Source organism: Mirounga angustirostris, unplaced genomic scaffold, assembly GCF_029215605.1.
Source record: "Mirounga angustirostris isolate CCGP_5_RB_7025 unplaced genomic scaffold, mMirAng1.0.hap1 SCAF_16, whole genome shotgun sequence".
NCBI lineage: Eukaryota > Metazoa > Chordata > Mammalia > Carnivora > Phocidae > Mirounga > Mirounga angustirostris.
In genome coordinates this window covers 38,522,045-38,662,986 of record NW_026991724.1, presented here as the reverse complement: position 1 = coordinate 38,662,986, position 140,942 = coordinate 38,522,045, and the positions used below count along the sequence as shown (strand labels likewise).

Sequence of the window (140,942 nt, the reverse complement as noted above, 5' to 3'; positions counted from 1 at the left end):
CGTCGGGGCGGCGCGAGGCCGCGCTCAGGGACCCCAGCGCCTGGTCGCCTGGCCGCCGCCAGGTTCCAGCCGCGTTTCCGCGGCCGCGGCGGAGGGGGGCGGGGCCGGGGGCGGGGCCCATGGGCGGAGGGCGGGGCGGCGTCACGTGGGTAAACACGCTGCACGTGGAGCCGAGCCTGAGCGCGGTGGGCGGCGCAGGCTCGCGGCTGGCGGAGGGAGGCCGGCAGGCTACGGCGCGCGGCTGGTGCGGTTGCTGGAGGCGGCGGCCCGGGGGAGGGCCGCGCGCGCCAGGCTGAGGTTCGGGTGCCCCATTCTGCTGCTGGGAGACAGTGGCACTGAGGTCGGGCTTAGCCGTGCCAGGCCCTGCCCTAAGGGACGTAATAAACCTGCGATAGCCCGGTGCGGTGGGCACTGTCCCATCTCGCAGACGGGGAAAGCGGAACCGGAGCGCCTAAGAAACTTCTCCAAAGCCACGAGGCCTTAAAGTGGTGCATCCTAGGCCCGAACTCGGGCCTCCTGACTCCTTCGCGCGTGGGCCCGGGTCCTGTTCCTGACGTCCTGTTCCCACCCGTGGGTTTGGAGCTGACAGGGACACTCGGGGGAGGCCTAAGGTTCCCCGCTTGTGCGGCAGGGTGGCAGTGGGGCCCGCGTCCACCGGAGGCTCAGAAGCCGCGTTCGCCAAATGGTGGCGATAGCTTCCGCCCAAACGTGGCCGGCATAGACCTGAGGGGGGTTTCTGGCTCCGCGTCGCCGCTCATCGGACCACCTCTCTTTTGGGACCCACCTGTTTGTTCCCGGAGCTGGGGGTCGTCAGCGCCCCCTGCATCGGGCAGCGTCCAAGACACTCGTGGGCTCCTTCCCGGAGCCGCCTGCTACCCTGGCCGCCCTCTCTCGTCTCTCCTCCTCTTCCTCCTCCTGCCCTTCCTCCCCCTTCTTCCTTCTCGCGTCCGCCCCGCGCGACCCCGAGGCGGCCGCACCAGCACTGGGCCGCTGCATGGGGTCAGGACTGGCGGAGGCCTGGGAGGGGCGGACAGAGTGTTCAGGATTCATCGAAGAGTGCGTCCCAGCCCCAGAGCGGATCTACCTGGCTCCATGGGCGGTACTTGGCGCTCTGGAAAGAGCACGCGCGCCTCGGGCTCCTTAGGGCCCGCAGTCCCTGAGAGGATACTTGGGCCCGACCCTGGGTTGGCTTTTGGGATTCATATAAACTGGTTAATGGGATTAACCAATCCCAGGCTTCTTATGCAGTGTAGACACCCGAAACCACCCCCTACCCCCTTCCATTTGACCTTGGGCAAGAGGCTGAACCATCCTGCCTCAATTTCCTCTTCTCTAAAATGGGGTGGTGGGAGACTTAAGTGACTAAATAAAGCCTTGGTAACAGTGCTGTGCATGTTGGTGCACACCCACACTCCGGCTGGGAACTGGGTTTTCCTGCTGTCGGAATCCCAGCCCAACCCCGGACCCCAGTTCTTTCCTCAAGATCTGTTTTATGGTAGGCTCCTCATAGGCACCTTCCAACAGTGACTTGTCCTGATGCATTCACTGACAGGTCAAGACAGTGACACAGGCCTGTGGTGCTCCAGAAGCTGAACCCTCCTAGTTGGCTCCTTCCTGCTCACCTCCCTAGTGGCCAGCCTCAGCTTGTCTCCCTCTGATAATTCTGCTTCCTCTGCCCCACCCCCATGGGGAGACCAGCAGCCTAGCATGTTTGGCCACACCCGTTCTGAGCCTCCCTGAACTGCAGTGTGATGCTGGATGGGGCACCATTATTCTACTAAAGACGAAAGGCTAAACACAGTGGTTTTCTGGGTAGCAAACAGGCTTTGTGCAAGAAAGGCCCAGGCCTGGGGCTTTGGCTAGTGAGGACCCTCCTGATCTCTCTTTTTCCTCCTGGCCAGCCTGGGGGAATCACAGGTGCTGGTTTAAGGAAGAGGAAACCAAAACACAGGGAGACCTAGGAAAAGCCAGAAGGGAAAGTTGGGGGGTCAGGGGGGGGGCAGACCTCAATGGTGTGTGGCTGCCACCCCTGAGGCCAGGTGTTGGGGCAGGCTTCCTCACAGGGGTGTCCGGAACCTTCCCTGCATCCTGGGCCTGGCACAGGCAGTGGCCACACACCTACAGCAAGAAGGATCCTGTTGTTGGAAGTGGGATTTTTGCAGCAGCTTCAGATCTTTGCTGTCAACCATTGTTTCAGAGGGTTTCTGTTGTTTGTTTCTGTATTTGCTGCTTTCTCAGAACAGCATCCCTTTGCTTCCTTTACGGAGCCAGCTAGTTCAGATGGGGCTGACTCCAACCCTGCCCCAGGGCCTGGCCCTGCTTGGCCAGTCAGAGCCCTGCATCCCTCAGGCCGCAGTGATTAGAGAAGACATGGTCATGTGACCCATACTGGACCAATGAGTATCATCCTCAGCACTCTGGCTAGAGGTTCTGGGAAGGAGGTGCTTGCTGGTAGGAATATCAGCCTGGAGATACTGGCAGGTGCCACCTGGAGGAGGAGGTCAACAGAAAACAAAGCAGAGCTGAGCAAGGGAGAGAGAAAGATTCCTGGCGATAGCATACAAACACCCAGATCCAGCCATGCCTGAAGCTATGTGTGCCCCTGGGCTATCCAGACAAAAGTATCCATGAATTCCTTGTTTCTCCTGTTTGAATTGTGTTTCACTTGCAGCTAAACATCTTATGTCATCTGGCCATCTTATTTCTGGATGAGAAGGCTGAGACTTGGGGGCTCCAGGCCACATGGCTTATCAGAGGTGGATCTGAGCTACAGTAATCTGGAGAGTGTCTCTGGCAGGGGCTCCTGCCTCCTCTGGTCTCTCTCAGTCTCCTGTGCTGGACTTCCTGACCAATGAATCCATAGCCTCCGAGCCCACAGATGCCCTTGACTGAATATTCTCTGGGCCAGCGCTCCCTGGGTCTGTCTTGTCCCTAACTGTACCTCAGGGCCAGCCATAGAGGCTCTTGACAAACAATGGGGGAGAGAATTAATGAGTCATCAAAACCCCTGTGTCTAGTTGGGGTTATGGAGGGGTTCAGAAAATCAGGAACTCCCAGAGCTTCCTCTCTTCCACCCTGCCCCTGCCCTTGGCATGCACGACAGCCCCTTGTCCGCACTTTTACTGATGACTTTACCTGAGGCCTTGCTCCAACCCCTCAGTTCTTCCCTGGACCATCTCGTGGATGGCGGTATGGCCAGCCTTGGGCAGTGGAGTGAAGGATGGGCTTTCACCCTAACTCCCTTGCCCCGTACCCCTTTGTGCCACTCCAAAGGCTCAGGCACCCCAGAAATGCTTCCAGGAACACCCCCTGAGGGGCCATGGCTGCTCCCTGCCCCCAGCACACCAGAAGGGATGAGTGAGAATACACAGGATCCTGAAATGTGCGGCGCCACATCTGCCCAGAGAAAAAGGGAGGCCTGGAATCGCAAGCTTTGTTATTTTTACTTTTTGGTGTGAGGGGCCATCTGTGCAGGTTTGAGCTTGTCTGGAGGAACCCAGATTTGTAGATGAAATTCAAATGTAGGATTACTTTGCAGGCTGTCACGCTGAGACTTTCTCCCCGAGCTGGGGCGGCAGTGCTGAGACTCATAGCGACAGCGCGTGCCAGGGTCCAGCAGCTGTTCGGGGTGAGCGAGCATGTGGGGCCCTCCACCAGGGCATTGTCAACCCCCACAGCGACGGTCACTCTTCTCCGCACTGGTGCTACCAAGGCTGCCTGGGGGGGCCCGGAGCGCCAGCTGAGCACACGGGCTCCCACTGCCTGCCCGGAGGCCGTCCAGAGGGGAGGAAGCCAGGGGTAGAAGGACGCGGGCAATGCCAGCGGCGACCGGGAGGAGCTCTGACCCCCTCAGTTGTCGCCTGTTCCTCCCAAACGACCTCCATGAGCCTGCAGCGGCACACGCATCCTTGGATATGCCCACGGCCCCCATCGTCAGCCGCAGGACACCATGATCCCCGTGCATGGAAATTCCAGAACTTTCCTGTCCAAGCTGAAGCAGCAGGTGGAGCTGGCCACATGGGGCTCCCCTCTAGGACCTTCCCACAAACCAGGGCTATAGTGGGGAGGGGTGTCAATGTGAAAAGGGGGGCAGGAGGGTCATCCAAACCCCACTCTGGAAGCCTTTTCGGCTGAGAGTCCTAGCATGAGGCTCTCATTTTAGCTCCCGGCTGCTCACAGATTGTGCACCGCCCCGCACATCCTGTGTGAGTCGTTAGTCTCCAACAGCAGCCGAAACATCAGGTGGGCACATTTGTCTGGTGAATTTGTAATAGGAAACATTGTTTCTGGCCTGGATGCTTTCCTTGGGCCCGTCCTGGGCCAGATGTGCGGCAGCCCACGATGGGGTGGCCCCGGGGAGAAGGAGAGGACCCTGAGGTTCAGCACATCTCCGTTTGGAAACTTCGGTGCCATTCCTGACCTCTCCTCCCGGGCTCTGGCGGGAGGGTGATGATAGACCTGGGGGGGGGGGTGGCGGTGCGGGGAGGGGAATGCTCTGTGGCTCTTTTAGTCATCGCCGTGCTCCAACACACACTCCTTTCCCCAGCTTATGCCAAATCATGAAACCCAATACCAACAGACAGGGATTGTGGGAAGAAAGCAATGCATAAGCTGCATTTTTTCTTTCTTCAAAAAGAACCCTTGGGTGAGGAATGTGACTTCCAGTGCACCAAGAGGGGTCCTTGGCTCGGAACCACTGCTCCAAACGCACACTCCTCCACACGCTGCCCTGCCACCCACGTCAGAGAGAGTACCCGGGCGCCGGGTTATGGCAAAGCAGCAGGAGGGCCGCAGGGCCTGGGAACAGGGCAAACGGCCACTGCTGGTGCCCTTGGCATTGCCCGGGTACCGAAAGGACAGGGCAAGGGGCCCAGAGGAGGGCTCCCCAGGCCCTGCTGGGCTCCAGACTCACTCTGGGGCTGACTCGCTGGGGCAGACAGACCTTTTCTTTTTTTTTTTTAACACAGAAACAAAAGGATGAAATCATTAGCATCAATTGGGCACATTCAGTGTAGATTACTGACATGCCATTGTTACGAGGATAAAAGAAGTATAATTAATAAAACCCGCCCAGCCTGCCTTTTGTGCTCCCATGAATTCTTTATTGGCATCTGCATCTATCTTGTCCACAGACGAGCCCTCTCCTTCCACTGCCCTGGACGACGCTAAAATGAACGGTGCAGAAAATCACTCCCAGGATCTGGAAACTCATCTTCTTCTGCTGCAATTTGTCTTCTGATGCCTCCGTTCTCTCCCTCCCAGGGCAGAAGTAGAGCATTTTCTAGCAGTACATCACAGGTTCCATTCAAGGAAGAACAAAGCCGGGCCCGAGCTCCCTCCCACCGGGACCCTGTCGAGGGCCACCCTGCAGGGCCAGGTCCCTCGCCGTCGGGGGTGGGGGCATTTTCTGGAAGCAGCCCTGGAATCACACTTGCCCCACCTCTGGCCTTGACCTGCCCTAGATGGGCTGAGTGTCAAAGGTCACCCTGAGGGTCAGCAGGCCGCCTGGCGGACCCCGGGGGGAGGTGGGGCAGCCCTCAGCCCCTGGCCGGCCTCCAGCCCACCTGCTTGTGGGCCTGCCCTCTGCCCTGCGCACTGTCGCCCTGGCCCCCCGCCCACCCTTGATGTCGAGAGAAATGAAACCTCCTTTGCATGACAGGAAGCAGGGAAGTTCCCTGAAGTGTACTGCAAACCTAAAAACACCCCAACCCAGTCTTTCATCACCACCTGGAAGACCAGCGTTTGAAGAGAAACAGAAAGCCACTCTTAACCCCTGAGAGCCTGCGCTTACACTGAGAGAACACACTGTGGCCTCCTGCCCACTGAGCAGATGAGGAGTCTGAAGCCCCAAGTAGGTCAGTGATGAGCTGAAAGCCCCACAGCCCTCGGGGTGAGAGCCGAGACTCTCCCGAAAATCCAGGAATCTGAATCTCCATCGCCTGTGAGAGACCCACGGTAAAGAACATGTCTTTGGACACCAAGATGTTTGTCCTGGTCTTAAACATGCTCAAAGAGCCTGCTCTCTCTGCCACTCTCCTTGGACCTTTCTGCTTTCTTCATCTGTACTGTTTTCTTGCTTTTGATAGAGTTAGGGGCCCCAGCTATTTGTCTTCCCTGGGAGGTTGGCAGCGTGTAGGTGAGGATCAATGGCAGGGAGTCCCGGGCCAGGGGCAGGGGCGGTGGGGACTCTGGTGCTCTGTATGTTGTGGGCCCTGCCGGCCAGGCTGCCAGGGGCTGGGAGCCACAAGCCTATATGAGCTCTCCCAAGTTCTACATGTCGGCGCAAATGTTTCAAAACTTCTTTGCAGCCCAAACACACAGAACCCCGCACGGCAGCACCAGCCCCACAGCCCAGATGGGCAGCCTCTGTTTCTACCCCGAGAGCCACAGGGGCCCCGCTCAGAGTTGGGGAGGGATGGAGGACAGAGAAGTTCGGGGGGTGGGGAGGGGGCTTCAGACCAAGTCATCATCTCTCACGATGACGGATTGCTCGTTGCTTGTCTACAACAAGGTATAACTTGGGGAGGTGCTTAGCAAGAGGGGCGCAGAGAACTTTCTGGATGACTGGGGGAATGGATTTGTCTGTCTAGCTCTCTGTCTGATGATGCACTGGAGCTTTTGTATGTCATTCCACCCTTGTGACCCCTCCAGGAACTGGAATTCAATGGCGTGTGGCTCCTTTGCCCAGAAGAAACGCTAGAACAGCAGAAGTCTGATTCATTTCTGTTCAGGTCTTGCTTTTCAGTCGGAATGTGGTCTTTTGCAAGTGGAAGATAGCGTGTATTCTTCTGGGCATGGAAGAGTACGAAATTTAATGAAAGTGACTACACATGTAAGAATCAATCCATTTCCCTGTTCATTCAGGGAGTGAATATTTAATAAGTGCCTATCATGTGCCAGGCCCTGAAATGATGTGCTAAGCAACGAAATCAATTGGCAAGCAATCACTGAAAAAGGAAAACGAGAGGGGGTGAGTTTGCATGGGTATGTCCATTTTAAATGACCTAAGAGAGGTAATTGGATAAAATAGCCCTGTACAAAAACCAGCGAATGTTTTGTGTATTCGTATGTTCGTGTGTGCATAGAAAAGGTTCTGGAGCCACATACACTATTTTAACACCAAAACTGTTAAGGATGGCACCTCTGGGGGATTTTCACTTTCTCTGTTGTACATGTCCGTAGGAGTCTAATTTATCATATCACATATGTTCTGCTTCCATAATCAGAGAAAAACCAAGGAAGTTAAATAATAGCAATTTTCACGGGAAGAAAAGATGGCTGTAGCAAGTGCTGGAGCAGCCGTGGGAAGGCAGGCTCGCTCACACTCCCAGGCTGGGAGGATCGATGGGCATAATTCGGGGAATTAGCTGACCACATCTAGTAAAGTTGCAGGGGCACATGCCCTTTGACACGGCGGCTCCAGGTCTGGGAACGTGCCCCAGAGGAACCCCCACGCGTGGCACACGCGTGTGCAAGATGTTCATTGCAGCGTTGTCGGTGACGGTGAAGGCATTGCTGACCTACTCGTGGGCCAGCCTGGGAGGGACTGTATACATTGGGGATAGTCACACAAGAGAAAACTCTATCACAGTTAAAAATAAATAAATCCAACCCTCCATGCTTCCACGTGGGTAAATCTTGAAAATAAGGTTGAAAGAGAATAGGAAGTGGTACTATTATAGGTAAGGTTCGATGCCACTGGTGTGGATTTTTAAGACACCCAGAGTAGTGTTTCTGTAAGTCTATTGCTTATGGAGCCAAATGTAAATGATAAAAGTCTAAAAATATGTGTGGGAATCATCCACACTGACCTTGGGGTGATTGTTAACTCTGAGGAGGAAAGACGATAGGATGGGGGGAGGGAGACCAGGGGGCCCTTCAGTGACATCTTCAATGTTGTATTCCTTTAAAAAAATGTGAAACTGGGGATGGGTCTCCAGGTAAGTCATCGTATTGCTTTCTGCACTTGAACATGTTTGCCTGTCGGATGCGTGTGAACTGATCTCGCTGATGACTTGTGAATTGAGTGGCTTTCCTACGTGTATTGTGTATCACCAGTGACCATTTTTCCTAAGAGTATTAACAACGGGAAGTGAAGTAAGCAGTTTCTCTAGAAGATGGCAAAGTGCGTGCGTTGGGGTGAGGACGTGCGCCGGTGGAGGCTCCCTTCACACAGGAGGTACTGGGGACATGGGTGTGGGACAGACAGGGGTGCTCTCCTGCAGGAGGTGAGGGTCTAGCTGACTGTGGATGGGCTGACGGGCAGGGGTGCAGGCATAGAAGTTGCTGTGGCCTGAAAGGAAAGGGGGGCAGTCACTGAGGCAGGGCCATTTAGAAATCACTGATGCATAGAGAGCACAGTCCTTTTCCCGGGACCCTGAGAGGCAGAACTCAGGGCTTGTTTCTTCAACTTCTGCCTCCAGACGTAGCTCTGAGCCCATCATTGTCCCCTTCACAAACACCAGCTCCCTGCTGCCAGGGACATCGGGCCTGTGTCCAGCCTGATGCGTAAAAGCCCATTGTGACGTGGCCTCTGTCACCTCCGCTGCATCATCTCCTGCTTCCTCCGCTGACTCGTGACCGTGACCCCTCTTCATTGGCTGGGGGGGGCGGGCCCTCTCAAACAGGCATGGCAGCCCTGCTCCAGGCCCTTCCCAGGCCCCCATGCTCCCGGGGTTCCAGACCTGCTCACCTGAGCTCTAGGATCGCATCCCGCGTGCTTTGGTCTCGAGTCCTGGTGGTGCCCAGGGCACAGCAGGGCTCAGGGGCTCACGACAGAGGGCACCCCGCGCAACACACCGGGGAAGCCAGCATCAGACCAGAAATCACTGCAGTCGGCTGCTACACAATTTTTGGAATTGACATTGGTCGGGAAAAATGATTGAAAGGACAGGCGGGGGGTGAGGTGCAGAGGGAGTCCTTATTCCATGCAGGACAGCATTGCTCTCCCGTCTGAAGCTCCTGGGAAATAGTACCTGGTAAGTCTGTGAAACTGAGCACATTAGAGTCTTTGGGAACTAAATCTGGAATTGGGATGAGGTAGGAAAAAAATCTATGCTCATTGAATACAAAACGCAATTGTCTGTCAGTGCAGGAACTGAAGTATCTGCAGCAAATTATATTTAAGACTCTATTGTCGCAGGCAGATTAGCTAATGCTTGATTTTAAGTACAGGCTTCTAATGCTATTACTCCTGGTTAGCTCTGCCTGGCAGGTAACCTTGTGCAACAAATGGTGGCATTGCTTGAATAACATATTTGATCAAACAGGACAATTCTTTCAAAAATTGAGTTCTCTGTGGCAATTGAGACCTGTAATCAGCAAATTAGATGATTACAGCAGGGATAAAAATAGTCTTCTAACAATGTCCAAGGTATAAATGTGATTTGAATTTCAAAATGTTGAACATGCAGTAGGAAAATGCACGGTTGGGTAAATATGACTAGACATTATCAGATTTGATCTCTCTTGCCAACCCTGCTCTGAGCTAGAGCCTAATTTTGCTCGAATAGATTCCAGTCTTGTTTGTGCTCAGTCTATCTTGCACTGTCTATGCTCCAGATCTTCAAGGACTCAACGGCTTTACTTATCAGCCTTTAGGAACTTAAGAGTCCACGTGAACCTTAGCATCATTTATCCACTTGGTGTGAAATCCACGCAGCAATGAGCTGTCCGAGGTCCACACAGGGAAGATGGCGCTGGAAGGACTTCCACACCCACTACCTGAAGACCATTGTTTTCTTTCTTCGGCACAGGGGACAGGGACAACCAGAGCAACTCTGGGGAGGTCTGGTGACTGAACTGTGAGCTGGGGCGTGACATGAGGATGTGGTTTGCTCTACCACAATCCAATCAGCCCTCATGGTTGGTCAATAAGTTACTCTTAGTTTCTCCTCTAACACAAGGAAGTCAGACTAAGGGGCCACGTCACCTCCTTCTCTGTCTGGGTCCCCCTGCTCACCACCTCTGCCTCAGAGCGTTGGCTCATCCAGGTTGACCAGAGCTGCCATTTTCACGCCCATGTCTGTTTGGCATCCCCCGGCCTCAGCCGGTTTTAGCTGAATGGCAGAACAAAAATGATTTGGCAAATGGGTACGCAGAGCCAACTGCTGAGGGACCAAAGTCTGTGCTGACTACTAGCAAAGGGAGGAGCTCCTTTAAGCAGGGAAATGTGATGTTACTTACTAGTTGCTCTTAGGGTTTCTGGCAGAGCTACAGAAAATATCGACTCCTGTGGATTTCACTTACCCACCCAGGACGCACCCTTTGTTAGCACAGGTGATTCAGAGCTGCCCGTGGCAACGCTGTCATTTAATAAAAACAAAAGCAAAATCCTGATGTCCAGAAATGCAGCACTCTTGAATTTGCTTATAAGGCTTTCTCATTTCAGCGGCCCCAGTAACGCTCTGCGACAATGTGTGGGCCAGACGTCCATGAAGTAGTTAGTACCTGCCTCAACATGTGTTCAGACCAGTGTCAGCTCCCCTGTCAAACCCTAAAACTTATCCAAAGCTTTGAAAATAGCAATGTTTTCAGTGCCATGTTTTTGCATAGAAAATGCCAAATGTAAATTAACCACTTTTAGGATTTTTCCAACAAGCCACTTACGAATGGTCAACTTTAAAAATGCACTGCTTTTTAAGGTGGGAGCATCTCTGCCTGAGATGAGGAAATAATTAGCTCGGAGTACCATCTGACTAAATACCAGGACATGTAGATTTATAATGCATTTATTTGGAAACCATATTAAAACTTGCCAGAACTATCGCATCACAACGTGGAGAAGTAGGGTCTCTCTCCGACTTCATGTAAGTATGATACCGATTTTAAAATGGCTGTTTTTCTACTTCAGACAGGGTTTTGCAAAATGAGATAAAATACCAAGTTGAAAATAAGTGGGTTTGTTTGCTCATCACCCTCCCTTTTTCTGAACCCATAACATACACGGAAGCGGTGCAAGGAAGTGCAACACACAAGACCACCACGAAGAGAATGCTCAACGAAATGCATCGTGAACTATACACATTAGGCCTTAAAGTGGACAGGGACTTCCTCCATGAGCAAGGCACTTGGTGACTCCATCAGTGGTCAGGGAACAGACCGTGCACTGACATCTGGCCTTGAGCTACGTATTTTATTTTACATTTTCTTCTTCAAAGTATAGTTTTAGGCTACTACATTATGTTAACAAGTTCTCCCAGCAGAAGTTCTTTAGGTTAAGATTTGGGTAAGGACGAAAAGGGTGTTGAGTACCACTTATTACAGATGCTTTATGACCTCTGGCCTGTCGTGGGGCGGACATCATACCTAAGAATCCTCTTGGATGCAGACATGCGCTCCCCAGTACTGTCACCGCCAGCCGGGGAGCCCCATCTGAGCAGCCACTGTGCAGGCCTGCGAGAAAGGGGGAGAAATGCCAAATTGAAGCCTCATCCCCACCTCACGTGGCCCTTGGCAGGCATTCGTGGCTGTACCTAAAGCTCACTTCGAAAGTCTTCTTCTAAATATATTTGCCTGAAAAGTACGAAGCTAAAGAAAGAGAACTCGATGCAGCCACACTCAAAGATGACTTCTAACTTAAATGATCACACATAGCTCATAAAACGAGCTGTCTCAGACAGTGTTATCTTTATTAAAAAAACGGATAGACGTAGCAGCACTTACAAAATAACAAAATAACAGTTCATAAAAGGCATTGTACATTGTCAACTGATAGTGTGAAAAGGGCAGGCCCCCAGCACAGCTGGTTGTGGGCTCCACATCACAATGCTCACAACCACCTGTTCCCCTCAATACGACACAACCCAGCACACCCGAGGGGAGCCCACAGCAACGTGGCACTCCGCAACTTCAAGCCTTTGTTCCGTGTGTGAACAGTCAATCAAGTCAAGTATCACCCTCCTTAGCAGCATCTGGAGCACTCATTGGTGTTCTGGAGGTGGCTGGTGTACTCGACCCACTTATTTCAAAAAATCTAAGCATTCAATAAAAAACACTTGTCCCTGTCCAATGCCATCCACAGAAACACTTCGGTTGCAGAAGAGACATGCTCTTCCGCTGACATATCTGTAAAAGCTAACGCGCGCCTCCGCCCCAGTGTGCAGCAGGGAACTTGGAGCGGGCACTTCTGCACAGCTGTCTTTGGTGGAGGATGCTGGTGTGGTCACGCGGTCCCCTGCTCACTGCTCTGCTTCTTACTGCTCTGTGGGGGGGTGAGGACCCCGGTGGGGAGAGGAGAAATCCTATTTTGTTCAGACAATATGGCTTTCTTTGCTTGGGCTTTGTCCTGGTAAGAATAAAAGCGAGAAATGTTAAAATGGAAGAATGCATCCTTTGGGCTTCGCGGCCTGTGTGCTCCTTTCTGTGGAGGTGAGGGCAACGAAACAGCAAAGAACAATCTGAAGTCGCTGGTCTGTGTGCTATTTAGACATCGCATCTATTGAGCACAATTTTTCTTTTTCAAAGGAATTATAAGAATTGGAGTCTTTCTAGGATATGGGGAGCCTGCCTGAAGAGGAGTGAAGAGGCTACTCAGGCAGTTTTAGGAATTTATCTGAGAAACGAGGAACACGACTCACCAGCAAATCCAAGCTGTTTATGTGGGTCTGGATGTTGTGCGCATCTTCAGCAGGAACTCCCCTGAAGTGCTTAAGTTTTGAGCTCCCTGTCTCCCTTATAACCATGGCAAATGGAACCATCCACTTGACACACTTCTCTATATCACACCACTGATACCCTGCAATGAAAATAAATTTTAGGCTCCATCGGTTTGTAAGTTTAATACACCTTGTGAATGGACTGGAAAGCCAACGTACCTGAAACCTTTTGCATCAATTCAGATGAAGAGAAATGATACAAGGCAGAAGCAGCAAGTACACCATAGGGAAATTCTAAGCAGCCAACATCCAGGACACAAAGATCTAAAAGCTGTGGAGGAGAAAAGAACACTGAAGCAGGAGGCCAACGTCTATCCCTTCTAGAGTTCCTCGGTCTCCTGGTGGGATAGGTAGACCCCCCAGAGGTAAAGAGCCACTCACCTCTGCGATGTGTATGAAGATTTGCTGGGGATACTGTGGCAGGAGCACTTCATATAAGTCATTTAGATATGCCACCTGCATATATACATTCAGCCAGGACACAATGGTCAGGGGACTTAAGTGCCACTTAAGGGCCTAAGGGAAAACAGAGAGAAGGGTCAGACCAACGGCTGAGAAAAAAACAAAACCAAACAGACGCTTCTGCTCCCTTGGGGCCTCCAAAGGAGTTCAAAATGCAACCACGTTCCATGCCACAATGTGTCCAGCTGGGGAACACCTAGTCAGATGCACTCAAACTGAATGTGGAAAAGATATTATGTATGCATTTAAAAAAAAGGACTGAAAAATTAACTTGTAACCTACCTTCATAATGATTAATTCCATGCTAAGAATTTCCTCTCCTGAACAAGCCCCATCTGTAACATAAGCAAACTGGTGTAGCTTTGGAGGATAGATTTCCTAAAAGGAAATAAAAGGGAGAAATGACTACCAAATTTCTCTAACAGTTTTAACTTACAATGTACATCCAAAATTACTGTTTTTAGTATGCTAGCATGGAAAGAGAGGGAACATCATGGAATAAATACAGGCGCTACTCCACTGGTCAAAATGCATTCATTGTGAAAGAAACCAAACACCCATCGTTACCAATAAATAAAGACATAAATACAGCTTTTACTCAGTGGGGATATTTTTAAAATTTTCACCTTTTTAATACCTTTAGCAACATGTTTGAAAGTTGGTCCTATCCACCCTTCTCATCACACTAAAATTCGAATCCTCTTGGGTCAAAGTTCAATTTTTTGGCGTAAAGTAACTACATTAACCTAAGCATTTTATATACTCACTACTTCTCTCACTTCTTGGTTGATTTCTAGCCCTTTCTGCATGTATCTTTACTTTAGATGACCTCAAATTAGAAAAATGTAGACAAACAGTTGGCCTATTCCAGTAATCTCAGGGGATCTCAAGAAACAGCATGTGCTACATAAGAAATATTTTAAAATAATTTACCTCAAGTTTGGCAGCAATAAATAAAGATGAAATCCCAATAAGCTGTAAAAGTGTTTTAACAATATTTTGTTGTGTTGCCATATACCGATCAAAGAAATCCTGTGCCAAGTAAAATGTCTCTCTGTGAAGTTTATAGACTTCGCATACCTGAAAAAATATTTAGTAAGTTTTAGAACAGTTACTTGAGGAAAAAAGAAAGACAAAAAACAACTTGCCATGAGTTTTGGTGAAGGACAATATAACCAAATCAAGAGAGAGAACTTTGCTTTTCTGAAAGGATGGTTACCTGGCTTGTCCGTAAGCACAAACACAGCGCAAAGCTGGAACTCAGAAGGATTAAGTGTTCTGTGATCTATATAATAGTAAGGGCAAATGTGCATAGGCTGCTAAAGCAGCATTTTCATGGAAAAACTGTGAATAATAATCTCAAACTAAAATTAGGACCATGCCTGCCCTGCCCACCTCACAGGATTGCTGAGAGAGCGGGTAAAATGATGTGCATGAGGGAGCTGAAGAGGACCAAGGAAATAGTAGACTTCAACTCATCACCACCGTCTAATGTCTGATTATGCATATAAAACTGCCATTCCTACATAGGCCTTCCCTTGTGTGAGTGCAATTCATGGGGCTAAAAAGTAGAAAAGGCACGGAAGAAACAACAAACAGAACATTGAGAGAAAATTCCATCAATCACTAAAGAGTATTTCTAAAGTCCAAGTTGAGGTATATTTGAAGTCAGTTTTTATAAAGTAATACAATTATGATCTGATCAGAAGTGAAACTAGAGCTTCTGTCCCCTCAGGAACAAACTCTCAGACCTATGTCACCCAGCTCACAATTGGGCACACAGCCTGAGTACCACCTTTCCCACACGCACGCAGACTTCCTGGCTGGGCTCGGGGCTGAGAAACAGCATTGCTGCAGACAAGCCTGCAGTTTTGTTCCACTGAAGACAAAAAGGTTACCATTCTTTTCTATCCTTTTAATGGTATTACATGACCTTTTTGATTTACTTTCAGAGAGAAGCCTTCCTTAAAGTATATGGCATCACCTGCATTATGCAAAATAGAACTTCTCTGTCACATCTTATGAGTTGAAGACTGGGAGAGTAAAGTATACTACACATCTAATGTTTTGAGGAATTATAAAATGTCTCCAAGGGCCCAGAAGGGCTATGTGCTATAGTGGGCCTGCAGTGGGCAACTGCAAGGCCTGTAGTTTAAAGCAGGCAGGCCTGCCAAAGAACTCAGTATAGAAAATGTTAACGTTTTCAGAGACCAATAAAGAAAAAACAAATTAATAATGGTAAAAACAGCTATCTTTTCTTGCCTACTATTTCTAATCCATACCAACTCTGCAAGGAAAATACTGTTAGAAAATACTGCAGATGAGAAAACCAAGATTCTAAGTTCAATGACTTGCCTGACGAAGACACATACATGGTGAGGTAGCAGCAGGGGATCTGATTCTAGGATGGACATAACAGGGGGGCACATACCCCTGGAATATAGGCTTTCCAAAGAGTACACAGCAGAGTTTGTTTTTAGGGAATATTGAGACACTTGGCTTCCCCAAGTCCTTTTTTCATAAAATGGATCTACCTGAGATTCCTTTGACACCACAAAGAAAGCCTACTTCTCATCACCCAAGGCTTCCACGTGTCTAGGAAGGGCCCCTTCATCGAGGCACCACAGAGTCACCCACAATTCCTCTCAGAGGGAGATGCACTGCTCATACAATATCGCCTTTTATGTTTAACAATTACCCATCACCATTTGTAATACTCGTTCTTTTGATCAATTGTTGCAGAGAAGTCTGACGGTGTGACCAATAAAAGATTTGAACAATATATTTTGTTAGGACGATATTCTGTGGGGAAGGAGAAATGGCTTCCAAGGAGTTAAAAAGGAACAATGTAAGCTTTCTGACTGTTGAAGATAAGCCTGTTCATATATTTTGAAAACTTATGATAGTGGCTATCAAATAGCTGTTATCTGCATTCTACTGGATAGATTTAAAAGCAATTTAATTCACAAAGAACAAATATCAATATTTACAGTTATGTGGAAAATATGTAATTATCTGAACTTTGAAGAAAAAAATTAGAGGCCAACTTAAAAATGTCTAAGAGGTAAAGAGACTTCAGAAATTCTTCTAAGGAAGAATGCAAGCAAAACAGCAATATATACACCACAGCTTCAGAGACACAGAATGTGTCAATGGGATCAAACACAGGAGGAGATCATAAGAGCACAGATGATGCTAGAAGTGGTCAATGCTTCCAGTCAGCTGGAAGACTCAAGCTCACCTCCATTAACCAATCCAGAAGAATTGCTCGCATCTTAGGCTGCAGGAGAGGGTGCCGCTGCATAAAGTGCTTATCCCTTAAGTATGTCTTTTCCTTGTTTAGCATAATTTTCCAGACCTCGTCTCTATTTGCCCAGCTACAAAAAACAACGCCAAGTGAAAGACAAAAGGTAGGTGTCAGTATGAGTCCACACTAACTTGGTGAGATTGTGCACAAGGAGTAAAAGATCTGGAAGGCACATGGCAGGCAACTTACTTCAGTATAGGCAGTGGCGAGGCTCTGGAGGGCATGAAACTCTGCGGTCCACACGCGGAACTTGGGTATGCCGGCTCATCCTCTTCTTTGTCCGGTGTGGGAATCAAGGAGCAGGGGTTTTCACACACAGAATTACCGTCCCAAGGCTGTAAAAGAAAAAACACATTTTTAAATGTTTGATATGAACCAGCTATTTTTACATTCATTGATTTATAGAACAGCCAGTAAAATAGAAAAGGTCTTCACACTAGGCAGCAATCTCTAGGCCCAAATACATATTCTGGACTAAATTCAGATGAAGATGGAACGTGTAAGTAAAAGCCACAGTAATGACTCCAAGTTTTCATTTCACATGGTTTAGGAGCCTATGCAGTAAATATCTAAGACAACTACAGAGTCAGTAGCATTTTGTCCTCCACGTTGTCACCCTCAAACACGTACCTGAGCAGTAAGATGGACCCAGGAGGGGTTAAGACAAAAGGCAAACAGCTCTTATATTACAAAAAACGACAACAGCACCAACAATACAAATCCATTTGCAGCTCAGTAAGATACTGGGCATAACTTAGTCTAAGGTATGCTGTGGGATTACTTGGTCACAACTGAAAGATTTGTTTTTTTAACAAGTACAACTAATCTAAAATTTCTTAAAAGTGAAAGGATTTCCAATAAAAGTATTTACATGCTCACTCCACATTCACAAGTGTAAAAGATCAAAATGTAAATTGATTACCATCTATATTTAAAGTTTCCCCATCTTAAAACAAAAAACCATCAAATGTGACATCTTTTGGTTGCAAGACTAGCCTAATACATTACATAATTGGGACTTTTTGTTTTCCTTAACTCAAAACAAAACAAAAAGAATATCTGCCTAGTTAAAACCAAATCCAGGAATGGTCACAGGATATACTAAGAAGTCTGTGGAGATAGAAGCCAGATACCCCTGAAGACCTTTGAATCCTGTCCCCAAAGTCTTGCACAGAATGACTCAAATAACTGATAAGTGAATAAACCATCATTAAAAATCCAAACCCAAATATGCTTTTCTTTTAAAGATTCCAGATACTCAATTTTATTCAATTTTCAATATTTGGAAAATACTAAGGTCATTTTGCCATTTAGAAAATTTTCTTTTTCAAGCTGCTCTGTTCATCGTCCTACTCTGAAAAGAAGCCTATGATGGATTTTTTTGAATTATAAGAGTGATTTTGTTGACAATGTGGCAGGTAATAATCCCACCAGCATGGAAACCCTGTGAAGTCTGAGATTCTAGGCACTTTTTTTTAAGGCAGACAGCTCATTAAGGTTGACTAGAGAAGAAAAGGGACAAGGGGACAACTAGAAATGAGCGTGGGGACTTGGGCTCCAGGTGCTGCCTGGAGAATGGCTCTCAGGGCACACCGGCCACTTTCAGAGGCAGCCAGAGCACTTTCAGTGTGCCAAGAAGAGCAAAGCAGGATAAAGCTCTTCTCCACCCAGGGTGCGAAGAATTGGGCATGCAAACTAACCATGACAACTCCTGCCAACAGCTGTTCCAGAAGGGCAACCTCCCCTTCCAGCTCTAGTATCATGTGCTGGTAGCATTTCCTTGACGCAAAAAGGGTCACATAACTGCTTCAAGTAGTTTCTTCATTCAGGAATGAATTCTAGCTGTGAAGGCAGAAGCTGGGTGCCACCCTCTGCAGCCAGATGGCTGAAAGAGCTGAGAGCAGCCCTTGGGGAGAAAATGGCAGCAGTTTCCAACCCGCAGTTCACAGACAAACCGGACGACCCACAAACAGACATGTGGTTTGGAAAGTTTTAGGACCCAGTGGGTGAAGCACAATATGAAGTCTATGCCCCTTCTCTTAAGCAGATACTGGGTTTTAAAGGAAGCCAGATCCATCTGACTTTAGGAAGGAAAGGGATAAGAGCAAGAGACCAATTTTGACTATTTCTAACCACCCCTGCCTCCTTATGAATTAACAACAGAACTACCTATGCAAAATCAGGTGCTGAGAAGTAACTAATGAAAGCCCAGGATTCACTTCAATAAAAAAGGTGGGTCTCATGCAAAAAGTTAAACAACAAGGGGTGCCTGGGTGGCTCAGATGGTTAAGCATCTGCCTTCGGCTTAGGTCATGATCCCAGGGTCCTGGGATTGAGTCCCGCATCGGGCTCCCTGCTCAGCTGGGAGCCTGTTTCTCCCTCTCCTTCTCCTGCTGTCCCTGCTTGTGCTCTCTCACTCACTCTGTCAAATAAATAAATAAAATCTTAAAAAAAAAAAAAAGTTAAACAACAAAACAGATTATGTTGAATGGATTTTAGATAAAAGTGCAGTCTTCTTGTCCTTAAGAAAGGCCTAAGGTAAGAATCAAAGGTTCTCTGTGGTCCTGATGAAGCAGTTATAAGGAGTTAGGATAATGCCCACAAGTAGCTCAAGGCTATTGTACTGGGCTGAACTGTAACTCCTGAGAAAAATTCTGTGTAATTAATAGGCAAAAAGGTTGTGTTACCCCAAAATTCTAGCTTCAGGAATCTACACAGAGAAATAAGACAACGAATCCTCCATAAATAGATGGACAATTTTCAAGCTATCTGCTCTACAAAATGTGCAGAAACTTGTTGTCATTAATCTGTGAACCACTATGAAAATTCCTCCTAGTTGGAAATTATATGCTTATTCATATAGCATATAGTTGAGTGATCAACTGTCCACAGTTTAGGGATAGGACCACAGCCCCATTTTAGTCACCCTAGCTCCGCTCCAATCATCCTGGAGAACAGAAATTACTCTAAAACTCTAAGAAGTCAATATGGATGCCTTTCTTTCTCACTCGGAAATTTCAATTCAAAAACAGTTGGCAAAATAAACAATCTTGAGTTTCACAAAGTAGAGATCCATTTTATCATGCCCCACAAAAATCACCCTACTTAAAGTTCGTTTGTTTCTTATATTTTAAAGAGGAAAAGAAAAGAAAGAATTCTTATTTCCTTCCCTAAAATCTAACAAGAAGGAAATTATCAACCCTCTTGTTCAATATTCAATGGACCTCCCCAGAAATGCTAATTACTAGGGTCTTATGTACAGTGACAACTATTACTACAAACCTACTGCTTTAAAGCCCTTCACTCTTCCAGAACCAACTGCTATGGCTGTTGCTCACTGCCCAACAAAGTGATGTGCTGCCCATTGCTAACCTAGTTGGGACCACTGCCCTCAGCTCAAATACTATTCCCACTCAGCTTTTCTCTGTGATAGGGTCAGAAGGCCTGACACGCTAGTTTGGAGATCGGCTGCTTCCCCTACTGGAGCCATAACTACAGTCTCCAGTCATTTCTGGAGGTGGAGAGATAACACAAGCTTTTTCTGCTGGGAACTTCTGATGTTGTAATGATATCACGAGCATGCAGGAAATTTGGTGGTAACTCTATTCCAAAGAGACCAGAGAAATGGACTCGTCAATTTAAAAAAACTGTGCTGAGACACATATATCATCACACAGAATATTCCACAAATACTCTGGCTGAGGGCAGGTCAAGCCCCAGACAGCAGTAGTCACTGTAGGTAATTGCTGGATGGGCTGAGAACCCCCAGAGGGGGAAAAAGTTAGAAACCTGACCTAAAGGGGGTGGGAGGTCCTTAAGCACCATGACATGATGGAAAAATAGAAGTGTGGATGGGGAGAATTCATGGCTGCTTATGAACACACACAAACCCCCATCATCACAGCTACCCAGAGTGTCAGGAGCCCTCCCCCTGGTTCGCCAGCCTAGAGACAGGGCTCTAGGATGGACTCCACCCCTGGCTTGCACAGGACTCTGGGTTACTTTCTTCCTCTGAGTCTGGGTTTCCTCAAGGGCAAAAGGAGAGGACCGAGTTATTTGATGTCCATTCTGGTTCTTCCAGACATCAGCGCATATTTGTAATCTCAAAGGTGCTGGCGAGGAACCCAAGACCTTCCTGGAGTCCCAAGGCTGGCAGAGGTCAGTGCCACTGCTGGGCACAGAGCTCAGCCATATGTACTGTGGCCATAGGTAGAGAAAAAGCCTTCAGCAGGAGGCAAGGGGGATAGAGACTCAATCTAACCCACAAAGAGCAGGAGGCCCTCCACCTAGGCCCAATCAGCAAGTGTACCCACCTGACTGCTGCACTGGCTTCTCACAGTCCTGTCAAGTTTTGCAATTTCTTCATCTGGATCCTGCAAAAACTAATATAAAGCAGCCCCCACCCCCCAAGGAAACACACCAAAGAGTCCAAAGACAAAAACAGAGAGAGAGAAAGAAAAAGTTGGTTAGGTTGTGGGCACCATTTCTGCCAAATGCACTCCCATTAACCCCCTATCAATAAACATGTGGCAGAGCCCAGTCTGGTTCCCAGGTAAGATTTGGGGGGGTCTCCTCCCCCACCTGTCTCCTTTGTACTCACAACAGCCACATTTGCCTTCCTTTTCCTGGAGCGAACAGAGACATCTGTGCCACTTTCCTCCTTCATGGTGTCCCGTTCCTTTGCATCCCTGCAAAGCCAGGGTGGCACAGAGGTCAGGGTGAGTTCTCCCCAAATCTGGGTTCACCCCTCCCCCACCACTGAATACCCTTCCCGTCCCCACAGCGACAGGGCCACTCACCTCTCCCTCCTCTCCCTCGGCATGGCTTAGGGCGTGGGATCAAGTTTCAGGCCTTAGGGACACAAACCGGGCAGTGGGGTGAAGACGACCGGCGGCGGGGGGGGGTATGGGCGGCCAGCCTGCCCCGGACACCCCTCCCCCTCCCGCGCGGGCGGCGGCGGCGGCGGCGGGAGCCTCCCGGGCCGGTCAGGAAAATGGCCGATGGGCCCGGGTGGCCTGTCACCCGCGGCGCCGCCAACAGTCTGCGATGCCGGGTCCGAACCCGGGGTTGGGGGGGCCCGCACGGCCCCCGAAATCCCCGCCGGCCATCTCCTCCCTTGTGGCCCGGGCTGCCTCAGTCTCCCCCTCAACACTTCCCTCCCCCCACCCGGTCCGTCTCTGAGCCACCCTACCGGGGCACCCCGCGCTGACGCCTCAGGGACCCGGCGACCCGGCCTCGCCCCACCCCCACCCCGGCCCGGCCCGACCCGGGCGCTGTGGGAGTCCTCGCCGCCGCGCCGTCCCGCAGCTCGCGACAGGGCCCTTACCCGAAGCCGTCTCTCCGCGGCAGGCAGGCGGCACGAGCCGAGGCCGGGGGCAGGAGGCAGGAGGCAGGAGGCAGGAGGCAGGAGGCAGAGGCGAGCGGGAAGCCGGGAGGCGGGAGGCGGGAGGCAGCGGCGGGCCGAGCGCGCGGCGGTGGCGGGATCCGCGCCTGCCCCCTACACCGCGCTGGCGGCCGAGCCGGCTGCTCCTGCGCCCGGCTAAGAGCGGGACATTTAAAAATCCCTGCGCGCGGAACCGGCCCCCGGCCCGCCCTCGCACCCTCCCGCCACCCTCCGCTCCGCCCCGGCCGGCTCCGAACCCCTCAGCGGCCGCCCTTGGGCCCGGGCCCGCCCAGCCACAGGCTTCAGGACCGCCCCGCCGCCGCGCAGGCCAGCCGAGGCGCTCGAGACCGCCGGGGGCGGGGCCTGCGCGGGGCGGGGCCTGCGCGGGGCGGGGCTAAGTGACAGGGCCTGCGCGCTGGAGGGGCGGGGCCGGGGCCGTGGCGGGGCCTGCGCGGCGCGAGCTGCGGCGCCGCGCGGAGCGGGACGCGGGAGGCCGGCTGGCGCGCGCGGTGGAGGGCGGGGCCGCGCCGGGCGGGCAGCACGCGGGGGAGGTCTGGCGCGAGCGCAGCGGAGGGGCGGGCCGAGGGACTCTGTGGGCGGAGCCGAGCGGCGCTGGAGCGGCAAAAGGCCGCATGGCCCGCGCGGGTGGAATGTAAACACTGCAGGCGGCGCGGGTTCGGGCCGGGGCCGGGGCTGGGGTCTGGCAGGGGTCGCGCAGGAGCGAGCGGGAGGACCCGCCGTCCGTCGGTCTGCCGCGCGCGCGCTCTGTCCCTCCTTGCACGTCCTCCCCGCCCCTGAGACGCAGGGTTCCGGGCTGTGAGTCGGGGCGGGATGTGCCTAAGGTCACAGCGCCTAGTCGCTGGCCTACAACCAGTGCCACTGGCAGCCGCCTGGGTCTGGAGAGCCGGTGGAACGGTGGTTGTTTCTGGACGTGCGTCCGCCCATCCATCCAAGCATGCACTCATTCATTCAAGAACAGCCCACCCCCTTTCCTGTGTGCCCCTCCCCCACAAACTCTTCCGGGGCATCAGAAGACTGAGCCGGTTTGGACCTTGGGATTCCAGGCACCCCCCTCTAGCTGAAAGCCTTCAGAGTGACTCACGTCAGACTCAGGGTCAAATTCGCACTCCCTGTCCTGGCGTACAGGGCTCCACAGGAACTGGCCTTTATATCCTCTCAGACCTACCCTCCACCCCCTCCACTCTCAGCTCGTCACCACTGTCTGTCCTTTCTCACCTCAGGGCCTTGGACCTTGTGCCCTGCAAGGACCCCCTCGGGCTGCTCTTCCTTCCTTAGAACTTAAAGCTCTTCAGTGACCACTTAATCTGGAGCACCCTACTCCCCAGGACTTTGTCTCCACCTCATTGCCCTGCTGTGTTTCCTCCACAGAACTTGCCACAAGAAGACTCTTGCTCCTTCATTTCCTTGTTCGGTGTCCCTCTCCCTACCTTGTCTGTCTTGGTCACTGCTGTATCCCCCAGCTCTTGGCATAGTGCCTGGGGGAAGGGAGGCACTTGTTCATATTTGTGAGTGAATTCTTGAAAAACATACACCGACCAAGCCCTTGTGGACCTTACAGGCTAGTGAGACAGATATGGAACAAGTGTCACTTGGAAGTGCCTTTTCTACTAAACTTGCAGAAGAAGCATGTAGTAGAGGGCTCCCAAACACTCCCAAGACCTTCCGTGATGCACAGTCTCAGTTTTGTCCCCTGCCCACCAATATAACAGTCTTCCTGAAGTGAGAGCCTGGGACTTATTGAAGAGTATGCCTTGTGTCATCCCCAGAGGTCCCTGTTAGCAGATGTGACCTTCCAGGGGCTCTGAGGTCAAGGCTGCTGAGATGACTTGCTCAGGTTGTCTTAGGGAGGCGTGGAACCCAGGTTCCTGAACTCCCAGCCCTGTGGCCTTTAGTAATAACAATAAGAGGAACCATAAACAGTGTTTCCAAAATGGCAGCTTTGGGCTAAGTCCTTCAGAGTATTAGTCAGTTTAGCTTCACGATAATCCTATCATGTTGATACTACGATGGTCCTATTTCAAAGGTGGCAACTATCTACTTTTTAGGGTGATTGTGAGGATTAAGTGAGGTAATTTAGACTTAGTACAGTGCTTGGCACATGCTAAGCGCTCAATCAATGAGATATATATGACAATGATAGACAATATATATATCAATATACAGATATCAATTTATATCATTGTTATCAATGATAGACAAGACAGAGTTTTCCTTAGTGGTAATAGCAGCTTATACTCCAACCAACAAAGAATGAGAGTTCCAGATGTTCTGTATCCTAGCTGACACGTTCATCAACAGTACAGTGGATACAGAAATTTGGTACATTCATTCAATGGAATCCTGCACAATACAAAGGACAAACCATTGAAACATGCAGCAAAATGAATAAATTTCACAGACATACTGGGGAGCACAAGGAGCCAGACACAGAAAAGTGTTACTATGTCATTCCATTTATCTGAAGTTTCAGAAAAGGCAGAACTATAGTGACCGTGGTCAGAACAGCAATTACTTCTAGGGTGGGGTTAATAACTGGGAGGGGACCAAGGGAACTTCTGAGCACTACCTGTGTTTTATATCTTGATCTGAGTACATAGTTGTGTACATAAACATTCATTGAGCTCTACACTTATGATTTATGCACTCTACTGAGTATATGTTATATTTCAAAAAATATATAAGAATTGTTTTTCAAAAAAAACCATTTAAAACAAAGTAAGACTTTAGTAATCCCTGCCCACTTGGGAATTTCTAGTTTGGAAGGGAGGCAGCGAGGTAGATTGACAATTGTGGTACAGAGTGCTAAGGGCTGGGATGGGAAACCTCCGGGGGCTAGAACTTCACGTGGAGTGGTGGCAGGAGAGGGCATCCAAACGACTCTTGGATGTCAAGAAGGCTGCATGGTGGAAGCATCATCTAGGCCAGAAGGGTAAATGGGTTTGGCAGAGGCAACAGAAAAGATATGTCTGTGGAAACAGGCTGCAGCAAGGCTTGGAGTCTCTGGAAGTTACTGATCGCCACTTGTCTGGGGTAGCTCATCTTTGGCTGTTTGGTTTCATTTCATTATATGCCTGCCTGCATCAGGGTCAGAGTCCAAGCATTGGCTCAGCCTTGAGGAAGACTGTAGATTGAACTAGAAAACCAGCTGCTGGGTAGGGAGGGTATCACCTTCTCTCCACAATGAAACTTTGGGAAAGTTCCTTAACCTCTTTGTACCTCAATTTCCTCATCTGTAAAATGGGAGTGATTCTAATTATCCTAACCTCCAGGGTTGCTGTGAGGAGTAAATGTATTAATCCCCATAATGCATTTGCAACAGTATCTAGCACATAGTAAGTGTTCAACCTGTATTAACAGTCATTATTATTCATAAAGAAATTCGGGGGCATTTGTGTAGCTTCATACATGGTAAGAACAGCAGCCAGAATAGAAGGATCAAGAAGTAAGTCCTTCCGGGAAGTCCTTCCCAGATAAGGTTCCTTAACCTGAGGCCCCCTCATTTTACAGATGAGGAAACTGAGGTACAAAGAGGTCTTCAGTGGCCCAGGAAACTGCCTGCTGACAGTGTTGGCCCATTGTGTGCACTTGGGCCCCTGGTACAGAACGTTTAGCAATTCCTTCAAGGCACCTGTAGAAAGGTAAGGCGTGCTGGCGGATGTTGATCAGGGAAGGTGTGGGCTGTGACCGGAAGCCGAGCTGGCCCGGACCTTGCTATCAGGCAGAGCTGAGCACCTGTGGCTGCTTGGCTGAGCCAAAGGAGGTGGTGGAGGGGCATCTCGTGAGGCTACACACAGGAATCCCAGAAGAAGAAGGGCCAAACTGGCTGTACCAGTGTGAGCTGTGAGGTAGGGGCCAGGCAGGACCCAGTGCCAGGGAACCTGAGTGTGGGAAGGCCCCGGGGGCTTGGCTCCTGTCCTCTCTCAGCCGCGTAAATCTGTCTGCACAGGCTTGCCAGGTCAGCCCAAGTCCGGGGCCCCAGTGCATGCTCCCCAAATTGTGGTTCAGGACAAGCTCACACTGCTATGGACTCCAAGGCGGAGACTGGCAAACTAATGGGTGGTCCCATAACCCTCTCCTACTCTGGGTGGCAAGTGCAGTCATACTTCTTCAGACAGAAGGCTGTGATCAGTTTAGAAATCCCAATGAAAATTAGAATTGACCTTTAAACTTAATATACGATAGAACAATGGTGGCAGCTGACATTTATGGATTCTGTGCTAAGCTCAGGGATCCCAAGGACAGACACTCATTTGAAGACACTTCAGGGACCTGGAGTGTCTGATCAGGTTGGGGGTGCGGGGGTCGGTTATGCAGCAACAAGCCCTGTTCTCCTTCAGCATGAGCTAAGACACAAGTGTTCTTTGTTCTGTGTCTGACCACCGTACTCCCAGCTTTCACTTAAACCTGCCCATCTCGGCATCTCCCTTGCGGCATATTTTCCTCCAGGCACTATCCTCTGCACTTTGATGGGGAGGGAGGCTTGGCCAATCAGAGAACCACATTCCTGACCATGTGATTGGTTCAGGGGTGGGCACATGACCTAAGCTGGACCAATAAATGTCTCCTGGAGTTGCTAAGCTGACCCGAAACACTTCCGGTGGTCTGGAACCAGGAGGCCATCTTGCCACTCCGGGTGACCTTCCTTAGAGAGGGCGTCCTGGGAGTTGAGGGGAACAGCGCCAGAGGTAAGGGGAGGCAGTCTTCTGACTCATCGAGCTCCTGGGTCCAGTCCAGCCCAAGACCAGGCTACTAAGAACTTTCCAGATGCTGGAGCCAACTATTTTCATGTATTTAGCCTGTTGAGGTTGGGTCCCCTGTCATTGGCAACTAGGAGTCTTGTTGTCATGCGTGCATGGAAGGGTCATGGGCTGTCCCACTCCGTCCATTTGTGCCCACCAGAGAGCCTCCCAGTGCATGCTTAGACCCACCAGGCCTTCTCCGTAAGGTCGTAAATCCACACAGGCATGGCTGGCGGGCCCACGGCTCTCCGGGTGCCAGGCCTGGCTCTTTGTCTCAATTCCCCAGGAATCCTGACTTCCCTGGCAACATCCGTCAGTCACTTGCTTACATCAACCACATAAGAATCCACTTCTTAATCAGCTTGGCAGCCTCGGGGGCCCCTGGTGTCTGCCCCCCACCAAGCGCTGGTGGGCCTGGGGTACGCTGCCTTGACCCTGCCCTCCAGGAACTCCCAAGAACACCTCACACCCTCTGGGGGCAAGTAGACATTACCTGAGCAGGACTTACTCCAAACATGAGTGAATAGAGGTCACAAAGTGATGCGGTGGCCCATAGGATATTAGCAAAGAAATTGAATTCCTGTACACAGGAGGGTTCCCAACTCCCCCAGTAGGATGACTTGGCAAACTGGGCCTACATCCACTCAGGGCAATAGCAAGTGGCTGACCTTTGGGGGGTTGGGGGGGTGGGGGGTGGGGAGACAGCTTCGCCCTATGTCTACTCCTTTACTATCAACCTGGCCACTGTAGTTGTCTGACCTTGGGAGCCCCCCCCCAAGGAATTCAGAGCTGACTAGTGGGATCTTGGATGAGGGAGGGTCTTGGGTGAGGGAGGGTCAGCATGACATAAACAAGAGGGAAAGAAGAAGGCGCTAAGGAGGGGGTGGACTGGGACTAAGCCAGGCCTAGAGGCCTGAGCATTCCCCAGAGCCAGCGCAGAGTCTGGACGGCAAGCTTTGCTGAATAAATAAGTGGGTGAACGGATAGGGGCAAAGGTGAGAGGCACAGAAAGTGTTTCCCAGATGGTGACGGGAAGCTGAGGAGGCTGGGGACGCGGAGTGGGGCACATTCTTGTGCGGAGGCCCAGGTGTGGCTGGTAGGGAGGTCACAGAGGGCTCCACACAAGGAGCCTCAGGCTCAAGGCTGGGGCTGCTGCACCTCCCAGCCTCTCTTCTCCTCTGTGCATTGCCTCTCCACCTTCAACCTTTCACTACATGTTTTATTTCCTTAAATCTGTTTGTTTGAAAAGAAAACCAACTATCCCTACCCTAAGTGGAAAACCAACATCACCATCCCCAAAAGTGAAAGGAAGCAATAAAGTGTTTTATAACTACAGACAAGAGGCAGGCCATGGCCTCGAGGCCTGATCTCCTATTTAAAGCCAGAGATGACGGTGTGATTCCACTTCTATGAGGAACTAGGGCAGTCGGATTCATAGAGACAGAAAGTAGAAGGGTGGTTGCCAGAGTTGGGAGGGGGGAACGGGGAGTTTTTAGTGGGTACAGAGTTTCAGTTTTGCAAGATGAAAAAGTTCTGAGGATGGATAGTAGTAGAGGGTATACAACAGTGTGACTGTACATAATGCCACTGAATTGAACTCTTAAAAATAGTTAAGATGGTACATTTTATGTTGCATGTATTTTACCACAATGTTTAGGAAAGGAGATGAAAAAACAGTAGACAGAAGCTGAGTGTCAGCCCCTCAGCTTCAAAATGAGCCTTTCTCCTTGATTAAGCAGAACATGTGATAGAGAATTGAAAAAGGAATGACTCACTCACTGTATGATGTGGATGTGCTATTATTTAAAATTAATATGTCACACTGTGGTCAGAGTAAGGGGACAAATAAGGGGAGAGGTATAGGCAGGCTGGAGAAGGGACAGCCCCTCTGTCATGAGGGCCTGTGGCCCACGTCCTGCAGAAGGAGGCCTTGGAGCCCTGGGAGGCGTGGGGCTCAGCTGCTGGGTTCCAGCTTAGTGTGATCTTTGGGAAAGCACCTCACCTTGCCGTGCCTCAGCTTCTCCTCTGGCCCAGAGGGTGATAAAGAGGGTATGTGGTACACCTGGGTGGCTCAGTCAGTTAAGCATCTGCCTTGAGCTCAGATCATGTTCTTGGGGTCCTGGAATCGAGCCCCGCATTGGTCTCCTGTTTAGTGCAGAGCCTGCTTCTCCCTCTTCCTCTCCCTCTGCTCATGCTCTCTCTCAAATAAATAAATAAAATCTTAAAAAAAAAAAAAAGAGGGTGTGGGTGAGGCTGAACTGAGGTTTGCTGTGGCAGAGTACTTGGGTGGGCTCAGTGCACATGGACTAGTGGTCCTGGATGACTGTCGTTTCAGGGCCTGTTTCCTGGATCTCAGAAAGAGTCCCGCAGGTTGACTTGGATCAGTGGTGGGGGATCAGTGAACTCAGTGTCCAGTGGGACATTTGACCCAGTTCCCTGTTTTCACATCCTTCAAGATGTCAGATGAGAGGAATTGGTGATTGTGCCATTCTGCTGGGCCCACGAGGTGTGTGCATGCAGTTGGTGCTCATTAAGTGTCTGTTAAATGGTCACAGGGATGAATTCTCTTCTAGGGGTATGAAGATTGAACCAAGCATCTTGTCCCCAAGATGCTCAGATCCAGTGGAAGAGAAGAGAAGCCCGTCCTTCATCATCAAACATCGAGAGAAATGCAGGGGGAGGAAGCACCTGGCTGCAGGGGTCCTCATCCAGCTCAGGGAGAGGAGAGGGCCAGGAAGTGGAGAGTCACTGACACTGCCTTTGCCAAAGATACCGATGCCCCCCATCTCACCAACTCCCAAGGGCATTTTTCAGGGTTCACTTCCCGGCCTTGTCAGGAGTGTTGGGCAAGGTGGCCCACTTCCTATTCCTGAGGACACCACTATGCTCTCCTTGTTGCTCCCCCCTCCCCTCTATTTAAGCGAGGGAGTGATTTTTCCACATGCCCCCTCCCTTGAGTGGTCTTTTCTTTCTACTTTCTGACCACTTGATATCTCCACTTGCCCCGTCTCTCGGGCCTCTCGGCATAAGACGCCCAAGGGTGGACTCTGGGTTCCCCACCCTGTCCCACCGGCTTCTCCACCTGGGCCCCATTCACTCAGCTGGTCAGGGCACAAACCTGGTATTCATTGTTGTTTCCTCCCTCTCTCTCTCTCATCCTCTGCACTGTGTGCATCAGCAAGCCCCAGTGACTCTCTGCCCCCCAGATATTTCCCATCTGTCTCTTGTCCCTTCTCTGTCCCATCCTGGAGGGAGCCATGGTCTGCTGTCTGCACAGGTGTACCCCGTCCTGAACTGCTTTCCCACTGTCTCTGTCTCTTTCCCACCAGAATGCCTCTGTCACCAAACAGCCAGAATCCTCTCTTTTCCCTAAAAGACTTGCGTGAATCCAATCGAACTTGCCCCTTCTGGAAACCATTTGACAGCTTTGCGCTGATCGCAGATAGTCACGTGGCTCAAGTGCCAGGCCCTGCCCAGCTCAGCTTCTGCCGCAGCCGTCTGGGCCTGGGATCCTGGGCGCGTACCCCCCTCTCCCTGGGCTCTGGCCTTTCTCTGACACGCCGTGGGCTCGGCTTCTGTGGTATGTTTGTACCCGTTCGCCGGCTCCCTGCTCCCTCCCGCTTCTCAGGGGCCAACTCAGGCTTCATCAAGAGGAGGCCTTGCCAGCCACCTGCCTGCATCAGCTTCGCTCTCTCTCAGGGCTCGCTGCTTTCTCTCAGCATCCTGATTTGTTTTTGTTTTTTTAACTATAAACATGTCAAACATACAGTAGAGAAATGATGGTACACCTCATATACTTATCCTACAGATTTAATAATAAGGCTTTTGTCATATTTGCATTCATGGACCTTGTGGCTTTTTTTTTTTCTTTCTTTGCTAAAAGATTTTAAGGTGGATTCCAAACATTGTCATTTCACTTTTACATGCCTGAGTATGCATCTCTAAAAGTATGGCCATATTCTTCCATAACCACAATGCCAGTAAGACACCTCACAGACTGAACAATTCTTGGTAGCGTTTAATAATCTGCAATCACATTTTCCAGTTGTCTCTAAAGTGTCTTTTAACCATTAGCGTGAATGACAATCTAAAGAGGCTCCACACACCACATCTGCCTACTGTGTCCTTTGCTCTTCACTCTGGAGTAGCCTCTTCTGTTCCACATTTGCTGCAGAAGGCAGCTCAGTTTCCTACAGAATCTCTTCACTTTCTGCATGTGTCCCTTTTGCTTCTCCATGGAGTCACTGGACTCGTTCCTCTCTCCCCTGTTTCCCAGCTCTTGTAGCTGATGAAGTTCACGTCCGTAGGTGATTCTGTGTGCGATGCTGTGTCGACCCTCCAGAGGCCCATGTGCCTGGCCATCCACTCTTGTGTGGCTGAGATTAATCAGTGGGGTCAGGTGGTGACAGCCTCTTCCTTCCATAGTACCATTTCCCCCTCAGCCCTCACCTCATAGTTTCATCCATTCATAATTGTTTCCTGAATCAGTTATTTGATTAGGGTTTGCAAAATGGTGATTTTCTATTTTCTTCATTTTGTCCAAATTAGAGGCATGCATACCCAGGGGGATGGTATGTGGGAGCACTCCACCCTGATGCAGGCAGTAGGGGGATGCACTGTCTGTAAAGAACTTAAAAAAAGAGAAATGGACTAAAAGTCGTCTGCTTATATCATTCCCCTAGCCTTGCCGTTCCAAACAGTGTCCCTGATGGAATACTGCTCCTCCCTGGGCCCCAGGGCCCCTGCCCTACCCCCGCCGCCATGCACCGCTGTTCAGAGTCTACTCACTGGAGTCTTCTGTAACAAAATTTTCCAGATCAAGTAGGGCTATTTGGTTGCCCTGAAATGCAGCTCCTATGGTGGCATAAATGCTTAATTCTGTCTTTTAATTAAGCCCCATATTTTTATTCTTCATCGCACTTGAGACATTTTATAGTTGTCCATTTGTTTATTTGTTTGGGCCCCTTCTTACTTCACAAAGGCACCTGGGAGGCACTCAGTCTCAAACATCTGAGTGAAAGATTCGTGAATGAAGCCGGGAGGGGTGAGCGGGCAGTGGTCAGAGGTGGGGGTGTGCAGAGGAGAGGGTTCAGAGGCTAGAGATAGAGTGGTACATCCTGGAAGTGACGCTTGTCAGGTGTGTTTGGGGCTGAGTGAGAGGAGGGAAAGGGGAGCACTGAGGCTGAAGAAGCCTCAGGGGCAGGAGCGCAGGGAGCACCCTCTGTGCAATGCTTCATGAGGAGTTGGACTCCATCCTGGGGGCCATGGGGCCGTAAGATCTCTGTGCCCAGCCCCGCTCTTCCCATGACCTCCTGGGTAGAGCCCGCCCTCCACGGGAGGCCCACATAATCCTGGAGACTTGGCCACGGTCTCAGACAGCACCCGCCTCCTCCCTCCCTCTCTAATTGCTCTGTTTTCCTTCCACTTCACAAGTGGGTTGGCGAGTAACACCGAAGTCTGTTTTATATACATATAGATAGTTAGCAAACACAAAATGTGTGGTAAGCTATGTTCCGTCTTTATGTTATTAACACACAAAAGCAAGACAGCTCCAAGTTAGAGCATCTGCAGTTCAGCCCAGTGTGCAGCAAGCCATATGGTGAAAACATGGGATGGAAGGCAACAGAAGTGCATCAACTCTGCCTTCATCTGAAGAGCTGCCTCCGCAAGCCAGGGCCACGGGCTCTTCCCGGCCTGCCCGTCCTAGCCGAGGCCAGCCGGCTTCCATCCGTTCATTCATTCATTCATTCATTCATTCATTCATCCATCCATCAAATATTCATTGAATTCCTGTCATGTGCCAAGAACTGTTCCCTCACCAGGATAGAGGAACCAAGACCGGCAGAGATCTGTCCTCGGGGCGGGAGAGGGGGTCAGGACATAAGTAAGTAAAGCACATGAAAAAGATACAATGATTGCCTCCAGTTGTGAGAACTCCTGAAAAGTAACAGGGTGATGTGATAGGAAGTGGAGAAGAGGCCTATCACTAAGGATAAGATGGCTTCAGGAAGGCCTTTCTCAGGAGGAGACAGTAGAGCTAAGCTCTGAAGCATGAGGACAATCCAGCAAGAATTGCTGTGAAGAAAGTATCCCAGGCAGCGGCAACAGTATGTGCAAAGGCCCTGAGGCAGGAACAAATTAGTATTTTAGTGGAACTGCAAGAAGGCTGGAGTACAGTGAGTGAGGGGGAGAGTGGGACAAGCTAGCTGGGAGACAGAGGCAGTAGGGTCTTACAGGCTCATAGGGAGTTTGAGTTTTACTCTAGTGCTATTAGAAGTCCTTGAAGCGTTTGAAGGAGAGTGACTCATCTGATTTACGTGTTTATGGATCACTCTGCTGCTGAGGGGAGCGTGGATGGAGAAGCAGCCATATCCTGGGGTCTTCGAAGCCAGTGGCCCAAGCCACGCAAGATGGCAGCTTGGTCAATGTTGGGGCGAGGTGGAGGTGGTCACAGGGGTCAGATGTGTTTGCAAGTAGAGTGCGGGAGGGCTGCCCATTGCCTGCTGAGAATGCAGACCCATGACTTGGGCCCGTGATGGCTGACAAGGACCAGGGCAGTGTAGCTGGCAGAGATGGGAAAACACAGCTGCCCTGCTCTCTGCAGGTGAGGAGCCCATCTGTGTCACTCCCCATGGAAGGCCTAGTTTTTCTTTCCTGTCCCCTCACCTCCTTGGTCATAAGCAGAGTGACACGTCACTGGCATTCTCCTGCCAGGTGGAAGCCTAGGGAGAGGAAGTCGCTGTCTAGGACCACACAGAGACAAGGGGGCACCTCGGGAGGACCCTTCTCCACAGACTGCACGAAGCCTCGGGGTGTTAGCCAGTGCTTTCCTGCGTCCCCCCGACTGTCCTGCATCCCAGCAGGCCGAGGAACCAGCACGGACACACGTTCCTGCACAGCCCGCAGCGGCAGGGCTTCCTGTCTTCGTTGTGAGAGCGCCTCGTTGGCCTCTCAAATAGAGGGAAACTGCACATGGCAGTGGAGTATGTGGGAGGCCTTTCTCTCTCCGCCTCCATCAGCCACTGTGTGGCAGCATGTGGCCCTGGCAAGGCGGCTCTCTGTGGCTGAGGCAGCCCTGGAAGACTGGCGGCTGGCCGAGTGCTGGCTGCACCCCCAGCAGCCAGGGCACCAGCACCTCGTACAGGGGCTCTTGGGGGGGAGGTGCGTCTCCTTTCCACCACAGTCCATCCCACTAACTCAGCCATGACCCATTTATAAACCAGCAGTTGGGGTGGTGCTAAAGTGACATCTTCCTTTTCCTAAAGCAGGAATAGCCAAAGGTCCAAGACCATGAGCTGACAGCTCTGAGACTCGGTAGGGGCTCCATTGATAGGCCATCAGCCACAGGGGCAAAGACAAATGCCCTTCCTCTTCCATCCAGACAGCCCACTATTACACAGCCCTGTGTTGATCCGATTCAGTTCTTTAATGTTCTTTAGAAATATGTACCATGTGTCTCTCCAGTGCTCAGGCTGGGATGAGCAGAGAATCCCTGGTTGTCCTGCCTTGTGGAGTCCATAGGCTCAGGGGACACCAATCAAACGACCACACTGAGGCCCACATCATGAATACTGGGAACAGCAAACATGTCCCGTTTCGTGCGTTAATGCGTGTCTCAGCAAGGATGAGGACAAAGCCCATGCCATCCACAACCACCTGATGCTGGGTTACGGTAGCCTCACTTCAGATCAGGACACAGCCATAGAGAGGTCACGGCAGCTCTCAAGGTCACCAGCAAGGACATAGTCGAGTGCACATGTATGCTCTGAGGGCAGGAACGGTTCTTTGGAAGCTGATCTGGACTGGGGCGGGGATGAAGGGAAGAGGTCAAGAATGGCTCCCTTGAGGAGTAGATGCTCAAGCTGAGGGGGAAGAGATGAGACGGAGTGACAGAGAAGGAAGGCGTTCAAGTGGAAGGAAGGGCTTGGAAGAGGCCCGGGATTGCGGAGACCAAGGCTCACTTGAGGAACTACGAGGTGGCAGGGGTGCTTGCTGGGATGCACAGACTGGGGGCACAGCCCACAGTGAGCCCTTCCTTCTTCATCCTGAGAGCCCCGGGAGGCCACCGTAGGTGCATCTTGGAAAGACTCCTCAAGCTGCCTTGTGGAGAATGGGCTCCCGGGGAGCCAGGAGTTGGAGGCGGCCCCTGTCATCCAGGAGAGGCGTACGGCAGGCCCGGCAGGAAGCGGCTGGATTCAGTGCTGTTTGGAGTAAGATCAACGTGGCTTGAGTGGATTTGCAAAGGGGAGCAAGGGTCCAGGCAGAGTCCAGAGACCCGGAGTTTCTGGCCTGCAGAACTGGGCTGTAATGAGACTTTTCACTAGAGTGGAGAACCTGGGACATTCAGGTCTTGGGCAGTAACACAAAAGCAAAAGTGACATTTAGAAATTTTTTTGTATGTCTAACATTAAAACATTGAAGGAGAAAGATGGCTCCAGAGAGGAGGTGACATCTGGCCAGGCCTTGGAACTGATGTTGACAGCTGAAGATGAACAGACATAGCATAAGGAATATCTGTTAACTTCCATCTAAATAACCGGTTGTTAATACTTTGCTATATTTGTTTTTCCAGGTCTGGGAGGCTGAGTCTGCTGGGGTGAGGCTGCGGGAGTGGAGGGACAGCCGGACTTAGAGAGCAGCCTCCAGCTGTGGACCACTGAGAAGAACTGCATCAGAAAGTCAGAGAGTAACAAGCACTGGGCAGGCTGTGGAGAAGTCAGCCTCATAGGCTGCCGATTGGAAGAGAAAATGTTTCAGCAGCTCTGAGAAGCAGTCTGGCAGTTCCTCCAATAATTAAACATAAAGTCAGCCAGCGGGCGCTGCCTTCCCAGGGTGGCTGCTTCTTTGGAGCTGTGGGGCTTGGGTGCCGGCTCCCCGTGACCAGGTGAGGCTAGGTCAGGCAGGTGTGTGCCCAGGCCAGGATGGCCTCTCCTGAGGCCCAAGTCTCCCAGCCCACCGTGCACCAACCCTGTGCTTCTTGGGTGCCAGATTCCTCTGGGATCCGAACCTCTTCTATCCTCCTGCTGTTTTCTTCCCTGCCTTGTACGTCTGTTCATCTTCAACTGTCAACATCGGATTCAAGGCCTGGCCAGATGTCACCTCCTCTCTGGAGCCATCTTTCTCTGCCCTCCTCTGAATGTCTGTATAGCAGTATATCTGCACCGCCTTTAGACACTGACCTAGTATCCTATGGTTCTGTGTTCTAGGTGAGCAAAGGTGTGATTTCTGGTCCTAACAGATACCATGGGTTCTCCTTGAGGTCCGGGCCTGAGTCCTGCTCTCCTTTGGTCAGAATGATTTTGGTTACCAGTAGCAGAATCTTAGCTCGAACTGGCCTAAGGAAAAGGATCCACTGCGCATGTACTGAAAGTCTAGGGGCTTCAGGTACAGCTGGGTCCAGGGTCCCATTTGTTTCAGCTATGCCCATCTCTTGGCCTTGCTGTCAGCAGGCTCTTCTTAGGTGACGGCAAAGGTGGCCAGCTCAACTATCCTGGTGGAAGCCCCAGACTTGAGGTCCATTGGTCTGGCTTGGGTCACATGCTCACCCCTGCGTCAGTGGCAGCCCAAGGAGAAGGCTGTTCTGATTGGTCAGGTTGTGTCTATTCCCACCTTACGATTAGGGATGTTTCCATGGACCAGTTGTAGGGGGAGGGGTGCTTCCCAAGGAAAATCCTGGCCAGTGGGCAGGCAAAACAGCAGGAACTCCCTGGAGATGATTCTCCTTGACTCCTTCCCCCCTCTCAGTGCCCCATTCAGGGGTCTGTAGGTCTTATTTACCTCCCTCCAGAGTATTTCTTACACCTGTTCCTTGTTCTCATCAGGAACTTGTCCTCTGTTCCTCTTTCCCCTGGCCCACCATTGTTCATTCTCCATGTAACAGCTAAGAGGGGTTTTCCTAAAACATATACAAATCACATCTTAATTAAAACCCTTAATGATGCTCCATTGCCCCTTGGATGAAGTCCATTCTGAGCAAAGCACGTCCACATCCTTGGTGATCTGGCTCTCCAGCCCTGCCTCTCTGTTTCTTCCTCCCTCTGGGACTTCATGTTCCATGTTCCTCAAACCACCTCAAGTTGCCCCGTGCTTCTGCCTGGGATGCCCTTTCCCAGCTTGTCTGACTGGCAGACTCTTCATTTTCAATACCCAGCTCAGGCATCCCCTTCTCCAGGAAGGCCTCCAGGACTTCCCTGAACACATAAGAGCACCTTCTGCTTGGTACCCATATCTGTTTACCTCTCTGATCTAGGCTGATTCTGAGGATCACACTCTCTGGCCCCTGCTTGCCCTTCAGGTGCTTCTTCCCATCTACCTCCCCAGTGCTAGTCTGGACTCTGAGCAGTGACTATTGACAGATTGGAGGACCCAAGGGAGTGAGGATCCTGGGTGGGCCCTGTCTGCCCTGGGCAAAACAGAGTTGCAAGCTTCCTGCTTGGACAGGTTCAGCTCTGGGCTTATATGCCCCTCCTCCATCTGCCCTCCTGCCGCCCATGATGGGCTGCCCTCCAGCCATCTTACCATAGGACTGCTTTTATTTTCTTCCTAGCATTTAGCTTAGCTGTTGTTCTCCTGGGTGTTTACTTATTATCTCTCTCCCAACCCCCATGCCTATGACCTGTCAGCTCTGTCAGAACGAATTTCAGTACTAGCCATATCCTAGTACTGGGCACAACAGCCCACACTAAAGGGGCCCAATAAATACTCACTAAATGAATGAACTCCAGGTCACTGTGAGTGGGGCATTTGACCTGCCTTTGGGGAGAATATTCATGGTTCCCAGGTTCAAGGGGCTGAGGCCAAACTGGGAGAAGTTCCAATATGGTTGGTGATCCTCTCCCCCTGGGGACCCCTGTCTACTCCAAGCCTTTGGCTGGCAGAGGCTATTCCAGAGAAAGAAGAAATGACTCATTCCAGGTTGGGCATCTCAAGATTTAATTCTCAGCAAAACCACCAATAATGACAAAGCTGATGGATCTGCAGGTGGCAGTGGGAAGGGTGAGCTTTCTCAGTCCTGTCCTCCTTTTTGCTGAACTGCTAGGCTTACTCACAGGCATCCCCAACCTCACCATCCTATCTGCAGACTTAGACCTTGCCTTCTCTTTCCTGTCCCCTTTCCCTGCTCTGCTCTTTCATTATCTTCTCCCCTTTCTCCTATCATCTTCCCCACCCACTGAAGAGCAGGTGACATACAGAATGTGCACAGCAGGTATCTGCTGGCTGATTCCACTTACAACAGTTTCCTTTTCTTGGGAAAGAGAAGGAGATGCAAACCCCAAACACTTACTGATTATTTTCTTCTAGTCCCAAGGTTCCTGATGCAGAGTAGCTTGATACGTAGGTGTCCATGTGCTCCTTCTATTTCATTTGGCTCATCTGTGCAACCACTAATCAATTCATCCACCCATTCATCCATGCACCCATCCATTCATCCATCTGTTTATCCACCCACTCATCCATCTATTGATTCATCCAGCTATCCATCTGTCCATCCATCCATCTGTTCATCTATCTGTCCATCCATCTACCCATCCATGTAGTCATCCGTCATCTGTCCATTGATCTGTCCATCCATCCATCCAACCATCCATCCATCCATCCATCCATCCATCCATCCACCCATTCATCCAACCACCCATTCATCTATCCATCCACTCATCCATCCATCTGTCCCTCCACTTATCTGTTCATCCATCTATCCATGCATCCATGCATCCATGCATCCGTGCATCCATCCATCCATCCATCCATCCATCCATCCATCCATCCACCCATGCATCCAATCATCCTTTCATCCTTCCACTCATCCATCTATCCATCCAGCCACCTGCCCATCGGTCCATCCATCTTTCTGTCTGTCCATCCATCCATTCATCTGTCTCTATCCGTCTACCCATCCATTCATCCATCCATCCATCCATCCATCCACACATTCATCTCTCCATCCATCTGTCCATCCATCCATCCATTAATCCACTCATCCATTCATTTGTCTGTATCCATTTGTCTACCCATACATCCATCCAACCATCATCTTTCTATCATCCATCTCTCCATCTGTCTCTCTGTCTATCCATCCATTCATCCATTCATCTGTTTCCATCCATCTGCTCATTCATCTGTTCATCCATCCATGCATTCATCCTTTCATCTGTCCATTCATCCATCCATCCACTTATCCATCCATCCATCCATCCATCTGTTCATCCATCCACTCATCCATCTATCCATCCATCCACCTGTCCATCAGTTCATCTGTCCATCCATCTATCCATCCATCCACCTGTCCATCAGTTCATCTGTCCATCCATCCATTCATCCATCCATCTATCCATCCTTTCATCCAACCATCCATCCATCCATCCATCCATCCACCCACTAGGCGTGGACTGGCCCTGGATGAATGTGACACAAGAGGCTGTGTGGTGGGTGGAGGAATAAGACAAGTGCACCCACAGATGTAGTGTTAATTGGAGACTACAAGTTTAGGTGCTGACAGGAAGAGACACCAGTCATGGTGCCTACAGTGGTATGGATCCTCTCAACCCACCAGGCTGATATCACAAAATATACCCCTCTGCCTCCTGGCTGCCAGTTTGTGAATCTGACCTGGAGCTACTAGCAGGAATCTTAGCTGAGGGGGCGATCCCATGTAGTTGGGGGCAGGAATGAGGGTGCCAGGCAGGGCTTCCAAGAAGAGGGGACATTCAAACTCAGCCTGAAGGCTGAATAGAGTCCATAAGCCCAGGACTTAGGGAAGGGGCTTTGCAAGGAGAAGGAATGGCCTGATGTCATCCCAGTTCCTGGCCAATATGTGATTTTCATATGCTCTGGGACAGCCTATTTACTATTCTCCTTCTTCTTCCCCCTTCCTTCCACTCAAGGGTGAGGAAAAACAACTGCCATTGTTCTTCTCCCCTCTCTCCAGGTGCCCAGTGGGACTATGGGGGAGACACACATGCGCACATGTGTATGTGCACGCATGCACATGGATGTGAAATCCTGGGGCAGGGACCTTATCTATTTTGTTCTCTGCTGCAGCCCAGAACCTAGAGTAGATGCTCAGTAAATACTTGTTGGATGAACAAATGACAGGAGAATGGTACATATTGAATGAATGAATGAGTGAATGAATGAATGAATGAATGGGATAGATAAGCAGGGTTTCAAAATGGTCCAGGTTCAGTGGATTGTCCCAGCTCGGACTATGATCAGGAAAGTGAGGGCAGAAACTAGCTTATTTTACATTTCATTACTTTTTAAATGATTATTAATTTTAATTATAGAAGCATGCATGAATACATCCCTGTCATAATAAGAGTAACGCAAACATTGTAGATAAGGCTAACACACTCTTTTCTCACCAGCTCCCCTCTCACCCCAGGGGTGGACATGGTTGATCGAGAGGAGTGTCCCTTCCACAGCTTTCTCTGTGCATTTCACATATTTACATGTGCACGTGTGTGCGTTTGTGTGGATGCACCCGGCTGTAGTATATGGCATCGTATCGTAAGATTAAAAAAACAGCTGGGGTCCCTGGGTGGCTCAGTCAGTTAAGCGTCTGACTCTTGATTTCATCTCAGGTCATGATCTCAGGGTCATGAGATCCAGCCCACGTTGGGCTCCATGCTCAGTGGAGAGTCTGCTTCTCTCCCTCTGCCCCTGCCCTCAGACTCTCTCTCTCTCCTCTCTCTCAAATAAATAAATAAATAAATAAATCTTTTTTTAAAAGATTAAAAAAGAAGTGGAATTACATTGCAATGTTGTTTGCATCTTACTTGATTTTAAACTTATTTTCTTTTCCTGGAGGTTCCTCTACACAAGTGCACATCTCTTTCTTTTTCCTTGCTGCTGTTGTAGCCCGAGGTTCCATAGCTCATTTAGCCACTCCCTTTTTGCTGTCAATTTGAGATGTTCTGAAATATTTGTTCACAAAGAGAGAGCTTCAGTGAGTGTTTTTGGATCCAGCTTCTCATGTCCCCGTATCATTGCCCGGTCATAGATTGGCATGACTGTCCCTTTCCTGATGGTCCCAATGGAAGGAAGGCCCCCTCCCTGCCTACAACTTGCAGCATGGAGACCCAGGAGGCCACACAGCCCAAGTGTCAGTGGGAAGGACCCACTTCCCAGAGGAGGAGTCAGACTGGAGGTACTCCCGCAGTACCCACGATGCACCAGGCCCAGGGCAAGGAACAGAGCATGTTGTTGGCCTCATTCCTACCTCACGGGGCTCTCAGTCCACCATGTGTTTGTGTCAGTCTTGGGCTGGGAGCTTGAGGCAAGAGCGAGGAGGGGTGGCTGCCAACAGGGTCCTGGAATGGGTGGCTTCTACAGGGGCACAGAGCCCTAGGGCGTGAGGGTATTGGTGATCACCTGGCCCCCTCCCATGCAGCATCTCTGCAGCCTGATGGCCAGCTCTCCTGACCCACCCCTGCATGCCCGCAGGCAGCCCAGCTTGGCCCTCCATGCCTCTGCTCTCTTCGGCCCCTCCTCTCCTCCAGCGCTGGAAAGCATCTCTGATTCCGGTGGGCCCCCCAGTTTGCGGCTCCTCCTCGGGCAAACTCGGCACAGGTGCCAAGTGTTAGTGCACTCTCCCAGCTTCCATTTCCGAAGCTCAGCACCTGCAAAGCCCCCCATCAGAGTCATGCCGACAAGAGGGGGCTGCGGCTGTGTGTGTGCGTGCCTGTGTGCGAGCCCACGTGCCCGGCTGCTGGAGCCTGCGGGAAGCCACGAGGGAAATTTCCAGCACAAAGACCGTATGCCTGAGAGCGAGGGGAATTGCTCAGCAAACTTCAGAAGCGATCAAAATGTCCTTTCCGTAAAGTCCCGGCTTAAAAAATGTTAGCAGGTGCGTATACAATAGCGAGTCAGTTGGGATGGATTACTATAGAATACCATTTCCGCTCATTCCAGATTATGAATTCAGGGCATAATTTTCTGTAAATTGTCATTCTTGTCTGGTAAGGAAGGCTAATTTTTTCCTCATATGGAAAAAAAAACCCACCACTATCCTGGGCCACTGCTCTTTAGAAGAGGGTCTGCTGGAGCCCTCACCTCCCTTGGGGACGGCCGGGATGGGTGAAGCTGTGTCCCAGAGAGGCTGTGGCCAGAGACGCTGCAGGAGGCCTTTCCCTCCCGGGGTGATCAGGCTGTGTTCGTCATTCATTCACTCATTCAACAAGGGTTTACTGAGTGCCCAAAGTGTAGGGCCCTCTTCCATGCCCTGTGGTCACAGTGATCATAAGATCTTCTGTTCCAGTGGAGAGAAGCAGCCAATCAACAAGGACTAAGACAGGCAGCCATCTTTACTGCAAAGGAAGGAAGTCAGAGTGACCGGAGGGGGCTCATCGGAGAAGGCCCCAGGGGAGGTGACCGTGGGACTGAGCAACACGAAGAGAAGGAACCAGATGTGACAGGTGAGCGGCTTTCCCACTGTGCTAAGCCACTGCGAGTATGAGGCCTGGAGGTCGAGCAAGCCGGGCTTGTTCCAGATGAGAGAATAGACCAGCAAGCCTGGAGCCCAGGGAGGAGGGGCAAGTGGGGATGATGGGCTGGGGTTGGGGACAATCGAAGTGCGTGATAACGGGATAGTTTTGAGTGAGGGCGAGAGACATGACTGGTTTTTGTTAGAAGCTTCCTCAGGCTGCCAGGTAGAGAACTGTCAGTAGGGGGGCCATGGTAGGAGAGGGATCCTCTGGCTGGGAGTCACGACACTTCTGGTCCTTCAACCTGGCTCCCCAGGCCTCAGGGGTGTGGCTGGCTCCGTGCCAGATGCCACTTCTTCTCCTGATGGAACACAAGGAAGGACAGTCCCTCCAGAATAGCTAAAGCTGCTCGCTCCAGTGAGATGGCTGGAGACTCGTCAAGGCAGGAGAAAGCAGGGGCTGATTCTAGTGTGGACCCATATTTATCCAGATCCATTCAAATGAAAATGATGGAAACCTGAGTCAACAGGCTCAAGTGAAACTTGAAAGAACATCAACAAATTACTGGCCCTTGTAAGTCAAAAAGTCTAGGGACTTCAGGCATAGCTGGATCCAGGGGCTTAAACAATATGGACAAGAATCTTTCTTGCTTTGTCTCTGCTTTCCTCTGTGTTGGCTTCATTCTCAGGCAGAAGGTCCCCAAGTGGTGGGAGAGATGCCGTTGGCACTTTCAGACTTAACCTCCTGTCAGCTGAGGAAAGGTCTTTGCTCCAATGAGACTTCTTGTGGGAGTCCTAGAAGTAAACCAGACCAAGCGGGGGGTGTTGTGGCTGAAGTTGAGGATGTCCCTTCTGCTCACTGTCCTCTTCCCTTCAGTCTTGGCAGTAGCCTCTGACAGAGCTCTGGAGACCACACCTGCAGTCCCTGCCTTCCCCTCCCCCCAGTGGTCTACCTGTCTATTCTTGCTCCCTCTGCTATGGACCCTACAGACCCTTCCCCAGCCCCCTCAGTCACACTGAGGGCCTGGCCAGAGCAGCTTCTGGGCACTGCACACACACCCGGCCTGGGGAGCTGGCCTGGGAACATGACATGTTCCTGCCCCACTGGGGACCAAGATTGTGTCAAGGCCCTCAAACTCCCATGGTAGAGGAAGTGTAATATGGGGAAGTTCACTTTATCCACCTACCCTAGCCCCTGTCCTACTTCTGCCCTCCAGATGCCAGGAAGCCGCTGTGCTCTTTCAAGTCAGACCAGCATGCTCATCAAGAATGGAGGCTCTGGGGACAGGTGGCCTGAGGCGCTAGCTGTGTGACCTTGGATGGGTTCCTTAACCTTTCTGTGCCTCAGTCTCCTCATCAGTGAAGTGGGGATGCTGTTAGGGCTGCTGTGAAGCCTAACTGAAGTAACGCAGCAGGTGTCTGGCACATAGCAGGTGCTCCCCACACATTAGCTATGATCATCATCAGGTGTGGCAGATCGGGGGTCATGCTGGGCTGAGGTTTGGTTGCAGCTGATAGAAACCGACTCCAGCCATCTCAAACAAGGGCACCCCTGGAGAAATCAGACTTCCCAAAGGACACTCCCTTCCTCATTGTAGCTCTTGCTTCAGACTTCCAGCCCTGGGAACAGGCACATGATCAGCTCTGCCCAGCACAGGCCCCTGCCATCTGGGTCCACCCGGGGTGGGTGCAATTAGGTGTGGGCCCACTCTGGTCTCCATCGTGTGAAGGGGCAGCAAGACACAGGCAAAGGGGACTGACCCCTTGCCAAGACTATACCCATGAGGAAATTCCCCTAAAGGGGCAGCTTTCCGAAACAAGGGAGACACTGGAAACCCAGTCCCACACATGTGCAGTCTGGCTGTCTGGCTTAAAAGTCACTTTTTCATCCGCCGCTCAGCTCCTGCTGGCACTGATATGGTGACCTGCAGAGAGCGTCGTGGATGGGGCAGCCTGGGGCTTGGGTCCTCCAGGTCCTGGCCCTGAGAGTCTCATCTGTAAGACCTGGGGGTTGGGCCAGGCCTTTGGAGCAGTGAGAGTGTCTGAAGTCCTGGTGTCCAATCAGCATCACGCTTGGCGTCCTGGCCCCACCTCCTGGCCCTTCACTGAGCTCCAGGCTCCAGGCTGAGCAGCACATCCTTGCACTTGATAAAGGCACACCGCATAGGGGCGCCTGGGTGGCTCAGTCGGTTGGGTGTCTGCCTTCCGCTCGGGTCATGATCCCGGGGTCCTGGAATCGAGTCCCATGTCGGGCTCCTTGCAAGGAGTCTGCTTCTCCCTCTGCCGCTCCCCCCAACTCATTCTCTCGCTCTCTGTCTCTCAAATAAATAAATAAAATCTAAAAAAAAAAAGGCATACCGCATAAGGAGCACGTACATCTGCACAAGGAAGGGGGCAACACCCACCTTTCCCCCGGAACATTTAGACTCTGGGGAGACGGCACTTAGGGTGACCCCCTCTTTCCAACTGCACATTGGGGATGAGACACTGTGCTCCTCAGCCAATGGATGCTGTGAGGGGTCCACACCATGTGCTCCGAGTATCACTGGACAAGGCACCAGGGACACTGAAGGTGTTATTACTATTATTACTGACCATAAAGTACTCGACAAATGACGGCGGCTCTGCGGCAAGCAGGGGTCTTCCTGGGGGGAGGTCGGAGGGCTGGTTTAAGAGTCTTTAGGAGCCATAAGCCCCGCAGAGGGAGCAGGCTCCGCAGAAGCCTTCAGGAGGTAGCCGTTGGGGCTGGGACGTCTTTGATGACCTGCATCTGTTTTTATGGAAACTTCTGGGAGCTGCGGAGGGGAGAGGGGAGTGTAAACAGCGCGGAGCCAGTGGCCTCCTCGCCAGACTGCTGGTGGGGCATCGCCGGGCAGACGTGGCCTGCGGTCTGCGGCAGGAGCTGTTAAGTGAGCCGAGCACAAGACAGCAGGATGGAGCCGCAGGAGAGGAGTCAGGGCTTCGTGCCCCTGGCTTCTGCGCAGCAAAAGAAAACAACCCCGGGAAATGTGAATTAATTGGCTCCGGGAATTGGCGCGTGGCGCTGCCTCCGGCCCCCTGGTGAGCTGGGGGTGATCCGAGGCCTGTCCACGGTGGCAGAGACCCTGGGGCCCGCGAGCAGGCCGGGAGTCCACGCGGGCCCACTTGCCGACAAAGCGCTCCCCGCTGCCTCGGCACCCAGGCTGCGCTGAGTGCTCACTTCCTGCCGGCGTGCAGGTCGAGTGTGCAGCCAGCCGTGGAGCCGCCCGCCTGGCCCTGGGCTTCTCGTCCCCGGGGGGGCGGGGGGGCTGTGTCCTTGTTTCCATTGCATCTTGTTGCTGCAGGAGGCCGGGTCCTAGTCAGGACCGGGGACACACACACACACACACACACACACGCACGCACCACACTGTTCAGCTCCAGAGAGGAGGTCTCAGGTGGACCGCTGAGGTCTGCCCAGCGTAGTCCTGGTAGTCTAGTCGGGGCTGTTCCACATAGTTGTGCGTACTGTAACACTGCACAACCTGGACCAAATCCACGCTGCGCTCCATTTACCATGCCATGCACCCTGGGGCTGTACGAGCTCAGGAGGGCACCTTTTCCAAAGGGCACCACGCCGGCTCTCAGAGATGTGGTTCTGGTGTTCTGGCCCCAACCGTACCCCCACGCCGAGCCACACCTGATTATAGCCCCTGCCCGCACGTACCAGCCCCTTCCTGCTGGTGCTCCTTGCCCCTTGTGTGGCCGAGTGCTGCCCACCCTTTGGAGCCCATGCGAAAGGCACCTCCCTCCAAGCTCTTTCTGTTGTTTTCCTGTTGCTCCCTGCCTTCCTTCTGGAGACAGTACTTCCTGCCCCCACTCCAGCCCTGCTCACACAGTTGCTCTTTTTGGGGAACGGCTCCTCCCTCACTCCAGTCCCATGGTCTGGCAGAGGCCACCATCACCTTCCCCGCCCCCACTGACCCCTGCAGCAGTTGAATGGCCCCAGGTGGGCCCAGGACCTCAGCCCGCCCCTGAGAGCTGTTCCCTGGGCTGTCCTGAACCCGCAGCTGGAAGGAGAGACTGGGTCCTTGTGTGAGTGGTAATGATAGAAGAGCCTCCAGGGACCTTGCTTCCTTCCCTCGTGGGGAGGCCAGCTTTCGAGAATAACAGAAACGCAAAGGCAGGCAGTCCTGATCCCTCATGGTGCGCCCTGGCCCAGAAATGTCTGCTCTGCTGAGGGCCTGTCACCGGACACCTAAGACCCTCTCAGGCTCTGGAAATCATGCCTATCTGCGGACTGTGGGCAACCCAGGATCCTGAGAGAGGTGTGGAGGGAAGGTGGGTCAAAGATGGAGAAGAGCCCCTCCTCTCCCACCCAGACAGCCCACTGTGCCCCAACTCCCCTCCTCCCCCCTCAGATGGGCACAGACAAAAACAAACCATTGAAAAGAGTGCATGGAATCTTCTTGAGAATTCCCCGGGCTGTTGTCAGCCCTCCTCAGCCTGCATCCAAGGGCCAGGCTGGAGCGGCAAGAGCAGTGCTCTGGGGCCTGCGGACGTGGGGGATGCCCATGCAGTAGGTGTGTAGGAATGACCGAGAAGCCCGAGGTGCTGGGGCTCAGGCCTCCAGAGCCGGGCCCAGGTGGGTTCAGGTGACGGTTCCGCCGCTTGAGGACGGGTGAGCTCCTGCAAATCGCTTACCTCTCCCAGCCTCAAGGTCCCCTGACAAGTGGGCAGGGGCAGGGCTTGGTCAGGAGGCAGCGAGCTAATGTGGGAGAATGCCAGCCCCTCATGCACGCTGTCCTCTCCTTCAGGAGCCAGGCGCTATCCTTGCAGCTTCGGCTTGCCCAACACAATGCCTCAAGCCAGAGAGGTGGCAGCCTGAGACACTGGCCAGGCGACCCTCCTGGCGGATGTCCTCCCGGGTACCCGCCGCTTACCTAGGAGCCATAGGAGGACAAGGGGCCATCTCCCCTCTCTCAGCCCCCCGGCAACACCCGCGGCGACACCCGCCCCCGCCCGGTGCAGGCGGAATTAGATGCAGCCTGCGGAAATTATAGGCTGAGCAATATGTTGAAAAGTGTCCAATTGTGTCTACAATGTAGCAGATGTCTGCACTGCCTCCCACAGTAGTGTCAGAACTCCGCTCTGCGGCAGCCGGAGCCGGTTAGGGTGCCCGCGCATTTCCAAAGGCTGCAAAGCGGGGGGGCTTCCCACCAGACACCCACTCTCCCACTGCAGGGTCTTGGCACCTCAGAGCCTAAAGCACTTTCTCCGCCACTGACCGTCTCCCACAGATCCTCACAGCTCTTGGGATAGCATCCAGCTCCTTTCCTGGGCTCCAGCTGCCCCTCCCTCCGCTCCCCTGGACTGCCATGCTCCAGCCACTCCAAACTTTTGCCTTCCAGAACTTGCCACCCTTGTTTCTACCAAAGGGTCTTGGCAGTGGCCGTTTCCTGTCGGGAGAGCTTGTCCCCCAGGCGTTGCTATGACTGCCTCTTTCTGCCCATCAGAGCCCTTCTGGATTGACAATAAGTGCCCTCACCCCACTCAGCCCGTCGCCCCTCTGCTGTGGTCTCATGGGCGCACTTCTTTCCACCCGCTTCCCATGCCTGATCTGTGCGTCGGCCATCTGTACCCTTGCAGCCAGATGTGGCCTCCGTGACCGCAGGGGCCGGTGCGCGCTCAGCCCCCCAGCTCTGTAGCTGTCCACTGAGTGGACGGGACCAAGCCACAGGCACCCCCCCCCAGACAGGGACATGTCTCCGGCACCGCGGAGGGGGCAGCCTGTGTCCGCACGCCCCTGTTTTCTACCCTAAAAAAGACCCTCAGCCGCGCAGAGACACAGACGCAAGGCAGGGCGCCGCAGCCTTCACTAGGCGCGGACGTTGTTTTCGCCCTGCTGCTCCTGGGGTAAAGAGAAACACCTTCCCCGCTTTCAATCTAAGTGGCTCAAGGGGGACTTTCCCCACGGCCCTCCCCAGTTTCAAGGTGAGCCTGTGGCATAGGTCTTGCTAGAAATTTCCCATCCCCTGGGTATAAGGTCAGCTCTGGAACGGTCATACGATGCAGCTTAGACCAACAAGGGCTTTTATTAGCACTATCAGCATGTAATTGGGGTTGTGATGAGTGTTGCTCTGGAGAAGGGTGGGGTTTCATGAGAGCCTAAGGGGAGCTCTGAGTGGCTGGCCACGGGGAAGTAAGAGGGCAGTCAGGGAAGGCTTCCTGTGGAAGTGAGCTATGACTTGAGACCTGAAAGATGTATAGGAATTGCCTAGGAGAAGAGGAAGGGGAGTGACGAGGATCCAGACTACAGAGAGAACAGTCTGTGCAAAGGCCCTGGGGCAGGTGGGAGCATATTTTAGAAACTAAAGGTGGGTGTGGCTGGGGTGTGGAGCATGGAGAGGTAGAATAAGGAAAGGCTGAGGGTTGGATGAGTCTAGACTCTGCAGAGCCTTGTAAGCTGGTCTCTGGGAAGGCCCTGACGTTTAAAGTGTGTCTGTTTGGTGGGGCAGAGGATGGGATGTGTGTCTTGCTGGCTACTGTTTGTCTATGGCTGCTATGTGAAGACTCTTCTAAACTTCAGCCTTCAAAGGGGTGGGCCAAGACTGTTGTGGCCCTGAGGGTTCTTCTAGAAGCCCTGACTACCCTCCAAGACCACTGACCAAAAGTTTCCTCCTGTCTTCTTTGGCCCCACCCCACCCTGTCATCTCCCTGGGTGGCACAGAGGGCTCTCCCTGCAGGACCCCCTTTGGAAGCCTAAGCAGGGAGGCCACCCTTGTGAGGCAGGCCAAGCAGGTCACTTTACCAGGGTCACATGACCCTCCTTCCTGATTCCGGGCTTTCAGCCACTTGCTGGAGTCCTGGGGTGGAGAACGGCTTTGGCCCCTTGGATGCACAAGGATTTCATCTGAAGTCTGCAGCCTGTCCCTGGGATAGGGGAGGGAGCCATACGGCCACGGCCTGACACGTTCTGGGTGTGCAGTGCCTAGAGCTGCCACCACAAACCTGGTGGCTTTACTCTGTCACACTTGCGGAGATTATTAGCCTGCAGTCCAGGTGTCAGCGGGGCCACAGTCCCCCTGGGGGCTCCTCAGGGGAGGGTCTTCCTTGCCTCTTCCAGCTTCTGTTGGCTCCCCGAATCTTTGGCATCGCTTGGCTTATCACTGCATCATTTCCATTTCGGCCTTTGCCTTCTTCCCTGTGTGTGTCTCCATGTCTCTGTCCAATCTCCCTCTCCTTACAGGGACACCAGTCATTGGATTTAGGACCCACCCTGCTCCAGTATGGCTGGGGCTTAACTTGAATACATCTGCAAAGACTCTACTTCCAAATAAGGTTACATTCATAGGTATGAGGGGTGAGGGCCTCAGTACATCTCTCTGGGGGACACAATTCAACCCACAACATTCCCCATCCCGAAACCTTCCATGTAGTCTGGGGAGGTGGTGGGGTCAGCCTCAGTGTTTGCTAAGTGAAGCCATTATTACCCTTGAAATCTAATTAAGCAGAATCCACTAAAACCGGACATGCCCTACATGTGAGGCAGCGTCCACAGCTCTCTGTGCCCGTGTGGAGGAACTCTCTCCCACGCATGCGAGGAGGTGCCGAGGATGGGCATTGTAGCCAGCTCACGCCTGTGAGCAGTGAAAGACCAGCTAGACACACTCAGGCCCCTTAATGCAGGGTAGGAGGGAGCAGGGACACCCCTCCTGGTCTGGAAAGCAGAAGGAGAACAGGGGGCAGGGGGCAATGTCTATGTGATTCTGTTCCTCAGGCTCATGTGTACATGGGCACACGGAAATCGGGCTGGGACAGACATCCCCAAAGATACCGGCATTGGGATGATGGGCAGGGAGAGCTCTCCTTGTCTATGACATTTTTTTGTTTTGCCTGGACAATGGCTTCATGATTAATCCACTAGCCACAGATGACTTCCAGCTGGGGCCACTCCCTTCATTTGTCCCTTATATCCTGGGAGTCCAGAAATGGCCCTGAGGTCCAGGTTACCCCACCATGGAGTCTTGGGCCCCAGATGCATGGAGGAGGGCCTGGCCAGCCACGGCACAGACACAGATCTGCCCTGAAGGTTGGGCCTCTATTTTTGTCACCTGGGTCAGGTTCCAGCCCCTGAATCAAGTAAGCCCCCCACCTACGCACCCCTCCCTGCCCCCAAGGGGCAGAAAGGTTGAGACCTATAGCTTGGTTTGGGAAAGGGGGTCTACCCCTCTTGGTTTCTGAGCTCCCACAGTCTATAGCCATATAGGTTACCGCTCCAGAACATTCTGTCATCTACAGAGAGTGGGATGGCCAACGTGGGTGGGACCTGGCCTGCTCAGGGTGACTGCCCTGAGGAAGTGCCCAGCCTGATCCCAGAGGAATATTTGGAGAGACTATCAAACATGTCAACTCAAGTTTTGATGACTTTGACACTTTTCCTTCCCAGCTACAGGAAAAAAAATGGTGTATCCACATTCATTTGAATCCAGAAGGCCTGATCTTCAGATTTCCCCTGGCTAATATCTAGTTTAATCTAGTTGCATAAAATGCTGGGAAAGGAGCTCGTCGGACAGGCCCGTAAGCAGAACTCCCGATTATCCAGCACTCTTGCGTGGCCACACTACTACAAAAGGCCTCGTGACCCCAGGGATCTACAGGCTTGTGGAGCATCTGCTGAATTATCAACAAAACGTTTAAAAAGTTCCATATATGTTCAGTAAGCTATTGCTTATATCACTGGTTGGTCGGTTGGTTTTTGAAAATGGTTGCACAGTCTAGACCCCCTAGAGTTGTATTAACACGGCAGCTATGGGTGCCCAGAGCTGCTCCTTCGGGGAAACGTGTGCAAGAAGGTGTCATCGACGTGTGCGCTTGTATTCCCAACACTCCGGGATTGCGAATGGTGGCTGCTTACCCGAAGGGACTTTAGGTTCCTATTGGACAAATGAAGACATGCACTGATTACGTGGCGATGAGTTCACTGATCCAACCACGAATAAAAATCGAGAGATGGCCCGAAGCAGGCCTAATCCCAATGTCCAGTTAGAGAGGCATGGGTGTGTGTAAGAGGTGAGTGTCTGTGTGTATGCGTGGAAGGACCAGTGGGAGTTTGGGGTCTCAGTGTGTGTGTGTGTGTGTGTATAAGAGGATCATTATTGGGGGTTGGTGCGTGTACACGTGGTCACTGGGTTACTCACCTCGGGCCGCCAGGCCACCACGCACAGAGTGAGTGGCTTAAAAAACAGACATTTATGTCCTAGCAGTTCTGGAGGCTGGAAGTCTGAGGTCAGGCACATGGTCGCTCCTCAGTGTGCACGCATCCCTGGTGTCTCTCTCTCTGTGACCTAATCTCATAAGGACACCAGTCAGATTGGATTAGGGCCCCCAGTGGCCTCAGTTTAACTTAATCATCTGTTTATTAAAGGCCCTGTCTGCACACACAGTCGCATTCGGGGGGCCTGGGTGTAAGGCTTCAGCATATGAATTGGGGGGGGACACGATTCAGTCCATAGCAGAGGTGTCAGGTGGGTGCGTGTGGGGGCTGGTATGTGTGTGCACAGAGGTGGTCAGGGGGTGGCCTTCACCCCTGCTGCCTCCAGTTGCAGGGGCTGCTCTGGAGGATGGGGCAGCGCCTTGATTATCACCCACCAGACACGACCTTTCTGTCCCAACTAGGATATGCATTGCTTTATTTTGTGGAAATTTAAAATTCTGTGTCATGTGACTCTGGGTGCCCATCCCCGCCTGCCTGTAAGAAAATTTCTTCCTTTTGGGGCTCCCCATCCTCTATATCATGCAAAGTGCTCTGCGTCTTCATATGAACATTCAGGGGCACCTTCCAGTCTTAGGATTGCTCTGGTTACCTTGAGATGCCCCCAGCTGGCCTTGGGAGTCTCCACTGCTCCTCCGGGCATGGGGCTTTTTGGGGCTCAGAGCCTCCAGGCCTGGGCCCAGCTGCACCCTCTCCTCGATGAGATCCTGACAGGTGCCGAGGGAGAAGCCCATGGCTCTGGAATCTGAGCACCCCTCAAGTTCTCCAGGCTTGGGGACATCCCCCTCCCCTCCCTGTGCCTGGGGCCGGGGCCGGGGAACGAGTAGGTGTGGGGGCAGCAGCGGTGATGGGGCGGGTGCCTACCACAGAGGACACTCTGCAGAGGCCCCTCAACAGCCCCCAGATGTCATGGCATCCGTGTGGTCTTCAGCAGGGGCCAGCCCACCAGATCTTTTTATTTTCCCAGAGAAGCAGGGAATGTTTCATTTTTATTTTTTTTAATTTTTTATTTTTTTTAAAGATTTTATTTATTTATTTGACAGAGAGAGAGAGAGAGCACAAGTAGGCAGAGTGGCAGGCAGAGGGAGAGGGAGAAGCAGGCTCCCCGCCGAGCAGGGAGTCGGACGCGGGGCTCGATCCCAGGACCCGAGGATCATGACCTGAGCCAAAGGCAGCTGCTTAACTGACTGAGCCACCCAGGCGCCCTGGGGAATGTTTCATTTTTAATGTCATTTCTCCCAATTTTTAATCACTGGCAACTATTTCCAAGTCTTTCGAAACCTGTTTTGCTTTTTTTTAAAATTTTATTTATTTATTTGATAGACAGCAAGAGAGGGAACACAAGCAGGGGAGGGGCAGAGGGAGAGGGAGAAGCAGGCTTCCCGCTGAGCAGGGAGCCGGATGCGGGGCTCTATCCCCGGCCCCTGGGATCATGACCTTTAACAACTGAGACACCCAGGCGCCCCGTCAAAACCCGGTTTTAAAAGCTGTAAAGGTGTGTGCCAATCCAATGTAGCCTTGAGTGGGTTTGAGCCCTGGGGGAGGAATTCAGCCCCGGGCCTGCAAACTCCAGGGGGTTTGGGTGGTGGATATCCACACTTGCTTCAGAAAGGATTTATGGGGAGCGCAGGGAGTAAGCGACTGAGACCCCAGCCTCACCCTCAGGAGATTCCCTCCTGACCCCAGGGGGGATCTGAGGTGGGAGAGAGAGGTGGCTGGCTGGAGGCCACACTGGGGCTTGGTGACTGCTGGGTCTGAACATGTCCCCTGACTTGCCCACCAGCCACCCAGTTCATTAGCAGTGGGTGTGTTCACAGTGAGGACAGGGCCCCTTTGGGGGAAGCCCTTTGGGGCCCTGATCACAGATGTCCTGTTGCTGTTGTGTTTTCCGAGCAATAGCCCAGTGGATGGGGGACAGGGCTGGGGGGGTGGGAGGGGTCCTGCCCTCTCTGGACCCAGTGGGTCCCCCGGGACTCGCACACGTTATGCTGCCCCATCTGCTGCACCACTTGGGGCTGGGGGTGGAGGGGATCAGTGGATCCAGGACTCCAAGGCCACGGGAGGGCACTGAGAGGAAGGGCTTGGTGTCATGGTCATCCCAGTGTTGCTCGAGGCGTGGCTGCTGAGCGCAACAGACCCTGGGCCTGCCAACCGGCTGACCGCTCTGTGTCCTCTCCCTCACCACAGCTCAGCCACAGAGATTTTACGCCTTGACCAGCCTACACTGGGTGCATCCCAGCCCCAGACCTTGCACTTGCTGTTCCTCTGCCTGGGACGCCCTTCCTCCAGTGTGTCACATGACTGGTCCCTTCTCCACACGCAGGAGGCACCACTCCCCAGAACAAGCTTCCCTGATCTCCCTCAGTCCTCATCTGTTTTATCACTTGCTGTGTTATCTGCATAGGACCTACTGTTCTGCAAATGTATCTTGCTCATCATGACCTTCCTGCCCCAGGAATATCAGCTCAGTGAATTCAGGGATCTTGGACCATTTGTTCACTGCTCCATGCCCAATGCCTAAAATAGTGCTTTCTACATTGTACATACTCAGTAATTCTGTGTTTCGTGAATGATGCATAACGGATGCATGGATGGATGGATGGATGGATGGATGGATGGATGGATGGATGGATGGAAGGAAGGATGGATGGGTGGATGGATGGATGGATGGATAGATGAATGTATAGATAGGGATGGATGAACAAATGGAAGGAGATGGAGCGGGGGAAGGAGAGTTGGATGGGGCTGGTCCTGGGCAGTAGAAGGGCCAGCTAGGTTGAGATAGTAGCCGCGGCAGACTCGTGCCGGGGTCGCAGGCTTGGTCCTGTGCTGGACAGTAGATGCTGTTGCCCGGAAGTAGGGCTCTGGCCCTGGCTGCTTTCCTAGAGCCGAGGAGGCAGCCCGAACTTGATTTCTGGGGCTTGCTCCAGTGCTACTTCTCCCTCACCCGGCAACTTCAGGAATGTCTCTGCTCCTCTGGGCTCAAGCTCTTCCTTCATTGTCCATGACTTACAGTCCCCAGGCTGCCTTCCTCATAGGGTGAGGGACGCACAAAAGAGATCGCATTTGTGGCTGCTCTGGCAAGTTCAAGATGTGTCTAGCTAGAGACACATGTGTCCAAGGAGGCAAGGACAAGCTGGCTCGTGGTGGAATCATTTATGACAAACCTTTAGAGATACCCTAAACAGTCAGCTACTCAAGGTGGGAGCCCCACTTGCTGGGTACCAGGCAGCCCCCACATGCTGGCCAGCCCTGTAGCACCTGTGTGGATCCCAGAAAGGAGCCTCCTCTGAGCAGGTGAATTATACACAAGGGCCCCTGCCTCTAGGCTGACAGAGCCACGTCTGGCCGGAGAGCAAGGCTGATTTCAGCCCGCACTTGCCCTTTGGCCTGCCTCAGGACAACGTGATTGATGGCACACAGTGGCCACGGGAAGACTTCCAAGGCACGTGTTGGGGGAAAAAGGCAAGTTGAGGAACAATATGATGCCACTGATAGGGAAAAAAGCCCCAGAAAAGTTTCTGGGGCTGCAAATCAATCTCTCTCTCTCTCTCTCATCTATCTACCATCGATTATCTCTGTCATCTGTATCCACCCATGTCTACAGCATAATTTATATCTGACTATGTATCTGTATCCAGCCATTGATGACCTCTGTCTATTATGTACAATTGTATGCTTGTCTGTGTGTATCTATGTAGACACATTAGCATACAAATCCATCAGGGACCCCCCCAAACTGGGTTAAGAGTGCAGAGGTGCGGGGTACATGGGGTCAAAGGGACGGTGGCCTTACTGCAGTGTTTTCACTCGTCCTGAGAGGAGACCAGATTCAGGTCTCAAGCAAGTGCTTGAACATTAATAAAACATCATGGGCCGTCCCCAGCCCAGGTCTTGGTACCTTCTGGATCAGAGGAGAAAGCCGCGTCTATGCGGAATGTTCAGATGACCCCACAAATGTCACTCCTTCCCCACCAGTTGTCGGGGGGATTCTGCAGAGGTCCCTAAGGATGGGGGCGCTTAGTAGCCAGGAGCTGGTGGGAAGCTGGTGTGGAAGCTGCAACAAATTTGCTGGTAATGGTGCTTTGGTGAAAGAGGCTGTTTTTAAAAACACTTAGCAAAGTTGCTAAAGGTCACATTCATTATGGGGAATTGTAACCCAATTATGTTGCTGGTGTGGCAGTCACAGCATTCCTGGGAGTGTCACTGTAGGGGAGGAGGGCCTGGGTGCTTCCAGCCTTCCCCAAATGTGGGGACAGCCGTGATCCAGTCAGCTTCTGGCACTCCTCCTGCCCCTCCTATCCCTCTGCATGGAGACATGGAGGGGCAGCCCAGGCCCAGGTCCACTGTGGCCCACTCTGACCCTCCGTCCATCCTTCCTTTCCTTTAGACAACAGTGTAGTACAAATGTATTCTAGGAAATAAAGGGAAGACATTACCCATAGGATTAAAGTTCTTTTTGACCAACACCCGAACTCCCCAGAGGCTACCTCTGTTACCAGTTTAACTTGTGTGTTTCCAGTTACTTTCCTCTTTGCACTACTGACATTTGAGGCTGGATGATTCTGTGTTGTGGGGACCGTCCTGAGCTTTGTAGCATGTTTAACCTCATGCCTGGCCTCCACCTGCCAGGTGCCGGTCACACCTCCTGCCTAGTCGTGATGACCAGAAATATCTCCAGACACTGCTGCTTGTCCAGTGGTGGTTGGAGGGGGTGGGGGCAATATCACTTCCTGTGTGAACCTATCCAGTTCCGTACCCAATTCCCAATGTGTGTGTTGCGGGGGGTGGGTAACCCCACAGCCACGCGCAATGCTCCCACACCAGCCGGGTGCCCTGCCATTCAACCCAGTTCTGACACTACCTACTGGGAGACCAGCAGTAGATCCCAGAGGTCAAGAGCTCGGGCCCACAAAGGCGGCCCTGCCCCTTCTACTGCAGACACAGTCACAAGCCGGTTGTCTCCTGCACCTTAACTTACTAGATCACTGGTTTATTACAAAAGCATATAACTCAGGAGCAGCCAGATGGAAGAGATGCACAGGGTGAGGTACAGGGAAGGGGCTCAGAGTTCCCTCGTCCTCTCCCAGTCCGCCACGCCCCCCAAATCTCCACGTGTCCACCAACCCAGAAGCTCTCCTAACCCTGTTCTTTGGGTTTTTATGGAGGCTTCATGACATGGTTACGATGGATTAAATCACTGGCCATTGGGATTGGCTCAACCCCCAGCCCCTGTCCCCTCCCTGGAGGGCAGGGGGGTGGGGCTGAAAGTTGCAACCCTCACATCACAAAGTTGGATCCCCTTGGCAACCAGCTCCCATCCTTGGGTGACCTAGGGGCTTTCCCAAGGCCACCTTGGTAACAAAACAAAAGACACCTTCAAAGCTCTCATCACGTGGAAATTCTAAGGGTTGTAGGAGCTCTCTGTGGAAAACTGGGACAGACACCCAATATGTATTTCTTATTATAAAGCACACTATCACAGAGCCACTGCCCAGATGATCAGTAATATTACTTTGTGGGATGGTTTTGTTAAAAAACAAAAAATAAATAAAAATAAGAATATAGTCCTATAATGTGCATGTCATTCTTTATTTCCTAAGATTTCTCCAGGGTAGATTTGAAGAATGGAACTGTATCATAGAGCATGTTTGCTTAAAATGTTTAAATACACTGCAAAGTGCATCACAGAGGTCCCAGTTTATACTCCCACCCTTGACATGTGAGTGTACCTCCCCACTACCCTCTCCAACACTTGATATTATCATACTTTCACATTTTTTGTCAATTTCGTGGTTAAAACGTGGTATCCCCTTTTTCCATTCACCGGTATTTGCGCATTAATTTTTTGTTGTTGTTTTTTTTTTAAGATTTTATTTATTTGCGAGAGAGACAATGAGAGAGAGACAGAGAGCATGAGAGGGAGGAGGGTCAGAGGGAGAAGCAGACTCCCTGCTGAGCAGGGAGCCTGATGTGGGACTCGATCCCGGGACTCCAGGATCATAACCTGAGCCGAAGGCAGTCGCTTAACCAACTGAGCCACCCAGGCGCCCTGCGCATTAATTTGTTGGTGGACTCAGCACGCGTTGAGCACCTCATGCCTGTCAGGCTCTCTGTTGGGTTCTCTGGAAAGCAGAAACAGCTCCTGCCCAAAACAGGGTGGGCATAGAGGCCGGGCTCAAGGTCAGAGCCTGCTGTCCAGAGAAGGTGGGGTGGGGAGGAGAGAGTATCCAGGCAGAGGGAGCAGAGGGCCTGGGCTGGTGGGCAGTGGAGGCTGGAGCATGGGGCGGAGGTTGTGGGGGCCCCGAGGACCTGGCCACTGGAGCCCCTTTTAAGGAGTCTGTGCCAAGGGGATCAGGCACTCACAGAACCAGGGGCACATGTGTTGGGGCCACTAGCCGCTGAGTGAGCTGCCCACCATGCCCAGATGAGCTACCCCAACAAAGTACTGAAAACTAGGTAGCTTAAAACAATAGAAATATGTCCTCTCTCAGTTCTGGAGGCTGGAAGTCCAAAGGCAAGGCGTCAGCGGGCCTGCGCTCCTTCCTTGCCTTGTCCAGCTCCTGGTGGCCCCCAGCTGGTGCCCGCTAGCTCCAGTCTCTGGTCTGGTCTGTGTTCCGCGCCCGTCTCCATGTCTTCCCTCTTGTCCCGTAAGCACACTCATCATTGATTGAGCCTTAACACATCTGCCAAGACCCTTTTAACAAGCTGGGTCAAATGCACAGCTTCCAAGAGGTGGCCTGTCTTTCTGGGGATCCACCATGCACCCCACAATAGTGGCCATCTGGCCCTGCTGTGAGCCCGGAGCAGAGCAGAACGGGGCCGACCCAGTCCTTGCCCTCAGCCTGCTTCTCCCCCAGATCAGCCTCCCCCGGGGAAGCTGGGCTGGTGGTCCCTGTCCCGTCCGCCTTCAAAGGAGCAGCCCCCCCGGAGGCTTCGGCTGCTTGTTGCCAGAGCTTCTGAATGTGATCAAGACAAGAAGCACTCTGGATCTTTAAGTGAAGTCTCTGGCTTTTACACACGGCCTCAAAACTTTTTAAAACCCCCCAAAACGATCACTGACCAGCTGTGTCTCCACGGCCAGTTAGCTGTCTCTGTTCTAGATGGAGCATTGCATGGCTGTCCCTGCTCACTCACTCTGGTCATGCTCACCCCTCCCCAGGCTCTGCTGAGCACTTTCTCCACATCCCAGTCGGACTTCGGCCACCCCTGTGGGAAGGGGCTTGTTGTTCTCATCTCAGACTAAGCCGTGCATGCTTAGAGGTGAGGTCACCTGTCCAAGGTCAGGCCGGGTGGAGCTGGAATTTGAGCTCAGGCAACTTGATTCCTAAGCTGATGGGTTTAAGAGCAAACACCGCAAGGCCGTTGAGAATTCCTTGGAACTTCCTTGCTGGATTATGGGCTCCATCTGTAACCCTGATCCACTTCCCTTAGGCATTTTGATCCTTGGCCATCTGTTCACCATGTCTGAACCTCAGGTCACCCATCGGCAGTGTGGGGCTAATGCTCCCCATCCTGCTCACCTCATAGGGCCCGTTGGGGGCGCCCAGAGCTACCATGCCCAGAAGGCACCTAGAAAACCGCCCCCCCAACCCCATGCTGTGCATAGAGAGGGAGGGAGCATCAGCATGCGTGCATGCGTGTAGGGTAATTCTGTTCCTGGTACTAATCCAGGGGACCTCGAAGGGCCACACTGATACTTTCTCATCCTCCTTGGCTAATTTTCTCAAATATCAGGCAGATAGGGGAAAAGCTGCATTTTATTTTATTTTATTTTATTTTATTTTTATTTATTTATTTGAGAGGGAGAATGAGATAGAGAGAGAGAGCATGAGAGGGGGGAGGGTCAGAGGGAGAAGCAGACTCCCTGCTGAGAAGGGAGCCCGATGCGGGACTCGATCCCGGGACTCCAGGATCATGACCTGAGCCAAAGGCAGTCGCTTAACCAACTGAGCCACCCAGGCGCCCCGGAAAGCTGCATTTTAAGATGTAAATTTTTCTCTGAACCACAGAAGCTTTTAAAACCACCAGATGAAGTATAGAAAGTGCTTGACAGTTTCTTTAAGACTCTCTCATTCTCTGGGTTAGAATATCACGCGTGAGTATATGTGTGTGTTGTGTGTTTTTTTAATCCTGCTATCATGAGCAGCAGGTAGCAAAATGTTGATCTTTAATGTGTTAGTAAAACAGCATACATTTGAATATTGGCTTTTTCTGCCATCTGCACCAGTCGACACTGTTTTTCATACCAGCTTATTACATTTCTTGTACAAACACACTTTTGGGTGTCTCTGTTGATTTATGCTATAGTTGCTCTGGTATTTGTTAAATAGCATTTTAAAACTTATAAAATATTGTTATTTATTCCTTCCTTGATTCTTTGCCACTTGACGAACTCTGGAGCAGCGTGTGTTTCCTGAGGACTGAGTTTTCAGATATGGCTGTGTTAAGGGGGCAGCAGGCGGGAGGCAGGCGAGCCCACCAGGACTCAGGTCCAGGGGCCAGCTGGGCGCCCCCGCGGTGCTGAGCTCACCAACGCCCCTGCGGGGGAGCCGCAGAGTCTCCAGGGTTGTTGGGTTTTTTTTAAGATTTTATTTATTTTTTTGACAGAGAGAGAGACAGCGAGAGAGGGAACACAAGCAGGGGGAGTGGGAGAGGGAGAAGCAGGCTTCCCGCCGAGCAGGGAGCCCAATGTGGGGCTCGATCCCAGGACCCTGGGATCATGACCTGAGCCAAAGGTGGACGCTTAACGACTGAGCCACCCAGGCGCCCCTCCAGGGTTATTTTTAACTCCAAAGGAGAAAAATAAAAACAACATGGGGGAGTCTTCATAAAGCTGGATTTGCTCAGTTTAAAGAACTTTTATTCTTAAATTCTGTCCTCTTTCCCTTCCTCACGTCAAAATTTCCTTTCTTAGGTGAATTGAAGAAGGTTTTGGATGATAGCTTTGGGTTTTTTGTTTTTTTTTTCTCTCTCTCTAAGAGCTTTCCTTGGCAAAACTGTTAGTTCTCCAGTTGGTTTGGGGGCGTAGCTCCACGGGTCTGCAAACTCCACAACTCTGGGGCCCACTTGCACAAAGCTGGGTGGGGGCTGAGCCCTCTGCCAGATTCCAGGCTCTGCAGAGGCCGTGGATGGGGCTGGGGCGGGAGGTCTGGGAGAAGGGTCCGCACCTTCCGGGGGGGGAGGCTCTGTCGCAGTGGAGGAAGCCTGCAGCCGGCTGGCGCATAGACGAGGCATTCTGCCACTCTGAAAAAATCTGTGCAAACTGCCGCAGATGGGAGGAAGAGCCAGTATTCAAATTGGAGGCTGTTTTGCTAACACGTTAAAGATTAACGTGTTTTTAGTGGCTGCCGCATACTATACAGCAAGATGAGTTTTCGTTTTAAAAAAGCAGGAGAAGAAAAAGAAAAAGAAAGAACGAGAAGAAGGCGAAGGAAGAGCAATCAGCCTGTTTGGAAGCAGTGCTGGCGGGGGCCGGGGGGTGGTTTGCGGGGGAGCCCCTCGTACCTCCTCTTGCCCACACTGCCTGAGAGAGCCCAGTGTTCTGAAACCCAGCCCCCATCTCCGACTTGCAAATGCCCTTGCCTTTTTGCTCAGAGATATTTTCAGCCCACCTCTGTGCCTTTATATAGGCTGTGCATCCTTCCTTCTGGCTCTGGCTCTGGCTAGCAGATTCCAGGCCCCTTTTATTAAGGCCCAGCCCGAGGATAATGATAACTAAGATTTCTTACATGCGGACATCCATGCTCAGCACTCCCTTGTGATGTCCTGTGGAATCCCCCTGAGAAGCACTCCAATTGCCCTCATTTGATACAAGGGGAAATTGAGGCACAGAGAGGGTAGTGACTTGCCCAGGACCACACAGCTGAAAAGGGGGTTTGAGTCCAGGCAGAGGGGGTCCAGAGTCAACCTCTAAGTCTTGCAGCAAAGTCAGCTGCTCCCTGCTACCCCCAGCCTCTCACCCCTAGCCAACAAGACCCTCCGTCTCTTCCCTGGGCTTCACACCCAGCTCGCATTCTTATCCCGGGGCAGGGGTGCAACTCTTGTCTCTTCCATGACTCCCAGCCTGGCCCTAGGGACAGAGCAGAGGTTCTGTGGGTCTTCGTAGGTTGACATGGGGCTCTCTGTGAGGGATTTAATTTTAATTTTCGCAAAATGGGACACAAGGTGGGAACCTGGTCTGGGGGTTTAACGTAGAATAGGAGTGATGGCAGTGAACGCTCCCATCAGGCCAATATGCGTATGCTTCGGGTTGGCTCCCTGGAATAAGGACCCTCCTGAGCTATCTCATGACTGGTGCCCTCCGTAGGGGCCTCTGGGCCTGGCGCCCTCTGATGATCAGTGCTGGTAATTCAGCTGACCCCACCCTGGGGCAGAAGGGTCCCGGAAAGCTGGGGTCTGGGGCCTGCACCTGGCAAAGAAGGGCCTTCCAGTGGGGAGAGGAGGGTGGGGTGGAGAGGTGGGTGCTTCCGCTGACTCATGGTCACCTCGGGATGCTCACTGAGGAAGAAGGCCCCTGACAAGCTCATCCCTGTGCCCTCTGCAGGTTAGGGCCATCCATCATCGTAGGGTCAGTGGTGGCTCAAAGCACAGGCCAGGCGAGGACAGGGGGAACTTTAATGATTGCCCTTTAGTCTAGTGAAACAGAACCAGCACCAGCTCTCAAAGATTCAAGCACACTGATATTTGTGAAAGCTCACTCCACCCAACCCCTGGGGGCAGCCCGGCTGGGAAGGTTTCTGGCAGGCAGCAAGAATGCTATGGAAACTGGCTGATCTGGCTAAGCCAGGACCTTGCCACTCCCTCTGTGCATGGCCTTGTACAAGTTGGAGCCTTGGCTTCCTTATCTCTGTAATGGGCACATTGGTGATCTCAGAGATCACTGTGTTGTGTGTCTGGACTCAGATTCCAGGGAATACTTCTCCTTAGGGTGGTCCTGGCAGTGCCCCAGGATGGTCTAAAAAGGAGTTTCTCCAGCTGTGCACACAAGAGGATCATATGAGGTAAGGGGACTCTGCAGGAGGAACCTTGAACCCCACATGCACTCGCCCCAGAGCCTGGGATCGAGAAGTGCTCCACCGTCTCCTTTACAATACCCCGTGACCATCATCACCGGTGGCTTTTTATCCAACATTGGGCTCTTGCCCTAGACTCTGACCATCCCCTCACCCAGCAGGTTGCCTGCACACAGCTGGGGTTCAACAAGTCCTTGCTGAATGAGCCATGAATCTCAAAAGTCATGCCAGCCCGAGCACCTGTGCACGGGAAGCCCGGGGCACCCGGGGGAGTCCACACCTCACTCCTCCCTAGGTCTCTTGACAGAGACGAGTTTGTGAACACACACTTCACAGGTCCTCACTGGGAGCGAGAGCAGAAGCAGGGGCTGTAGACCACATACCTAAATATTTGCTCTAAACCAAGCTTTAAAAAGCCTAAACAAAACGCGTTCTACCTGCCGTGATGAACACTACATCATAAAGACCTGGGAAGCCAGGTTCTGTTTTAGAAATCCCATAGGCGGGCGTCTGGGTGGCTCAGTCGTTAATCGTCTGCCTTTGGCTCAGGTCATGATCCCGGGGTCCCAGGATCGAGTCCCACATCGGGCTCCCTGCTCAGCGGGAAGCCTGCTTCTCCCTCTCCCACTCCCCCTGCTTGTGTTCCTGCTCTCACTATCTCTCTCTCTGTCAAATAAATAAAATCTTTAAAAAAGAAATCCCATAGGCTTTGGAGCGCCATGCTGTACCATGGCAGCTGGGGGACCCACCCTGGCCCTACCTCCTGCCCATCCTCCTCCTCTTCCCACCCTCTACTCTGTGCTGTGTTGTCCCACCTGGGCACAGGGACGCCTCAGCCCGCACTGGCCCAGTGCTGACTCTCTCTCCCACAAACACTGCCCCTCCGCTGTCCCTGGGGCCTAGGGCAGAGCTTGTCAATCTGGACACTATGGATACTTTAGGTCCAATAATTCTCTCTTGTGGGGCCACCCTGTGTATTGCAGAATATAAACACCCTACACCCTCAGCCTTTACCCACTAGAGGCCAGGAGCACCCCTCCTCCAGCTGCAAAGACCAAAAATGTCTCTAGACATTGCCAAATGTCCCCCGGGGGGGGCAAAGTCACTCCCCGCATCCCCTTGAGAAGCACTGACCTACAGGTACACAGTCCTGAGTTCTGCTCAGGCCCCACAAACAGGCCTAGGGCTGTTTGGGCAGGGCATTCCAGGTTGCTAAGCACCCAGAGTGTGGTCAGGAAGGGGCCCAGGCTTGGTGTGGGCACATCCCCCTGGCCAGGTGGAATTCTCACCTCGTGGGGAGGGACAGGCCCAATGAAGGCTGTCTAAGGGCCAGCACTGTGTGCCTGCACCCCCACAGGGACAGGGATCCCACGGAGGCAGCGGCTTCTCTCATGGCCGGCCCCGACCAGTTCAATGTGCTTTCAGAATGAAGCTGAACCCCTCCCCTGCCCCCCACCCCCCAGCGGCTGAAATAAGGGCTCCTTCCTCCCTGAAGTCCTTGATTCCTTCAGTGTGCCCCCAGGGTGGTGCGGGACCTCTCCGGGTGCCCAGAATAAGTCTTGGCAGCACATGGGTGAATGAGGCTTATTTTAATAGTTCCAAGTGCTTTGCATATGTACTTAGAAAAAAATAGCACATCAGGCCTATGATGTCACTGGTGTCTTAAGGAAGGATGGGAGTTTAGAAGTGTTGACTTCCTAGTGGCCAAAGATAGCACAATCTGAGTATCAGGAATAATGGCTGCAGTGAATAGAAACGAATGAGCAATGCTGAAATCTGTGACTTTATAATGACACTTAAAACAAAAAGAAACCCGTGGGCACCTCGGTGGCTTAGTCGGTTTACCTTCTGACTTTTGGTTTTGGCTCAGGTCATAATCTCAGGGTTGTGGGTTCGAGTCCCACGTCGGGCTCCACACTCAGCATGGAGTCTGTTTGAGATTCTCTCTCCCTCTCCCTCTGTCCCTCCCCTGCCCTCTCTAAAATAAATAAATCTTAAAAAAAAAAATTAAATGTTAAAGAAACAAAACAAAACAGAAAACAAAAGGAAACCTCATTGGTCACCCTTGGCGAGGTTGTTCCCTAGTGTCCCAGTTTATGCCTGTTGCCCCTTCACTCAAAGAACTGTCCTACTTTGCATGATGCATTCATAATGAATTATATCATCACCCCTGCCTCTGTAGGAGGCAGGCTAACAAAACTGTGATTTTGAGAACTGGTAGAGTGGACCCCCGAAACAGGTCTGGTGACAGATGCCTTCAAGCTGAAACGTAAAGAGCTTAAAACACATTACCAGGCGGACCTTGAACGAAGGTATGGAAGAAAATAGATATTGTCTTTCAGCAGAAAGTTTGCTACTGGGAGCTCAGGTCAAATAGGAAAATACTGGAAGTGCATGTCTCCAACTGAGCGGCAAACCCCGTTCCTGGTAGTAAACCTAACCTGTTACTTCTCATGACGTTTTTACTGACAGGATTAGTAAAACATTAAGACAGCAAAAATAAAAAATAAAAAAAAAAGAAAAGAAAACTGGTAGATAAAGCAAATGAATGCAGCATTATCCTACCTTTCTTCTCCAAGCCAACTCCTGGGGGAACCAAATAATTGTTGGTCTAACAGAAGCAAATCTAGCTTCACAGAGCCAATGAACTCACAAGGAGAGGGCTCAGTCCCTCCTACTGGCAAGGACAAGTACTAGGGGGCCAGCCCCACGTGGGGGTTGCTGGAATTGTACAGGGGACACTCGCAGACATGGCAGATGCCGCTTTATAGGAGACAGGAGCTCAGGGCCTCCTAGTAGCTCCCCCCACCCCCCCATGCTGAAGCTCACAGCTGTGTTCACTCTTGAATGTAAGGTAAGCCCACCATCTGGGCCCCATCAAGTGTATGACGCAGAGGGGGGACATGCTCAATAACCGGGCTATGCGCAAAATGGAGTGCTGGGTGTTCAGTCAGAGCAGCTGATGTGGGGCTACGGAGCAAGGACCGAGAAGACAGCCAGTGCTTGATTTGGTGGCATTAACAGAAGCACAGTGTCTGAGACAAGGGAGGTGAAAGCTTTCTTCCTGCTAGGCTCCCCAAAGCACAGCCGAGGCTCTGGCACTGTCTACGGAAGGATGCACAAAGGGTATCAAGGTCCTGATAGTGTTCAAACGACTTCACGGACAAGAACTGAGGAAGCTGGAAGCCAAGCCTGCGCAGCGAGTACCCCCTGCCCACTGGGGAGCAGAGTGAGTGGGATAGGAGGAGCCCCTCTGCTGGTAGCCGAAATAGCCTGGGGCCCCTCACCTGGGTGCTCCGGCCCTGCTGCCAGGGGGAAGGGGAGGCAAGAGAAGGGAAGTGGGGGCAGGGAGGGAGCATATCCCTCCAGCCCTCCTTGGGGGAGCTTCTGAATCAACCTGAGTTCATTTTCTAGGGCTGACATAGTGACACACCATAGACCGAGTGGCTTAAACAACAGAAATGTATTTTCTCACACTTCTGTTGGCTAGAAGTCCAAGAGCCAGTGTTGGCAGGTTTGGTTCTACTGAGACCTCTCCTCCTTGGCATGGAGATGCTCTGTGTCTTCATATAGCCAGCCCCGTCTGTGCCAGAGTCCTGATCTTTTCTGGTGAGGACACCGGTCATATTGCCTTCTGGCCCTGCAATGACCTCATTTAAATGTATTTACCCCTATTCCCAAATACAGTCCCATTCTGAGGTACTGCGGGCTAGGACAGCAGCATATGGATACTGGAGGGGATGCAACTAGCTCATAGTGGCCTTAACCTGGCCGAGGTGCAGGGCACAGGTGGAGAAATTGTCCTTCCACTTATTCAGAGAGGGAGACCCCGCCCCCAGGACTGCCCGGCCTGTGCCCTTCATCTTCTTGTACAATCTCAGCCCACCCTCAACCACGTCACCCGAAACATGCGGCTGGTCCCTTAATGTGTTCTCATCAGTTGGAGGGACTTGCCCTGTCCTCGTGAACTTTCAGCTGTCACGTTTCTGTCCCTAGAGCGCCGGGCAGCATCCTCGAGCCCACCCTCTTCCCCACATCCGTCGGTCTCTGTATCTGTGGCCCTTGTCTTCTCCATCCCACCAGGATCTGTCCAGGACACTGACGAGTCTGGCTCCCAGCCCAGCCTCCCGCCTCTCAGTCCAGCATTGGCATCCCCGGCTCTGACTCCTCCTGGGCGCTGTGTGGCTCCTCCTGGGCAGCCGTGGTCGCTGTCCCAGTCCATGACAGCAGTGCCATCCCCTTGATTCCCTATCTCCTCCTCTCCCTGCCAGCCCAGAGCTCTGGCCAGAATCTGCACGAAGATGCGCCTCTCCCAGGAACCCTGTGAACCAGGAACCCCTGTTGGGGCCACAGCCCCAGTTCTGCCGGGGTGAGTGGGGGCCCGGTGTCATAGCCCCAGGACTGAGGGCCCCCACTGCCCCCACCAGTGACCCAGGGAATCCTCACACTGAGCATTGTGGAAGGAGGGCTTTGCTTCATTTGTGCAACATTTGTGGGCTTTTTAGTTCTTTTTTTTTAGCGTTCAAGCTGTCAAAAAAGTACGTTTGCCGAGTCTGCATATTTGTTTTGGGTTGTTGTTCCCAAGAACAGCATTGGAGGGGGTGCAAATGCCTGTTCTGCACAACGAGGATGGAGGGCAGCGAGCGGGGGGTGGCTGGAGCTTCCAGGGATGGCTGCCCCGGCTGTGTTCCTGGAGGCCTGCACCTGGGCTTGACGGACCCGGGCCTGCAGCCTGCCCTTCGGTCTGGGCCCCATGACCAGGACGTGATGCGCGGGGCAGAGCGGGGCCTGGAAATGTTCCTCCTTACAACCCACCCAGCCTCCTGCAGGCAGAGCCTGACCGTGGCGATGGTGCTCTTGCTCTCTGGCTGTCCCATTTGCAATCCCACCCCCCCGCCCCCTGTGTGGCAGCTGGGCTCAAGTGACACTTTGTGTCATCAGTTGTCCAACAGACTGTTGATGATACCAGATTGGGGAGAATAGAAGAAATAAAACCAGGTGCACATTGATCCTAAGATGCATTGGGATCCCAGGGTATTAGAGAGTGGGAGAGAGAAATATGGTAATAATCTCTTTGCTCAAGGCACACTGGTTGCTGCGGGTATCGTGGCCCCAGGACCACCAGCCTCCCCCTCCCCCAGAAGCCCGGGGGGAACGGGAGGCCAGTGTGGTCCTCCCGGCCCTTAGAGGACCAGGCAGATGGCTGGCCCCCAGACTGGGGAAGGGCCGGACCTGCGGGATCACAGCACCCAGACCCTGTCCCCATGCTGGGGGTTGACTGAGCTGCTGGGAGGATGGCAGGCCTCCTGGGATAGCGACTCCACGTTGGGTCCTTCAACTCCTGTGAGGTGTCGCAGCCCCATGGTCAAGGAGGGCCTCACCTCCTGCTCCTGCTCCATTTGAATGGGAGGGGATTTTATTATTTTTTTAATTTTGTTTTTTTTAAAGATTTTTTATTTATTTGACAGAGAGAGACACAGCAAGAGAGGAAACACAAGCAAGGGGAGTGGGAGGGGGAGAAGCAGGCTTCCTGCGGAGCAGGGAGCCCTATGCAGGGCCTGATCCCAGGACCCTGGGATCATGACCTGAGCTGAAGGCAGAAGCTTAACGACTACACCCCTGAATGAGAGGGGATTTTAAAGCTGGGGGGCCCTGCAGCGGGTGTGAGAATGGCGGGGCAAGCAGAGGAGAAAGCCAGGGGGTAGTGGAGCTCCTGTCCCAAGGGGCACTTGCCCCTGCACTAAGCTAGTATGTTTCCTTTATTGCATCACTATCAGTTTCACTTGGACTTTCTAACTTGTTTTTTTTTTTTTTTTTAAGATTTTTTTTTTTAATTTATTTATTTGAGAGAGAGAGAGAGTGAGAGAGAGAGCGCAAGAGGGGGTAGGGTTAGAGGGAGAAGCAGACTCCCCGCCGAGCAGGGAGCCTGATGTGGGACTCGATCCTGGGACTCCGTGATCATGACCTGAGCCGAAGGCAGTCCCCTAACCAACTGAGCCACCCAGGCGCCCGGACTTTCTAACTTGTAACAGAAAGCAAGCCGGCCAGGATTCTGGAGTTGGAGTCCCTTTTACCCTCCAGAAGCTCTTCCCGAGTTTTACTGTAATGTTCTGCCTCGATTTGTTCATCTGTGAAATGGGAATGATAGCAGCACCTCCATCATAGGGTGGTTGTGGTGGTTGCGAGAGCTAATACTCAAGAAGGGCGAGGAAGAGCGCCTGGGGCAGAGTAATCGCTACATAAGTGCCTGTGATTATTGCTGCCAGTCCGATCATTGAAGCGCCGCGAGGCTGCCCATGCGTGCCTGTGACTCAGCCCCGGGCAGACTCTGTCTGTCGTCGGCCACACCTCTGGAGCCAAAATATAGAGAAACCTCTGAACTAAGCCTGGTTTAAATTTCCAATAATTTATCAAGAATCGAGAGCCAGATTTCCTCTGGGAAATATTAGTTCTTAGGTTTACAAAGTGTCTTGGTTGTAAATATCCATAAAAAGGACATTTTGTTGGGCCCTATTTATTTTTAAGCTGATCAAAAGATACTAGCGCATCTGACCGTGTAAATCTGCCAGCTCCCGACTTCCCACGTGGCCCTCGGCATGCCCCCCGAGCAGGGGTGCAGCTGCCGGGGCTGAGGATGCTGAGCGAGATGGGGGCACCTGCCCGGTGTCTGAAGCGTGCGGGCCGAACCAGGGCAGGCAGTGGCCCGGTTGGGGCAGAACTTCGCGTGGTCCCTGGGGCTGGGAGAGCGACGAGAGCGGCCGGTGGGGGCTGACTGCTCGAGGGGGGCGGAACTGGCTGGATGGAGCCGGGCTGTGGATGGTGGCTTAGAATGAGCTCGCGTGAACTGTTACAGGAGCACCTTCCGAGGAGCAGCCCCGAGGCCCCTGGTGCTCTGACCGTGACTCCCTTTCACTCCCCACGTGCCTCTCCTCCGGAGACAGTCCCTTCGTCTCCCAGATGCTGCCTCCATGGAAGGTCCTCCTCTCCCCATCTCTCCTGACTCTATTTACAGGTCGGGTTCAGCCGACACCCTCCTCTCCGAGCTGCTCTAGCCGAGACCACCGAGCACTTCTTTCTTTCTTGTACCCAAAAGCAAACATAATCTCCTCGAGGCAGAGCCTGTGCTGGAGATCTCTTGGCCCTCGGAGCACCTAGGACAGAGCGGGCACACAGCCTGTCACCTGGTCAGCGTGTCCCTGGTGGTGACAATCGACACAACAGTGACTGTCACTATTTTCTGCCTGCCCGACGTGGTAAGTCCCTTTCATCATGACCTCATTTAACTGTCGCTGGCTATGCGGTGGTTATACTCACTTTGGAGATGCAGACACTGAGGCTCAGAGACACTACGTGGCCCAGCTAGTGGCTCGCAGAGTTGGGACTGAAATCTGGGCCACCATCCCATCCGGCCTGGCACTTCCCTCCACGGCTGTGTGCAAAAGGGGAAAACAAACAGAGAGGACCGATCCTGAAGTGACTTGGGTAATTCAGGAAGTGAGGGCAGCTGTTTAGGAAAGCGGGGTTTGGGCGCTAGCTTCGAGCCTCTATTTGAGTGTAGACATGGCTCCTGACCTCGTGGCCGATTTCCGCCTCGGGAAATACTGCGCCGTGCGAAAGGCAGAAATCTTGCAGGCATCTGTAAGCACCAGTGCTACAGGTGAATGTACACAGTTGGCTTGTGCCTGGTATTGATCAGTGAGTGACACCGAGGCCCACAGCTCCACGTGGCCTCCGTGAAAACAATGGCCAAGCCCCTGAGTGGGCGTCCATCTCTGCGAGGGCAGGCAGGGGTTTTAAGTGCGAGAGAGAGACCAAAACAAGAACAGTGTTTGGGGGGCCTGGGGGAAGGGCGGGGCTCGCTGGACACCGGCTGTCATAGAGGAGGAGCCCATCGGGACCCATGGAAAAGGCCCGAGGCTCCTCGTAGGGGGCAAAGCCTCCTCTTCCCAGGTAAGCATTGCCCACTCTCATTTGCCAGATGGCTGATAAATCAGGAGTTCTTCCTCACACATAGACACTCTCTGCGTTTTTATTCCAAACATTTAACTTGCAGAGTTGACAGAAAGGCTATAGATTTCCCCCCAAATATCCATTTGCCTTGCCATTTATCTACTTCGATCTGAGATACAGAACGTGATGGGTGCCTGAGGTAAATCAAGCATTTCCTGTCTTCTGAAATGGGTTTGCAAACGCTTATTTCATGCCATTACCATTTTTCTGTTTCTAACAGTAAATCAAAAAAGTATCACCCATTCATCCACTTTAAAAGTAATGCCTTTCTTATGCGTAATTACACATACCCAGTGGAGATCTGTGTGTGTGCACTGTAAATCTACTCCTTTAAAAGGTTTCCCCTTAAGTACATTGGTGACATAAATTGGTGTAGAGCAAATTTATTTATTTAATAGGTTTATTCTTTTAACTGGTCTGATAACCATTACTGTTCACTGTTTGGTTTGGGGCGGGGGAGGAGAGAGATCTTATTAATTTATCTGATTTATTTCCATGGCAGATATTTATGTAAAAGGGTTCCTCTGGAAATGAGGGTGAATGTAATTTATTGGCTTAGCACGTTTATTCTTAACTGGCCTTCAGGCAACCCGCATGGTGTTCGCAGAACCCGGGAGAGTTTCTTAAAATAATCGAAGAGGGAGATGCTACCGGCCAGTGGGTGAGAATTTTGGAAGCCTGCTTTCTGACCAAAGTTCTCCTAAATGCTAAAATAAAGGAGCACAAGTCACAAAACCTGAGATGATTGGAAAAAAAAAAAAAGGAAGGAAGGAGAGAGAGAGAGAGAAAGAGAAAAGAAAGTGTCTCAATAATAACATCCCCAAAATGTTTTGGCAAATTGAAGAGAAAAGAGAATCTGCTAATCAGGCCCGTGTAAACTTGTTCGCTTTTGTAAATCTTGTTTGTAGCTCCTGATGGTGTTGGAGTGAAAGCAGACAGGCCCAGCTGGTAGAGGCGAGGGAAAGAAATGCTGAATTTTTAGCAGATCAGGGTTATTTTTAGGCATTTAAGAGTATCTTTAGCTTCCCAGTAAATGAGTCCATCAGAAGGCCGTATATGAAATAATCAGAATTTAAAAGTACGGCACAGAAATCCGAGGGCCCCCTGACCTGGTGTGCATTGCAGGAGCTCTCCGGCCTGGCACGGACAGACCGGGGTGGGCCAGCTCCCTGCCCCCTAGCCAGGCTGCCCAAACTGGCCCGCAGCAGGCTGCACGGGCAGCCGGGCCCCAGGCAGGCAGCTCGCTGTCCTCTAATGCTTGCTCCTTCTCTGTCCTTGCTCAAGGGCCAACGAGCCTGGGCTGGGGGCCAGGGAACACTGACCTTCTAGGAACTGGGAGCCTGGTGCATGGTGGACGGAGCTGAGAGCTGCGTGGGGGACCGTGGTCTAGAGCTTGCCTGGGAGGAAGCAGACAAGGCTGTGCCATCAGGAATGAGTCTTTCTGGACAGGGGAGGGGGGTGAGTCTCAGAGAATCTTTGGAATCTGAAAAGAATCTGAGGTCCTGAGTCCTGCCCTGCAGAGGCCCTGAGGCTGGTGATCAGAGGTGACCCATTTGCTGGGCCCACATATGGATTCAGAGCATCTGTTCATGCAGAACCAGGAGGCATATCAGAGCCTCCATGCCCTCCCCAAACTCCCAGGTCTCCCCTAGGAACACAGCACTGCGCCAGACGCCCGGCAAAGCAAGCAGACCTGGTCCTCCAACACCTTTGTATCTGGTGACACAGACCACCCTGTACAAGAGAAAGATGTACGTAAGCCTGTGCTAGGCCCTGTGCTGGCTTATGCGGTGACATACCCTTTTCAAACCGTGCTCAGGCCCTGCCCCCAAAGCGGGCTCCGTCCGGGGTAGATGAGCAGACTGATGGCGACAAGACGGAGCCAGCCGCTGTCAAGGGCTGGGGAGGCCAGAGCACTTCTCTGAAACCTTCATCCAAACTTTACTCCTGTGACCTTGAAGCCAGGCTCACAGTAGGTGTTTCCAACGTTTTTGTTGACAGTTGCAGGGTGGCAGGCAGGGTGCAGGGTGGCCCCTGGGGCACAGATGTGCCAAGAGGGACGTGCTAAGAGCCGTCCGTGTAGGGCCACCTGCAGAGCGGCCCGGGCCCGAGGACCCCAGCCACCGCCGGGGTGGGGGGGGCAGGCTCCACGTTGCTTCCAGGTGGCCCGGGACAAGGCTGGGTGACCTGCTGCTGTGCCTCCCTGTGCAGCTTCTACCTTCCCACAGCTGTCGCTGCCACGCGTGCCAGAGCTTCGGAGTCCTGTGCCCACTGACCCCTGGAGCCCCGGAGCGGTGGGCTTCCTGTCCATGCTCTGAGGGCCCTCGGCACACTGTGCTTTAAAGCTCCCAGCAGGTTCTGTTCTGTAAATGTGTGCATCCAAACACCAGACAGGTTACAATTACCAGTAATAAGAAAAGAAGCCATGTCTTGGTCCCTGTTCCTCCTAGGGCCTGAGAGAAACTGCTTGCAAGCCTGGGATGGTCAGATTCTCTCCTGAAGTCAGAGAACTGGCAAGACTCCCAGGGTCCTGCCCTGCCCTGCTGCGGATTTAAAAGCGATGTTCTGGGTGAGAAATAACAAATACCAACTGGGCAACTCTGCAGTGCTTTATTATCTGTTTGCCTTAAATATCCACTTTCTTGTCTGAGCAACAGTGTAGAAAATGAGCGGGTCTTGTTCTTAGGACAGCTCAGAGGTGCTGGCCCAGCCTCTGCCTCTGGTTCCCCAAGGGTGGCAGGGGTGGGTGCCCTGTCTGCTCGGGGAGCCCTGGTTGGGGTGCTCAGCAGAGGACCAGAAAGCCCAGCCAGAGAGTCGCAGCACCCCAGAAGCGCCTCCATCCTCTGTACCTTTGCCCTGGTTCTTCCCTCTGCTCAGCCCTCCTCCCCAGATCCTCGTGTGTCTCCTTGTTACTTGGTGCTGAGTACAGATGCCTCCTCCTCAGGGGATCTTCTTGGACCACCTGCTTCCCAGCCTCTCACCTTTCCTTTATTTTTTCTCTGCCTGTACTGGTATCCGGATTGTCCTGTCTGTTGGCAGAACGAGGGCTCTGGGGCAGGAGCGACCTCTCTCTGCGCCTACGGCTCAGACCCATGGTGGGGACAGGGCCCCCCCCGCCCCCCCCCCCCCCCGGCGCCCACAGCAGGGGGCCTGGTAGAAGTCTGTGGGAGGAGAGGGAAGGAACGACTCGCTGCAGAGATCGGCCCTGATGGGCACGTGGCTGAGACGGGCAAGCGGGGCTCCTGGCTGTGGGACCACCCACCCCTTGTCCTTTCCCCCCCGGAGATGCTGATCTAGCTCCCTGAGGTGTTACGTGTTGGCTGGAGGGTGAGTTTTAAAACTTACTGAGTTCACTGTGATAGCCTTAATTCTCCGGTTTTCTGGGTCGCGGAGGACAGGCCAGAGTGATAGGGACTTTTCTCCTGCTCCGAGTCTTTGCCATGGCTCCAGCCCCAGCTTCCCTGTCTGGCCGCCCCCCATCTCTTTCTCCTCCCCTGCCCCTAATGGAACCTGTTCCCTGCCCAGCATTGCTTGGACAAGCCCCCCAGCTTTCCTTTGAGAAACCACCTCTCTCCACTCTCAGACCCTGCCCTTCGGGTGCGGCCAGTGGTCGTGTCCCATCCCCTTGCCCCAGAGCAGGCTTGCAGGTGGCCTGGGTTCCACCCAGCAGAGGGGAGGACCCCACGATTTGAGCCACAGCTGTGGCAACCCTGAGGATGGCTTCCAGCCGAAAGGGTGAGGCCCTGGATCGAGCCGGCCCTGAAGCAAGCCTCAGCCACGGGCTTTTCTGTTACGATCGTGTTTTGCTCCGTGCCGAAGCCGGCGGGCCTGGCCCCTTCGTGCTGCCGGGAGGCCCTTGATGGATCCGTGCCTGCCCTCAGCCCCTGTTCCGGGTAGACATCTTTCCCTGTGTACACAGAGTTCAGGGTGGTCTCGGCCACTCCCCAGGGAAGAGACGGTCGGAGACCCCACGACAGCAATAAGGGGGGAGCTGTGCATGAGGTGGAGTTGGGGGCCCTCGGAGTCCTCTGGCTGGGAGCTTTGCCCTGCTGCACCCCACTGCATTTGTCAGCCGGGTTATCAGAGTGGCCCCGGGGGAGACACGTGTGACAGAGATGCCAACAATTAGGTTTGAAAAGCTCCCTGTGTCAATTTGCTCTGAAAGCAGTGAGTACATCTTTGTCAGGGTAGAAGCTCATCTTCACACTCGGAAGCTGTGGAGGGTAAGCATTTTAAGCTGCAAATATTGTTATTCATAATAGGTTGGCAAATATTTTCAGATTAAGCTAAGTGCCAAACTCTGGAATTATGACAGTGAATCCTTCGGCTTCCCGTGATCATTCTTCTCGCCTTGTTTTTAGGCTGGGAGGCCCTCAGAGCAGCCCTGTCCCTAGGGGTGGGCGGTCTGACCTTCCCCCATAGCAGGTGCCCCTCCCCACTTCCCACCCGGGACAGTGTCGGTGTGCTCGTGGGCACCTCTGGGGGTGGGCCGTTCACACCTTCAAAGGCACAATGCATTCCACGGCTGGCCTGTTCTGAATCTCAGAAGATGCTCCGGGTTGCGTAACCCACTCTACCAGGCTTGTGTTTAACAACGCTGATGGCATGCGTCCGTGTAGTCGCCAAAAACCCTCCTCATGTGCTTACTGGGCACCTGACCCCTTTGCTAGGAGATTCAGGGGAGAAGGAAAGGTGACCCCTACTCAGGAGGAGCTCATTCCTGGGAGATAGACGAGAGCACACGCAGCCCTTGTGTCAGATGGAAGAGGGGAACCGGGGTGCTGGTGGATCTCAGAGGAAAGAAGTGGGGACAACTGAGGGTGGCCTCGAAGTACGGACACAGCATGAATCTGCAGAGTTGGGGGGATGGGGGGTGGCTTGCGGTTGCCGGGCCCTCCCCACAGACAAGGACAGGCCACAGCATCCTTTCGCCCAGGGCGGGGTGTGCTTAAGCGGCCACACAGGTGGGGGGCGGCAGGTTGGGGTCCCTGTGTTCAGCAAACAGGCCGTGAAGGCAAGGCCTCACCGCGGTCCTGCACTGCTGCTTTCTTCTGGGGCTCCCTGTGCGCAGCCTCGGCAGCTCCCCACCATCGCGGCTGCCTCCCACCTCTTGGGTCCCTCCCTGACCAGCCCCGTGATGGAGGGCTCCATAGCCGGGCCCTCCACCCCATCTGCTGTCCTCCAGCCTCCCTCCCCAGGGCACCGCAGCTCCGTCTCCCCTGGGGCTCCAGCTGAGACCTGGGAGTCATTCCTGACACCCCTTCTCTTCCGTGCCCACACGCGAACTGTCATCAGGTGGGGCCCCCACTACAGCGCGTCTCATACCCCGTCTGCTCCCCTCCCCAGCCGCTGCCACTCTGCTCCAAGCCTCCTCCTCGTTCACAGGCCTGGACCCCCAGCTAGCCTCCGGTCTTAGCTCCGGATGCCATACAAATATACCACAGGGTGGGCGGCATAAGCAACAGGAACTTATTTTCTCCCCGTTCTAGAGGCTGGAAGCTGGAGAAGAGGGTGCGGCAGGGTCAGGTTTGGGTGGGAGCTCTCTTCCCGGCCTGCAGACTCTGCCTTGTCCCTGTCCTCACACGGCAGAGGGAGGGCAAACACTCTGGTGTCTCTTCTGATAAGGACATTAATCCCCTCACGAGGGGCCCACCCTCGTGACCTCGTCTAACCCCAATCACCTCCCAAGGGCCCCACCTCCTAATACCATCATATTGGGCATTAAGGCTTTGGTATATGAATGGGGTTGGGTACAGACATTCCTTCAGTCCGTGACACCTCCTCCAGCCTCCTTTACTCCCCGCAGTCCCTGCTCCTCACATGGGGCTCTGTTTTAAGTCAGTCTGATCAGCTTTCCTGCAGGCCCCGACCTGCCCCCCCACCCCCGCCTAGGGGCCTCCCATAGCTTCTAGGACAAAGCCCCATGACCTAGTGGGTCCAGAAGGCCCTGCAGGCCCGGCCTGCCCCCTCCTGCCCCAGCTGCTCCTGTCTCCCCCTCACCCTCAGGACACGGAGGCACAAAGTGTTTAAGGGACTTGAGATAGTCATACAGCCGCAGTAACAGAAATGTGGAAACCGTGAACGATGGAGGCCCTGATTTTCCCTGCCTTCCCCCGTTCCCCAGGCCCTGCTTCTCAAACCCTGAGAGGCAGCCCTTCACCCCGTTCTGCAGGCTGCCCCCCCCGCCCCCAGCCGGCTTCCACCTCTCGTGGATAATTCTCCCACCTCTTCCCACACTATCAAAAGTTCTCTCCTGTAGGACCATATGAGACAGGCACCTAATCAAATAAACCTTGGGGCTAATGGGCGGTTAGGAGCCAGTGGGTGACAGGGCTGCCACGGCAGGTCACACTCTTGTCTTTAACTGGGACTGTGGGGGGCTACCGGGTCTCAGAGAAGGACCAGCACAATGGTGGGGTTTGGGGTAACACATCAGACCCAACTGAATGGTGACGGTATTGTGATCAAAGGGTATTTTTCTAGCAACTCCTTGTAGTCTCAAGTTGATCTTAGTTACTCAAAGCAAAATAATGAAAGGAGACCTTCTTTGCCCCTAAATGACAGTATGTACTAGGAAAGATGGTCCTAATGACAGGGCTGGGCTTTGTCTCAATATGCCCACATCCTCAGTGGGGCTCTGAGCGGCAGGGCTGGACACCTGGAAGTCTGGACCCGAAGGGCCTTGGCTGTGTGCAGACTGGCACTGGTCGGGAGGGGGCGGGTGGGGAACACGGGCAGGTAGGGTGCAACCGGCCTGGGGAGGGACTCAGCACAGCAAGAGCAGCAGCTGTGTGACTGTGGGAAAGCCTCTCCCCGCCTGAGCTTCACTGTCACCCCATCTGATCCAGGGCGAGAGGTGGCTGCAAAGGACACTGCTGCCCAATCTCAAGGACCCCCCACACCTTACTTACCAGCTGAGTGAGCCCGCCCTTGAGAGTGCATCTGTAACAGGTGCCCAGTGCACCAGGAGCCTTGGGGCTCTGCGTGCAAGGCCTCTCCAGCCACCTGCTTGGCAGCATACATCAAAAAGAAAGAGGGAGGCCAGTCGGGAGGGGCACGGCCAGCCCTGGGGCGCAGAGGAGGGCAGCCCCGGAGCCCAGCCTGTGGTCACTTTAGTTGTCGTGCCCAGGACCATTTCCAGTGTCACTGGGGCCCATGGAGATGCATTAGAAGCCGGTAAACATCCTGTTACCTGGAGGTCTCCTTGCTCAAAAGGCAGGGAAGAAGGTCTGGCTTCTCGGGCAGGTCTGTGTCCAGGAGAAAAGATACTGGCCACATAGACGAGAGGAACTTAGTCTGTGAGATGGTTATTTGCTTGCTACCCAAGGGGAACTTGACCCTGTGCAATAAGCCCTGGGCTCATGTGTGGGGTGCTGAGTTTGAGGGAGTAAGTTGCATGTAGACACTGGGGTGCTGGCAGGAAGAGGGGCCAGCACCCCAATCCCACCTGGGTGTTTGCTGAGCTCAGAACCTGTAGGCCCAGCAGAAGAAGCCAGCTGGGGAGTGTGTTTCTGGGAGCCAGGAGGCTAACAAGGACACAACAGTGGGTACAATCTCGGGTCAAAAGGTGGAGGACGCTGCAGTGTCCTGGGCAGGGAAGCTGGAAGGGACCGCCATGGAGTAAGTCTGGGAAGAAAGATGGGAGCCTCTGCCTGCCCCATGTCCCAGCAGTCCCTTGAGAGTGAGGACCTCAGCAGGTCCCCAGGCTCCAGGAAAAGGAACATGGAGGATGGAGGGGCTAGGGGCCCGGGATGGATGTGTAGATTAGAAGGCAGCTCTCGGTGGGGCTGAAGGGATCCCAGATTGCCCCTCAGTGGGGGTCTGTGGGTCCAGAAGGGGCCAAGGTGATGTCGACATATTATTCCCCATAGAGAACCCCGAGGGGGTGGGAATGGGGACTGGAGGCGGTACTTGGTAAAATGCAGTAATTTTACTTTTTCCATCAGTGAGAGGCCATGCCACAGAGAAGTGCTGGGAGACATAAAGCTCACAGCCCAGAGCTGGCAAAACCACAGTAAATTATGATCATCGCCTCCAAGTTCAAGTACTGAATCAACTTGAAACAAATCCTCCACTTTTTTAAGCTTTATTTTTTTAGAGCAGTTTTAGGTTTACAACAAAAGTGAGTGAAGGTGTAGAGATTTTGCGTTTACGCCCTGCCCCCACGGCGTCCTCCCCAGCATCCACGGTCTCCGGTTTGCTCTCAGTACTGTCCATTCAATGGGTTTTGACAAATGTGTCATGACCTGCATCTATTATTATGGTCTCATACAGGGCATTTCTCCAGTTGTCCTCCAAATCCTCTGTGCTCCGACTATTCATCCCTCCCCTACCTCCCTTTTTAGGACCACTTTTTCAAAGACCCCAACCTTCACCTAATGCTCACTGTTTTGAGTGTTAAGAATTGAGGAACTCCCAGGAAGCAGGTAGGAGGATTTTGACTCCAGGGTTGGAACCATTTATCAGAGAAGCTGCTGTTCTTTGACAAATGTCTCTCTCACTCTCTCTCTCCTCCAGCAGACCTCACGGGGTCCCTGATTCCATAGAACTAGGAAACCTGGTGAATGCCAAGCTTCCTGCCAGTTCCGCAGAAGAAAGTCTCCACCTCTCCGCACAGCCCCATGGCTCCATCTGCTTAGAGAGCCCAAGAGCTCACAGGGGAAGCAGAAACCCCCTCTTGTGTGCATGTGCCCACAGATCACTCAAACTTCATTTTCTTCTTGACACCAGACTTTCTCCCTGCCCAGCATGTCAGCACCTTGGTCTGACTGTAGCATGTTTTAAAATTCCACCAATAAAAAGGAGATGGGGGGCACCTGGGTGGCTCAGTCGTTGAGCGTCTGCTTTCAGCTCAGGTCATGATCTCAGGGTCCTGGGATCGAGCCCCACATCGAGCTCCTTGCTCAGTGCGGAGTCTGCTTTTCCCTCTCCCACTCCCCCTGCTTGTGTTCCCTCTCTCGCTGTCTCTCTCTCTCTGTCAAATGAATAAATAAAATCTTAAAAAAAAAAAAAAGGAGATGGGAAGAAAATCGTTTATGAAGTGGGGCTGAAAATCCTGACAAAGACCAAGCACTTCATAAGTTGATGAAAATGGGGTTGGAGAGTTTCTGGGATCATGTGGAAAGCCCTGAGCCTCTGGCCAAGTTAGATCAGATAAGGATCAAAAGAAAGAAAATCGACAAAAATGTTGACTTGTAGGAGTTCAAAGGAGAATGATTCGAATATCAAATAGTTGAAGCCTCACATGTTTTTAGAAGAATGATATTTTTGTGATCACCCTGTGGAAGTCGTAAATAAGGGAGGCCACAGCATGTTATCATGCACTTTTGCCAGAAAAGCATTCTCCCCCTAAAAATAAAAGTTATGAATAACAATGCAAAAGTTATAAATAAAATATAATGAAATAAATAAATAAAATAAAAAAGTTATAAATAGAAAATAGTCAATTCATTCTTTATCCTAGGATTTAGAGCTCAGTGGCCATAATAACCTAGATTTTAGTTAAATTTAGTAAAATATTGAAAACACTTATTTTCAATAGTTGACAGGTTCAATTTTGAAAGCAATAACCAAATCATATTTTGTACCCATTTTAAGTGCCTTCTGTTTGGGGCTTTTTGTCCAGTTCTGAGTGAACAAAGATGTCCCAAGGAGTCAGATTTGTTGTTTGTTTTTGCTTTTGATATTTTTAAAAGATTTTATTTATTTATTTGTCAGAGAGAGAGAGAGAGAGAGCACAAGCAGGGGGAGCGGCAGGCAGAGGGAGAAGCAGGATCCCCGCTGAGCAGGGAGCCCGATGCAGGACTTGATCCCAGGACTCTGGGATCACAACCCGGGCCAAAGGCAGACACTTAACTGACGAGCCACCTAGGCATTCCTTGCTTTTGATTTTAATGAAAATGATAATTTATGACTGATCAGATTGCACTAAAATTATTAATGTATTTTTTCTAAATTTTATTTGGAAATTACCTTAAACCTACATAAATGTTGCAAAAATAGAATGAAGAACTCCTGTATATCTATCCCTCACTCAGATTCTCCAAGTGTTTTCATGTTACCACATCTGTCTTATAATGATCTCTTAATTGATAGGTAGAAATATAGATGTATAATTTCTTTCCTGAAACACTTGAGAATAAGTTGCAGATCTACTTCCCCTTTCTTCTTAAGTATTTCTGTGTATATTTTCTAAAAACAGAGACATTGTCTTATACAACCACAGTTCAATTATCAAAATCAGGAAATAACTGCTGATATAATAGTGTTATCTAATCTATAGATCTCATTCAAATTTCACCATAAGTTACTCTTTTTGACCTTGTGGGACCTACTGATGCCTTGGGAGAAGTTGCAAGAGATGGAAATCCATTCATGTATTCATCCAACCAACCAACCAACCAGCCAACATTTACTGACCCTTTGCCATGTGCCAGGGACTACGCAGGGGTTGGAAACCAGAAAGGAATCCTACATAGACCCTCTCCTCAAAATGATCTTATTAAACTAAGAATCAAAATGTCATGAATAAAATAACACCTCAGTACTCTCTATCGCAATATAGTCTGAACAGCACAATGGTGCCCCATTATGACATTAGGCCAAGTGGACCTGGTAAGCAGCAAGTGGCAATCACTGGACGTCCTAGTAAGAAGACATGCCAAGGGTAGGAGGTATACCCTAGAAATATTCCGGGGACTGCCATATTGGTGAGGTTTTTAGAGGTCCCACCGGCCTGGGACATGGCACGGCTCCCGTCTAAGGTAAAGCATGAGCAGTGACAATTTTGTTGTATCATCTCCTACTGAGAAAGAAGCACAGCGCCGGGTGTACTCCTGGGAATCTAGGGGCAGCACACTTGGTAATATTTCTCAGATGACTTGGAAGCCTGCCATTCTTGAGGGAGTCTAGAGCAAGAGGGCTCTCCGGAAATCTGCCCTTCTACTAAGGTTGTGTGCCCTGGAGCAACCAATGGTGATAGACTCAGTAGCCACTATGATGGAGAAGGGTTCCATGTTGAGTCTCTGGCAAGCCCTGGTGGGAGAGTCACACTGTACACCTTCAGCATTCTGGAGAAAGACCACTCCTTCTGCTACAGAGAACTACTCATAGTTTGAAAAAGAGTTCCTGTTGTGCAACTGGGTCTGGTAGAGACTTAGTACCTACTCATGGCACCTACTGTGCTCTTGGACTAACCATAATGAGTTGGCCATGGTCAGACTCCATCGAGTCATTGATTGGGAGGGCATAATTGCATTCCATTATGCAATGAAAATGGTGTATTCGGGATCAGGCCCAAGGAAGTCTAGTAGGAACATATAAATTATGTGAACAGGTGGCCTAGACCCTTAGATCATCTATCTCTGATGCAATGACACTTCTCCCTCAGCTGACACTTACAGCCTGCTATGGTCTGAATGTTTGTGCCCTCCCCCTAGTTCATATATTGAATTCCTAACCTCTAAAGGTGATGGTATTAGTAGATGGGGGCTTTGGGAGGCCATGAGGATGGAGCCCTCATAATGGGATTAGACCTCTTATAAAAGAACCCCAGAGAGCTCCCTGGCCCTTTCTACCTTGTAGGGACACAGGGAGAAGTTGACGGTCTGCAACCCAGAAGACGATGGTCACAAGACACCGGAACTGCTCGCGCCATGAGCCTGGACTTCCCAGCCTTGACAACGATGAGAAATAAAGGTTTGTCCCTGATGTTTTGTTATAGCAGCCCAAAAGGACTAAGATACGGTCTTGCGGGCACATAGTGGGGTGGGGGAGGGGTGCGCCTGTGTCCCACTGATGGAGGAGGAGAAAACGTGGACCTGGTTCAATATGTGAGCTTTAAGTAAAACTATTGCCCTCAGGCTGGGACAAGGGTGGCACATAACTTGGGTGAAAAATATATCAGTAGTGAAGATAAATGTTACTATAATATTTAAAAAGTCAAAATTAATGCAAAAAAATTCCATGATGAGTAAAATACCAAAATTTGCAATAAACACCAAATCAGTAACAGTACTGGGCTGGGCTATATTTGAGGTTGAGGCAAAAGGAAAAATCAGTGATACTAATCTATGGAAATGGGCACAGGTACATCAATTTTTGGATTTATGGTAAGGCTCTTTCACCCCAGAAAGCATCTTCTGCAGAGGAGGCACTTGGCATCCAGGTAGATAAGATGATTCATCCTGTGGATCCATCATCAGCCACCCCACTGCTTGAGCAATAAATAGTTTCATGAATGGCATGGCCAAGGTGACAAAGATCAGGCCATACGTGGGCCCAACATCATGAGTTCCCTCTTATTATGGATGATCTGGCTACTGTCACTGCTAAATACCTTATCTGCCAGCAACATAAACCAATGCTGGGTCCTCCATATGACACCATTTCTTAAAGAGACCAGGCCACTGGTGAGAAGCTAATTACATCAGATTCCTTCTGCCCTAGAGGAAACAGTGATTAGTCTTTACCAGAATCCACACTTATTCTAGAGATGGGTTTCCTCCCCTGCCATAGCGCCTTCACCAGCATAACCATCCAAGAACTTACAGATGCATGGTTTATTGGCACGGGATTCAAACATTGCCTCAAGCCCAGGGATCTCTTTTACAGCAAAGGAGGTAGATAATGGGCTCATGACCACAGGATTCGTCCAGAAGCAGCTGGCCTGATAGAAAATCAGAATGGCCTATTGCAAGGCCATGAAGGGGAAAACTTGGGGTGCTATCCTTTAGACTACAGTATATGTGCTAATTGACCCACACGTTGGTCCTATGTTCCCAACAGCGGAAATAGATGGGTCCGGGAACCAAGGGGTGGGCGTTAGAGTGACTTCTCTCATCATCACTCTCAATGACCGACTTGAGAAATTTGTGCTTCTTGTCCCCACACCTTGGGTCGCTCTCTGGTAAATTAGCGGTCTTGGTTCTTTTTTTTTTTTTTTCTTTCTTTATTTTATTTTTTTATTCTTATGTTAATCCCCATACATTACATCATTAGTTTTAGATGAAGTGTTCCATGATTCATTGTTTGTGCACAACACCCAGTGCTCCATGCAGAATGTGCCCTCCTCAATACCCACCACCAGGCTAACCCATCCTCCCGCCCCCCTCCCCTCTAGAACCCTCAGTTTGTTTTTCGAGTCCATCGTCTCTCATGGTTCGTCTACCCTTCCGATATCCCCCGCTTCATTCTTCCCCTCCCGCTACCTTCTTCTTCTTCTTTTTTTCTTAACATATATTGCATTATTTGTTTCAGAGGTACAGATCTGAGATTCAACAGTCTTGTACAATTCACAGCGCTTACCAGAGCACATACCCTCCCCAATGTCTATCACCCAGTCACCCCATCCCTCCCACCCCACCCCCCACTCCAGCAACACTCAGTTTGTTTCCTGCAATTAAGAATTCCTCATATCAGTGAGATCATATGATACATGTCTTTCTCTGATTGACTTATTTCGCTCAGCATAATACCCTCCAGTTCCATCCACGTCGTTGCAAATGGCAAGATCTCATTCCTTTTGATGGCTGCATAATATTCCATTGTGTATATATATATATATATATATATATATATATATATATATATACCACATCTTCTTTATCCATTCATCTGTTGATGGACATCTTGGCTCTTTCCACAGTTTGGCTATTGTGGACATTGCTGCTATAACATCGGGGTGCACATACCCCTTCGGATCCCTACTTTTGTATCTTTGGGGTAAATACCCAGTAGTGCAATTGCTGGATCATATGGTAGCTCTATTTTCAACTTTTTGAGGAACCTCCATACAGTTTTCCAGAGTGGCTGCACCAGCTTGCATTCCCACCAACAGTGTAGGAGGGTTCCCCTTTCACTGCATCCCCGCCAACATCTGTTGTTTCCTGACTTGTTAATTTTAGCGGTCTTGGTTCTTAATGAGGGTGGAGGGAGTGGAGGGCACACTCTTCCACTAGGGGACATCATAAATGTCACTGAACTTAAAAACATAACTACAGCCTGGTCACCTTGGGTTTCTCAGGTAATTGGGCCAGAGTGGGGGCGGAAAAAGAAGGAATGGCTAGCACAACTAGATTTCCACTTGCAAAAGAATGAAGAGGGACCCTCTACCTCACACTATACACATAAATCAACTCAAAATGGGTCAATGACCTGCATATAAGAGGTAAAACCATAAAACTCTAAAAAGAAAAATAGGGGTAAATCTTCATGACCTTGGATTTGGATATGGGTGCTTAGATTATGACACCAAAAACTTGAGCAGCACAAGAAAAAAATAAATTGGGCTTCATCAAAATTTAAACATGTATCTCAAAGGACATTAGCAAGAAAGTAAAAAGATAATCTATGGAAAGGAAAAAATATTTGTAAATCATATATCTAATAAGAGTTTAATATCCAGAATACAGTTGACTCTTGAACAATGTAGGGGTTAGGGCACCGACCCCCACATAGTCGAAAACCTATGTATATTTTTTTTTGAAAGTCTTTTTTTTTTTTTTTTAGATTTTATTTATTTATATTTGAGAGAGAGAGAGAGCCATGGGAGGAGCAGAAGGAGAGGGACAAGTAGATCCCAAGCTGAGTGCAGAGCCCACTGTGGACCTCTATCCCATGACCTTGAAGTCAGGACCCAAGCCAAAACCAAGGATTGGCACTCAACTGACTGAGCCACCCAGGTGCCCCTTAAAATCCATGTATAACTTTTGAGCCCCCCAAAACTTAACTACTAGTATCCTACTGTTGACTTCACCAATGACATAAACCGTTGGTTAACACATATTATGGATATGTATTATATACTGTATCCTTATAATAAAGTAAGCTGGAGAAAAGAAAATGTTATTAAGAGAATCACAAGCAAGAGAAACTACATTCATAGTACCATAGTGTATTTATAAAAAAAAAAATCCATGTGGGGGCACGTGGGTGGCTCAGTCGGTTAAGCCTCTGCCTTCTGCTCAGGTCATGATCCCAGGGTCCTGGGATCGAGCCCCCCATTGGGTTTTCTCCCTCTGTGCTCGCTCTCTCTCAAATAAATAAAACCTTTAAAAAAAAAATCCACATGGAGGTGGACTCACACAGTTCAAAAGTGTGTTTTCAAGGGTCAGCTGTATATAAAGAATTCCTACCACTCAACAACAGAAAGACAAACAACTCAAAAAATGGGCAAAGGACTTAATAGGTATGTCTCTAAAGAAGATCTACAAATGCCCAATAAGCACATGAAAGATGTTCAACACCACTAGTCCTGAGGGGAATGAAAATTGAACCATTAACAAGATACTGCTTCACACCCATTAGAAAGACTAGTATAGAAGAAACACCGAACATGTGTTGGTGACCATGGGGAGACGTTGGAGCCTTGTACGCTGCTGGTGGGAATGCACACACAGCTGCTTCGGAAAACAGCAGTCTGGTGGGTCCTCAAAAAATTAAAAATAGAATTGCCAGAGATTCCATTCGCAGGTATATATCCCAAAGAATTGGAAGCAGGGACTCCAACAAATACTTGTATGCCAATGTTCTCTGCAGCACTAGTCAACAGTAGCCCAAGAGGTGGGAACAACACAAGTGTCCATCAACAGATAAATGAACAACAAATGTTGGTTGACACACAGTGGTGTATTATTCAGCCATAGAAAGGAATGAGCTTCTAAGACATGCCGCGACACGGATGAACCTTGAAAACACTAAGCTGGGTAAAATAAGCCAACCACAGAAGGACAGATATGGTATGATTCTGCTTATATGGAATATCTAGAATAGGCAAATTCATTGAGACGGCAGGTAGATTAGGCTACCAGGGGCTGGGGGAAGGGGGAATGAGGAGTTATTGCTTAATAGGTACAGGGTTTCTGGTTGGGTGATTAAAAAAATGTTTTGGAAACAGTGGTGATACTTGTACAATATTGTGGACATAATTGATACCATTGAGTTGTATACTTAAAAATAGCGAATTTTGTGCTATGTGTACCTACAACAGTGAAATGTAGCGATTACAGTAGAGGGGAAATCAACCCTGATTATCATGAAGGATAGCGGTGTTGCTCCACAGTGAGGGCGGGCCGGGCATGTCCCGACTCAGGGGAGTCACTGAGGCATCTCTTGGCGAGGTAACTGGGCAATTGCAGCAACCATGGGCTTAGAGCAACTAAGGACTGAGAACGCTCCGGGTGGAGGCGTGGTCACCTCACCTGGCACATGGTTTAGACAAGCTACAGTGCTGGCCAAGAGGGAGGAAATCTAGAACGGCTGGGATGGGAGGGAGATGATGAATATCACCTGTGGCTCCAGGGCCATCTGCAGTGAAGATTTTGGCTGGTCTCTGCCTTGAAGACTTGGTGACAGCTTGGAGTTAAGGCGGGGCATGAGTGGATCTGAGGGGTAGGAGCGTGGACTGTCTCAGACATGTCTTATGCACTGGCCCACATGCCCTGGGCCTCAACGCCAGTTTACCTGTGGTGCAAGCCTCAGCTTACCTTGCGCTGAGAGCACCTTGCCTCAGGGGTGGTTTTGCTTTTGGCCCCAGGGTTTCCCTAATGCCATGGCAGGGGATGGCGGGAAGAGCATGCACCGCACAGAGTGCAGGAGATTGTCATTCATGGGAACCTTGGGGGGTGGGGACGGCGTGGACGGTGGGGGTGGAGGGGGGCGGGGGGGCGGGGTGGGGGGACTAGGTTGGGGGGCCGTGGGGAGATTGGGTGGGGGTAGGCAGAGAATGCTGGGAGGCCTTCCGCACGCTGCTGGGAAGTCGGCCCGGGGCTGAGCCCCGGCTGCCTACAGCAGTGACCCTCCAGCCTTGATAACGCATCCTTGCACGGGCTGTGCCCCCTTCCCTTGTGCCACTTCTTCCCGCTCCTTGTCCCGGTCCCTGGGGAGCCTCTCAAAGAAGCCATCCTTGTTCAAGGCCTTTTCTCAGGCTCTGCTTTTGGGGGAAGGACCTAGGTTAACACCGTGTCTCCAAATTCCAACTCCCCCTGGAAAAGCACTGAGGTAGACGAGTGGGATTTCTGTCCCTATCAGGCTAAAAAGGGTAAGAACACAAAGTATTTAAGATACTTGTTTATCATACAGACGTGGGTTCTGTAACCGGCAGGCGGTCTTGAAATTCTGTGGAATCACAGGATGCGCCTAGTTATCAGACTGGGCATATAGAGACTAATTCCATCATGGCAAAATGGTGAAGAGAGAAGTCATTGTCGCTGTACAGTTCCCACTAAGTGACATGCTTCCTCTGTTGGATGACAATCCAGAGCCGCGCCTTGAGCTCTCGGCAGCGCCAATGCTTCCCGGATTTCCTGATCTCTAGCTCCCCCTTGTGGTGTCTTCGATTCATGCTCTGAGCTTAGCTGTGAAGCTTAGAATCTGGCTTCCACAGAAACTAGGATTAGGGGAAATTTGTTGCCAAAGCTACTTTTAGTGCTTTTTCTCTAAAGAGAAGTCATCAGGTGTTTGAACAGAGGTGCTACCTCTCGGTTTAGAATAAATTATCATGTCTTATGCTTTGTTCCTCCAGCAAATAACTGTTGAGTGTCCAAGTGGTCTGTAGAGCATGAGATTTCGATTGAAAACGCACCACCTTTCCACAGATGAACAGCCAAGGAGGGAGTTAAACCAGGATCCAAGCAGGTGTGTGCAGGGGAGACAGATGCCACTGTTTGCTTCAACCCCAAATCGGAATTCATCATCCTGCCTGGCTCAGGAGCAGATATGGGGAGCATATTCTCTCTTTATAGTTTGCCTACGATCGATTTCAGTGCATCAGTGCAGGGTGATGTGAACTGTCCTAAATGTCTTATAAAACAAAAAGACAACTTTGCCTTAATCAGGGCTTAGCAGCTTTAAATTTAGTGGGGTTAAGTCCTCAGCACACTCCAGTGGGGTCGATTCTCATACGCTTCGGGTAATTCATATGCATGAGAAGACATTATCATTTTTGGTGCAGCTTTGAAAGGAAGTATTAAGGGCGAGAATTTGATTTTAAGTGATGGGAAGAAAAAAAAAAGGTGTGAATTTAGCTCCAGACTCCGCAGAGGATAAAAGAAGATGTTATATTTCTGTTTGAGAGGTTGCGAATCACTCCAGAATGCCCTCTGACCTTCTCCCTCAGTCCACCTGTCCACAAAATGGCTGGGATTCACTCTGCTGTGCCACCTCTCTGATAGTCTTTGGAGAACAGACAATCTTAGAAAACCCCTCAAATCACTGCATGGACAATAAGTTGTTCTGCAAAGTGATGGTATATATAGAATACTTTTTAAAAGGTACTCAAGATTTGGGGTGCCAGGATGGTACAGTCATTTAAGCATCCAACTCTTGGTTCCCATTCAGGTCATGATCTCATGATCTCAGGGTCCTGAGATCGAGCCCCATGTCAGGCTCCACACTCAGTGGGGAGTCTGCTTGAGATTCTCTCTGCCCCTCTTTCTGCCCCTCCCCACTCTCTAAAATAAATAAATAAAATCTTAATAAATAAATAAGTACTCAAGATTTGTCAATTTTCTCAAGATGATATTTTCTTTGTGTTAATCAGCCATCTCGTGGGCATGTATGTATATCTATGAATAGCTAGAATTAAAAATTTCTAGGAAAAAAAAAACCATAATAATTGACTAGGATGCTTCTGTCTTCTAAGAGGAAGGGGGTGTTGTGTAATTCATTATGGGAATACAATAAGCCATTATACCCAAGGCTGCCCTCCATTTAGAAGAAAGGTGGGCACCAAGCCTAAAAATGTGACCACGCTAAAGGTAAGGTGATAGTTTGGAGTTTGGACCCCCAACTGCTGACAGCTGGTATGAATGAGCATCTAACTGACACCAGCTGTGAAAGGGGAGAGTGCAGCAAGAGTGTGGGAGTGCACCGAGGCTGGCCCATTGGGAAGAGAGTAGTAAGGTGGGGAGAGCCTGGCTGGGGCCCAGAAACTTTCAAGAACCAAGAAGTCTCAATATTCTCTCTCAGGCCACTTGATGGCTCATGCTGTCACATCTCACCCTCTCTGGTCGCTGCAAACCCTCAAAGTCTGGGACACCAAACACTTTGTGTTAGAGATGCTTTGGGGACATCCCGGGAAGATCTGGACTCCCCATTCATTCGGGCCAGGCAAGCGGAGCAGAGAGGATTTCTGCTGCAGGAGCTGAGAGAGGAACCAGGAGGACACAGGCTCCTGGGGCTCCCGCTCTGTCCCCCCACCCCTCTCTGGCAGTCTTTAGGACTCTGTGCTGACATTCCACTGTAAGTGGACTGAGAGCTTCAGCCACTTTCATCTATTAATGGGCGACTTCCATTAAACCCGAAAGACTTGGAGACACGAAAAATGCTGATTAAGTATTTAACAATTATTATTAACATTAGTCACTAGTGAATATCAACTTTGTACTAGCCATTCTTTAGGTGCCAAAGATATAGGGGTAAAGGAGATATAGTAAGTTCCCCTCCTGTGGATCTTACATTCGGGAGGGGGAGTTGTGCAAATGAGAGGTGCCCCGTGAGGGGTGTGATGCTATCAAAAGTCTGTCTTATCCAGGCTGGTTTTCTACGGAAAGGTTTCGCTTGCAGCTACCTCATTGCAATGCATGGGTCATTGCAGATCTCTGATTTCTTTTTTTTTTAAGATTTTATTTATTTATTTGATAGAGATCGAGAGAGGGAGAGCACAAGCAGGGGGAGTGGCAGGCAGAGGGAGAGGAAGAGGCAGGCTCCCCGCTGAGGAAGGAGCCCGACGCGGGGCTCGATCCCAGGACTCTGGGATCATGACCTGAGCCGAAGGCAGCTGCTTAACTGACTGAGCCACCCAGGCGCCCCACAGATCTCTGATTTCTGACGAAGGTGTACAGGTCCCCAACTATGGCCCTCAGGGCGTGGTGTCCTTCCTGAACCCCCCAAGTGACAGCATCACCTATAGCTGAACCCCCCAAGTGACAGCATCACCTATAGTCCTCTCTACAGCAGTATAGCACCAACTGGCACCCATTTGTCTCCTTACGTCTTCCCTCTCCACGACCTGAGGGACCCACAATGAGGAATCTTCTTTCTCTTCACTACTGTCCTATTCCCCAATCTGGAGGGGGGGGCCCTGAGTCCATGTTTGTTGGACAGATGGCTGGTTTCGCTGTGACATGGAATACCATTAACAGCAACGGACCACTTGGTTTGAATTGACTACAAAGACAAATAAGAAATGGCGGCTTTAGCCACATAGTACTCTCCTCCAGAGCCTCAAAACACCCCTGCCAAATAGTATTAATAATAATCTCTTGTGGTAACCAGTCTCCAAGAGAGCTCCCGATGATCCTCACTTATTGTATTCATACCTTTGTGTAGGCCCTGCCATACATATTGACAAATGCTGGGCTGCAGGACCCATAGGATGTTGAGGAAGTGATAGTGTGAAACTTTCGAAGCTAGATCATAAAAGAGGTGTGGCTTCTGCTCTGTGTCTTGGATCATTTGCTCTGGAGGAAGCCCACTCCTTTGTCATAAGGATGCTCAGGCAGCCCTCTGGAGCGGCCCATGTGTGGAGAAGCTGAGGCCTCCAACAGCCATATAAGTGTGCCATGGTGGAAGTCTATCCTCCAGCCCCAGTCGAGCCGTCAAATGACTGCAGCCTCGTGACAGAACCCCAGCTAGAACTGCCCAGGCAAAGCATTTCCAAATTCTTGAGCCATAGAAACCGTGAGATGTATGAGACCTTTATTGTTGTCTTAAGCTACTAAGTTTTGAATTAACCCATCAAGCAGCAGTAATCACAGATAAGGTGATGTTGGTGTTGATTCTTGATCCAATGATTGACATTTCCTCAGTCTGGTATAGAAAAGGAATTTTAGAAAGTGTTAAATTTTCTAAAAGTTGCACCATAAAACCTTAGCCTTCCCAATACATGGCTGCCCCTGAGCCTCCTACACAGACTCTGGAGCTTTCCCTGCAAGAAAAGTAGGCTGAGCAAAGTGAGAGCACTGACGGTCTACTTTATTCCCACAGTCAAGGTGGACAGCAGGAGTTGGCTATCTGACTCAGAGGACTGACGCTGGGATCTGGCTGGGAGGAGACCATCCCTTTGCCCACTGTGCATCCTGCTCCAGGCTCAATTATCTCAATAATACAGGAAAGGAAGACCGTATGTTATGTAAATAAAACAAAAATTCAGCCACAATTCAGTTTTACTGAAATGGCATGCAAATTACTTGCTGGACCTTAGCAGAAAGCAGCCCGGTGAAAAGGAGGGGCCTTGGGAGCGCAGTCAGATTTCTTCAAAAACCCCCCCACACAATGTTCCACTGCGGCTTCATTACTTGCCAGGTGCGCACTGGACTGGCTGGGCCCTTTGTCTTGCTTGCTTCACTGAGCTGGCAGCCAGTGTGGCGCCCTCCCCTGCTGGAGCAGATGGGCCCAGGGCCTTGTTTTCGGGGTGAAGCAACGTGGGCTCCCCCAACCCCGGTCCCCAGGAGCTGGGGCGTGGGGGCCTTCACTGCTGTCCCCTTCTCCCTACACCACTGTCTTCCCCAGATTGTCTGCTTCCTTATTGGAAGCCGCTTTGCTCCCACTGTGTGGGCGCTGTAATCTTTGAGGTTCCTGGAGATGTTTTGAGGAGCTTACTTGAGAGAAATCCCTTGGCTCCTCAGATCGCTCTGTGCACAGCCAACTCCGGCCTGGCCGCCACCAAGGCCACCAAGGCGTGGGCCTCTGATCCCTGGAACAGGGCACTAAGGGCCCTGCTGCCCACTGACCTGGGCTGGCTGCTGACTTGGGCTTCGATAGCAAAGCCCAATGACAACTGAAAAGAACATCCTGTGGTGGGGATTTTGACCAAGGAAGGGGGAGTGAGTGCTTAAGGCCAGGCACCTGCAGGAAGCTTGGTCATGGTCAGAGGAGGGGGCCTGGTAGAAATGGCTATTGGGGGTGCTGGATGCTCTCTGCATCACTGAATTCCTGATCCATGGAAATTGCCAGAAATGATACCTGCTTATCTTCCCACATCTTCACCCCAAACCCCCGTCACCAGGGCCTGAGTACTGAGGTGAATGGAGCATTGTTTACCCCAGTGGCTAAGCCATGGGGACCTATGGGGACCCATGGGGATAGGGTGAGTCTGTGCTCTCATAGCAGGAAAGGGATGTGTGCCAAGAGGCCCCCTGTCCCTGCTGGTTTCCATCCTGACGTCAGGCACGTGTTCCCCCAAGGCAATCGAAATTTTGCAGTGGATAGCCAGCTGTGGGATGGGAAAGGGGGTGGAGGAGAAGGCGAGACCCCAGGTACCTCCCAATGCTGCTGAACCTCAAAAGAATGCTCTGTGAATTCCAAGGTGCCTCTATTCTAGGAGCTCCAACTATGGGATCATTTTCATGTTGGAGAATTCCTAGAACATTCTCCTGTCTGCTTGTCTCCATATTCATAATGTGTGCGTGTATTTTACCCCCCCTCAGCCTCCCTGCCTTCAAAGGCACTCAGCACCCCCCACAACAGTGGGCTTCATCCCATCCCTGCTAGAGAGTGTGCTGTGGGGAGAACAGAGGCCGTGAGGACAAGAGGTTTGGAGTTTCGCTCCGATTCTGTTACTGACAGTGTAACCATGGAGAGCCTTTTCCTCTCTCTATTTCTTGGGGAGCCCAAGAAATCATCTGGAAACCAGGGCGCCTAGATTTGAGCTCCGTCTAGTTAAAGACTGTGACTGGGGAGCCGCGGCTTTTCCCAGGGCTCAGGACCTGTGACCCCATCAGCAGTTCTGGGCTCTAAGCTGAGAGTGTGTTTCACCCGGGACGTGTGGAAATGGTGGCTGGTCTCACAGGTGGTTCTCTGTGTGGCTATTTGGGAATTTTCATGGTCCTTAAATCCTTTTGTTGTGGAGAGGTCCCCTGGGCCTAAAGTTAGATTTGACGTCCAAGATTTGTGGACCTTCCTGGAAGTGGTGACTTCCTGGCAGCTAAGACCATCATGCTGGAGTCAAGGAACATGTTTCCAGATTCAGGCTGGGCTTCCAACAGCTGGGAGTCCGACACCAGTGAATTAAGGGGGGGACTCCTGCCCCCTCCCCCCTCCCCTCTTCTCCCCACCCACAGTGGATTACCATCGAAATAGGATATTAATTAACTGAACCGTGCCTCAAGCATCAAGGTCTCTATTATATATTCACTAACATTATTTACTCCTTCTTGAAATACTGTTTATCAGGTTCATTCAATACAAGGTCTCTGCGTATTTCTTCAGCAATTAAAAAAAAATTCAGTGCTATGCACTGAATTATGTGCCCCCAAATTCCTGTTGAGGCCCTAAGCCCCAGTGTAACTGTCTTTGGGCATGGAACCCATAAGGAGGTAATGAGCGTTCAAGGAGGTCATAAGGTGGGGCCCTGATGTGATAGGATTCGTGTTCTCAGAAGAGACACCAGAGACTTGGATCCTCCATCCCCACCACAAACACAGAGAAGAGGTCCTAAGTGCCCACCCAGGATGGCAGGCCTGCAAGCCAGAAGATCTCTGAATGAATCCTGCCTTGCCAGCACCTTGATCTCGGGCTTCCAGGCTCCAGAACTGCAGGAAATCGGTGTTGTTCAAGCCCCCCAGGGTACGGTAACTTGTTACGGCGGCTTGAGCAGACTACAGCACACACGTACGACACCGCGGCTGGCCGGTTAGAGAAACCGTGTGCGTCACACGCTAACAACACACAGACACACACCGGGGGCCTCAACCACAGTCTGTACTGCAAACAAACAAACACACAAACAAACAAACACCAAAAAACAGAAAACCCCACCCCACATTCTGCCACTGAACAAAGTCTTGAACACACCAAAGTTTAATACAGAAAACAAAAACAACCAAAGCAGCATTAAAGTAGAAATACTCGGGAGAGAGAATTTCTACCCTATGAGCAATTTGAAATAAAAACCTCAGAATCATAATAGTGACTCTACCATCATTTTCTGTAATAAAATATCTATTATAACCGATATGACAATACAATAAAAGTCCTATTGTTCCAGAAACTGTATTCTAACTGAAATAGGATAATTATAGAAATACCTGCCTGAGAATTGCATGTTCAACAGAACCACTGAAAATCATTCTTCTCAGACTGAAAATAAGTCTTCCAGGTACAGAAAACTCTTCAGTGAGATCTCAAATGGAAGACAAGGTGGCTATTTTATTTTTTCAAATCCTTTATAGCAGCGTAACCTTCCAGATGACAGGTGCAGAGGCGCTTCTGCAAGCCAAGAACTGCCAAGGATTGCCGGCCACTCCCAGAAGCTAGGAAGAGGCAAGGAATGATTCTCCCCCACAGATTTCAGAGAGCGCTTGGGCCTGCCAACTCATTGGACTCCTCCCCAAAACACAGACAATAAAGTCCTCTTTTAAGCCCCCTAATTTGTGGTCCTTTGTTATACGACCCTAGCAAACTAATAGATCCACCTGGTATGGGCCTGGCAGAGCACTGAACATTTCACATCTGAAAGGAATGGCATGCATCCTGGGGAAAAGCCTGGGGGCAGGGGAGACCTCCTCCACCCCCAGGGCTGCGAGGAAGGAAGGGGCTCCTAGGCCCACTCTATGGGGCTGGAACCTCTCCTGGCCCCAAACCCTGGCTCTATGGCTGCCTTGGGGCAAATGACTGGCTACAAGTCTGGATCCAGATCCCTGGGAATCCCTAAGCACAAGACTATGGTGCCTCCTTAGAGGTAATTTAAAATAAAAACAACATTGACCATAAGATTTTAGCTTTCAAAATGACATTAAGTTTACTCATGTTTTAATTAAGAGGTCGCAGGGGTTTATGTGTGTGTACCCTGTTTGTGGGATCATCCAGCCCTGGGTCTGGGTGGGATTATCCTGAAAAAGCCATATAAGTTAGGAGCTGGCTAACTGGAACTCTGGAAAAGGTGGGGGGTGGGGACAAGGCGCTGGCCTCAGAGGGCCGCATGGCCCCCCGGCTGCACTCCTTCACATCCAGCCTCTGCCCTCTACCCCAGCCCGGACGCATTCTAGGTGGACCTTGCACCTTGCATTTTCCTCAAGCCTGGAGAGGCTTTCTGGGGACCCTGTTTCCCTTTGTCCTTTGATTCGGGATCTCTGACCCTTAGGCCGAGAGATGCTCCTCCCTCCCCTCAGCAGGCGCAGGAGAGAGCCCAGGGACCTTGGGAAGCCCAAGGTGCTAAATTAATGTTTGGTGAATGTACGGGCCAAAGTCCACTGCTGGTTCTGTGAACAGAGCCTCGCATGCTGGGGGATTCTTGGACCCCCAGCATCGTGGATTGTGGATGGTGGATTGTGAAAGTGGGAGTGGAATCCGATTTCCTGCCTCTCTGGGCACATGAGGCTCACATGTGGGACTCTGGAGATGTTTTTCATTTTCACACCCCATGATATAAACAAGAATCATCTAGATCCCTATGTATTACCTCCTTTACTCTTCAGAATAACCCTATGAGATGGCACTATTATTGTTGTCATTTCCCAAATGAGGGAACTGAGGCATAGAGAAGTTGCATGACTTTCCCGAGGTCACCCAGCCAGATCTAAGGACGGTAAGCATGTCTGGATGCTGGGCCAGTCCACAGTCACCATGATGGGGGCCCCACTGTGCACCTGTCATTCACAGTACCCGCTCTGCGGGAGGCCTGGGTGTCACTAGGGGACTGGTACATTGATGGGCTTCCGTGTGTGCAACCATTTTGACTCATTCATATCAGAACGAAGGTCCCAGGTTGCTGATAGGTGCAAAGTTGGCTGGACTTCCTACAGCTCACCTTCTCTGGAGGGCCCCAACTTTGCAGTTTCTTTTCCTTCCAGCATCTTTCCTGCCTACCAGTGCTCCCCTCCCCACCTCTGGGGGAGTCAGCAGCCCAATTCTTTAAGGAGCCGCCAGAGGGAGCTGCCCGCAGAGAAACGGGAGAATCTCCCCCAGGCCTGAGCCTGGAGATGGTTGAGCTGTTCTTAGCCTCAGTGAACTTTCACTGCTGAAAGTCACCCAAACTCAAGCAAAAGCTCCTATTCAGAAATGAAGGGGTTGGTGGCGCCTGGGTGGCTCAGTCGTTAAGCGTCTGCCTTCGGCTCAGGTCATGATCCTGGGGTCCTGGGATCAAGCCCCGCATCGGGCTCCCTGCTCTGCGGGAAGCCTGCTTCTCCCTCTCCCACTCTCCCTGCTTGTGTTCTCTGTCAAATAAATAAACAAAATCTTTAAAAAAAAAAAAAAAAAAAAGAAATGAAGGGGTTAATTCACTGTGCCCAGGGAACCCTGGTTAATGCTTGAGGCCCTTTCTCACAATGACAGGAGGTAAACGGAAGTAACAAAATGAAGATAGTTAGAGTCCAAAGTTTCAGTTCTGTAAGATAAATAAATGCTGGGAATCTACACAGCATACTGCCCATAGCTAATAATATTGTATTGTACGCTAAATGTATACTAAAGAGGGTAACTCTTATGTTACGTGTTCTTACCACAGGCACACACACTTCCACAGGTGATAATAATAAAAAGGACAGGAAGAAACTTCTTGAGTGATGGATACATTTACGGTATAGATTGTGATGATGGTCTCACAGGTGTATACTTATCCCCAGACTCATCGAGTTGTATACATTAAATATGTACAGCTTTTTTAAGTCAGCAAATATATATATATATATTTTAAAACCCACCTTATTGGGGCATGTATATACTATAGTATATATGTATGTGTGTATGTATGTGTGTGTATATTTATGTGTGTGTATATAGATGTGTGTATATATATGGTGTATATATATGTGTGTGTGTGTGTATACTTACACACTCCCAAAATACTTTCCCATTCAAAAGAGGAACAAGAAGAAAAAGGAACAGAATGACCCTGGCAGTGTGAGAGGCCCATCCTCGGTGTGTACGGCATCCGGGAAAGCCCGGCAGAGTGCTGGTTACAGCGAGGGTTTGAGCCAGGTGGACCCAGGTTAGAGTCTGGACCCCGACACTCCGTACCTGGGTGGCCTTGGGCAGACCCACGTCTCCGCGCCTCACTTCTCCTCTCTGAAATATGGCATTGGTAACCGCGCCTAGGTGGGAGGACAGCGGTCAGGATTAAGTGGGCTAGTCCATGGAGAGCCCCCAGAGCCTCTGTCACGTTTGAGATGGATCAAGGCCATCCCGTGTGTGTATGGGGTTGGGGGTCTTCTCCATACTCCCTTTAAATTACTCCCTGCACCGACCCCCCCCCTCCCCCCCTCCCAAGATGCTCCCCAACCTCAGCTTTGTCCTGCAAGCTGGACTCCCCCTGCCCTTGGGACCCTAGGAGTAAAGCCAGCGCTTAGCCTTTCAAACCCCACCCCCAGGGGCCCCCGGTGCCGGCACCAGGCGGGCGGGGATTCGGGGGCGGGCAGCCTATGTTGGACTTCGGCCCATAAGCTCAGGAGACCTTGGGCTTCCAGGGCTCGCTGGGCTCTCTTCCGCGCCCACGGAAGGGAAGGAGGAGGCTCTGCAGGCCCGAGGGCCCGAGATCCCGGATCAAGGGCCAAAGGCCTCTCCCAGCTTCAGGCAAGTGCGAGGGAAGCCCCGCAACACGCGCGCCGGCCGCGGTAGATGGCTGGCGCCCGGGGGAAAGCGCACCGCCCGAGCGCCACGGGGGCCTCGGCCCGCCCGGCCGGAGGAGGAGGGGCGCCGAGCCCGGGCCGGCGGGCGACGCAAGCGCGGCGCGGCGCCCGGTGAGTGGGGACCGGAAGGCCCCCTGCGCGGGCGGGCCGGAAGGCGGCGGGGGGTGGGGCCTGCGCGCGGGGGCGGCCGCGGGGCGCGGGGGCCCGGCGGGGGGGCGCGGGGGCCGCAGGGGCGCGGGCCGGAGTCTCCGCGGGGCGGGGGCCGCGTGCCCGCGGGTGAAGGGCTCGGCGCGCCGGGGCCGCGGGGAGGTGGGGCGCCCGGGGTGCGGTGCGCGAGGCCTGCGGGCTGCGAGCCGGCCCCACGTCGCTGGGGTATTCGTTCGCCACATGAGGACACTGAGGCACGGAGAGGCCGACGTCACGCCAGAAGTAAGCGACAGCGGCCCAGCTGGGGTCAGAACCTGGGCAGCCGGACTCAGGGCCCTGGCACCCAGCGGTGCGCCCTGCAGTGACCCAGGTGTGTGTATGACCGCCCCAGTCACGCACGTGTATGGGCCGTCCTCAGTAACCCGGGGGTGTGCGTCACCCTCCTCTGTGTCCCAGGTGCGTTGGGGGGGGAGGGCGGCGGCAGGGGTTATATTTGCAGGACAGAGTCCTAGGATACCCGGTGACTCAGCAGCCCTGGCCTCGCCCTGCGGGGAAAGTTTAGAGATGATCAGGAATGGATGCGAAGGATCTCGGAGGGGACGGTTCCTTTGGTGGGGACTGGTAGCTTCTTTAGCCTTTGAAAGAGAAAGCAGGGAGACTTTGAGAGGTTGCAGAGTGACCTGTGTATGGGCCCAGAGTCAGGTAAGGGCGCCCTGCCCGGGTCTATGGCAGAGGGAAGGCAGTACGTGCTTAGCTTTGGCCTCTGTGGCTACGGGAAGGTGGTCCAGGGGGCTTGCTCTTTGGATTTTTCAAGAAGAGTCAGAAATCAGATGTATGTGAAATCTGGTTTCCAAATACTGGCAACACTTCAGTCATTAACAGTCTGTGGGCTAATCTGACAGTGCTGGTGGGGTCCACCTGTGACCTTTGCACCAGGGCCTACAGAGACAAGGTTTACAAGGGCCAGGCCACACAGTGGAATTTTATAAATTCCAACAGAGAAGTAGAAAGTGCTGAAGATGGCAGGTGAGCAAGATCATTCTGACTCCTTAGGAGGCTCCGCTTTTCTAATTTTTTTTTTTTTTAAACAGGGTGCCTGGAGGTCTGCTAGCTTTGAACCCTTCCTCTCCCTGCTCTCTCGCAATCTGGTCCACCTCAGAGAGCCGGGCTGCAGTCTCAGGGATGGGCTCCTCTCCCACCTTCCCCAGAACCTTGCTGTCATCAGCAGACCAGCCCGGTGCTTGCAGGAAAACAGGCCTTCAAATGGGTATTTGCCTTCCCTGTGGCTGGCAGATGGCTTTCTGTGACCAGAGCCCGTGTTGTGGACAAATCTGATTCTGAAATAGGTGTGATGTGGGGAGGGAAGGCCCCATTCCCACCCTCTGAGGTCTGTCCCCATCAGAGTATTCTTCCTCCCTCCTCCCTCCTTACTGGCTTCCTTGTTGCTTACAGACAAAGGGAAGCTTGGAGCGGGAAGAGGAACAGGACTGGCTTCCTTCCGCAATCTGGCAAGCCCAGAGAGGTCAGGAGGCTGGGCTTTTTAGCAGGGAGTCAGGAGATGGGGTGACAAACCTTCCACAAGAGTCTATTGATGCTCTAACATCTAAAATGATTCTCACAGGGAAATTAAACCAGCTTTGTCTTGGATTGAGGCAGCCCCAGTGTTACCTCTTCCTGTGGTGCGGAGCTGCTGACCCCCGCCGGTGATGGGCCACGTCCTCCCCTGCCCTCCCACACACCGGGACACCTCCTGGCCCTCCAGGTGGGCAGAGCCCTGGGCTCCTGCCTTGTGCTGGTCTGTCTGGGCTGAGTGGAGGTTGGGAGTAGCCCTTGCACGATGATGCCTTATTAGCCCCTGTGGGTTTATAAGAAGTCATTCAGAGCAGGTGGGAAGCTAGGTTTTTGATGGATACTCTAGTATGAAGTGGCTGTTTCCTGCCTCCTTTCCATGCATTTTCTTGCTGTGCAGAAAGTGTTTCCAGAGTGCGGGTCCATAATCCTGCAGAAACCCTTTTTAGGAGTGGTGTCTGGGCAGAGTTCCCCGGCCAGGAAGCCAGCCTTGCAGACCATGCTTGGGGTCTTCACATGCCTGGAAATGGGAAGCTCACTGCAGCCTCCAGAGGGGCCTTCCCAGGACTGAGCTTCGTCTCCCTTTTTCCCGGCATAACTGACAGATGGAAAGCTGGATATAAACCAGATAGAAACTATGCGATGATTAGATGTTTTACAGGAGGAATATTAGGTTTTTGAGCTAAGGTTTTACCTTAGGTTTTACCATGATAGTAATTCCTTTGGTTATCAGTATTTAAAATAAATTAGTTTTTGAAATAAAACTCATTTTGTTTGCATAGCTTCACAGGACCGTGGCTGTGAATCAAGTCACACCCTCCATCCCCTCGTTTCTCAGTGACTTCTGCCATGTACAGTTCCTGTGCTGTTCTAATGCTGTTTTATTATTGTGACCTGTGTGTGTGGACAAGTCATGACCCTCACGTGGGCTCTCATCCACGGTGGATGAGGCGGCATGGACTCCATCTACAAGGGGTTGCCGGTAGTGAGCAAAGGGGCAGGAAGCTCGGAGGTATATTGGCAGGTCCAGGACACATGGAGCCAGAGCGGGGGCAGGCACACCTGACTTCTTCTCCAGTCCCTTGAGCACCCCTGTGGGGCCTGCCCCCCCATTGCCTCTACACCCCACTTGGTCAAACGGACACATTTGGGGATGCTTGTTTGCACTTTCTGAACTCGAGGACTAAGTAGCCGATGTCAGATGTCTGGGTCATGCTCTCTTAGAGTCTTGCTGTCCAAAGTGGGCTTAGAGACCAGCTGGAGGCTTGTTCCAAATGCAGAATCTCAGCCCACACATAACATATAACAAGGTCGGGAGTGATTCTGTGCGCTTATGGAGAATTGCTGAGCTCAGAACATTGTAGGGGCCAGAGCACAGGACACTTCTTACCTCTCCTGGGATGGCAGAGAAGTTCTGAACCCTGACTGTGGTGATCCAGCAGACCCACAGACTCATTCTAGGGGCTCAAAATTCTCTCCCAGGATTGGGAGGATGATTTTACATGAGAGGCTGGTTCTGGATTAACCTTGGGTCAAAAAAGAGATATAGCCAAGAGTTATTGAGCAACAGGGTGTGCCCCAAACTTTGTCAAGTTCCTATAGGGACTGCTTGCATAAAAAGGGGAGTGATGGAAAGGAAGTGCCCTTCGAGCCTTGGGTCCAGGTGAAGCCAGAAGGAGAAGCACCAGCTCGTGGCCACTTTGATTTTACTTCTGGGCCCTGCCAGGTGGCCCGTCAGTGTTGTGGGTCCCCATTCCCACGGACCCTGGGGCAGAACCCACCCTGTCCTTGCCCTGCCTACCTGCCAGTTTCCCACCAGTGTGGCAAACAGTTTCCTCACCGCAGAGAATTGTTCTAAGGTCATTATTCCAAAAGTCCATCTGTCTGTCTCTCCAAACATATGCAAACCCCTAGAATTCTTTGGTTTATTTCATTCTCTGGTTGTTTCATCTTACTGGTCATCCTTAGGGTCATCCTGTCCCTGCCTTTAATATCCCCAATGCAGAACTGGATGGGCTTTAGGCGTGGTGGCTTGTAGAAAAGCCAGTGGTGTGTCTCAGTAACAGAATGTTCATTTAGAGCCATCGTGTCTGAGGGCCGCAGTGTTCCAGACTCACACCAGGTACTTTGCATCCATTCTACTCAGACCTTTCCAGAATCCAGCTTGTAGGTGGCTTATAGCCCTTTTACTGGTGAGGAATCTGACGCGCTGCTCAGGGTCCCAGGGCCGGCGGGCGTGGTCACGGAGTCCAGTACTTACCCCTTCTCTGGCTTGGCAGGAGCTCCGTTGCCCTGTCACACAACTGGAGGCTGGGGCTTTCTGCCCTCCGCCAGGCTCTGTGCCCTGGGGATGCCTGAGACAGCAGGAAGGCTGCTGACGCAAGAGAGGGCACGCTCGCCTCACTTGTGATGATCCACTGCAGCTTGTGGCTGGGCTTGCTCCGTAATCTGTCATAAATCAGAAGTTAAGCAGAGGGTGAGGGAGACCCTTCATCCATTCTGCTGATTCTGTTTGCTTATTACCTAAATGCTACCCGGCTTCGTCTGTGACAAGGAACCTCTCACACGGCTGGGTGCTCCCTGTTCTGGCTACAGCAGAGCTCCTGTGCTCTCCATGACGACTCGTCCTTGAAACTCTAGCAAGAGTAACATTTGTCTGCAAATGCTCTGATGCTCATTAACACTCTCCCTTCGAAATGCTTCCTTTGAGGCTCGCCAAGATGCCCATCGTGGTGGAAGACATCATGAAGCTGCTGTGCTCCATCTCTGGGGAGAGGAAAATGAAGGCGGCCGTCAAGCACTCTGGGAAGGGCGCCCTGGTCACAGGGGCTGTGGCCTTCATGGGTGGTCTGGTCGGAGGCCCACCCGGACTAGCTGTTGGTAAGTCAAGCGCTTCACAGGGACAGCCAGCCTTGGGGCTGTTGTTGAAAAGGCCTTTGAGACCGCAGAGACCTCATAGAAATCTCTGTCGTGTGGGAGATGTTCGTTGAGTTGAGGTTGCTTCTGTGACTGGATCTTTGTGTCCCTAATTCATCCTGTTGAAAACACAGGCTTCGGAGTGTGAAGGTCTCAGAAATGCAGGGCATTCTTGCAAATGGCATCTGTGTCAGCAGCCCTGGAGGGCGCCTCTCCCCTCAGGGATGTGTCCTAGCGTCTGAGGATACCAGGGTGTCCTGGGTCCCTTGGATGGGCTCCTTGCCCCGTCCCCATTACATGTCCCTGCAGAAGGGAACCAGGGAGGAAGCTGTATTTGCTGAGCACCTCCTAGGAGCAGATGCTGTCTGGCCATTTTACATGAGCTCATTCAGAGAGACTCCCCATTCTGACAGCCAACAGTCTAATGCAGAAAAAGCAACAAATATCCTAGAGGGGTCCCATCCCTGCCCCCCCGCTTTTCCTACCTGCTTCTCCTTGAGAGCCAGTTTCTGGCAATGAATGGAGGTTTGGCTGATTTTCCCATCATTCCTTGGAGCTAGGATGGGGTTGCTTCCTCGGGCTTAGGAGCAAAAAGGATTCTCGCGTGGCCTGAACCGTGGGCCAGGGCGGCATCAGAGAGCAGGCTGCTGTGTGGGCCTGACTTGAGGGGGGGCTGGATCACGCCTCCCGTGAGGTGCCTCAGATGGACCCTGCAGCACGGGAGTGGCAGAGGCCTGGACTGCCGCGTTGGGCTCAGCGGACGCATCGCTGAATGCCTGCTCTGAGCCGGGCAGCCTGTGCTGGGGACGAGGGAGAGCTCACGGTATGGCATGCAGTCCTCCCACGAGTACAGGCTGGAGAGGTGACTGCTGTCTGGCCAGGCTGGCTTCTGTCTCCGGCCCCCAGCATGGCTTCCTGCCCTGTTCTGCCCTTCTGTGGCAGGGCTGGCATTCAGGGACATTTCATGACGCCGAGATCACGCTGGGGAGTAAATCAGAGTGTGGGTGGCCCCAGACTTTCCACCCGTACATTTCCCTTTCCAGCCTGTGAATTAGTGAGTCCGGACTTCAGCTTCTCACCATCCAAGAAGCAGCCAGTGAGGGAGGAGACATGGCCATTGCCTCCTTCCTCAGTGACATTCAGTATCTTTGCCCCCCGCCCCCATCTGATGTGCTCAGGGGAGGGCTTGCTGGGATCATTCATCATGTGGCTGTTCCCAGGTGCCGTGGTGGGAGCATATATCTTATTCGGATGGTGTCAAAGCTGGTAGAGAACAGGATGTCTGCCAGGAGAACCCGGGGGATTCGCTACTTGCAGCCCCTAGTCGTGGGCGGGAGCATCATTTTACCCAGAAAACCAAGGAAATTTCCCTTCTCCAAAGAGTTAGTAATTTGCTGGTCGATATTCCTGGCGACTTTTTGCATTAAGTGCTGCTCTAAATCAAATATTGATGTTCTCATAAAGGTTTAGTGCAGATGAGTGCAACTCTTGTTGGTTCTAAGCGCTTCACGGGTGTCACGGGGAAAAGTTCAATAAAACTTGTAAATGACTGGTTTTCCCTCCCCGAATCCTCCCTTCTTTTGGAGCAGAGCGGAAGGCTGTCCAGGGGCAGGGTTCAGCCTCCAGGGCCCCATGCTGGCCGAGGCTCAGCCCCAGGGGAGCTGGGTGCTTCCTGATGCCTCCACATTTGGCTTCCTGAGAGGGTTGCAGGTTTTACTGCCTGTTGGCAGGGTCCAGCCCACAGCCGGCTTCTCTCTGGCCCGGGCTGTATTCTCTCGGAGAAACCTTTTATTTTGGAATAATAGTAGAATTACAGACAAGTTGGCAAGACCGCGCAGAGAACTCCCATATATCCCTCACCAGCTTCCGTTCCCCCAACGTTACCATCTTGTGTTACCATGGTGCACTTGGCAAAAGTAAGAAACCAACACTGATGCATCACTATTAATGGATCTCCAGACTTTATTTGTACTTTGCCAGTTTTTGCATTAAGATCTTTTCCTGTCCCAGAATGCAGCTCAAGATATCACAGTGCATTTAATTCTCAGGTCTCCTTAGTCTCCGCAGGTCTGTGACAGTTGCTCAGACTGCTGCTTTCATGGCCTGGGTAGTTTTGAGGAGGACTGGGCAGGTATTTGTAGAATGCCTCCCTGTTTGGGTCGGCCTGAGGGCTTTCTGCTGCTTAGCCCGGGGTTACCGACCTTTGGAAAGCATAGTGCTGACGGAGGTGGGACGCCTGTCTCATAGCTCCATTTCAGGGGCATGTGACATCCACAGGCCTCCCTGGCAATGTCCACCTTGATCACCTGGTTAAGGTGGTATTTGCCAGGTTTGTCCACTGTGAAGTTAGTGTCTCTCCTTTCCATGCTGTGCTCTTTCAGAGAGAGTCACTGTGTTGAGCTGGGCTGCATCTATTAATAGCTGATCATCGATATTTAAAAATCATGGGACTTTTTCAGGATACCCATCTGGCATTCTGTGTGGTAGCAATGGGCTGGCGAGGGGTAGCCACCGCCCCTTAGGCAGGGACCCAGCTCTCTGTCACCTACAGGCTCGCTCAGCCCTATTCCTTCCTCTCAGCTACCTGCCTGGCCCCTGAAGGCACCTGAGTTTGAGACCCCTGCCCCAAGGCACCTTCCTGTAGCAGACCTGCATCCCACCTGATCAGACAGAACTTTCCATTGACATAAGGGCTTTTAGTCCCAACATCATGAACCTTAGATTTGATCATAAATTTATACTTAAAAATAATGGTTATGCCCTTTTGGGGTCACAGGAAGAGAAATAATTGAATAGCTAGCATCATACAACTCTGGAGGGCTGGCATGAAAAACAGTTGCTTCCAGAGTAAAGGTCTCCTTCTCTGTCCCCAGGGTCCTTTAACCATGGGATTTCCCTGGAAATTTCCAAAGTTCAGGGGCAAAGAGCATATTATAGAGAAAACTCAGCCCCAGCACTGAGATGATTCTCCTTGAAAAAGCACTTGCTTCTCAGCTCTCTCCTTTACGATGAGAGAGTTTTGTGGGAAGCAGGAAACCTGCAGGCCCTGGAGAAGATTATTGTTAGCAGAGCTGTGAGGTGGGAGATGCTTCGTGCTGCATCTGTGAGTGCACAGCTTGGGGAAGGGCACTTTGGGGTGTCAATTATCTGAGCCAAATGGATTGAAGACCCCATAAACCCTTGCCCCCCACACCGTGGGGTGGAGCGGGCATGAAGGCGAGCCTGTTCTGGCCCGCGCGTGAATGTGGCCACTCGTCATGCGGGCCGATGTGCTCTTAGCAAGAGCACTGATTGAACCAACTAATTGAACCTTCCTTATTTTCTAGGGGGGGCTGTCGGGGGTCTACTAGGTGCATGGATGACAAGCGGACAATTTAAGCCGATTCCTCAGATCATAATGGAGCTGCCGCCCGCTGAGCAGCAAAAGCTCTTTAATGAAGCCACCGCCATCCTCAGGCACGTGGACTGGACGGACGCCGTGCAGCTGACCACGCTGGTCATGGGCAGCGAGGCCCTGAAGCAGCAGCTGCTGGCCATGCTGGTGAACTACGTCACCAAGGAGCTCCGGGCCGAAGTTCAGTATGATGACTAGGTCGCTCCTCCTGGGAAGTGCGGGTGTCATTTAGATGATTCTCGGGACTCACAGGAGGGGACAGGGGAGTTGGGGAAGCCGCACATCATCAGTGTGTTACCTTAAATGGAGTGAAATCTGCTGGAGAGGCTACTACTATGCTGTATCATGTTCTGGAAATTATTTATGAAGATGCTGTGTTTTGTGACAACCCTTTCACTGGGAGGCTGGTAGACAGCGAAACCCTGCCTGCCCCAGACATGGGTGACAGCTTCCTGAATCCACTGTCACTCATATGGGAGCGTAGCAGGAGGCCCTCGTGTTCCGTCTCCTCGCCTGTGAAGATGAGCCCTGTCCGAAGCACCCGTTACAGGACTGGTTCCTTCCCTGGGGCCCAGGGTCTCAGGACCTGAGAGCTGGCCTGTGCTGGAATTCACCTTTCCCTCCTGTGCCCCTTCCCTGACCAGTGACTCTGAGTGGCCCCACACAGGGTCAGTCGCCTGTTGAGCGAAGCCACAAACATCCAGGCCCCCAGCCCTTCTCTATGTAGCACACCTGGGCTCTCACCCTCCCAGGGGCTTCCTCTCCCCATTGGACAAGTTGTGGTACTTCTTGAGTTTTGCTTTTAAAATTAAATACTTCCAGCCAAGAGTATTGCTTTTTCTGACGTGGTAGGATCTAAGCAATGTGTCCACCCTGAATTTCCCCTAATACCATATTCACTTTGCTCTCAGAACTGTTACTTGACTAGGTGTCATCAAATTGCAGTAAATGTTTTCTGAACAGGGCTTTTCTCACAGATTTTATGTAAAAACATCTCTCACACCCAGGGTCGTACACGCAGAGCACAAGGGAACGTTCTGGATTTGTGGCTTTAAAGAATGACAGACGCCTCCCAAGTCCAGTGCCTGAGACCTAACTGCCCGGGTTTTCCTGCTTTGGCTCCTCTGTGCTTCCAGTATGCGCACACTGCCCGAGCCTCCGCAGGCCCCCAGGTCCTGGGCCAGGCAGCAGCTTGGGGCTCTCTCTAACGGGGAAACGGCACAGGCCACCCTGGGGGTATGGAAGGAGGCACTCCTGCGGAGGAGAGTTGGTATTCTGACATCTCTGTGTGTGTAAGGAAAACTTCAGGATGAATTAGAACCCATGCTGATTTAGGCCAGGGGAGGGACTTCAGTGGACATCAGGGCAGGACCTCTGAACTAGGACCCCGTGTCCCCTGGGTCTGGGACAGTTGGGCCCAACACACAAGCAATGAATGGGTGAGGCTTCCCCCACCTCCCCAATCACTTTCTTTGAGAACTCACGGACATGGGATCCTAGTTCAGAGGTCCTGCCCTGATGTCCACTGAAGCCCCTCCCCTGGCCTGCCTGCCTTTATTCCTAGGAAAAACCCTGACCCAACTCCTGACCAGTGTCCGGTCAGATGGAGCAGGCCTTGCTGAGTGAAGTCAGCCTGGACTAGCTGGGTTCTGGGGTCACTGTGATAGGCGATGGGCCTGAGAGGGCAGGCCAGACCTCAAGTCCTGTCTCCCCCAGGAGGTGAAAGCACTTTGCTGGCTTTTCCCTCAGGCTCTCCTCTCGGCTCCTGTGATTTTAGGATTCTTATTTCTGTGTCTCCTTGGCAAAAATTTTCATTTATATATATATATATATATATTTTTTTTTTTTAAAGATTTTTTATTTATTTATTTGACAGAGAGAGACATAGCGAGAGCAGTAACACAAGCAGGGGGAGAGGGAGAAGCAGGCTTCCCGCCGAGCAGGGAGCCCGATGTGGGACTCGATCCCAGGACCCTGGGATCATGACCTGAGCTGAAGGCAGACGCTTAACGACTGAGCCACCCAGGCGCCCCTCATTTATTTATTTTTTAATAGATAATTCCAGCCTGGTACTTAGAAGACTTAGAAGACTCTAGACAGTACAATGGAAAAGCAAGGCTTCCTCCACCATGAACTCCTGCCCCAGGCCCCTCCCCAGAGGCAGCCACTGTACCAATTTCTTGTGCATTCCTTACGTCAGTTTTTAAATAGTCTTTGAAAACCATTCACTTCCTTTTATTTGTCAGTGTTTATGGATGAAAGCTTAGAAGAATCCAGCAAAGGATAATGAAATCGCTACAAATTTTACCACCCAGAAAATCACTCTTAATACATTTGATACATTTCTTGCAAACCTTTTTTAATGCTATGTATGCACATTTCCAAAATATTTCCATTCTTACTGTTTAGACCTCTTTGATGCTTTTACCAATTAACATTAAATAACATTTGTGTTTAATTTAAAATTCCTTGTAAATATGTGTATATATGTGTAAATATGTGTAATCATACTTAGCCTTATCCCTGGTGTGGTTTTCATTGCCCCAGTGAACAGTTTGTGTTAACATTCTGTTCATATTTTAGACTATGACAGATAGTATTTTGGATAGATACCTCAAAGTGAAATTGCTGGATTAAAATGTATGCAATATTTTTTAAGGTTTTATATTCAGTCAGAATTCCCTCTAGACAGTAAGTGTCGATATCACTCTCCCTGCAACCGTGTTTGGGGGTACACATCTCACTGCATCCTCACCAAGAAATAGGATGATAGCATCTTAAACCTTTGTTGATTTGATGGGTGATTACCGACATCTTGTGTTGATTAGTTTTTCTTTGCTAGTGGGGGTGACAAGGCCAGGTCTGCTCCTGGTGGCCATCTTCCCCGGTGGTGTTGAAAGCCCCCCGGACCCCCGTGGCTGATTCCCAGCAGAGGGTGAGGGGGCCCTGACCTGAGCAGAGGGCTAGCTGTGGGCTGGCCCCCTGTGGCTGGCAGGGCAGTGGCTGGCTGGGCAGTGGCAGCGGGGTGGCCAGGAAACAGCAGGGGGCTGCCAGCAGGGCAAGGGGGCAAGCTGAGGAGGAAGCGTTGGTGGGGAGACCCAATAATTATAAAAAGAAACCATCTGTTCTGGGCCAGTTATTAACCTGCTTTGGGTGTTGACATGACAGCGCCAAGCAAGATTTTTCACAGGCAGATGGTGTATTTTTAGCTAGAATGAACTTTTTTATTTTTCTGTTTTTTTCAGATGTCTGGCTTGGAAGTAAACACGACTGGGGTGTGTTGCAATGCGGGGTTTGTCAGGGCAGGGGCTCCAGGTTTGGAAGGAAGCGATACTCCCCCCATTAGTTATTGAGAGGTGCCATCTAGTGGGCAAGTAGGCACATCCTCTCTCTTTTTCCTCCCTGCCTTCCTGGGTCACCTGCCAGGCCAGGATGTGGCTCCACCAGAAAGCCCTTTTATGAGTTCCCCAGAGGACAGGGACTGGGATCTTCCTGAGGTTTTAATAAGCCATGAACAGAACATCAGCCATGTCTCCTGCAACCTTTTTTACAGATAAACCAGAATGTGTCTCAATCCTGAACAATCAACATATGGCAATTAAGAAATGCCAGGATTCGTCTACACCACACAGGGAAGGGGGACCGTCTGATGTGTTTTCTGTTTGTTGGAGGAGATAAATGGCTTCTTGGACCACTGTGATAACAGTGGGTCAGGAGGTGAAGCTCGGGCCTGGCCTGCTGACTTGCAGCCTTGGAAGGCTGTGGGTACCCCAAATGCTGACAAGCAGAGGGATCCGAAAAGTGTTTCTCTAAACTATCGAGATGGTGGCTGTTTCTTTAATTTGTGTGAGTTTTAAGGGAAGGACTTTACTCGTTTTCATCTGCAATTGAGCAAATGCCAGGATAATACCCAGGCAGTATCTGTTACCTAACAATTAATTGGTAAAAATAAACAAAAATGCTCAAACCCGTAACCGGTAGGGGCATAGGAAGACCACGCACACGCGGAGCACGCGCACGCACGCACGGAGCACGCGCACGCACGCACGGAGCACGCGCACGCACACACGGAGCACGCGCACGCACGCGTGCACAGAGCCCCGGAGAACGTACGTGGTGATATCGTCTGCTGGGAGGGTGATTTGAGAAAAAAAAGTCACAGGAACCATAAGATTGTAAATACTTTGCAGCCAGCACTTTTCACTTCAGGGAAGACATTACAATAAAATAATTCAAGTGGAAGGAAGATGAGGATACTCCTAGCACTGCTGTTTACGGCAGCAGGAGAGAAGGGAGCCCGCCCAGTGCTGAGCAACAGGGACAGAGTCAGACGGCCTTTGTGGGCAATGTCATAGCCACTTTTGATAAGTAGCCAACAGGGATGGGTGTATGAAATTCAGTAGAACTGCTCCGCACACATTATTTACTGTACAGCAACCTCACACGTACGTGCATGCGAGGGGGTATAATAAAGAGAAAGACCAATTGTAAGGGGTGCTGGTGACCTACGGGCTTCCCGGGCAACGAGATCGTGGCTCAGAGGAAGCAGTGCAGGCAGCCGAGAATCTCCAGGTGTGGGCATCTCGTGCCCGCGGCGAGTCCAGTGTTGAAAAATGTGCATTATTTACCTGTGCCTAAACCAAACGAGAACGAGCCTGGGCCCCAGCTCCCTGGGGCTGCCTCCCAGGGACTGTCCAAGGCCGCCTGCGCTGGGCTCCAGGCTGTGTCCTCACGAGGCTGTGTCCTCACGAGCCTGCCCCGGGGCCCCTACCTCCTCTGAGGCATGGCCCCGCTGTAACACGCACTTGGAGGCTCATCCCCAGGTGGCGGCACAGACGTCCACGGACCGCGGCAGGAGGGCCTGCCATGCTGGGGGCTGTTTTGGATGTGGGGTCCTCCCTCTAGCATCTCTCCAACAGAATCCCAACGAGCCACAAATGTCAGCCACATATATAACTTTAGATTTTCTAATAACCACATTTTTAAAAAGAAGAGACAGATGAAATTCATTTAATAATATAATTTAACCCAATATCCCAACATATTATCATTTCAGCATGTAGTTGATATAAACGGTTATTGAGATATTTTCCTTTTTTAAAAATATTAAGTCTTTGAACCTGGTTTTACACTTGCGGCACATCTCCATTCTGACTAGCCACGTGTCAATCCACATGTGGCCAGTGGCTACCATATCAGACCTCATAACTCTGTAAGATACATGATAAAAAATGTAAAGATGGAAGATTTTTCTTTTCCACGTGGGTTGCCAGTGATGCGGACATGTCCCTGTAAGGGCCCGGAACCACTTTCTGTCCCTTCTCTGTTGTGAAGTTCAGCATCTGGGATTCTTGGAGGTCAAGAGCAGCTTGGATGGTGTTGTGGACTGGATTCTGTGTGCCCCAAACTCATATGCTGAAGCCCTAACCCCCAGTGTGATGGCATTTAGGGGTGGGGCCTTTGGGAGGTGATGAGGTTAGATGAGGCCAAGGTGGGGACCCCCAGGAAGGGATTAATGCCCTTATAAGAAGAAACACCAGAGACCTCACTCACTATCTCTCTGCCTTGTGAGGACACAGTGGGAGGACAGCTCTCTGCAAGCCAGAGCTCCCATCAGAACCCAACGCTGCTGGCAACCTCTTCTGGGGCTCCCAGCCTCCAGACTGTGAGCAATAAATGTCCATTGTTAAGTACAAGTCCATTGTTAGTTAAGTACCCAGTCTTTGTACTTTGTTGTTGGCAGCCCAAGCCCCTGAGACAGATGGGGCATTGGGAGAGTTGAGAACTTACTGGTGACTCCCTCCCCACCCTCTCTAATTAGATTTAGGGGCAATGGCACTGTCTCCCTGTCTTGAGAGGACCAGCTGGCCTCTGCATGGCTAAAGACCTCCTCCTTGGAATGACCCTGACCATCGTCAGGAGAGGGCTGTTTGCCGCAGCCACTAAGAACTGGCCTTGTCCTTCTGCCCCAGCACAGACGGCCCTCAGAGGCCTTGGAGCCCTCCACTCTCCCCTCTGCACCTGTTTCAGTTTGTCATCGCTAAGCTCAGAGGGGGCTGCAATGTTGCTGGCAAGTATCCTGCATTTTCCCAGCCCACTTCCACTCCCGCTAACCTCTTCCTCCAGCTCCCCACCCTCATCCTCTGCTTCTCTGCAGTGCTGACTTGGTGCCTGTGTCACTGGGGAAAGGAGAGAAAGGTCACTGCGGACATCTGTGCCCATCTCTCCTCCTGGTACTACGCACTGACCTTGATCCTGACTTGTGCCAGCCCCTGCACTGGGCACCCCTCCCCCTCTGGAGGCCACTGCTCCAGTCATTCTCCTCCTTCCCCGTCATCACCAGTTCCAGCTCTGGGCAGCGTGTGACCCAGCAGCACGCACACTTGCATCCTTTCTCCCATAGTAAAAAACAAGAAAAATTTTAACAAGTTATTGGGATAATTCCATGGGGAGTAATTGTCTTTTCAACAGATGGTTCTGGGACAGGTGTATAACCACATGCAAAAAAGTGAAGTTGGACAACCCCCTATCTTAAACCATATAAAAAATTAACTCAAAATAGATCATTTCTTAGATGAAAACAAGGGAATAACTCTTTATGACCTTGTATGAAGCAATGTTTCTTAGATATGACATAAAAACACAAATGACCAAAAAAATAGATAAATGGGACTTCATCAAGATTAAAAACTTTTGTGCTTTGAAGGACACCATCAAGAAAGTGGGAAAAAAAAAAGGCAGGATGGGAGAAAATTACAAATCAGGTATCTGATAAAGGACTAGTATCAGAATATATAAAGAACTCTCACAGCTCAACAATAAAGAGACAATCCAGTTCAAAAATGGGCAAAGGATTTGCATAGATATTTCTCCAAAAATGATATTCAGATGGCCAATAAGCACATGAGAAGGTGCTCAACATCATTAGTCATCAAAACCACAATGAGATACCACTCTCCCCTACTCTGATGGCTAAAATAAAAAAGGCAATGACAAGTGTTGATGAGGTTGGGAAGAAGTTGGAACCCTTATACGTTGCTTGTGGGAACTTAAAAATGGTGCAGTTTGGCAGTTCCTCAAAATATTAAGCATAGAGTTACCATAAGACCGAGTGATTGCAGTCCTAGGTATATGCCTCAGAGAACTGAAAACATATCCAAACAAAACCCTGTATATGAATGTCCATTAGCAGTATGTTTTGTAACAGCCAAAAAGTGTTCACAACCTAGATGTCCATCATCTGATGAATGGATAAAGAAGATGTGGTCTATACATTGTATTTAACATGCAAGGGGATATTATTCAGCAAAAAAAAAAAAAAAAGGAATTATATATGGATACATGCTACAACATGGATGAACTTGGAAAGATGCTAAGTGGAAGAAACCAGTCACAAAGGACCACATATTGCATGATTCCACTTGCATGAAATGTCAGAATAGGCAAACCAATAGAGACTGAAGGCAGATGGGTGGTCGTCAGGGGCTGGGAGAGGGGAGAACGGGCAGTGAGCTCTCATGGGTGTGGGGTTTCTCTCTGGGGTGGTGAAAACCCCCTGGAATTAGATAGTGGGATTGGTGCACAATCTTATGAATACACTAGCAAAAGTGAATGGCAAACTTAAAAGGGCGGACGGATTTTATGGGATAAGAATTATATCCCAATAAAGCTGTTTAAAAAGCCATTCTTCCAGGGGCGCCTGGGTAGCTCAGTGGATTAAGCCTTTGCATTTGGCTCAGGTCATGATCCCAAGGTCCTGGGATTGAGCCCAGTGGTGGCTCCCAGCTCAGTGGGGAGTCTACTTCTCCTTCTGCTCCTCCACCCCTTCTCTTGCTCTCTCTCTCTCGCACTCTCTCTCAAATAAATAAAATCTTTTAAAAAAGAAAAGCGACTTTTCCATCTCTAGCCACTGGTCATTTCTCTCTTGCCCTTTGCAGTGAAATTCCTCAAATGATTTCGCCAGTTTGGCTCTCTGGTGCTTTCTGGCAGGCCCCTGCTCCCACCACCCCACTAAATGGTCTCCGATCACGGTGGCCACCTTGTAGGCGACCACTGCACATGACGTCCACGTTACTGAACACGGGCTGGTTCTCGGTCCTCCTGCCGCCCAACCACCCCCTGGGCAGCATCTGGCAGGCTTTTCCCTTATGCCCACCTCGGCTGCTGCACTGGCCGGGCCCACCTCCCCCTGGCCGGCTGCTCCTCCTTCTCCACCTCTGCTGCTCCCACGTCGCCTCTCCCATGGGGCTCGGGTCCCACACGGTGCTTGTCAGCTCAGATCCTGGCCCTAGTCCCTCCTGCACAACCGCCTACTCGGTCTCCAGCTTTACACTCGGAAATTGAGCTCCTGGTACCCACACTCCCCTCTCAAAAACCACAACAAACCAACAACCACCACAACACACCAGGCCCTGCTTCATCTCCCCTGCCTCTCAGTCATCTCCAGCTGTTCTCCCCCCGCTGCTCTGCCAGCCACACTGGCTCCTCCCAGCTCCATCATCAGGCTGGGGACGTCCCCACCCCAGGGCATTTGCACTTGTTGCTTCCTCTGCCTTGGCTGTTCTTCTCCCAGATATCTGCCTCCTTTCCTTCAGGGCTTGATTCAAGGTCACCTTTTCAGTGACGCCTTGCCTGGCCACTTGATCTGAAATTGTAGCCACCCAGCCCTCACCGTCCCCCTCTCTGTGTTGTTATCTGTAGCCCTCAGTCCTTGTAACATCCTCCATTATATACTTATTCCTACCCCACCCCCATGGAGAGGACCTACATCAAGAAGGGTGTTGAGATCATCTTTTCAGAAAACAAATCAACAGATGAATGGATAAAGAAGATATGGTATATATACAATGATATATTACTCAGCTATCAAAACAATGAAATTGCCATTTACAATGATGTGGATGGAACTGGAGGGTATTATGCTAAGTGAAATAAGTCAATCAGAGAAAGACAATTATATGATCTCACTCATATGTGGAATTTAAGAAACAAAACAGGGAACATAGAGGAAGGGAGGGAAAAATAAAATAAGATGAAATCAGAGAGGGAGACAAACCATAAGAGACTCTTAACTCTAGGAAACAATCTGAAGGTTGAGGAAGGGGAGGAGGGTGGAGGGTTGGCGTAACTGGGTGATGGGCTTTAAGGAGGACAGGTGATGTAATAAGCACTGGGTGTTATATGCAACTGATGAATCGCTGAACTCTACCTCTGAAACTAATAATACACTATATGTTAATTAACTGAATTTAAATTAAATTAAATTAAATTAAATTACATTTTAAAAAAGGAAACAAATGGATAAAGGCACATCGAGGGAGCTGAGCTAACCAGGGGCAGGCATGAGTGTTTCCACAGTGCGCCCCTCTGGGTTGGGCGTCTTCCTAGTGCTGGAAAAGACCCCAGAGATATGAGAGAGTATACTACCCTTTTCAGTTGTGTTTGTGATCTTTCTCTCTTCACTAGTGCGAGCTCCATGAGCGGAGGGCTCTTTGTCCGCTTCACAGCTGTGGCCCCAGGGCTGTAGGTGCTCAGTAAACACTCGGGGAAGGAAGGAAGAAAATAAAGGCAGCGGGCAGGTTTTCTTGGGTTTCATTTTCCATCTCACCTGCATGCGGGGCAGGCCTAACACCCGCACCACCTCGGTCTCCCATCCCCACTCCTCCCAGCGCTGGAGAAAAGGCTGCCTCCCGCCAGCCCGGTGAGGGGAGCTCTGAAGTCAGGCTGGTGTCTGAGCCCTCATTCCAAGTGACCCTCCAGAGTCACGGCAGTGAGACAGCCCTATGGTACCAGGTGCTGCTGAGGAGGGGAGCACCTGCAGCCTCATCTGCTGAGGCCGTGCAAACTGGTTTAACCACTGCAGGGCACTCTCGGGCAGCATCTGCTAAAGCCATATACGTGTATGTTCCATGGCCCAGCAGTGCCACCCCTAATCATGCTTCGTCCACCAAAGACATCTACGGGAATGGTCACAGAGGCTTTATCCATGCCAACTCCCAACTGGAAACAACCCAAATGCCTGTCCACAGTAGAGTGGACACACAGTTGTGGAGGGCTCACTCAATAGAATATTCCACCACTTGAAAAACACCAACTACAGATGCTCACGACGACATGGTTTGAACAAAGAAGTCTGAACAAAAAAATGCATACAATATGATTCTATTTATATGAAGTTAAAAAAAAAAAACAAGGGAAAACTTTGGTGAACACCAGTCGCCCTTGGAGGCAGGACCTTGGTTATCTTGCCCCAGGAGGTGGCATATGCATGCACACTTACGTGCACGCGCGTGTGTGTGCGCGCGTGTGAAGTCTCACTGACTTAAGATTTGTGCACTTTACTAGATGTAGGTTAGACCTCAATAAAAAACCCCAAAGCCCCAGGGGGTGCCCCAGATGGCTGACTGCCCCCACTTATGAACTAAGTGTCACCCCATGCTAATTTCCTCCTCATACTGCTCTGAAGACTTATTGATTTTCCTAACTGCTTACTCCTTGACCTTTGTAGAGGAGATCAATGTGCAAAAGACCTTGGACGGAACAGTGGAGGACCTGGGTACTCTCACGAAGCCCCTCCTTGCTGAGCTCAGTGTTTCTGCATCATTGTTGTCCTAACTTGATGAGGACTGGACGGGCTTTGTTTCCCAAATCAGGTTTGCATCTGAATTATGTTTGTTCCTCAGAGTTTTGACTCATGTGATAATCAGCTTGTGCCTGAGTGAGATGTCGCATTGTTTCTGACTTGAATAAAGGAAACAATCACAGTGTCCATTGTGCTTTTGAATGCTCTGTTTTCATATCTTGGAGCTGTTCATCATTGGGTGGGTTTCTCCCTAATTGAATTGAAATCTGCACAGTGTCTTTGTGACAGCCTCGTTCTGGGATGAATGTAGGGCCCCCGATCCCTTTCCCGGGACCCTCCTGAGAGCCGGGCTGTGACCCCCTGCCACGTGACTCAGGTCCATGCCTCTCTGCACAGGTGGGAGAAGTGCACATGGACCCTCACAGCCCTCAGGACGTCCTCTCAGTCCTACCAACTGTGCTGGTTGTTCCGACCGCGATCCTGTGCTCATTTCTAGAGCCAGGATGTGGATGGCCCAGCTGCACCGAAGCCAGTGGCCAAAGCAAGGAGTGGGAGGAACACTCCCGTTCTTGCCTTTATTCCACCCGCGCCATGCACTACCACACTCACAAGGCTCTGACACCGCACGTCGGGGGTTCCCCCCACCAAGCGATTCTCTGCAACACCAGCTCGGTGTCCTACAGTTCAGTTTGGTTCTGACGCTCTCTCCCCGATGTTAGTGCAGATGCCACAGACCAGACTGCCCCCAATTCAGACAGCAATCACAAGTCTCGGGGTGTCCCCTGTCCTTCTCACTGACCAGCTATAAATCAGGGTTCCTGCGATACCCTCCTTGGGTTTGAGAATTTGCTAAAAGAGCTCACAGCACTCAGTGAAATACGTTGACTGGTTTATCACAGAGGTTAGGATAAAGGCTACAGATGAATGGCCAGATGAAGAGATGCGTAGGGCAAGGTATGTGGGAGGGCTGTGGAGCCTCCCCACCACCCCAGGGACCACCCTCCCAGCACCTCCGCGTGTTCACCAATCCAAAAGCTCTCTGAACCCTGTACTTCTGGGGTTTTTATGGAACCTTCATCATGACTGATCATTAGCTCAGTTTCTGGTCCCCTTCCCCTTCCGGGAGAATGAGGGGTGGGATCGAAAGTTCCAAGCTTCTAATCACAGTTTGGTCTTTCTAGTGCCCACTAAGTTCTGCCTCATTAGGACACCAGGCACTCCTGTCACCTGGGAAATTCCAAGGTATTTGGGAGCTCTGTGCCAGGAATTGGAACTAGAGACCAACACTTTTTTTTTTTTTTTTGGTATTATTTCATGCCAGGGTGTGAGTACCCGAAGGACGAACATACCCAGGTGAGCCACGGGTGCCCACCACGCCGTGAACCCCCTCCAGCAGCAGGAGTCAGGGAGCTGGGACTTGGCCTGTGTTTCAAGGTGAGGACATGAGTGCAGAACAGAAGGGCGTGGGGAGCCTGGGCCTGTCCTGGGGTGATGACTACACCCCGGCCCGCAGCCAGACTCCCTCTCACTGAGCCTTGACGCCACGCTCTTAGACCAGCTCTAGCTCAACCCTGGGGAAAGAGATTAGCTATAGCGGCCAGCTTGGCCCAAGGCTGAGAGGGTCCCTCTGTGTTCTGGGTGGGGGTGGGGACTCCAGGAGGCTTGGTTGGGATACAAAGGAAGGCATTTTGGCATTTTGAGAATGTTGGCAATTTGCAGCTGCATAAAGTTTCCTTCTGTACACACAAAGGAAAACTTGTGTGTGTGTGCCTGTGTGTGTGTGTATCTCTGTGTGTGTGTGGTTCCAGAATCCTGGAAGCCTGGGTTCCCACACCCGGGGTGTCGCTATGGGCAGCTAGGGGTCACGTGAAGCCCCACTGTGTGGGGAAACAGTGGGTGGCAGCAGCATGGACGACTGGCTCCCGGCACCCAGCTTCCCTCCCTCCCAGCTTGGGAGCTGCTGTGAGCAGTACCGCTCTCCAGAAAGCCTGTTCTTTGGGGTCAGAACATCTGACAGGACCCCCTAAAGTAATACTCCAGCGATTGAAATTTCCCCTGGTTTTTGCCTAGAAATGTCTGGCTTGGTCTTCCCCCCAGCCCCCTTCTCTCCCTCCCTGCCTGCCAGCCTTTCTGTTTTCAGCATTGGAACATTCCAGTCAGAGCTGGGCTCTGTGGTGGTGAGGGGAGCCAGCAGGCGATAGGACTCGGGGAAGACACGGGACAGGACTCTGGCACTGCCCCTGATTCGTGAGTGTCAGGGGTGCACCTGCCCTGCGGGCCTCGGCTTCCCAGGCCAAACACTGAAGGAAATGGGGAGGAGCACCCGAGAGCCTCCTGGATGTTCACTCTCCCTTGCTGCGTGTGAGCCCCCGCCCTCACTCTCGATTCCTCCCTTCTAGACTGCTCCAAAAGCTAGTCTGAGGCTGTGACATGGGGAGTCTGGGAGGGCAAAGTGGGAGGCAGGCTGAGAGGGGCCGGAGGGGTGTGTGCGCCCTTGTGTGCACAGGGCTCACTGTCCTTTGGGACAAGGACTCTACCGCGTGGGGCCTGGCCCAGGCCCACCTCTGTGGTCTTGCCTGAACCACTCCCTCCAGGGCCCTATGGAAGCTCCTTCAGCGCCCCAGTGCTCCACAGGCTCTCCCAGTTTGGGCCTGGGTTACCTAGAAAGGCACAGGAGGGTGGGGGGACAGGCAAGGAATGGTCAGGAGACTCCCCAACGTCTGGCTCAAAGGCTTGGGGGCAGGTGCCAATGGAGCAGGAGTAGCTGGTTAGGGGAAGCCAACGGGGTCAGTTTGGCTCTGAGGTCCCGTGACCCCAGCATGTTGCAGACAGCCCCCCTGCCTCCCCCCGGAGCTAGGGGAAGGCCCAAGGCCACCTTCCATGAAAGGCGTCTGTGGAAGCTGGCTGAGAGTTGTGGGGGCTGCAGGTGAATGATGACTGAGTGGCCCCCTACCCTCGAGCCGCCCAGACTCGAGGGCCCACTCAGGCACTTCATGAAGGACGGAGGCTGGGAGCCAGAGCTGGGGCTGCAGGTGCTCCGGGAGCACGGATGGGCTAGCCATGCTGCCCTGGGGCAACCAGGAAGGCTGCAGAGGGGAGGTGGCAGCAGACTGGGGACCACAGGGAGGCCCAAAGTTCATGCACAAAGGCGGATGCTGGGTTCAGAGTCAGCAAGTAGCCCAGAGAAGCCAGAATCTGGCTCTGTTTGGCTCAGTGAGGCAGAATCCCTCCTCCGGCCTGTGGCCCTCAGCCCAAGTTCTGTCCTCTGGGCACAGGTCTCTCGCCGAGTCTGCTCAGGGCTAAGGCAGAGCACGCATGTGGAGGGTGTGGGCCCCTTCACAGCTGGAGCCTGCGTGCAGAGAGAGGCAGGGAGACAGTTGGCAAGCACTGAGGAGGGAGGCTTCGGGCAGCCCAGAGCCTGCTGCCGCCAGGTGTGAAAAGCCTCAGACTCGGAGGCGGCCTCTAGCCAGTCCACAGGCCTAGGGACGGTTACTTCCTGCAGGGTCAGGGGCAGGCCAGCGGAAGTGGTTGCCTTGGTTTGCGAGAGTGGCCTGAGAACCCCAGGATCCTGGCTGAGAACTGGGTCAGCCTTGCAGTCACTCCCCACCTGCCCGGTAGCAGGGCCCGGCAGCGGCCCTGACTTCCCCTGCAGCCTCTTCCTGGCTGAGTCCCCAAGAACAGGCTGGGGCCGGGCAGAGGCCAGGCCAGCTGACATCCGCTGAGGCCAACCTGGATGATGACCCCCTGCAAACAGGTCTGACATCACGTCTCCAGAAAGCTCTGCCTGGGAGGGGGGGGTGGACGTTTCCTGTCCCTGCTGACAGGGCAGCAGTCAGTGTCTGGGGGACGGGGCTACTCCCCAACGCTCCAGAAAGAGGCCAGGCCCACCAGTTCTCATCCAGCACCTTGACCGGAGGCTCCAGAGGTGAGGCTCAATGGCCATTTCATTATCATCCCTTCTGCCCCCAAGTCCCCAACTTCATTTCTTACTTGATTCATTTATTCAGTCCACACGTGTTCAGTGTCAGGGGCAGGAGGGGATAGTGAACAAAAGACCCAGAGTCCCAGTCCTGGTGGAGACCACTGTCCTCTCTGATAAAGTTGTGCCTTCCTGGGGCTCAACCAAACATCACCTTCTCCAGGAAGCCCTCCCTGATCACACAACTATTCTGGGAGCTCTGGCCACTGGCTTTGTCTATCCCTCTCTCAGGACTCAGGCCACATCCCCTCCAGACTCAGGATGGCCTTGTGTAAGCCGGCTCTGCCTTCCTGAGGCCGGTGGCCAGCTGGGTCTCAGTACGGGGCAGCCAGGTTCAGCATCAGCCTCAGTAACCTGCAGAGACGTCCCTCAGTATCCGAGTCCTGCAGGACCACTGCAGCCCTGCCCAGCGGTAGGTCAAACTCTCAAGGGAGGCCCCCTTGCCCTGAGGTCACCCTGAGACTTCACTTTCCACCTGGAGTGACTTCCGTCAGGGCTGATGCCACAGGGGCGCTTCCAGCAATGCTGAGGTGGTGGGTGCCCCTCAAATGCATGGGCCTGGTCCTCGGACCCTCCCCCGGCCCGTGTCCATCTCCATCTCCCAGGAGGAGGGGCAGGGCAGGGCAGGCCCCTCCCAGGGCTGAAGGATCAGCCTCCGGCAGGAACACGGAGTCCAGGCACGGCTGGGAGGAAGGATTCCTGGGCTGTGGAAGGGAGCACTTGGCTGGCAGGACTGGGTTCCCAGTCCTTGCCAGGCCTTGTAGGCAAAGCCCCAGGAGAGAGTGAGGGCTGGGACATAGGCCCAGCAGACCCAGCCCTGCGGCCAGACCTCAAGCTTCATTCTGGGAAGAGGGAACATCGCAAAGAGCAGAAGCATTGATTGAGCCCTGAGAACTCCTGACCTCCTCCATGCGAGGGGCGCGGTGTGGTGGCCAAGGGCCGGGGTCCTCTATGTGGCTGCGACTAGGGGCAGCTCCAGAGCCTCGCAGGACCACACCTGCTGGGGAAGTAGGTGAGAGAAAGCAGAACTCCCCGGCAGCCTGGCCGGCAGCCAGCCCCTTCTCGGAACAGCCTGGGGGGCAGCTGGAGGCAGGGCCTGGCCTGACCCATGACCCAAGCCAGGCTGACGAGGCTGTCTCTAAAGGGGACCAGACCTAAAGGAGTCAGAGATGGGGTCTCCTGAGGCAGCACCTTCCCTTCTCGGGCCCACATCTTCTTTTCTGGGAGGTCCTGCTTCCTCCCAACACATTCTCCTCTGGGCTTCAGTGGCCCGGGCGCTGACCATCACTGACCCCACACACTGGCCCAGGACAAATGTTCGGCCGAGGCATTTATCTTGCTTCCCGGTGCACCATCTGCTGTCATCCAGAACAGGGGAGGGGTCGGCCCTTTAGGAGGAGTTGGGGACAGCCACGGCTTGCCATCCACCCCCCACCACCGCAGGCAGATGTGGCCTTAGTGGAGCCTGGTTGCCCTCTCCGGGGTCCTAGGAGCCTGGGGTGGCTGTCAGGCCGCTCTCTCTGCCTCAGCCATCTGCACAGAGCTGCCAGGCAAGCTCTGGAAAGCAAAGAGCAGACTTGCTGCCCTGTGGAAGGTTCCCGTGGCTCCTGGCTCATCTGAGCCGGCCCCACCACCTGTCTGGCCTCAGTCCAGCCATGCTGCTCCAGAGCACCTCTTCTCCTCAGGGCCTTTGCACCTGCCATTCCCTCTGTCTGGAGCGCCACCTCTCTAGCTGGCATTGCTCACTCTTTCTCACCATATGCGGGGAGCTCACCCCTGCGGAGTGCTGCCGTCCACCTGCCCACCACGTCACGCCTCAGTCCCTGCCCCTGTCACAGCACACCAGGACTGACACAACCCACCCCACGCCTGCCTGGCTCCTCCGCCAGAGGAGACACCTTAAGAGTGGGGACCTTGTGTGTCTCACCCACGGCTGTGTCCCCAGCACCTGGCATGGCACGGAGCAATGCGTCTGCATGAATGAAGGCCCCCCAAAGCTTGCTGCCACTCAAGCCCTGAGTCCTTGCAGGCCCGGGTGTCTGGCACTTTACCGCTTCTACCCTCCCTCACAGGGGTGGCTCCCCATCAACAGCGGGCTGGAGCCTGGCTGCCCCTGGGAGCCAGTGACCAGCTGAATCGGATGTAGTACTCTAGCCAGACCCTCAGGGTTCTATCTGCACAGGAGGACTTGAGAACTGGCCAGAGGGTGATTTTTCCCCCAAGGCCTGGAGCCCTGATGAAGGGGTTTTAGGCAGAGGGTCATGTGGGCTAGGGGAGGCTTTCCTGGTCCCAGAGTCACTACTTCTAGCTGACAGTGACCTCCCCCTCCACCACAGTGGGCTCTGGCCAAGGTCAGCCAGGCAACAGGGAAAGACCAGAGCAGAAGCAAATCAGGAGACCGTGTTGCCATGTGCAGACTGTGTCGCACTGGGCCATGGGCAGAGCACCCAGGTGGACGGGGCCATGTCCGCAGGAAGCAGCCCAGGGGTGGCATGAATGTCTGATCCCACTGTGCTGCTAATGTTCCCAGGACATCCAGCATGGGGGACGGTTGTGGACAGATGCCACCTCGCATGGTTTGAGCCCCTGATGAGCTGTGTCTGAAGCAAGTCATTCCTGAACTTTTTAACCACATGAGTTAATAAACGTTCTTTTTATTGTTAAATCAGTCTGGGTAGGGTTTCTGTCACTTGCAATGAAGGGTCCTAACAGAAAACACCGCTTTCCCCAGCCACAGGGAGAGACGAGGACAGGACCAAGGGGCATCAGACACCTGGACATCTGGAGTGAGGGGAGATGGGGCCAGGGGCCCGGGCACGTGCCCTGGACCCCGGGGAGCCAGGCCGCAGTCCCATGCCTGGCGGGTACCCATGGCACGGCAGACTCTACTCTGGCTCAAGGTGAGCTCATATGCCTGGCCTGAGAAGGTCTAGCCAGCCAGGCAGGTGAGCGTCAGCAAGGTGCCTGGGCAGACCTGGTTTCCAGCCCTCCCAGTCTTCCCTGGGGGTGTGCTTGTCTGGGGGGCAGGTGCTGGGTGCACGGCCTCAGGGGACCTCACTCCAGTCCTATCTGCCCTCTGGTCCCGAAAGGTGCCTGGGGTTGTCTAGCTCAAGTCATCATCTGGGACCACAGCTCTTAGGTCTAAGAAAAGGCATTTATTTGTTCCTAAGAGGCCCAAGTGTTTTGAGTTCGCTAAGTGGACAGAGAATTACCTGACGGGGAAAAGAAGGATGCCAATGTCCAGCACAAAGGCACTGGGGTCTGGAGAGAAAGCCGTTGGCACTGCGCCTGCCCCCCGTGGGGCAGGGTCCTGGGGGCGGGGTGCAGCGCGGGAGCTGTGCTCTCTCAGGGCCCGGCGATGGAGTCTGCTCGGATGCAGGAGGGACCGGGAGCCCCTCCCGCACAGCCGCAGATGCCGGTCAGCTGTGGAAGGCCGACCAGGAGGCGCCCGAGGCGTAGAACTCCACACGGCTGGGCCAGTCGCCGGCGCCACTGCCCTCCTTGTCCTCGTCAGAGTCCTCCTCGTCCCCGCTGGACGCTCCGCAGCCCGCCCCGGCCGCGTGGGCCGGCTGCCCGGGGGCCCCCGCGCGCGGCTCGTCCTCCTCCCGCTTGCGGGCGGCCAGCTGGCGGTAGCAGAGGCTGCAGACGCGCAGGGGCTTGGGCGACAGGCGCGGCAGGAGGAAGCGCTCCCGGGAGCACTCGGCACAGACCACGAAGCCGCACTTGCGGCAGTGGTGACGCCGCGTGAGGGCCGAGAAGCGCGTCTGCGTGCAGCGCATGCAGATGTCCGTGGCCTTGTCGGGGATCCAGGGCGCCGCGTGCTCCGTGCTGGGCTGGCGGCCCGTGGCCAGCAGCTGCCGCCGCACGCACTCCTCGATGTGGCTGATCCACTCCTGGCGCTCCGTGCTGGAGGCGGCTGACACCACGAAGGACTTCTTGGCCGTGCGGATCATCCAGCGGTTCTTGGCCCGCGCGGTCTCAGGCAGCGGCTCGAGCGTCACCTCCTCCAGCGGGATGATGTGCTGGCTGCGGTACTTGCGCTTGTGGAGCACGATGCTGCCGTACACCAGGATGTCGTTGAAGAGGAAGAAGATGCGCGGCTTGGCCTTCTTGCGGCACTCCTTGGTCAGCACGCCCTCGCCCAGCAGCACGCGGCCTGGCAGGGCCAGCGGCTGCCCCGACGCCCCGAAGCAGCTCTCGACGGCCGCGATGCGCTGGCTGTTGATCTCCGTGTTGGCCAGGTAATCCACCATGTTCTCCGGCAGCCTGGCTGTGGGAGGGGCGGCAGGTGAGGGAGGCGGCAAGCTGCCGGGCAGAGCTGGGGCGCCGGGACCCCACGGCCCGCGCGCCCCAGCCAGACAGGCCACCACAGGGCCCAGACGGCCAGCCAGCCGCACAAACTCGCTGCCCCAGAAGCCAGAGCCAACTCTTAGACAAGGAGCTGCCCAGACATGAAGGGGCGGTCCCCAGTGAGGGGCACGTGGAAGCCAGCCGGGGACGGGGAGGCAGCAGTGAAGATGTGTGGCTGAGCCGGCCACCACTGTAGCCAGTGGGGGCTCAACTCCCTGGGGAGCCTTGGGAGCCAGGAGAGAACATGCCTCAATGCTGTCCACCCCAAGGGGCAAGGATACTGAGCCCCAACTCCCATCAGCGGCTTCCAGGAGCACCAGAGAGACCTGGCACATTGGGCCTGCTCCAGGTGGAAGGGACAGCGAGTGCCAGGCACCAGGTGTCTGCAAACCTAACCCATCACGGACTCCGCCATCCACCAAGCCAAACCATCACAGACCTGCGGCCCGCTCCCTCGGCCCGTGGCTCAGTGGTCACCACTGCCCGCATCACAGGTACCACGTGCTGACTGCTTCCTCCATGTCGAGCATGACTATCTTATTTAGTCCCCACAGCAACCCAAGGAGGTAGAATCCCCCAGTCACAGGGGGAAACTGAGGCTCTGTAGGTAGGGGGCCCAGAGCTTGTTTCCCAGGAGACAGTGCCATCCTCCACGGAGTGTGAGGCCCACTCTGTCCTCCTCTGCCAAGCACGAAATGTCAGTGGCCCAGATCTCATCCAGCGCCCCCTCCCTGTTCTGTCCACACACACTGCCTTTGACCTCCGGACTCATGGCATTGAAGACCACCCAAATCCTGCTGACTCCCCAGGTCAAGCCTCCAGCCGTGGCTTCTCTCCTGCGCTGTTAAGCATGGACGTCCACCTGCCCACGCGATTTCCTACCTGCTCCTCTAAGAAGGTCCTCAAATTCAACATGCCTAACACAAACCCAGCTTTTCCCTCCAGTTCTTCTTTTCCATAAACAGAACCACCATTCACCCATTTGTTCAAGCCCCAAATCTAGGACTCATCCTTGAGCCTCCTCTTTCCTGTACCCCCAATGGTCACCTCGTGAGCAAGCTCCACCATTTTTCTCTCTCACCACTGGCCAGAGTTTGCCCACCTCTCACCACACAGCTACACGGCTGAATCCACAGTAAGGCGCCATCATGTCTTGCCTGAACTAGGCTGTCCCATGCTGGCTCCCTCCTGTGACTGGGCCCTCAGTCCTCATCTCCCTTCAGAAAGGGTCTCTGACAACCCCATCTCAAGTACAGGGTTGGCAAACTCTGGCCTGAGGGTCAAATCTGGCCCACAGCCTGTTTTTATAAATAAAGTTTTATTGGAACATGGCCACACTCGTTCACTTAAAATTGTCTGTGGCTGTTTTTACGCTGCAATGGCAGAGATGACTAGTGGTGACAGACACCACGGGCTGTAAAGCCTAAAGTATGTACTACGTGGCCCTTTACAGAAAAAGTTTATTGACCCTTTCTCTAAGATGTTACCTTATTTTGGTTTTTCTTCCCAGGACTTATCAGGACCTATTATTTTCTTATCTATTATTTGCTTACATGTTTTCTATTTCCCTTTCTGGGTTCTAAACTCCATGAGAGCAGGGGCCTTGTCTTGTTCACTATAGTATCCCCAGTGCTTGGAACGGTGTCGAGCACACAGTAGGTGTTTTGCTCCTACTGTGAAGTGAATGAAGGAACCTTTCCAAAGCTCCCTGAGGGCCCCCCATGCAAAGAGTCCGCCTTACTTCCGAGAAAGAAGCAGGTGACAGCTGACCTCACGGCCACGGCCATGTGCACACAGGCACACACAGCATGACCCTGGCCAAGCCGATCACTCTCGTGGTATTTCTGGGTCACCACACTGCAGTTCTATAAGTCAGACCACTTGTGGGAAGCCAGAGCGGGGCCCAGTGTGGGGGCTGGATGCATTGCACAAGCCGGGTGCTCAGTCCCCTGAGTCACATACCGCTTGCCCCCCTCAGACCACAAGGCATCCTGAGAGATGCTGCCCACACCACCTTATGTAAGAACCACTGTTTTTAGGTTGCTAATCTTGGCTGTGTGTTGCAGACCTCGCTGATTACTGGTGACAGCCCTGGGCTGTCCTGCTAGGACCAATCACTGGGTCCCTGCTGTGGACAATCTGGCAAAATTCCAGAGGCCACCCCCCTCCCCACCACCGGCTGGGCTGAGTGCTGGCTAAGGGTTCCACTGGAGGAGCTCAGAACGCAGCCGAGGGAGACCCCCAAGAGCCGGGAGTTCAAGACCTGTGGCGGAGACGACAAAGATGCCTAGCGGTGGGGGAACGGGTCCCACAGCCGGGCCACTCACACGCAGGAAGACCTCCGGCAGCTACTGCGACTCACCCAATCCATGCGGGTCAACGTGGGGTGACAACAGACATCAGACACTGAGTGGAAAAAGCAACCTGCCAAGTGAGAAGTGACAGCTTATGTGTAGATATTGCAAAATGGTGCAAAAGTGTTCAAGAACTAGATATTCGAATGAAGATGGAGAAGATGGAACTTTACATGCATGAAGGTGGCTACTATTAAAAAAACAAAAACAAAAACAAAAAAACTTAAAAAACCCAGGCAATAATAAGTGTTGGCAAAGACGTGAGGTTGAAATGCTGGCGCGCTGTTGGGGGAAATGTAAACCAGTGTAGCACTAAGGACAAGAATATGGGGGCTCCCCGAGAGATCAAAAATAGAAATACCATCTGACCCAGCACTTCCATTCCTGGGTATCTCCCCACCAGACAGAAAGCAGGGTCTCAAAGTGGTATGCACACCCACATTCATGGCAGCATTATTCACGGTAGCCGGGAGGTGGAAGGAACCCAAATGTCCATCGACGGCTGAACGGCTGAACAGAATGTGCAACAGAAAATTATTCAGCCATAAAAGGAAGGAAATTCTGACCCCTGCTACCATGTGGATGAACCCTGAAGACATTTATGCTCCGTGAAATAAGCCGGTCACAAAGCAACAAATATAGTACGGTTCCACTCCCACGCAGCATTGCAAGTAGTCAAATGCATAGAGACAGAAAGTAGAAAGGTGGTTGCCCAGGTTGGGGGGCAGCGGGAGGAAGGAGAGCTGTTATTTGATGGGTATAGAGCTTCAGTTTTGCAAGATGAAAAGAATTCTGGAGATGTTTCACAACAATGGAAATATACTTAATACCACTGAACTGTACACTTAAAAAGGGTTATTAAGACAGGTTAAAAACAAATGATGGACCCAAATCAAAGTCAGGTGAAAGTGGCCTGGAGAAAGGGTACCTGGATATAACCAGCAATGGGGGGGGGGGGGATCAAGTAGGACTTCACCTTTATCTATAATATTCTTTCTTTTATTTAAAAAAGTAGCAGCAACATGATAAAATCACAATACCAGTCAGTTCTGGGAAGTAGGGACATGAGCTTCTTTTTCTTTCTCTCTGTCTAAGTGTAAGGTCCTAAAAAAGACAAGAGTCACAGGACAGAGTTTGCACCCAGAGCCCTGAGCTCTCCTGGCTGGGAGCTCCACCCCGCAGGGCTCGAAGCAGGTCACCTGGCGGGACCCCCTCTAGTCCAGGGACACAGGTGATGCCAGGAGGGAGTCCTGACGAAGGACGTCACTTGCTCCCGCCAAGCTCACCTGTGTGTCACCCAATCTTGCAGCTACAGACCAAGGCTTAACACATTTGGTAGCTGAGGCAGACAAACTAGGTGCCGAGACGGAAGAGAGCAGATGGCCCCCATCTGGCCCTGGGGGGTTTGGTGAGCTCTAGAGGCCAGCTTGCCCAGGTCCCCCTCTGACCCAGGTGGGCAGGCAGCACCCAGGGATGCGAGCGGTTTAGGCAAGAGAGGGCCTACAACACTGTCTCCTTGTCCCTGGTAGGGGGTACCGGGATGCCCCACACAAGACCCCCTTGCTGTCTGGCCCCAGCTAATGGTTTTCAGACCCTTTCCAGGCCCTAGTCACCCCTGTCCAGTTGCTGGCAGCAATATGTGGCCCAGGAAGGGTGGGGTATTTGTGAAAGGGGTCTGGGCTCTGAACTGATCCCACGCACCGACTGGGGTATCCAGAAGGCCCTCATGCCCCTCTCCTCCATGAGCCTATAGTGGGTCCCAGACTGGGAGAGGGCTGAGCCAACAACATTCTTCTGGGGTTCCCTCCAAGTCTGCCCACCCTTCCCACAACCATAACTTCACACCGGGTTTGACATGGTCTGGAGATTCTTCTTGGTAAATATGGCATCCTTCACCCAAGCAGATGGGGAATCCTCCTTTTTACTGTTCTCACCAAAGAAGTGAACCTCCCTCCTTTAGGGCAGGGGAGGAGAGAGCTGACCCATGCCTCTTGGGGCCAGCCTGCCTCAGGACAGCCTCCGGCCTTGGGATAGTGCATGTGCGACCTCGGTGTGGTACCCAGCACCCGGGGTGCTGACAGAGGGTGGACGCTTCTGAAGGGTTAGTATCCGGCAGCAGGGAAATGAATAGAGCTGCTTTTGAGAGGAGGGCTTGGGAGGCTGCCAGGCTCCTGGGCTGGCCCTCCTGAACACAAGTGATCCCTCCACCTGAGGGGGCTGAAGGTGCTCGGTGAGCACTGGGGTCTGGGGGCCCATGCCGGAAGTGTTGGTGGATGGCTGGGGTTCTGTGCATGACAACTGAGGTGTCACATGTGATCTACACCAGGGCTGGCCAATCCACACCAAGTCTGACCCGGTGCCCGCTCTAAATCCAATTCACTGAAACACGGCAACAGAGATTGGCTTGCAAAGCCTAAAACATTTACCATTTGGCCCCTTACAGGAAAAGTTTGCAGACCCCTCATCTATGCCTGATCTATTCCACCCCAGGCTGTTAGAGGCATAACGCACCTACTCTGGGGATGCACCTGACACAGGGCTGTGTCCTGACGGAACTTGTTCTCTCCTCTCCTCCACTCAGAAACAGTCTGTGTGATTTGAGAGAGAAGTCTGGGGCCCCACCCTGGGAACCCTGGAAAGCAGGACCCAGGAGGGGCACCCAGGCCCACCCTTCTGTGAGAGCTACAGTTGGGGACACCGCTTATCAGAGAAGGAGGTACCTGGCCAAGATCACAGAGGCGGGGAGTCAGGACGCTGGTCCCTTGTACTGTCCTTTGGCTTCTTCTGACTGGGGCCAGGCTGATTCACCGCCGCCCTTCCTTCCCTCCAGCCCCAACCAGGCCCACGGTGCTCCCACGTCTGCTGGATTCCACCTTCCAAATGTGTACCGTACGTCCTACCATGTGCCAGACACAGTCCTACTGTGCTTGGCACCACGTGACAGACAGCAAAGAAATAGGGACCAGGCCCTTTAGTAACAGACTCCCTGGTGGGACAGTCAGACTAGTAAGTAAATCAACAAGGTAATTTCTGACTGTGCGTGCTAAGAGCCGTGAAGCAAATGGCTGATCTGCCTGGCAGAGCTGGGGCGGGGGTGGGGGTCAGGCAAGGCCTGGTGAGGAAGTAACCTTGCACCAGCCTTAACACTGTGAAAGAGCCAGTGATGCAAAGGCCGGAGGAAAGAATGTTCTGGGCCTTGGGAACAGCTCAAGAATCTGACCTGTGGAGGTCACAGAGGAAGGAGTGAGGGGTAAGAGGTAAGGTCAAAGGGGCCAGCAGAGGCCAGTCTTGAAGGTCCAGAAGCCAAATGAGGATCTGAGGTTTTCTCCAAGTACACTGAGGAGAGTGCCAGATCCAAGTGTCCTTTCCTTCCAGAGGGGCTTCCCCTCAGCCTTGTCTAACCCTGTGTTTCCCGGAGGCCCTTCTCCAAAAAAAAAAAAAAAAAAAAATAGTACTAAGGAAAATAAACCAGAAGTGCTATTAACTAGGAGCTTACAGCTCACCAGCTACAACTGTAAGCACATTATAAGTAGTCTCTCACTTAATCCTCACGAAAGCCCCATGGGGGAAAGTACCACCCCCATCATCAAAATTATTGCCCAAGGGCCCGGTCGAGTGATGGGGGAGCCCAGCTCCAAGAAGGCTGTTCTTGACCAAAGACAGAATCAGAAATCCTCAAGTCCAGAGGGCAGGGTCCCTCTACAAATGCCTGATCCCCTGCCCCACCTCCCCAACCCCATACCAGCCCAGGGATCCCTTGGGCTGGCCTGGGCAGGTCCCTTAGCTCAGCTGGGCTGCCTCACCTCCTGTCTTGGCAGCCCTGAGGGCTGACGTGTGCAGGGACACAGGCCTAAGTCAGAGTCATCTCTCGGCCTGCACAGACCCCAGTGGAAATTATGTGCCCAGGAACAGCCCAGTACTAAGTGGAAACTCTGTGCCAAGAATGACCCCAGCAATGATCCGCCCTCCCCACTGGGTTTTCACCCTCTGGGGTGAGATAAGAGCTTTGTTCAAATTGCAAACCAACATTTTCCTTGCACTGTGGAGATCAAATTTCAGAGTGCCTCCGAACTTTGGAACCTTCTGGAACCTTTGGAAACTTCCTCCCCCCCCCCCCCCCCCCCCCCCCCCCCCCCCCCGTAAAGGGGGCTGAAGACACCACTGCCTTGCTTAACTCTTCGGTGTTCCGGAAGAGGAAAGGGAAGGAGATTCCCGCTGATTCCAGGTTGGGAAGGAACTGCCATCTCTGTGGGCCGGCCTTAGTGACTTCCTCTGTGAAATGGGAGATGAAGCCCTGCCATTTCCTTTGACAACTCCTACCCAAAATCACAAACTCCGACGCCTCGGGGACCAGGCTGTGCCATAGTGAGAGAGGCCAGAGAGGACCAAGGCCACCCAGAAAGCACTGCCACCCCCCCCCCCCACCTCCCGGGTCCACTGGGGCAGCTGACTCTGCTCACCTGTGCAGACCCCGAAAACTGGGACCAAGGAGTGAGGCCCCCACGGCGGCGTCAGGCCAGGATCTAGCGGAGATCCCCGCTGCCTCAGGGGACAGCACCCGCGGGCGCCTCCGGACCTCCTCTGCTCACAGGTCGCGCATCCCAGGGACCCGGCCTTGACCCCGAACGCCCTTACTTGTGCACACCCCGCTCTCCCTGGAGCCCCTGCAGCCTCCACCTCGCCTCCAGCAGCCCCAACCAGCAGTAAGCGCCCTTCTCCGCGCCTCTGCTCGGGGTCAGGGTCCGAGGTGGTCCTTGCCGCGCGCCGGTCCCGCCCGAGCCCCGGAGCCACCTCGACAGGGCGGCCGGGGAGACTGGAGGCGGCGGGCAGGCAGCCTGCCTTCCCCGCGTGTCCCTGCCCGGCCCGGGGCCCTTACCTCCTCCGCCGGCTCCCTGCGCGCCTGCGCCCCGCCCGGCACCCCTCCGCGAGCCCGCTCCTGGCCGCAGCGGTCGGCTCCCGGGCTGGGCGCCCACTCTCGCAGGATACGCCCCTCGCGGCGGCTCCGCCAATCGGAGCCCCGGCGCGCGGGCGGGGGCGGAGCCTGGGCTCCCGACTCTCGGTGCCTGAGAGCCGGGGAAGTGCAGGCGGGCAGAGCGCCCCAGAGTGAGAATGGGCCCGCGGTGTGCGGCCGCCGTGGGCAGGACCTGCACAGAGTGACTTTTCGGGACCGCGCCCGGCTGGTTCTCCAGTCTGACTCCCCCAGGGCCCTGCCCAGTTCCGCCTGCCGCCCGCGGCAGCGCCGCACCCTGGCTGCTCCCACCTCGCTGGAGACAGTCCTCGCAGGACTCCCAAGGGAGGCCTTGGAATTACTGTGCCCTGTGCTGCCTCTGGCGGGCCTCCCTGCTGCTCTCCGACACAGTCATCCCCTCTCAGCACCAGAGAAACCAATCATCATCATATTAACAATCAGCAGCATTTAATCCTTTTTGTATTTTCAACTTTTTATAGTGGAAACTTTCAACCCTGCATGGAAGGAGAGTCCAGTTTAGTGGACTGAATGCGCTCATCACACACTCCAACATCCAGCAGGTTATGCTGCCTCCCCACCCAAACCCTCCCCTGCCTCCTGGGACACTGGAATGAAATTCCAGGCCTCACCCCTCCAGGCCTGTCCCAGCCTCCCTCTGGTCCCCTCCCCGCACTTCATCTCACACTGGCTTCTTCCTGTTCCTCAAAACCCCAAGGTTGTTCCCACCTTTGGGCCTTGGCACGTCCCCTGCCTCCAGATCTTCCCATGGCGGCATTGTTGGCATTCAAGTCTCAGCTCAAACTACCATGTCCTCAGAGGCTTCCCTAACCACCCAAAGCAGCTCCCCGTCTCCACCCCACCACCCTCAACTACCTCACCCAGTTTTATTATTTTGTAAATTATTTCTCCAACCCAAAGTCATCTTATTCAGTCACTTGTTTACGTGCTCATGGCTTGTCTCCCTCACCTAAGCAGTGAGCCCCATGGACTGGACTATACTGATCTTGTTCCTCTGTTTATCTCCAGTGCTGAGAACCAAGATGAGCACTTAGTAGAAACGCGGTCACTGCCTGTCCCACAGTGGCAGTTTGTCGTGCCAAATAGGGCAGACTCTGGGCACTTTGGCGAGGAGCCGGCTCAGGCCAGTGCAGTGTCTGCTGGCCAGGACCAAGGCCAGAGACAGCAGCAGGCGCAAGAGCTGATCAGGCCTGGAGGCTGGAGTGAGGAGGCCTGAGCTGAGCAGTGGTGACCTGCCCTCTGGGGCGGTGCGGGCAGAGCCTGTGACGTGGGGATGGGCCTCTCCCAGCCCAGGTGGAGTGAGGCCAGGACATGGGCTAAGAAGGGAAGGGGATGAGGCAAGGGCGGAGAAGGGAGGGAGAGGCCCGGAGAAAGAAGAGGGGTGGCGGCGGTAGGCGAGTGAGAGGGCCACCACAAGTGGCCTTGGTGAGCCCACCTCCCCACCACTGCCACGAGCCCCCCTCCACCACCTTCACTGCTGTTACTTCCGCAGCAGGACAGACAGTGCTTACTGAGCGCCCCACGGAAGCCACGGCCTCATGAAAGTAAACATGTATACAATGCATGGCCAACCTTCATACTGAGAGCTTTCACATAAAAATCAGGATTTTCACCTTCTCGTAAATCAGAGGATTTGAAAACACGGTCCCCCATCTCCTCATGGAACTGTCCCCTTCAGATTAGGCACATGACCCCATTCACGACAGTCCCACCTCACTCTGTGGTTTCCCTCTTGCCCCGCTTTACCTGTTTATGTGCTTCCAGTTGACTAAGCACCTGCACTGAGGAGTCTTGATGGTACAGCCGGGCCTCTACACCATCAGAGAAGAAGGACACAAGGCCCAACCATCCCAGAGGCTGACGTACAACCAGGCAGATCAGTTGGGACACTGAGACCCTGGTAAATGCCATCCCAAGCGTACACACTGCTTGTTGCTGGGGGCCGGGGCTGCTGGAGGGGGACACTGAGCTGAGCCTTCAGGGCCATGTTCCATGACTGCTTAGGACCAGGCCCCCCACCTCCCTAGCAAGAGGGGCTTTGTGGGGAAAGTAGGCCCTGCCTGGGGTGAGGGCACCACGGAAGGGAGCCGGAAAGCCTTTGAAGGCAGGACTATCCAGTTTGAGACAGCACCCTGACACCTAACACAGTGCCGGGCACGCAGCAGGTGTCCAAGAAAGGGAGGCCTTTCCATGGTTCTGGGAAACCAGAGGAAGGAGGCACACCCGTTGGTCCTGGTGGTGGGAGACCCCAACTAGCCTTGTCTCACTGCTGGTCCAGGACCCACGGGGGCCTCAGTCTCCTCCTCTGTCCTTGGTTCCAGCGCTGACATTCTGGGCCTCCGGGTGGAGACAGCGGAGACTCTGCTCATCTAGCCGTCTGCCCCTTCCCAACAGGGACCAGCTGTGGGCGGAGAAGACCTGGGCGGAGGGCCTGCTCCTCCAAATAAGAGGAAAAACTCGTGACTCAGGGAAAGGCAGAAGTTGACTCAGCCAAGCCACAAGCTGTGGAAAAAATGAGCTCTCCCTGAGGCTTTTTTGGGTTTTTTTTTTTTTTCCTCCTGGGGTAAGAAGCCCTTTCTGAGGGAAAGCTGGCTTCCAGACTTGGGGGACCAGGCTTTCAGGAAACTGTCAAGGCTCGTGATTTTCAAGTTAGGAGTTCCGGCAATCACCTGGGTGGAAAATGCCAGAAATTTATATTGGATCTTTTTAAGTCTTGTCGAAGTGCCAAGCGCTGTGTGCCACGTACTTCATATTATCCTATGTCTCCTCAGCCTACACCTGTCATTCCCCACCCTGGGCTTATGCCAATGAGGCAGAGACACAAAGCATTTGGGGCGAAGGATCCCGACCAGCACCAATGTTGCAGCAAGAGGGATGAAAACAAATGGGGCAAAGTAGTAACAGGGGATGACCTAGGTCAGAGGGGGACAGACCCTTCTGAAAAGGGTCAAATAGTCAACAGTTTGGTCTCTGTGAGGCCCTCCGGGCTCATGGCACGGCAACTAAGCGGCTCTGCTGTTGCCCTGAGCACAGCCCTCGCCGGGGCCCCAGCCCGTGGGCAGCTTCGCTTGGCGATGCTGACGGCTGACTGTCCAATCAGGTTCGTGTGTTAGGAAACTTTATTCTCCTTTTCATTTATTTTTTCAGCCACTTAAAAATATAAAGACCATTGTTAGCTCACGGGTCATGCAAAAAGAGGCCAGAGGCTGGAGCTTGCCGACCCCTCACCTACAGGTGGTCATCATTGCTTTCTTACAACTCTTCCGCTCAGTTGAAAATATTCAAAACAGAAAGTTGGGCAAACAAGTAAAGGGAAAAAAAAGCAAACAGTGGTTGTCTTACGTATCACGGAGACTCATGAACTCTACTTCAAGTTGGCTCGCTTCCCACGATTCTGCATGCTGCTTTCTTTATCCGTGCTACACTTGAGGCTGAGTCTGCAAGCCGTGGCAATGTGGACATTAGGGAAGGATTTCTCATGCAATGGTTGTGAAGATTAATTGTAGAGGAGGAGCCCCTGAGAGGTTTGGAAACTGATTTCACAAGAAAATCTCTCAAGGCTGTTGGATTTTTTTTAAAATGATTGTTGGATTTTGGATTGCTGAAGTGTCAGATTTGAAACCAAGAGGAAACGTGCACTCTGCACAACCACGGAACAGCAGTGGCCTTCCTCCCCCCACCCCCAAATATTGGGGCTTCTGCAGGGTCAATATTTACCCCTTCCTGTGTGTGTTTGCCCACACGTGTCATTCCAAGTCTGCACCTCCTTGTCATGTTTGCGGGCAGTATAGGCCTGTTTCCCATCATGGGTGCTCCGTGAGGCTCTGACCGGGCCAAAGGGGAAAACAAGAAACACGAGAAGAGAAAACTGCCCTTTGAAAAATGCTTCATATGGATGAAATAAATGTTGCATTAAAGATAATCTTCAGAATGATTTAGCACCCCGACTTTCTCAAAGAGGGTCAAACCAAGAGGCCTCTGACAGCACTGGATTGACCAAGTTCCATCTGGGTCAGCCGTTCCTTCAACAGTTACTGGGCACTGTGCCACAGCCAAGCAGTGGAGGCAGAGATGAAGGGGGCACGGCCTCTGCCCTTGGGAAGCTCGCAGTCGAGCAGGGGCACAAACCTGTGAGAACATATTCATCCATGAGCAGCCAGAACGGCTCACCCAGAGCAGAGGACAGAGGTCATCTCTGATGAGAACTGTCTGGGTTGGATACCACATCTTGGAACACAGTTTTGGCACCAGAAAATCAGTCCTTGGGGTCTGGCTGGCAAAGAACTCTTCATCTGCCGCATTTAAGGCAAGAACAGGAATTTTAGGGACCAGGAAGATGCAAGCTAGAGAGAGAAAAAGGTCCAGCGCGTGGTGTGGGAGAGAGCCAGGGGAGGCTTTCTGGCTGAGGAGTGGGGCTGGGGCAGCCAAGAAAGGCTTCCAAGGACAGGGATGGGTGATATTCCATTTGAATTACTTGCTGAGCTGCCCGAGATGCCCCATGTTTTTGGCCGTTACCCCTCAAAGCTTCATGAAATCCACACCTTTGCTGCTAAGGATGCAAATTATTATATCCAGCTTCCACGGCGGGCAACATGGCAACATCTATCACCTTGAGAACGGGTGGCCCTTCTGTCCAGCTAGTCCCCTCCTAGAAATTTATTCTTAGACATTATTGTATTTGTGCAAAAGGATATATGCTCATATCTATTCATTGCAGCTTCCCTTACAATAGGGAAATAATGGGACAACCTAAATATCCATTGACAGGGGACTAGTTAAATCATGGACATCCATACCGTGGGGCTCACCGCAGTTAAAGGGAAGAAGGCAGGTCCCTATGACCTGATGTGGAACGATTTCCAAGATCTATTGAGCGAAAAAAGTAAGGTGCAAAAGTGTGTGTATACATGTGACTTCCTGCATGAGTATGTGTGAAAATTATTGCCGGCACAATTCGTGAGAAACTAGTCCCAGTGGTTACCTCTGGGGGGAAAATGGGTGGTGTGGACCCGTGATAGAGGGACTCACATCTTATACCCTTGTCTAGCTCCCTCCCACACCGCACAGGTGACCCTGTGTGACCGGTGGAGATTGTGGAAATGACCGCGTGTGACTGTCCAGGCTTCCGCCTTGCTCTCTTGGATCACGGGCTCTGGGGGACGGCAGCTCCTTTATCCTAAGGCTGATTGAGCAGCCCTGGGGAGATGGCCACGGAGTGAGAAACCTCAGCAGCAGCTTGCTGGCCATGTGAGGGACCGTCCGGGCCCAGGGAAGGCCCGAGGTGACTGCAGCCCAGACTGACACCTTAACGGCAACCTTCCAAGCGACCTTGAGGCAGGACCATCCAGCTAAGCCCCTCCCCAACTCCTGACCCTCAGAAACCATGCGACATCCCAAATGTTTATTTTCTCAAGCCAGCAAATTTTGAGATAACTTGTTACACATCAGTTTGTTATGTATCCTTTTATTTCTTCTAGACATTTTACCTTGTGCATTTGTGCATGTCCGAATAGTGGTGGTGATGCTGCTGATCATAATCCTAACTGTCTCCACCGCATGGACTGTTTGCAGTACTCTGGGGCAATCAGCACTGGGATACTTGCGGTGGAGAGCTGGGAACCAGCGCAAGGCAAGGAGCCCTGCCTAAGTAGGACTCCACGTGAGTGCTCAGAGAAGGGGAGGAGGAGCCTGCCTTCCAGGTGTGTGTTTGCAAGGGGGCGGGGATGTCTGTGCGGTGCACGTGCACAGCTTGAATAGCCCTCAGGTGCAAAGTTTCACACCAGGTGCCTACAGGCCCACAGACCCTTTCTGTTTGGCCAGCACACTGAATTTTAGAATCTGAACTTGACACCCACCAGAATTGCTAAAATTGTAAATGTTGACAATGTCAAGTGTTGGCAAAGATATAGAGCAAGTGGATTCTCATAGGTTGCTGGAGGGAGTATAAATGGATACAACTATTTGGAAAACCATTCAGCAGAGTCTACTGAGCTCAACATATGCTATCTTATGGCCCAGAAAGTCTACACCCAAGTGTATATCCAAGAGGAAAGAGGGCATGTGTCCACCAAAGTCAATGTGCAAGAATGTTATTCATAATAGTAAATTAATCAAAGCCAAGCAGGGGTTCATTGAAACCTCTGATCTATAACCGATCAGCCAACACAAGTGAAAACCTAAATTTGTGACTAGAGTCTGAAGTGGGAGGGGGTCAGGCTTCTGGGACTGAGCCCTTAACCTGTGGGATCTGATGCTATCTCCAGGTAGATGGTGTCAGAATTGAGTAGAATTGTAGGACACCCAGCTAGTGTCCGAGAATTGCTAGTGTGTGTGTGTGTGTGTGGCAGGGGGGACCCATATTGGAGGTGGGTGCAGAATGTTAATGCCCTGCCTCTCCTGCTGCAGGGAGCATGGTGGATAGATGGTCCAGAAGCTGCTCTTCTCAGTTCACTCCTTCCATGCCAAGACCCTACTTTATCCAGGCTGCTCCCAGCCAATGTCTGAGCATGCAGGGTGCTAATACTGATACGTTTCTGTGAGATGTGGGACCTTTGGCAATGTCTTGGCTTGGGCTGCTATTACAAGTTATAGACAGGGGAGCTTAAAAAGTAGAAAATTATTTCTGACTCTCCTAGAGGCTGGAAGTCTGAGATCAGGGCGCTGGCATGGTTGGGTTCTGGCGAGACCCCTCATCTGGGTGGTAGACAGTCATCTCTTCCTTGTACCCTCACATGGCAGAAAGAGAGGCCTAGCTAGCTTTTCAGCCTCTTCTCATGGGGGCACTAATCCCATGAGAAGACCTGTGTACCTCCCAAAGGATCAAATCTTATCACATTGGGATTAGGTGTCAGCATGTGAATTTTAGAGGGGACACACTCAGTTTGAGTCAGGCTCCCTTGGCTCAGGGATTGCCCATTGGCCTGGCGAAGCTTTCCTGGAACTGTTGTGATGTTTGAGACTCTTTCTACCCTATACTTCCTTTTCCCTTTCTTTCTGGGTGTCCCACCAGCAGAGTAGTCTGCAGGCTCTCCCCACCTTTCCTGGAAACCTCTTCTTGATCCTTCATGGGTCTTCCCTCTAATTTATGGGCTGCATGTCTGCTCTTGTTTTGGTGTCTGCTTATTGGAAGACCCCAACTAGACACGGATGTACCAGTGGTGCTCCCACCACCCAGGACCCCAACCTCCAGACACTTAATGTCTCCAGACTCTCTGCCTCTGGTCTGCCCTCCCTTTACCTCCTGTTTCCCAAACCCTCATCCCTCTCCTCCTCTCCAACTGAGGTAATGGAAGAGCTTTAATTCACCCTCTCGTCATATCTTAGAGAAACTTTCTTTTTCTTTTTTTAATTAAAAATGAAAAAAAAATTTAATTTTTAATTGAGATATCCTTGATATATAACATTGTTAGTTTCAGGTGTACAACAATAATGATTCAATATTTGTATATACTGTGATCAACACACTAAGTCCCACCTGTTTATTTTTGCTTTTGTTGCCTTTGCTTTTGGTGTTAGATACAAAAAACCATCACCAAGCCTGATGTCAAGGAGCTTAGCACCTACGTTTCCTTCTAGGATTTCCATGGTTTCAGGGCTTACAATCAAGTCCTTAATCCATTTTGAGTTAATTTTTGTTCATAGTGTAACACAGTGGTCCAGTTTCATTCTTTCGCAGGTGCTTATCAAGCTTTCCAACACCATTTATTAAAGAGACTGTCTTTTCCCCATTGTATGTTCTTGGCTCCTTTGTCATAAAATAAATGATAATATATGTGTAGATTTATTTCTGTACTCTCGATTCTGTTCCACTGATCTATGTGTCTGTTTTTATGTCAGTACCATACTCTTTTGATGACTATGGTTTTGTGATACAGTTTGAAATCAGGGAGTGTGAGACCCCAGCTTTGTTCTTCCTTCCCAAGATTGCTTTGGCTATTGGGAGTTTTCTTGAAACAGAAAAATCATCACCTCTTTCCTGATGCCTTCTATTCCTGTTTCTTGAGACAAACTCCAGCAGCCTCTTCAAAAAAATGCCCCATCAAACTTCTGTGCTTAGACTCCATAAAGAGGATGAGGAAGGAAAATGTTTTAACAAATGGTGCTGGGATAACTAGATGTCCAAATGCAAAAAGCCCAACTTCCAGCTCTATCACGTATCTTATACAAAAATTTACTAATGATGGATTGGTGATCTAAATGTAAAACATCAAACTATAAAACTTTTAAAAGGAAACATTGGGGAAAATCTTTGAACTTGGGTTAAGCAAGGAATTATCAGATAGATACCAAAAACCTGATCTAAAAAGACAAAAGATGAAAAATCGGACTTTATCAAACTTAAACATTTGTTCTGTGAGATACACTTTTCAGTCATGAAGAGAAGCCACAGGTTAGGGGTGTGTATTTGGAAATCACTTATTTGATAAAGGGATATATATTCAGAATATATAAAGAACTCCCAAAACTGAACAAAAAGGGAACAAACTGTCCAATATAAATTGGTCAAAATGTTTCAGTAGATGCCTTACCAAGGAAGATATATGGATGGCAAATAAGCATGTAAGAAATAATCAATATCATTAGACATTAGGGAAATGCAAATTAAAACTGTAACGAGATGCCACTACACATCTAGTTGAACGGCTATAAAAACATGGCTCAGTCGGTTGGGCATCTGCCTTCAGCTCAGGTCAAGTACCAGGGTCCTGGGATCAAGCCCTGTCTCAGGCTCACTGCTCAGTGGGGAGCCTGCTTCTCCCTCTTCCTCTGCTGCTCCCCCTGCTTGTGCACACGCTCTCTCTCTGTTAAATAAATAAATAAAATCTTTTAAAAAAACAAAACGAACAATGACAATA

The 140,942-nt window shown here is 52.0% G+C and overlaps 3 protein-coding genes and 1 long non-coding RNA gene across 21 annotated transcripts; 1 reads left to right on the top strand and 3 right to left on the bottom strand.

Moving 5' to 3' along the window:
* Nucleotides 1–11,609: 11,609 nt before the first annotated feature.
* Nucleotides 11,610–22,051, bottom strand: CCNE1 (cyclin E1). Of its 2 annotated transcripts, XM_045891193.3 has the most exons (12): nt 21,752–22,051; nt 21,225–21,276; nt 21,026–21,113; nt 20,739–20,807; nt 16,615–16,760; nt 16,360–16,495; nt 14,052–14,198; nt 13,401–13,496; nt 13,038–13,172; nt 12,816–12,927; nt 12,579–12,736; nt 11,610–12,286 (listed from the first exon to the last, which is right to left on the bottom strand). In XM_045891193.3, exons 2-12 carry the CDS (start codon nt 21,245–21,247, stop codon nt 12,164–12,166), a joined length of 1,233 nt encoding a protein of 410 aa, XP_045747149.1. In that variant the 5' UTR covers nt 21,248–21,276; nt 21,752–22,051; the 3' UTR covers nt 11,610–12,163. The 2 variants fall into 2 exon arrangements, with proteins under 2 accessions (XP_045747149.1, XP_064436240.1); XM_064580170.1 differs by lacking the exon at nt 21,225–21,276 and having other exon boundaries at nt 21,752–22,046.
* A 64,872-nt stretch (nt 22,052–86,923) lies between these two features.
* LOC123855502 (uncharacterized) lies at nt 86,924–97,768 on the bottom strand. The gene is made up of 3 exons (XR_006793542.3): nt 97,635–97,768; nt 97,202–97,275; nt 86,924–91,054 (listed from the first exon to the last, which is right to left on the bottom strand). It is a non-coding gene; the product is annotated as an uncharacterized LOC123855502 (long non-coding RNA).
* On the top strand, nt 97,763–106,661 carry CUNH19orf12 (chromosome unknown C19orf12 homolog). Of its 10 annotated transcripts, XM_045891181.3 has the most exons (6): nt 98,046–98,326; nt 99,048–99,302; nt 99,409–99,478; nt 99,578–99,718; nt 102,236–102,405; nt 105,768–106,661. In XM_045891181.3, exons 4-6 carry the CDS (start codon nt 99,663–99,665, stop codon nt 106,031–106,033), a joined length of 492 nt encoding a protein of 163 aa, XP_045747137.1. In that variant the 5' UTR covers nt 98,046–98,326; nt 99,048–99,302; nt 99,409–99,478; nt 99,578–99,662; the 3' UTR covers nt 106,034–106,661. The 10 variants fall into 10 exon arrangements, with proteins under 10 accessions (XP_045747136.2, XP_064437678.1, XP_045747137.1 ...); XM_054511338.2 differs by lacking the exon at nt 99,409–99,478 and having other exon boundaries at nt 99,048–99,223; XM_064581608.1 differs by lacking the exons at nt 99,409–99,478; nt 99,578–99,718 and having other exon boundaries at nt 98,041–98,412; nt 99,048–99,223.
* A 16,369-nt stretch (nt 106,662–123,030) lies between these two features.
* Nucleotides 123,031–134,429, bottom strand: PLEKHF1 (pleckstrin homology and FYVE domain containing 1). 8 transcript variants are annotated; one of them, XM_064582023.1, is made up of 3 exons: nt 131,977–132,226; nt 127,109–127,170; nt 123,031–124,666 (listed from the first exon to the last, which is right to left on the bottom strand). In XM_064582023.1, the coding sequence occupies exon 3, from the start codon at nt 124,647–124,649 to the stop codon at nt 123,816–123,818; it is 834 nt and encodes a 277-aa protein (XP_064438093.1). In that variant the 5' UTR covers nt 124,650–124,666; nt 127,109–127,170; nt 131,977–132,226; the 3' UTR covers nt 123,031–123,815. The 8 variants fall into 8 exon arrangements, with proteins under 8 accessions (XP_064438093.1, XP_064438091.1, XP_064438094.1 ...); XM_064582021.1 differs by lacking the exon at nt 131,977–132,226 and adding an exon at nt 131,561–131,970; XM_064582024.1 differs by lacking the exons at nt 127,109–127,170; nt 131,977–132,226 and adding an exon at nt 133,834–134,429.
* Between the last annotated feature and the right edge of the window lie 6,513 nt (nt 134,430–140,942).

Bases quoted from the DNA above. Each gene is read 5' to 3' on its own strand.
- CCNE1 (XM_045891193.3), bottom strand. From the start codon at position 21,247: ATGCCGAGGGAGAGGAGGGAGAG. The intron at 16,496-16,614 runs GTAAGTTGCCTG...TGTTTTTTGTAG, and splicing joins TCGCCACTGCCTATACTGAA to CTGGGCAAATAGAGACGAGG. The intron at 12,287-12,578 runs GTGAGTCGTGTT...TATTCTTACCAG, and splicing joins TAAACAGCTTGGATTTGCTG to GACAAAGCCCAAGCAAAGAA.
- CUNH19orf12 (XM_064581608.1), top strand. From the start codon at position 98,197: ATGAGGACACTGAGGCACGGAGAGGCCGACGTCACGCCAGAAGTAAGC. The intron at 99,224-102,235 runs GTATTTGCCTTC...GCTTCCTTTGAG, and splicing joins GAAAACAGGCCTTCAAATGG to GCTCGCCAAGATGCCCATCG. The intron at 102,406-105,767 runs GTAAGTCAAGCG...CTTATTTTCTAG, and splicing joins CCCACCCGGACTAGCTGTTG to GGGGGGCTGTCGGGGGTCTA.
- PLEKHF1 (XM_064582024.1), bottom strand. From the start codon at position 124,649: ATGGTGGATTACCTGGCCAACACGGAGATCAACAGCCAGCGCATCGCG.